General features: G+C 47.6%; 2 protein-coding genes across 4 annotated transcripts; one reads left to right on the forward strand and one right to left on the reverse strand.

Annotated features, from left to right (window-relative positions):
* The first annotated feature begins 18,720 nt into the window (after positions 1–18,720).
* Positions 18,721–82,417, forward strand: Tubgcp3 (tubulin gamma complex component 3). The gene is made up of 22 exons (XM_070002602.1): positions 18,721–18,955; positions 28,078–28,185; positions 32,248–32,315; positions 34,155–34,232; positions 36,222–36,439; positions 38,703–38,875; positions 41,028–41,146; positions 41,694–41,819; positions 45,985–46,053; positions 46,313–46,445; positions 48,671–48,837; positions 55,218–55,328; positions 55,636–55,744; positions 58,590–58,779; positions 59,099–59,234; positions 59,874–59,942; positions 65,255–65,390; positions 70,626–70,714; positions 70,814–70,945; positions 75,488–75,628; positions 79,428–79,544; positions 81,297–82,417. The coding sequence occupies exons 1-22, from the start codon at positions 18,880–18,882 to the stop codon at positions 81,453–81,455; spliced, it is 2,724 nt and encodes a 907-aa protein (XP_069858703.1). The 5' UTR covers positions 18,721–18,879; the 3' UTR covers positions 81,456–82,417.
* Positions 82,418–93,987: 11,570 nt separating this feature from the next.
* On the reverse strand, positions 93,988–115,286 carry LOC138813481 (sperm acrosome-associated protein 7-like). 3 transcript variants are annotated; one of them, XR_011367809.1, is made up of 7 exons: positions 115,106–115,286; positions 113,484–113,688; positions 103,503–103,601; positions 102,199–102,306; positions 100,182–100,253; positions 96,395–96,475; positions 93,988–94,149 (listed from the first exon to the last, which is right to left on the reverse strand). XR_011367809.1 is itself a non-coding variant. In XM_070001924.1 (6 exons), the coding sequence occupies exons 1-6, from the start codon at positions 115,197–115,199 to the stop codon at positions 94,133–94,135; spliced, it is 471 nt and encodes a 156-aa protein (XP_069858025.1). In that variant the 5' UTR covers positions 115,200–115,286; the 3' UTR covers positions 93,988–94,132. The 3 variants fall into 3 exon arrangements, 1 of the variants encoding a protein (XP_069858025.1); XR_011367810.1 differs by lacking the exons at positions 113,484–113,688; positions 115,106–115,286 and adding an exon at positions 114,899–114,984; XM_070001924.1 differs by lacking the exon at positions 113,484–113,688.
* Positions 115,287–142,432: the final 27,146 nt, after the last annotated feature.

Here is a 142,432-nt window from a genome sequence, read left to right on the forward strand (position 1 = left end):
TTGATGGGTCCAGGGAAAAGTGTGAAAACCAAGGGGTGGAGATGACCAAAGCCTAACATTCTCTTGTGCAGGAAGGCTTTTGTGGGCACGTGCAAGTATGCTCAGTGTTTACTTGCTTTCTTGTTTTATTGTGGTTATCCCCTCCCTCTGCGGGGTAGCCGCCTCTGGCGTCCTATGGTTCTGCTCTGTCTGTCGACGGACCAGACACGAATTTTGCAATGTCACTGTCATTGTGGAAGAAAATTCCTAGTAACTTGGTGTGCTGGGTCAGATGTCTTCCCTTGGAAATGAACCACCTCTGACTTGATTCCAGCACCCCTGGGCCTGGGAGCAGCACTAGGAGAAAATGGTGCTGGGCCGGTGGCAGGGGCTTTCAAACTCTCTGGGCTGAGCAAGCACCCCTGGAGAGGTGGAGTGTGAAGGTGGATGGGCATGGTGGAGGCTTTGCCTGGGGTCCTGGACCCAAGCGTGGCAGGGGCTCCTGTGAGCCCTGGCTGTCTGAACTCAGTCCTGACCAGAGCCCTGAGCCCGCCCAGCAGCCGCACCCTGAGGTTCCCATGTCTGTCCTTCAGCAACCACATTCAGCTCCCACAGAGGGAGCCTGGCTGCTGCCCCACTCACCGCCCTGTGTCTGGGGACCATGCTGCTTCCTTCTGTATCCACCTGAAGGCCTGGCTGGCGACAGGACCATTGTCTTAGTGTCTGCCCACTGCAGCATGCATGGATTTCCCTCCTGGGAAAGGCATCTGTGTCCTTCAGCGGGGAGGCCACTGAGTCTGGGGCGAGGGTCCCCAGGCCACTGACTGCTGTGCCAGGCATCCTGGAGACAGTGGGGGAGGGCAGAGGCCAGTGTGGATGAGCTGCGGAAAAACCTCCCTGCTCAGTGCAAACCCCCACGGCTGCAGGGTGTTTCGCCTGTGTACCACAGTGTAAGGCAATGGTCCTCTTCGTCCACAGCTATGTGCTATTGTGACTACATTGTGAGGGTTGAGGAGCAGGCCAGGGCTTGCTCCTCTCTGGAGCCCAAGCTCTGGGCTGCAGAAGACATGGATAAATGACACCCTTGAAGAAGGAGGAGGCAGGGGAGAAGAAGGAGGAGGAGGAGGTGTCTGGCAATGGAAGTGGAAAGGATAGAGGATGGAGAGAAGGGTAGGTATGGAAGGAAAGATGGATGTATTGGGTGACAAGTACTGGGTAGGGAGGGATCAAAGACCAATGCCAGCTCTCTAGACTGAGGAGAGAAAGGACGAAGACACAGGGGCGGGAAGGCATGGGGCTTGATCCAGATGAGCCAGCTTGAGGTTAAGAGGGGCATTCAGGTGAAGCGTTCCAGCTCAGGCAGAGAAATCGAAACGCTGTGTACCGCTGTGGTCAACAAAAATTGCCACAGAATATTGCTGAGTCTCATCAGGAAGGATGCTGGAAACAGACAGAAAACAGCATCTGACCAATTTCGGCACCCGGAAATCTATACATTCCTTTGATTGCCAAGCTTGAGGAATAAATAATAAAGCTAGGGAAAGTCCAAAAGGCTATTAGTACTTTCAAGCCCGTAGAGAAATCTTCATGAAAGACTAATGGAGGAGAAACATCGCCAGTCTGAAAACAGGCAAAAGAAAAGCAGCATCTTGCCGGGCGCCTGTGGCTCACGCCTGTAATCCTAGCTACTCAGGAGGCTGGGATCTGAGGATCATGGTTGAAAGTCAGCCCAGAGAGGAAAGTCCATGAGACTCTTATCTCCAATAAATTACACAGAAAACCAGAAGTGGCTCTGTGGCTCAAGTGGTAGAGTGCACGCCTTGAGCTGAAGAGCTCAGGGACAGCACCCAGGCCCAGAGTTCAAGCCCTACAACCAACAAGGAAAAAACCATAAGTAAAAGGAGCATCTTAGTCAAATATTAGTGTTAGCAGATTCACATTCTGGTTCATTTACTTCTTCATGGACATAGCAGAAAGCTTGACTGAAGTCTGAAGTGAGGTTCAGTATGAACGAATGCAGGGAAAGAAAACACACGAGTGCCTACCTGGGGAATCACATGCATGTGACCCTGTGTGCGCCATGACCCCGTGTGAGCCATGACCCTGTGTAAGCCTTGACCCCATGTGAGCTGTGACCCCATGTGAGCCGTGACCCTGTGTGAGCCGTGACCCTGTGTGAGCCATGACCCTGTGTGTACCACCACACAGCATAAACAAAGTGCTCACTGCTTCTGTGAGTGGTGTGTTCTGGTCTGTTTATCCTCCCTGAACTCTAGAGAGGCAAAATTCAATTGGTGGTAGGTAGAACTTTTAAAACAGAACAATTATTTAATACACAGCAATTTAAGGAATTGAAATTTGTTAATCCACAAAGATAGATTGCAATCAATATTTCAAGCATATGGCTGAATATTTAAAACTGTCTCACTATGAAATGAATGGGTTCTTGTATAAAGAAACAAGCCCCAAGGCGGGGCTGGTGGCTCAAGCCTGGAATCCCAACCACTCAAGAGGCTGAGAGTCAAGGATCAAAGTTCCAGGCAAGCCTGGATGGAAACATCTGTGGGGCTATTGTCTCCAATTAATCAGCAGAAAGCCAGAAGTGGGGGTGTGGCCCAAGTGGTAGAGTAGTCTTAAGTGAAAAAGCTGAGCAAAAGCACTCAGCCCTGAGTTCAAACCATACACATACACATGAGAGAGAAAGAAAGAAAGAAAAAGAAATGTACTCTTATCTTGCCCATGTAATTGTAACCCCTCTGTACAGTATTTTCACAATAAAAATTAAAATTAAAATTAAAAAAAAGAATGAAAGAAAGAAAAAGAGAGAGGGAGGGAGGAAGGAAGAAGGGAGAGAGAACGAAAAAAGGAAGGAAGGAGGGAAGGAAGGAAGGAAGAAAGGAAGGAAGGAAGTGTGAACTCTTGATGTTTGTAACAGATCTGATTGGACAGTCTATAGAATCATAACATCCTAATGACCAAGCGCCCCTATCAGAGGGTTGTTCTGGTTTATCCAAAACACTGACAATTTTTCTGCTCCGTGCTTCACCAACTCAGCTGCTTTATTTGACTGTGAACACAATCATGAACATATTTCTTTTGTTTTCAACAAATTTATTTTTTACCACTTATTCATTATTTAAATGTGCTAATCAATGTAGTAATGTACCACTAAAGGACAATGTTAAAAAAAATATATAATGGCTTCCGAGAATAGTAGTGTAAGCAAAACCCCATGGACATGAAGTATCTACTTGCAAAGTGAGTGTGCAGTGTTTCTAAGCTTGCCGTTCCTGTCCCTCTGACCAGAGGACGTTGATCTGCCCGAGACTGCGGAGAAGGTCTTGTGTTGTGAGCATGTACACAGAGGGCTTTGGAGCCTGTGTCATCTCACGTTAAACTTTCTTGCTCCTTCTTCCCATCCCTTCGCACTTCTGGCGGACATTATGCTACCTCAGGCCCGCCTTCCAGGTGTTGCATCAAAGCTCTTAGATAAACGAGGACTAGAGCACGCGGCTTCGGTGAGAATGTCTTCCAGCTGCAAAGCCATGTTTGGACTGTGCACTTGGTGCCCCCCTGGAAACCGGTAATCTTCACTCACCTGAGCTCAGAGCATGCCTAGCTGGGGAGGAGCACCTTGCTCCTCAGCTAGCTATGCATGTGAACAGCCGAATAAGGCTTCTCAGATGAGTGTGGCAAAGAGGCATGGCGTGGTATGGGAGGACTACAGCGGAGTGAGGAGAATCTCTGCAGTTTACTTTTCAGCAATAAAGAATATGGAAGGAATCATTCGTGTATTATAGAAGACTCATTAAAATACAGTCAGGTTCCGGGTACCAGTGGCTTATGCCTGCAATCCTAGCTACTCAGGGGCTGAGATGTGAGGATTATAGTTCAAAGCCAGCCCAGGTAGGAAAGCCTGTGAAATTCTTATCTCCAATTAAACCACGAGAAAACCAGAAGTGGTGCTGTGGCTCAAATGGTAGAGCGCTCGCCTTGAGCTGAAGAGGTAAGGGACGGTGCCCAGGCCAGAGTTCAAGCCCCACGACCAACAACAACAAAATACAGTCAGGCTAGCAGATTATAGTCGTTTAATTTATTAACCCAACTAATCTTATTCATAAGGCAATGAGCCTAATAATCATAAACCTTGAAGGTTTAAGGAATCCAGGGCTGACAACACACAGAAAGACAGAAAGACACCCCAGTGTTCAGTCCAAACTCTCCATGTCCACAGTGCTAATCAGCATGGAAAGAACTATTTTGCTTATAGGAGAAACCACTAAGCTGGGTGCCAGTGGCTTATCCCTGTAATCCTAGCTAATTAGGAGGCTGAGTTCTGGAGAATTGTAATTTGAGGCTAGCCTGGGCAGAAAAGTCTACTAGATTCCATCTCCAAAATTACTAGCAAAAAGCAGAGTTGAAAGAATGGCTTAAGGAGTAGCATGCCAACCTAGCTAAGCCAAGGCCCTGAGTTTAAGCTCTAATACCATAAAGAGAGAAAAAATAAGTTGTCAAAGCCCTGTGACATCAAACTTCATGTTGAGAACACGGAAGCTCTGGAAGGTTAAGGAGGTTGGCCGGGGTAGGGCTGTGGATTTCAACAACCAACCATGTGTCCTCCAGGCTCCTGCTGTGCTCACCACATGGCCAGGGAGCCCCAAGGCCTTTGCTCTGCAGATAGTGTACCACCTGGGAGATCAAAGCCTGAACAAGGGCTTGACCTAGGGAAAGCCACAGCTCCTACTGTGCAGAGACTGTTTCCTGAGTCCAGGAAGGGCTGGGTGTCTGAGCATGTCAGTCATGGGAGGGAGCCTGGGACAGGGGCTGAGGCCCACACAAGTCCTCCCGGGGCTCTGAGTCATACTCATCACTCTGTCCGAGAGAGCTCATTAATTAATGATGGGGTGATGCTTAGCTGTGGGTTTACACCTCTGCAGACATGGTGGCCACCTGGACTACTCCTGTCTTACCTCTGTTTCAGGGCCTGTGGAAAGGTCATGGTACCCCAGATCTCGCTTCTCTGACTTCATCTGGAGGCCCGACAAAGAACCCATACATGACATGGGGCAGGCATGCCCTGTTAGGCCCAGCTGTAAAGCCTGGGCCTTCCTGCCCCAAGACAGACAAGTGGTGAGAATCCCACACAAGGCGCTGAGTCCGGCTTTGGACTCAGTTCCTGATGGGAACTCACACACCAGAGGAGCGCATGAGAGCAAAACCCAGCAAGGGAGGGTGTCTGGCGGAGAAGATTCTTCCAGATAGACTGCACGTTATTTGGGAAATACAAACGTTTGGCTGGTCTTTGCCATGACGCCTCTGTTTGCACACATCGTGGGAGGTTATTCTGGAAACAGAAAATACTTTTAAAGGTTCATTTATGAGCACACCACAATGCTTCCAGTCATTTATAGCACACCAGGATGCTTCAGGTCACTAGGATAGGAGTTGAAGCGCCACCACACCAGCACTCTAGGCAGGAGGAGGCTGGAGGTGAGGAGACAACACTCCTCTCCAAGAGTCGCTGCTTAGAGCCAGGGAGAACAAATCAGATCTCTTGGGCCAGAGCTGCAAGGCATTAGGACAGGGCCTAGGTAGGGAGAACACAGGCTAGTCGCTCCACTGAGGATCTCAGAATCGCCGGGGCCTTCCCTGACGTCCCGGGGAACAGGGTCATTGCTTTCTATGAAGTTGTATGTTTGTTACAGTAAACAAATTCATGGAACTCCTCATGCTATAATTAGTTACACCAATGACATTAGTTGGTAATCAATGGACACAATACCAGAGAAGAGAGCGGGGGTTTCTAGGGCCCTCTGGCAGCCTGAGGGCCTCCATGCTGCCTGTGGCCTTTGTCTCCCTCCCTCATGTGGGCACACAGCCTCCCTCAGGCTGGCAGACCCGGGTCACTGCAGGGATAGCCTGAGACCCAGGGGCCATCTCCATCCCCACCGAAGCAGCGTTTAAGCATACTGGAGTCCTTTTCAATTTCGAGAAACACCAGCCTGCAAGTTACTGGTTTTGTGCCAATAAATGGATATATTACAGTCACTTACGTTATAGTTACAAGGCCAAAATTAGGGAGTAAAAGCATCTTTTCTTAGCCTTGCAAAGTGCTTAAGTATGCTCCTGTTTGGCTCTTCCTCTAAATATTTATAATTCCCCCAAAGTCTTTCCCCTAAGTGCCTTTTGAATCACGTTTGCTAAGCCTTCATTTATTTATTCATAGGAAACACTTATTGAATGGCAATATATTGATATCAAGATATAGGAATTAATCAAGCGTGGCCTCTGCCCTCAAGATGGTCACAGTCACGGCATAGATGACACTGCTGCCAATGGTCCTCTGGGGTGTGGGTGCTGCCTCGTCATCCCATCGCCCGCCCCCCGCCCCCTGTGCCTTCTTGGGGGTCTCTGGCTGCCCGGGCCACCCAGCTAGGATGGTTCATCACCCCAGTTTTCACACTCCATTCAGCCAGAAGGAACAGATGCACATGAAAGCTGACTGATAGCCCAGGACAGAACCTGGGAGCCTGGTTCCCAGGGATGATGGACTGAAGGCGCCATTGATCAGCTGGATTTGTAACCAGGAAAGCCCAGGCCAAGAAGAGGGATGGCCACATTGCTCCAGGCCTGGCTAGGGACCTGGGGCCAGGCGTGGAGCAGCTGAGAGGCCAAGAGAGCAAGTCAGGAGAGACCGGCATGCAGACATCCTGTGAGAGGTGCACTGTCTTGGGACCAACCATGCAGCGGCCTGGCGTTCACAACCCCATTTTGCCTCTACTGTATGTGTGTGTGTGTGTGCGTGCAAGCACGCGTGCGCGCATGCACATGTGTGTGAGTGGCAACCCTGCCAGGAGACAGGAAAGCCTTGTGGCTCCAGTCTCTGCTCCATCACAGAAGGGCATTGTATAGCTAGAGGGCCAGCTGTGGCCAGGCACCCATGGCCCACACCTGTAATCCTAGTTATCCAGGAGGCTGAGATCTGGAGGATAAAAGTTTGAGGGCAGCCCAAGCAGGAAAGTTCCTCAGACTCCATCTCTAAAATAACAACCACAAAGTAGGCTAGAGGTGTGGCTCAAGTGGTAAAGCACCAATTGAGCAAGTACAAGGCCTGAGTTCACACTCTACTTACTAGCCCCCCCAAAGATGACTAGCTGTAATTTTAATTGCATTTTCACTCTGAAGAAGAGTAGCCAGATACACATATCTGCATATGTATGTTAATTGTGGCTTGCCCTCGTTTTCTTGGGTGGATGTCAAAGACCGGCTAGCATATTTCAGAGTCGAGGTGATGAACTTGTGAATCACTGCAAAGTGGTGCAGGAGGGTGGGGTCCTGGTAGGGGCAGGGAAGAGCAGGGGTACAGGCCCAGGCTGACTGCCAGGGATGCTGCCCAGCACACATGTGAAGTGCAGCACTAGATTCTCCTTGGCAGGAACTGGAACTCTCTGGGAGAGCTGGGAAATGCAGGCTCAGGTGAGCAAGTGTGGCAAAGAAAGAGGCAGAGGTGGAAGCTCTAGCTCAGGTTGGGGCCAGTGGCAGGAGATGGGGGAGATTTTGTGTTGTCTCAGATGGCAAACTTGAAGCTGGGCACCAGTGGTTGGCTCATGACTGTGATCCTAACTTTTCAGGAGGTTGAGCTCTATGGCCTGTGGTTTGAAGTCAGCCTGGATAGGAAAGAGACTTTTATCTCCAATTAAACAGCAAAAACCAACCAAAAAATCCAGAAGTAGAAGAGCGTTCAAGTAGTAGAGCACCAGCACCAGCTTTGAGTGAAGAAAAATACAAAAGGATGCACCCCAGTACCAGCATGAAGTAAATAAGTAAATGAATGAATGAATGAAGAAGACAGCCCTTGAGCACACAGTAAACTCCTTGAGGGAAGTTTTAAAAAATGATCCCAGGTGCAGGCCCAGATGTAGCAGTGATACTATCAAGATGCAGGCAGCCACGGCGGGGTGGGAGTCTCTGTGCCGGAGGGGGCCGCCACTCTCGTGGGACTGCCCTGGGCAGTGTATGGCATGTCGGGCACTTAGTAGGTACACACGGTGGTCCCTCCCCACCTCCTTTGCGCCCTTCTAGTGGTCTAAACAGGACGAGGGCTGCCTGCTTGCCACGCCCTGGCTCGAGCCTGGCAGAACCTTGTCCTTGATGCTCACGCTGGTGTCCTATGAGATCATCGCAAAAGAAAATCATTTTTCTTAACCATCGTTTTATTTATTTTGCCAAAATTGCACTTTTGAGTCTTTCCTGGCAGGGATGCTGCAGCATCGTCCCCATTATCGCACCATCAACACTGGCGTTGAGATCTGACAGGAGACCGCTGTCCACCCCTTGAATATTGATTTAGTGGCAGAAGATTCTTTTCTCCTTGTCCCAACCAGATGCTAAAAGGAACTTGGGGTGGACACCAAGGACGGCCCTGGGCTGTCCCTCACCTAACCTGGAAGTGCCAACTTTTCCTTCCTTGGTTTTATGAGCTAAAGTGAATCTGAAGGTCATCCTGGCCTGTTGGTTATAGTTCCTGCAATATGATTGTCTGGGCCAGGAGTCCACAGCTCAGAGCCTCAAATCTGACAGTTCATAGAAGCCTGCCAGCACCGGTCAGGTCAGCACAAGATGCTCTGTAAAAATAATTCCAGCTAGCATGTGTTAGTAAGGTCTTGCATTCTAGTGCTTCCTCTCTACCTGGAGTTCTGTTGCTTTCATTTTGTTTGTTTCTTTTGCTAATACTTAGGCTTTAACTCAGGACTTCCTGCTCTAGCTCAGCTTTTTTTTTTTTTTTTTTTGCTTGACTGGTACTCTACCACTTGAACCACAGCTCCACTTCTGGCTTTTTGCTGGTTAATGGAAGATAAGAGTCTCACAGATTTGTCTATCACGGCTGGCTTTGAATCCTGATCCTCAGATCTCAGCCTCTTTGGCAGCTGGGATTCCAGGTCCCATCTTCTTCCTAGAGTTTCCCAGGGCTGTGAGTCCTATGTTTATCCTGTTCCTAATTAAAAAGGAAATATTTGTGTAAGCATTCTTTTTTTTTTTTTTTTTAGGTCCAGTTGTGGGGCCTGAACTCTGGGCACTGTCCCTCAGCTCTTCAGCTCAAAACTAGTGCTCTACCACTTGAGCCACAGCGCCACTTCTGGCTTTTTTTCTTTTTGCTTATGTGGTGCTGGGAAATTGAACCCAGGGCCTCAGGCATGCAAGGCAAGTGCTCTACCACTGAGCCACCTTCCCAGCCCTGTGTAAGTATTCTATGTATACATTTCCCTCAGGAATATATTTATGCTGGGTGCCAGTGGCTCACGTCTATAATCTTAGATATTCAGGAGGCTGAGATCTGAGGATCAAGGTTTGAAGCCAGCCTGGACAGAAAAGCCTGTGAAACTGTATCTGTAAGTAACCAGTAAAAAAGCCAGAACTGAAGCTGTGATTTAAGTGATAGAACTCAGTGCCCTGTGTTCAAGCCCTGGCACAAGCACACCACACACACACACACACAAATACACACACAAATATACACACACATTAAATAATATATTTAGACATTTGCTTCAGAGTTAAGTGCACCTACTTTCTTTAAATGAAATTAGCAAGCGGAATGCACAGAATGCAGTGTCTTATTTAGTAGTTTAATGGATGCTTATTTCCAGGAAGCCAGCTCCAATCCAGACAGACATCCTATCTCCCAGCAAGGACCCTCATGTCTGTGTTTTTGTTTGTTTTGTTTTTTGTTGGTCTTGGGGCTTGAACTCAGGGCCTGGGTTCTGTCCCTGAGCTTCTCTTTGCTCAAAGCTAGTGCTCTACCACTTAAGCCACAGTGCCACTTCCAGCTTTTTCTTAGTAGTTTACTGGAAGTAAGAATCTTACAGACTTTCCTACCCAGGCTGGCTGTGAACCACAATCCTCAGACCTCAGCCTCCAGAGTGGTTAGGCTTACAAGCGTGAGCCACTAGTGCCCAGCTCACATGTGCTTTTAGTCAACCTTCCCTTCCCCAGCCTGGGTACCCCCCCTCCCTCCTCTCTCTCCTGGTATCCACAGTTCTGACCCTCCCCCCTCCATTGATTAAATTTGGGTCATTTTAAGTTGGAGCAGAGGCCACTCCCACCACTGCGTGTGGCTTCTTTGGCTCAATAAAGGGGTTTTGAGACTTATCCATTGTGTGTGTGTGTCTTGATAGTTTTAAATTGTTGAATAATGTGCTGGGAAGATGGCTTTGTGGTAGAGCACCTGCCTTGCATGCATGAGGCCCTGGGTTCCATTCCTCAGTACCACCTAAGCAAAAAGAAAAAAAGCCGGAAGTGGAGCTGTGGCTCAAGTGGTAGAGCACTAGCCTTGAGTTGAATTGCTGAGGGACAGCAGGCCCAGAGTTCAGGCCCCATGACCAATAAATAAATAAATAAATAAAAATTGTTGAATAAACTCCATTATTTGAATGTATCAGTGTTTATCTGTTGTATTGATGGGTATTTTCATTGTGTTTAGCTACTGCAAGTAAAACTGCTCTACCCTTGAAGTCTTCCTGTGCCTGTCTGTGAGGCATGAGGGCAGGTGCAGGGTGAGCTCTGTGTGCACTTGTGACACATTTCCCAGTGATGCACCCTTTGACCATCCTCACACAAGACAGCATTCCCACTCTTCCCCACATGGAGTCATTCATGGTGTCTTGTCTTTAAAGTGCTGGCTGGTCCACTGCAAAACTGTATCACATGTCAGCTTTAATTTGCACTGCCTCAAGTGTTGATGAATTAATTCGTTCTCTGAGGCTGTGTTCCTGGCCCCGCCTGTTCACCACAGCTTCCTTCTCAAGGATTCAGGGGTGCCAGGTCCCACCAGCTTTCTGAAACTGTACATATTGTCCCACCCTAACTTCTTAGTGCCAAACCCCGTGGGCAGCCGGAGACTCACCTGCAGAATGACCTAACTCCCTGGGCTTGTATTCTAAAGCTAGTGGGTGGACTTCAGAGTCCACATCTGAGGGTAGCAGTTCAGCCACAGTGGCCAGCAGAGGGCAGCACAGGCTGGAGCACAGCCTCGGGGAAGTATACCTGGGTCCTGTTGGCTAAGGCTGTGGGTCAGGTGTCCAAAGGCAAGGGCTTGTGTTCAGGAAGAAGAGGGCAGCCCTTGCTCTACTCCAGCTTCTGCTGGAGAAAAGAGAAAAGCTGGGAAATCTCTAAATGAAATTCAGGGTTTCTCAAGTTTTTATCAGTAGCTGGGAGCGGGCTGGTCTCTGCACCAGTGACTAGGGCAAGATCTCTGACGATTTCCTGGTAGATAGAGAAGTTTCAGGGAGCTTGAATTTCCTTGCAGGCCAGTGGGCACTCAAGGAAGAGGACGGGGCTGCTTCTTATAGAACACGGAAGAAAACTGAAATAGCAGCTTCATGACAGGACACACGGCACTTGGCAAGGGTTTAAAAAAAATTCACCTCTGTCAACTTTTATCTTCTAATTTAATATAGTGTTAAACAGGTAGCATGAATGAGCTCATAGCACATCCTGATTTAAAGGCAGGTTTAGAATCCAAATCCTGTTGGCAAATTTAACTTCTCCATTGTAAAGCTATTTTTTTCCTATTCCTTTCCTTATTGTGGTCTTCAGGAAAACCAAACAAACCAAACAAACAGACTCACAGCTGGGCAGGGAGCTGCAGTGGCAGTGTTAGCCGGTCACAGCTGGGCAGGGAGCTGCTGTGACAGTGTTAGTCACAGCTGGGCAGGGAGCTGCAGTGGCAGCATTAGCGGGTCACAGCTGGGCAGGGAGTTGTTGTGGCAGCTTTAGCCCGGCCAGCAGGAGCCTGGCAGGGCAAGGCCACTGACGGTGGTGTGAGCTCAGCCAAGCTCTTGGTGTTTCTGGCCCAGCACAGGTGTCCACGGTCTGCACCACAGGGTTTGAGGATGGGCTGGCTAGCCTGTGGCCTTTCTTTAGGGAATCTGTGTTCCATTAGCTGATAGAGTAGAGCTGCATCCTCAGAGGGACCGTCCAGAAAGAGCAGGGGTGAGCAAGCATTTACTCCAGCCCCATGACTTCACAAACAGGCCTCAGCCCAGGGTTTGGACGCAAGACTGTTTCTAAAACAGCTTTCATATTTTTTATCTGAAATACTGAAAAGCTTGAAAACAAACTGGACACTGACGAATATGAAGAAGGAAATTAATCACAGAATTAGTTGTATAGCCATATAACAGAACATGATGCAGCCAATAGTATTAGGGCCTTAATCTATTTTATGACAAGAAAAAAGAGCTAAATGATGGGTAGGGAGGGAGGGTTAAAACATCAATGTAGTACTGTTCCATGTGCACATGTGTGCAAGGAAGGGCTGGTGTGTGACAGACTGTGGTGGTATATGGCTCCCTGGGGTCACCTGTCCCTGAGTTTATCATCTTGGGAGCAAAACAGTTTTTGGTGTGTGCTAGTCTTGAGGCTTGAACTCAGGGCCTTGTGCTGTTCCTAAACTTTTTCACTCAAGGCTATCACTCTACCATTTGAGCCACAGCTCCACTTCTGGCTTTTTTGCTGGTTAACTGGAGATAAGAGTCTCATGGACTTTTCTGCCTGGGCTGGCTTCTAACCATGATCTAACATCTGAGCCTCCTGAGAGGCTTAGATTACAGGCCTGGCATAATAATGTCAAACAATTTAATGAAAGCCCTAAGGTCCCTGTTTCTCAGGTAAGCGAGCAGCCAAAGGATATCAGTGCATGCTCATGTGAGCAGCAGAGCCTGCTCTTGGATCCTCTGAGTTGAACTGGATGCTTTTAAACTGTCAAATTTGCACCGGAGATGTAAGAATGCAGGTCTCACCTGAGGATTACTGGCATATGGATTTGTATTATAGAGGAGGTGTTAACATTAGCCTGGAATCTCATAGAGAACCACTTGTGCAGATTAAGTGCTGCTCTGCCAGATGCCAGGCAGGGGCATCATCTTGGTTCTGTGCCCTTATTACCAACATGCCCGTCTGTTCCTGCTGCATCTGGAAACTTCCATCCAGTCCACACGACTATGGGGAGCAAACCGCAGTGGCTATGCACTGGCTCTCCCGCTGTCTTGTGGGGCGCATCAAACATAAGAGCATTAACAGGGAGAATGTACTCTTTGTCTACTGTGCAGAGGTGAGCTGAAGCCTGCCACTGGCAGGTAATGTATACTACATATTTGTAGAAGTACATGCCTGTCTCATCAAATCAATCATGTGGAGGCAATGTGGGGGGAGCGCTGGGGACCAGCCTGACCACACTGACCGTGGTGGCCTGAGCTGAGGGCTCTGTGCAGAAAAAGGGCCCTGCCTTTCATTATGAATGCAACTGAAGCATTCGTTCGAATAAAAGTGGAAATCGTTCAGAAAGCTAATAAACTTCCTTTCAAATCCTTTCAGATTTCTCCTGGGATGCCTCTCCCCATTCCTGAAGACACTGGAGAGTGTTATAAAAATGTATTATGTGATCAGAAAAGCCCACAAATGAGAGGCACTGTAGGCCACACTCAGGCTCTGGGTGTGAGCCCTGGGTCTTCTGGTATTTCCCTCACGGTGAAGCTGGAATTGTCATTTGTAACTCCAGCCTCTGAGAGCCACTTGAAGATCTGAGGTATCACTGGGAAGTGTGGGACTGGGGGGCTGGGCATGGCCACTGTCACAGGTGTGCTGTGATCAGAAGGATATCCCAGGCATATAAGGGAAAGGCACTCAGGCTCCAAGCTCATGGGGGGGCGGGGAGGAGGAGGGAAGGGGCCTGGGATGTGGCCTGGGACCGGGGCTGTCACGGTGTTGGATGGCCCAGGCCTGGCTCCCAGGGGCTTCGCAGACTTAAGTGGCCACAGGAATATCTTACCATGCACCCAACACTGGGGAACACCAACAGTTTGTAAATTAACTACAGAGTCAGATGCACACAAACACATGGTTAAATATGGACATACCAATAAGAGTGAGAGAACATGAGGGTGTTACTTTGAGTTTTGTGTCCTAACAAAGATTTTTCATCACCATTGTGAAAAACCATGTGTGTCCGTTTTTAAGTAGTGTTTAAGATGAAAGTCCTCTTAGAATCAAAGAAGAAATGGTCTAATTGAACAGCATCCCATAAAACTTGTCTGCCTCACAACAGACACCTGCAGGAATTCCAACTCAGGAAAATACAAGCTTCTCATAAACAAGAGGAGAGGTGACTTCAGCAGGCAGCAAACCTCAGTCCTAGCAGCATGTGGAATAGTCTTGTCAAACAGCAGCCTTTGAAAATCAATGCCAAGAAAATCCCCTATAAACTTACAAATTAAGATAATAGAACATGGGTTGAAAGACTTTTCAACTCTGAAATTAGTATCCATCTCTTTCAACTGCTTAATAGCTGCATCCTAAAAGATATGAGTTATCTAACATCTAATTGATTTTTTTATAACCTGTTGGTCTGATTTCACAACAATTATTATAATGTTCTGAAAGAAAAGTTAATATAAATGTGTAGATTAATTGTAATTTGAAATAGAATTCACTAGTTTTAGCCAACCATTGGTGGGGTGTGTCTTAAAACCTCATTAATCAGAAAGCTTCAAGTTTAGGCAGTGTGACTATTTTCCCCTTTCTTGTAGCTGCATTTGGATACAACCTCTTAGTATTTCTGATGAAGCGGTCCTTTTGTAGGCGCCAGGATGTGTACACAAATGCAGAGCCTCTTTCTGAGGCCCTGGGCAATGTAAGCTTCTACTTTAGTACTGCTGTATCCCCAGCACTTGTTACTTGTAACCAATACCCTACACTCACACTAGTGGTTGCATGCCAGGAGTATGGCACAGGTATCTGGATTCTGTGCTGTCTGCCCCATTTGTCTGTAAGTCTAAACTGGTATGAAAAATAGCACTAATTATTAGCTTTTGTGGTTCTGGGGGATTGGTTCCAAGGCCTGTGTAAACAGATGAACACCTATTTCTTTTTCTTTCCTATTTATTTATTCATTTATTTTGGTGCTGGGACTGGATGTTGTCACTGAGCTTCTTTTGTCAAGGCCTGTACTGACATTTGAGTCAGAGCTCCACTTCTAGCTTGAACCACAAACCTCAGATCTCAGCCTCTTGAGTAATTAGGATTACAGGCATGAGCCACCAACACCCAGCTACAATTACTTATTTCTTAAGCTCACAATGGTAGGGAAAGGTGAGAAGAACACAGGAACAAACCAGAAGTGTGCAAATGGTCAGGTCAGGAGTACTGTGAACAATAAAGTCGGAAGTGTTGGACTATTACCTGGAGTATAAGGACCTGAGTACATGCTGATATAAATAAGTTATTGCAAAAACAGGCAAGGAAAAAACAGGGAAGAAATAGAGAAATGTCTCATATAATTTCTGTAGATATTTAGAGGAATGGAGTATAACTTCCTAGGCCATCAAGCATGGGCTGGGCAGTGTTGTTTCTTTCTTTTTTTTTTTTTTTCCTGAAGAGCACAGTAGGGAAAGGAATAGGAAAAAATAGCTTTACAATGGAGAAAACCTGCAGCAGTTGCTCAACCAGGAGATCAAAGTCAACCTGAACAACCTTGAAGGTGGAGGTAATTCTGTGGAATTAGTGTCCATTTATATTTGATGCAATTTTTGAGATATTTTGGTTTACTATGTAACCATAGTATTCTTCTTGTTTCTCCTATGTTAAATTTGCAGTATGTAGTCCAGACTGGCCTCAAACTTGTGATCCTAAGTGCTGGATTTACGGTGTATACTACCATGCCTGACAGTGTCTCTCCACTCATGTATGTTTCTTCTAATTTCTCTCATACAGTTGTAGTGTTTAGTGTGCAAATCTTGCATATTTTAAGTCAGATGAACCCCTACTTCATGTTTTTTTGAAATGAAAGTAAATCTTAAATTTTCTATTATTCATCAATTCTTTGTGATATTGGGAATTGAACACAGGGCTTTGTGTATGTTGGGCAAGCACTGTACCACTTGAGCTATACTTCTAGCCCTTCTATTTTCGTGATAAAGTCTTGATACCTTTTTCAGGCTGGCCTTGGAACTCACAGTCCTTTTGCCTGTACCTCCCACTGTTAGTTTATAGAAATATAATTGATTTTTGTTGATCTTCAGTTCAGCCCTGTTAACTCTTTTCTTATTACTTCAGGAAGCTTTTTGATAGATTCCATGGGATTTTCTGTATAGACCTGGCCAAACAAAATAGGTTTTGTTTCCTATCTTCCTTTCCATATGTGTTTTCCTTGTCTCGATTTCCTGTATATTTCTTCAATAATGAATATTCTTGGAGAGAAAGCATTGACTCTCTCTATGGTACAAAGTATTTAGTGAATATTTTTGTATTTTGGTAGGAATCTTCATATTTATGAAAAGTTCGCTCTATTTCTAACTTGGAGTGTTTTGTTTGCTTTTTGGTGGATCTGTGGTCGAAAACTCAGAGCCTCTCATGTTTGCTTGGCTGGCTTGATACCATGGATGCATGCCTCTAGCCTATTCACTGGTAATTTTTGGGGGTAGGGTCTCACTTTCCCACCAGGGGTTGCACATGAGCTATGATCTACCTACTTTAGATTACCTGTCACTGAGTCCATCTTCCCTTTGCTGAGGGAATCTCATGTCTAGGTTCACATTAATCCAGGGCCCTTCAATCTTAGCTTCTCAAGCAGCTGCAGGTTGAGTCTTTCAAACTGTTCTTCTGGTTGGCCTCAATGTCTCGTCCTCCATATCTGAAGGATTGAGGTGGGTTGTGGGCATGAGTCAGTGCCTAGCTGGAGGGTTCTTTTTTCTTTAATAAATGAAGAATGGAGTCTGGATTTCTGTCAAAGGGTCTGCATCAACTGAGATGATCTGACAGTTATTTTTTTTTACTTTAATAACATTGGCTTTTGAATTTTGAGCAGCCTTACATTGCTGGTGTGTTTGTCAGTTGGAACATCTATAATAAATACCATAAACAGGGGTGTAAATGACAGAAATGACTTTCCTTCCAGTCGTGGATGCTAGAAATCCAAGCCAGCAGTCTGGTTCATTTATGATACTTTCTTGATCATGTATTGCTTTTTTTTTGCCCATTGTTGGATTTGGTAGATTAAAACATTGTTTAGAATGTTGACATCTAGGTAAAGAGGGAGTTGATGTAGTTTTCTTTTTCTATGTCTTCCTCATATTTTGATTACAGTAGTTCAACTCTCATGGAATGAGCTATGAAGATATCAGCTTTCCCTCACTATGACAAAACACCCAAAATAACCTAAAAGGGAAATGATAATTTTGGTTCATCCTACCCCTTCTTTTCTTTTTTTTTAATTGAATCCTTTGGAATTCTGTTACTTGTTTGCGGCAAGAATATCCAAGCTGGTTGCTCCTGGAAATCAGGGCATCTCTGGAGATACAGGAAGGGCAGCTGTGTGCTATGTTTAAGGTTTAATATTAACCCAAATGCCTCTGACAAGCCTCAGGGTCCTGCTTCTCAGCTGATGCTTTAAACAGACGTATCAGGACAGCACACTCAGCCTGCCTCACATCTCCCTGCTTGGCCAGTGTGCCAAGTTCAAGTCTTGTCCTTAGTTCTGAAGAGCAAGGCTAAGAGATCTTTCAGGGTTGTAGTGAGTTCCCTGATAGGATGACTGAACCTGGAGCCGGACATGTCAAGGCCCATGGCTTCTGAATGCGCCTCAGTATACAACTTGTCAGCCACCCACACACTCAGCTGGCGCAGCTGCTGGGCCTTCCACTGAGGTTTCCGACTGGCACTCGGGTCCCAGCAGTCGTGTGTAACACGCCACGCCACTCTGGGGCTCTCACGTGCTGATGGTTACCCTCGCCTGACGTGATGTGAAGTGTCATCCGCCTTCAGATCGCGTGCAAGAGACCAGACAGTACAGCAGAAGCAGCCAGGACCGAACACAGAACTGGTGACCTGAGTGATGGCAGTGGGACAGGCGGTCCCGAGGCCGAGCAGCGCACAGGTGGCTATCATCCAGGGACGGCAGAGAACCAGACCGAGTGGGCGGGAGTCACTGCGGCCGCTGGGTGGGACCTTCTGACAGAGAGCCACCCACGGAGCCTGTACCGAGCGGGCTGGGCCACCGAGGCCGATCTCGGGCCCTGGGAGGAGGCTGGGCTTGCCCTGAAGTCCGGGCCGAACACAGGACGTCTCCGCTCCACTTCGACCACTGGCTCCGCTGACCAGGCCAGGGGAGGCCAGGGGCGGGCGATCCGGTCAGGGGCGGCCAGGGGCGGGCGATCCGGTCAGGGGCGGCCAGGGGCGGGCGATCCGGTCAGGGGCGGCCTGGGGCGGGCGATCCGGTCAGGGGCGGCCAGGGGCGGGCGATCCGGTCAGGGGCAGGTGGCCGATCCGACAGCAACCGGCTCACGAGGGCACGCCCTCCGGGGCGGGACCCCAACCCCGCGGCCCAGGCGCCTCACACTAGCCGCAGGCTCGCCCAGCCGCCCCTCGGGCCGTACCCGCGCCGAGGGACCGCGGGCCCCTACCCCGCAGGCCGCCGGTCCTGAGGGGCAGGGCGCGGCGGGGCCGGGCCGCCACGTTTCGCTCGCCACCTGCGCCGCCGCGGGTAAACCCGCATCACTGTCACGAGCCTTAAAACGCCTGCGCCACGTGGACTCGCCACTGCGTGGGACTCGAACCCGTGAGGCTGACAGACAGGGGGCCCGCCCTCCGGGGCCGCTGCAGAGCCAGGCTCGCAGCCTCTCACTTTCTTGGCGCGCCGGCGGAAGCCGGGGACCTGCGGCGGGACCGGGGAGACCGGATGCGAAGGGACCGAAGGCCGAGCTTGCGCACTGCGCCGGGCCGCGGCGGGGCGTGGGGCATTGTGGGAAGCGCGCGCTTCTGCCGCTTCCGCGAACATGGCGGCTCCGTAGCCGGGGCCGGGGAGCCGGGGGGCGCGGAGGAAGCCGTCGCACGCAGCCCGGGGCGACGATGGCGACCCCCGACCAGAAGTCGCCCAACGTTCTTCTGCAGAATCTGTGCTGCCGCATCCTGGGCCGGAGCGAAGGTACGCACGTCCGGCGCCCGCTCCCGCGGCGCGCGGCTCTGAGGCGTCCGGGGCCCGTGCCTGGCCGGGGGCCGGGCGGGGGCCGGGCGGGGGCCGGGCGGGGGCCGGGCGGGGGTCGGGCGCTCGGGGTCTGGCGGGGGCCGGGCGGGGATCGGGCGCTCGGGGCCGCGGGGTCGGAATCCCCCCGCCCTGCTGGCCACCGCCGGCCCCGCGCGGGGGCCGGGCGGCGCGGAGGGCGGGAAGCCGCGGCCCGGCGCCTGGCCTGGAGCGGCGGCGCGTGGCTGCAGGGCGCGGGCCCCGGCTCTCCAGAGGTCTTACACGGGGTTCTCCAGCCAAGGCCGCTGTTAAGCAGCACCGGCAGGCGGTGGTGTGCGCGGCGTCCCGGTTCTCCAGCCGCAGTACTCGGTACCTAGCCCGGTGACCCCGGACGCTGGTTCTGACAGCGGGGACGCGCCGTGCGGGAGACCTCTGGTGTAATCGCATCGACCGGGCCACTTGCTGCCTAAGCGCCAAAACATGGAAAAGCAGCCAAATTTCATTTAAAGTGTGAAGAACGCATTTACGATACGTCTCTGATCTTCACCGTGTGTGGCAGTTAATGCTTGTAACCTCTGGGTCTGTGTGATGACCGTAGGGCCAGAGGACCAGTGTTTGGTGCTGCTCCTGCTCCTGCTTGGATCTACACACAGCTCTGGCTACAGCCTTCGCTGTTTCTCTGTCAAGAAATCTTTGGCCAGGTGCTGGCGGTACAGACATTATTCCGACCTTACATTCTAGGGCAGGGGTGGGATCAGCAGGATCAAAGCAAGGCAAAAAGAGATGGAAGGAAGAGGCTGGGGGACAGAAAGCGCCTGAAGTGTTTAAGCATCTGACCTGAAGCGAGGGCTGTCCACCCCGCAGGAGACGGTGCAGTGGCCCCGAGGTGGGTGTCAGCCAGATCTGCTTTCTTCCCTTGAGGCTCGCACACTGAATTACCTTTCTGGTCTCCTGATCTCAAGTATGGGAGAATTCAGAAAACTAAGGTTGTTAGGATATTTTTATGTTGTTTATGATGTTTTTAACATTAGCTTTCCCTTTATACCAATTTTCGGTTCCAATTTTCTTCCTGCAGAGATAAACCATTCGTTCATTCCCATGGTCATATTTAGAAAGTAGTTATTCATCATGAGCCAGAATATTTCTAAATTAAAAAAAAATTTCATCACCACTTCAAGCAAGACTAAAATTCTGTCTCTTCCTTTCTCCCTATCTAGAATTGTGTCTGTGTTAAGTCTGTAGAGCTGTCAGCAGGGGGGGTCCTCTGTGAGAAAAATACCTCAGAATGTTCATGAAAGATGACGTTCTCTTTGCTATATCTGATAACTACGATTGCCAAATAAAATTTATAATTTCAAAATATGATATTTACTGAAGAATTTGTATTTAGCCAGTCCTGGACTTGAACTGAGGGCCTGGTCACTGTCCCTGAGCCTCTCTCAAGGCTAGCACTCTACCATTTGAGCTACAGTATCACTTCTGGCTTTTTTTGAGTAGTTTATTGGAGATAAAAGTCTCACTGACTTTCCTGCCTGGGTTGGCTTTAAACTGCAATCCTCAGATCTCAGCCTCTTGAGTAGCTAGGATTACAAGTGTGAGCCACTAGCGCCCAGCTATCTTTACAATATTTTGACATTTATAAAATTTCATAAAATATCCAAATTTCACTGGGTATTATCTGATAACGCCGTAGACCCTTTGATCAATGACCTCACATCCTAATGACATTGTCAATAATTGGTTTTATTTATTGCTAGTATTGAGGTTTGAACTTGGCCTTGTATTTGCATTTGCTTTGCTGGTGCTCTCACACTTGAGCCATGAGACCAGCCCAACTTTTTGCTGCTTATTTTAGAAATTGAGTTACATGGACTTTTCTGCCTGGATTTGAACTGTGATTTTTTTTTTTTTAATGGGTCAGTTGTGGGGCTTGAACTCTGGGCCTGGGCGCTGTCCCTCAGCTCCTCAGCTCAAGGCTAGAACTCTACCACTTGAGCCACAGCACTACTTCTGGCTTTTTCTGCTTATGTGGTGCTGAGGAATCGAACCCAGGCCTCATGCATGCAAGGCAAGCACTCTACCACTGAGCCACCGTCCCAGCCCTGAACTGATTTTCTAGGTCTTATTCTCCAGAGTAGCTAGGATTAGAACCTTGAGTCATGAGTACTTGACAGCCTTATTATCTTTTAATAATATGAAATCAAGACGTAATAGTTTCTTGTTACTTTCAAATGAATTTCATCACAGAATCCAATGTTCATACACACACACACACAAACACATATTTTAAGTGCTGTGATCTAGACATACCACAACTGGGCATCAACCCAGATTGTAATAGGCCAGGATACGGTAAAGACACTTGCACATTCATATTCATTGCTGCACTGTTTGCAAGCGCCAAATTATGGAAACAGCCCAGATGCCCTACAATAGAGTAGATTTAAAAAATGTATACTACACAATGGAATTTTACTCATCCATTAGAAAGATTAATAATAGGTCATTTGCAGGGAGATGGATGGACCTAAAACAAATCATGTTAAGTGAGGTAAGCCAAGCTCAGAGAGAGAAACAGCACATATTTCTCAGGAAGCTAGATCTACAATGGGACATGAAAACCTGTACAGGACTCAAGGCAATCACACACAAATTATCGGACTCCTCTGGACAATAACTACTTGTCAAACAATTTCTGGAAATGGAAAAAAATGTTTGTTTTGTTAATATAGTTTGGTTTTGCTTTTGGATTTTTTTCATTTTGCGGGGGGGGAGGGGAAAGAAAGAAAGGGAGGGAAGAAGGGTGAACAGATGCAGTCCTGGTATCCAGTATACACTGTGGAAAACGAACTCTGCAATGTGTGGGCAGGGACAGGAGGGGGAACCTGAGGGAAAGCTAAGGAAGGGGTGACATTGTCCAAAGAAATGTACTCATCACCTGACCTATGAAATGGTGGCCCCTCTGGGAGCACCTTAATAGTACAATAAAATTGTATTAAAAAAAAAATGTACCTGGCTTCAGATGACCTTGAAAACCAAAGTACTTACATACATAGAGGTACTTAACAATTTTATAAAGGTAGTGTAATTTTACTTTCCACCTGTAACAGAGGTGCAAAGGGCTAGAGGACAGAGGTAAGGGAAAGAGAGCTACTCCACTAGCTGACTTCAGCTTCACTTATTGTATGTAACAAATAGTTGAGACACCCAGTTTATAAAGAGAAGCTTTATTTTGGATCCTAGCTCTGGAGGTCCCAGGCCATGATTGGTTAGGTCTGTTGCTTCAGGACTGAGAGAACACTACATGGTGGGTTGCATGGCAGAACAGAACTGTTCATCCTGTGGCCAGTAAGCAAGAGAAAGATCTAGATTACACTGTCTCCTTTAAGGGTCTTCCTTGAGTCCCCTAAAGACTTCCCCCAAGTGCTGTCTCCTAAAAGTTCCACCTCCCTCCAACTACCCCTGCCCTGGGGCCAATCCTGTAATACATATCCTACTGAGTAATTCAAGACTCAAACTTTCCTACCACATTTTTCTCTGTGTAACACCTTTGAGTTTGCGTGAAACACATCCTGCCTGCAAGTGATAAGAAATTATATCTCCATGTTTTTGCTCATCCATGAACACATTTTGCTTATATCTTTGGACACAGTCATTATTGCTGTCGTTGGGCACAACATGCTTGTTTTTGGCTTTTCTACTCTGTGAGAGGCAACATTTTTCTAACAGTTAAGAAGTAAAAGGAATAAAATTTGTAAAAAGAAGTAAAAGGAATAAAAATTGGCATTTCCACATATGCGTTCAACATGTATTTTCAGGTATGACTAACATATACAGTGTACTGAGTTAGGTGGGGGTGATTCCAGACACAAGCAAGCCACTGGTACCACCTTCGTGGTTCTTTTGGTATTACAGATTATGCTGCTGTTGTTTTGGTGGTGACTTGATGAAGTTCTAGATCATAAGTGATCTTCCCTATTGGGAACATAGAGTATACAGAACATTTACATGTACATTAAAATATACATTACACATATAGGCAGCCCTCTGAGATCCATGGATTATAGGTTTGCAGATTCACCCAGCCAAGGATTCCGTAATATGAAAATATTCAGTGATTTTTTTTTTTTTTGGGTCCGGTCGTGGGACCTGACCTGAACTCTGTCTGGGCCTGGGTGTTGTCCCTCAGCTCTTCAACTCAAGGCTAGCACTCTACCACTTGAGCCACAGCGCCACTTCCGGCTTTTTTTCTTTTTGCTTATGTGGTGCTGAGGAATTGAACCTAGGGCCTCATGTATGCAAGGCAAGCGCTCTACCACTGAGCCACCTTCCCAGCCCTCAGTGATTGTTTTTTTGACTAAGACTTTTTTCTTGTCATTATTCCCTAAACAATACATTATAACAACTCTTTATAGGACATTTACAGTATATCAGAGATGATTTAAATTATGTAAGTTTACCCTATTCATTGCATTTTAAAGTAAAACAGTATTTTTAAATGGTCATTTAGATATCTAAGATGGTAGCTATGAGTAGTTACAGAATACATGAACAGATTTGCGGACCTGGGACCAAATAGTTTGGGACCTACAATTCTGGAGTAAATGGTTTCAACTTTGTGCTAGAGCATTGCGTTTCAGCTTGTTCAGTGTATTGGGATCTCCTGTGGGTCCACAAACAAGAACCTTGTAGCCCTTGTAGCGGGGAAAGGAGCCTGGTGGCCCGCAGTGAGGAGGGTGGGTAGAGGAAATTTTGCTGAAGTAAATGTTAATACTTTCTCATTTGGAACTCTATAAATGTGGTATTTACTCAGAAAAACTACTGTGAGCCTCATCTTTAGAGGTTTCTTGTCCATATTTTCTGACGTTTCTGCCTTGGCTGGCTTTGAACTGTAGTGCTCAGATCTCAGCCTCCTGAGTAACTAGGATTACAGGCATGATAGGCCTGGCGCGCGCACGTGTGTGTGTGTGTGTGTGTGTGTGTGTGTGTGTGTGTGTGTGTGTGTGTGTGTGTGTGTGTGTGTGTGTGTGTGTGTGTGTGTGTGTGTGTGTGTGTGTGTTTAGGTTTTAGTATGATTTTAAGTTTGCAGAAAAACTGCAAGTGCACAGTTCCCATAATACCATTTCTCTGTTATTAGCATTGTACATTATTGTGGTACAGTATCAGAGTAACGACTCATTAATGATAGGTTGTTACTAATTACATGCCATGCTTTGTCTAGACTCCTTTGTCACTTACTGCCTATTTACTGTTCCAGGGTTCTGTCTTGATTGATACATTACTTTTATTCCTTAAATCTCTTCTGGACTTCTTTTTTATGACTTTGAAAGTTTATTATATAGAACTTTGCATATTTGTGGGATATTTTTTCTCATGGTTAGACGTGTTTTGGGTGGAAAACCATGGAGGTGAACTGTTATGCCTGTCACACGGTACAGTACTACTGCATGGAGGTGAACTGTCATTTCTGTAACATGCAGTACTGCTGCACAGAAGTGAACTGTCCTTCCTGTCACAACTTGCAGTACTGCTGCATGGAGGTGAACTGTCATTCCTGTCACACTGTACAGCACTGCTGCATGGAGGTGAACTGTCATATCTGTCACACTGTACAGTACTACTGTCACTGTTGATGTTGGCTTTGGCTGCTAACTCAGCTGTGCTGGCAGGCTTCTCTGGTTGGCTAGTGGAGTTAGTCATTTCCCTTCAGTGGCCCCTCTTACTGAGGCAGTCCCATGGATGTCTGTGAGTCTACTTGAGGATGTGTTTGTTTCCCTATTCTACCAGTGCTGCTTATGTCTTGCAAATGTACTAAAGAATGTCCACATTGAAATTGTTGTCTTCTTGGCCGCTTATTTTTTAAAATCATTGAGTGATATCTTTCTTTATCCTTGATAACTTTTCTGAGTCTACACTTTCCTTTGGTATGAATAGAAACAGTTCACATTCATTTGAATAGTGTTTGCATCTTATTTACCATTTTTTAGGTGCTTTAAAGGGTCTGCTTTTCTCTCCCTTTTCTGCCTCCTCCCCCTCTGTTGAAGCTGGGATGCTGATGGGTGTGTGGTTTTTATAATAGGGTGTTCTACTGGGGACGTGTGTAGGAGCAGAAGGGACAGGGCTCCTCAGAAAGTGCTAGGGGTGGAGAGTGTAGGTAGCAGAATGGCTGGCTTTGGGACTAGGTCACCTTACTCTGGAATCTCTCTCCCTGTTTGCTATTGCATGTCTAGAGGAAGGGCCTTTCCTTGGGTTTTCTCTTTGCCTATGTGTGGTTTGGATTTGGAGGGTTGTGCCACCCTGGTTGGAGTATATGGGAGGCAAAAAGCAAGCATACTATATAAAAACAAAAATAAAAACCCAAACCAGGAAAACCTCCCAGTTTCTGGATTCCTGAGTTGCACACTGTGTGTGGTTTTCTGTCTGATGGTCAGTCTCTTTTGAGCAATTTTAGCTGTCATGTTTTCCCTATTCACCTGTGACAGTTTCTGTTGATTCTTCTTTAAAGTCAATTCCATCTTTCCATCTTTCAAGGTTTTTTAAATTTCTGTTTCACCAAGAGTTCTCCTTTTCTGTCCAGTCTTCTGGCTTTGGTTGTATCTTCCTTAATTATTTTCTGGCCTTTCTAGGAGTTTTGAGTTGTGTATGTGGGAAGACAGTGTACTGAATTCAGCCTGCCCTCCTAGTTCACATTTCCATTTACGAATGAAGACTTGTTGGTAGCTGCTGCGGGATGTCTTCTCATGGCCCATCCGCTCCTTTGGATGGCAGGTGGAATAGGGCCTGTTCACAGTGGGTGGGCCCAGGCTGCCCCTGGAGGCTTCAGTTCAAGTTCACAGAAGGGCCAGGCAGGCCTGCTGACCACCCATGGCTGTCCCCAGCTGATTTCCTGCAGGGGAGAGATCTGGATATGCTTTCATTCAGACTCCCTTCTGAGGTGGGACCTTCCATCTGAGTAAAGCCGCTGCTATAAACCAGGTAACTAGTTGGCCAGATTTTTTTTTTTTAAGGAGCAATACTGAGGTTTGAACTCGGGGCCTCCTACTTCCTAGGCAGGTGTTCTACCACTGAGCTATACCCTCAGATAACTAGTAAGAGAATTTGCCTGTCCTCTCTTCCTTTCCTTTTGCTAAGGTTTCTTTTACTCTAGAGACCTTTGTCCCCTCCCCACTCTTTTGTTGTCGTGAGGCTTGAACTCTGGGCTTGGGCACTGTCCCTGAGCTCTTCAGCTCAAGGCTACTGCTCTGCCACTCAAGCCACAGTGCCACTTCGGTTTTCTGGTGGTTTCTTGGAGATTAGAGTCTCACGGGCTTTCCTGCCAGGGTTGGCTTTGAACCGCAATCCTCAGATTTAGCCTCCTAAGTAGCTAGTATTACAGGTGTGAGCCATTGCGCCTCCCCCCCCCCCCCCTTTTTAATGCTGTTTTCCTAGATTCCTCTTGGAAATTATACCACTTCAGTTTTCTCCTTTCACCTTCTGCCTGGCCCTACCTTGCAACTTACCTGGACTGGCTCCATTTCCATCTTTTTACCTTTTGTTGTAGTACTTAAAGGGACTCTTTAAAAATTATTAGCACATATTGTACATGTTAATGGGATTTGCAGTGATATTTCCATACAAGCATGCAACATGCATTTATCATATTTATACCTTTGCATCCACTCTTACACCTTCGCACCTGCCCTTCATCCTTTCTAATTCTTCAACTTTAAATACAAGTTTTCTGCTCTTGAACACATTCTGCTATCATATTTTCACAATTCAGGAACTTATCTTCTCTGGATGTGTCTGTTTATAGCATCCAGCTTTTATTCTGTTTATACATTACATTTCACCTCTACTAATTTTTGTTTTAAGAGTTCTTCTCTCATTTTTAATTTCTTTTTTCTTCCTGTTTTTATTTCTCTTGCTGGGCTCAAATGTCTGGTGATATTTGTGCTTTGAAAGCTCTGTGCCAGCGCAGGCTTTCACAGATACTGTGCTTTCCTTATAGAGGAACTTACACTGGCCATTGGCTTGGCTTGGCTGGACTTGGCTGATCTCCTATAGAGAGCTGGTGCTCCCTGAGGTCAGTATTTTACTTACTGTCTGATGAAGGGGTCAGTAATGGTCATCAAGCTGCACTCGGGTAGGGGCCTGTGGTTAGTTTTTCAGACTTGCATCCAGGACTCTTCTGTCATGGCAGTATACCCTAGGAAGAGAGTACCTCTTTCCTCCTTCTCTGGGTGTCTGCAGAGAGCACTGTTTATTCCTGGCCTTTGATCCCCAACTACCCCTTTTCCTTCCTGTCCCTGTAGACTTGGAGCTTTCAGGTTTCACTATCCATTGGAGTCAGTTGCCACACATCTGTCTGCTTTCCAACCTCTAACTCTTTTGTGGAAGTCTTGCTGGGTTTACTTCTGCCTTTGAAGATGTTTGTCTTATTTGAAAAAATTGCTTTATTCTGCAATTTAATGCCCCCCCCCCCCCCCCCCCCCCGCTCTTGGAGCTTGAACTCAGGGCCTGGGCACTGTCTTTGAACCTCTCTGTGCTCAAGGCTGGCGCTCTACCATTTGAGCCACAGCGCCACTTCTGGCCTTTTCTGTGTATGTCGTACTGAGGAATTGAACTCAGGGCTTCATGCATGCTAGGCAAGCACTCCACCACTAAGCCACATTCTCAACCAAGTTTAATGGTGTTTTTGAGCAAACATGTGCATAAGTCATCATCTTTACCTAGTGATGAAGATGTAGACTCTCAGTTGCCCAATGTCTCTGGTGTTTTGTTTTAACCTGGGAGCTCCTCAAAGGCTGTCTTGACTAGGCTTGCTTCTCATACCCTATGCCTAGTCTGACTTTTCCTGCTCCTTCTTCAGTGATTATCAATCCAGTTTGTTTTCTGTCTTCTAGAATTTTTCCAGCTGACTGGCCTGTTGCTGTCTGTCTCGTGTTTATTCACTTAGCCATTAGTTTGATCTCGTAAGAGCTTTTCCATGCTGTTAGTTAAGACAGAATGGGGGGAAGTGGAAGGTAAACTGATGCGTCCAGTTGCTTAAGCTGTGAGTCCTGAAATGTGATCTGATTGGCTGCAATTTGCCCTTTGTCTTTCAGCTGATGTAGCGCAGCAGTTCCAGTTTGCTGTGCGTGTTATTGGCAGCAACTTTGCCCCAACTGTTGAAAGAGACGAGTTTCTAGTAGCTGAAAAAATCAAGAAAGAACGTATGTATTTTTCTTCTGAAACTTGACACAACACGTATGAATATGCTTGTGCATGTATCAGTGTCTGTAGTTCTAAACATTTTAATGTATGTATTATTAAAATGTACATACTTTAAGGTAAGTATTATTAAAAAATAAGGACAACTCACTTCTGTTTTGGAATTAAAACTTTTTGGGCACACTGGAGGATTTGATTTTAAATACTGTTACAACAATACAGTTTGGTTTTAGTGTATGGGAGGAGGCAACATGGCTTGATGTAACTTTCTGCTTCCCTGTGATTTGAAGGGTTTATTATTTTGTGCCTTTTGACCAGATTACCTGGAATACTATCTGAGCAATGGACAACTCTGAATGAATCCATCTTTGCTTCTGTTCATTGTCACCCTCAGACTTGTGGTACTGTAGAACTGCAAGGATTCTGATTCTTAGGTGACTCTAAGTGGTGGAGAGGAAGGCTGTCTACTTTGTAGTGCTCATTTCGTCAGTGGTTGGCTGGATGGGATCTGTCTACTTATTAGCGCTCATTTTGTCAGTTGTTCAATGGATGGGATCTGTCCTTGCTGCTCATCCGCTGGCTGCAGTGTGAAAGCTCAGTTCTGAGTGGCAGGCAGCCTGCAGAAGAGGCTGTGCTTCTGGTTGGATGGTGGTTTATACTAGAGGCTGGTTCTCCACTCTTGACCATTTCCTGGGCTATGGGAGCAGCTTGACTAGAAAGAGGCCTGGCCTGAAAATCAGCCTTTTTCCTTCAGAGGCCTAGCTGTTAAACTGCCCAAGGAAGTAGATTTGGCCATGATTCCAGTGCTTTAGCAAATTGACAATCATACTTACATGTAGGAAGTTGTTTGCTTGACACAATCTCCTACCAGTTGTTTATTATAAACTACTTAGGGCCCGTGGTCTTTATTGATGATATGTTTTGGAGCTGTGTCATGAACAGATGGCATGGCTGTTGATTGTGGAGGTTGTGCCCTAAACACAGTGGGGTCAGGCTGTAGAGTCTTTGCCCATCTAGGGCTTGAGCAGGGACCCATCTGCTGCCTCAGAGTCTTTGTGTCACTCAGCAGGCATGGACCATGGCTCTTCCTGTCAGCTGTGTCCTTTTCTTGGTTTCTATTACTCATGTTTAGCCATGTTCTGAAAATACCGAAGAAAAAAATCCCAAAGGAAACAAATCATAAATTTTAAATTATGTGCCTGAGTACTGCCCTACTCTGTTGCACCAAGAACCTGAACCATCCCTCATCTGTGTGTCCAGTGCCTGCCTGCCCTTCCTGCTTGTCAGAGAACCATCCCCCATCTGCATGTCCAGTGCCTGCCTGCCCTTCCTGCTTGTCAGATCAGCTGTTTAGTAGGGCAGCGCTTGTGTTCACATAGCCTCGTTTTCCTTATGATCACCTATCCAGGCTACCCTCAAATTTCATGATACTCTTCCTTCCAGCTCCCAGGTAGCTGAGATTACAGGTGTGCACTACCATGCCCAGCCACTTTATTTTTTCTAATAATAACCTGAAAGCATAAGAGTACTGATTCTGGCAGTTCAGCTATGATAGAGAGAAGCTGTAAAGTGTGTCCTTTAAATGAAAAGATACAGGATTTGATACCATCCTGTGCTTTTAATCATCTCTCCTGCATAGAGATCTTGAACCTGTCCCCCGTGGATAAATGGGACAGATAATATATTATAGAATACAGAGGAATATAAAGATGGAGTATTTAATAACTTTCTTTTAACCTATAAAGCTTACTTTTGTTCTATGTCTGTCTGATTGATTTAAGAGCGTGGTTCTTTTACTCTTGAACTCTAAAGTGATTTACATTTTAGGTTAATACCTAGAAACCCAACTGTTAATGTATTGTACAAGCAAAACATTCTCTTTGAGAACATTTGCTTTTTGCTTTTCATAGCCTGTGATGATTCTGCAAATACATGTAATAGTCAATAATAAAGTTTGTGTGAGCTTGGAGTTAAAGAATAGGAAGCTTCATTGTTGACATAGAGAAGGAAGTCATTTTAATACCACCTGTGGCTCCTGTGTTTATATTGTTGCTGTAGGGCGAGTCTTCTGTAGCTCTTTTAGTTGCCTCTAGCAATCACCCCTCACTCATTCCTGAGGTCCCCTTCTGTGGTGGCCATGTTGACCTGTCACATGTCATGAGATTTTAGGCATTTGAAGTTTGATTACAGTTGTTGGCATCTTGCACTAGTTGTGTTCCAACAGTTCACTCTGGAATAATACAAAAAAGCTAATTTTCCATTTTATATGGCTGCCTTCAAATATAAAATGACAATATCCTTTTATACCAAAACAAACAGCAAAAGCAAACATGGATTGGCAGTATTTCACATCTACTTGTTCCTTATTTTTTTCTCACTGGTGTCTGGGATGCACTATAACTCAAGGTTTTCCTTTCTGCTTAGCAGTTCAAGTCTGCAATCATCACTTACAAATAATCAGTGTTGCTTTTTTTTTTAAACTTAACGACTGTAATATATTGGGGAAAATATTTATTCTGAAGAAAGAACACCACTGACTATCCAATGGTTTATTTATGTAATACACCTTTCTATTTTAAATGTATATATGGCATTTCATTTTAACTGAATGCACTTCATTGGATGCACTTTGTATAACACATTTTTGAAGACAGCTTTTCCTTCCTATGAAAGAACAGTTCAGAGTAGAATTGCAAATCTGTGTGTAATTCATTTCAGCAGTGTTAGCTGGCAGGATCCCATTCCTGGAAACCCTGTGTAATCCAGGCTGGCCTGGAACTAGAACTTGGGATCCTCTTCCTTTAGCTTCCCTCCCAAGCGCTGAGATTACAGGCATACACCACCAGGCTTGTTCTGGGTTAACTAAACACAGCACCTTTCCTAGCAGCTACAGCCGTTTTCTCCATAGTGCTGGTCACTCTTGAACCCACGTCTGGTGTAGCTTCTCCTTTGTCATGGAGCAGAACATAGCATGAACTCTTTTGCTCCCACTGCTTTCATGTAATTCTGAGTGTAACTAGATCTTCCGAAGACTCCTGTTAGTAAAATGAAAATCAGCTAATAAGCTGAAGCATTACTGTAGATTTTCATGAAAACATTAACTATCATAAATGTTAACACTACTTTTGGAACCTTGGAATCCAAAGGTTTTCTTATTTCCCATTTCTCTCCTAGGTTTAGCTATTATTAGACAGTTAAATTGGTGATAGCCTTAAACTTGATTAGTAGCTGCCATTTCTATTATATAATCAGTTTTTACAAAATGCTTTGATTCCAGCCTGGTACTTTCCATATGTTACAAATATCAAAGAGCATAGAGGGGCCATCCAACCTCAGAGCTCCTTGACACATCTGGTCAGGTTCTTGGGACTCTGAAGTTTGGGATTCTGAGCCATATGATATTGTATGTAAAACAGTATCATAAAAATGACTTTCAGGCCGGATGCTAGTGGCTCATGCCTGTAATCTTACCTACTAAGGAGGCTGAGGATCATGGTTCAAATCAGCCTGGGAAGGAAAGTTTGTGAGACTCTTATCTCCAAAAAGCACCAGAAAACCAGAAGTGGTGCTGTGGCTCAAGTGGTAGAATGCTAGCTTTGAGCTGAAGAGCTCAGGGACAGTGTTCAGGCCCAGAGTTTAAGCCCCACGATTAAAAAAAAAATGTTCAGTTTATAAGATTATGTCTTTGTTGCTTTGTATGTCCTTTCCCCATAGTATAACCCCTGCTTTCACTGTATTTGATGTTGGTGTATGTGGAGGGGAAGGGAAAAAACAAATTGTTAAAACAGGGATACAGGAGGACCCATTGCAACAATAAGACGTACAAGTCGTTATGTCGAAAAATGAACTTTACAACTTTGGTGGGGGGCACGGAGGGGAGGATGCGAAGGGATGGGAAGGGGAAACAAAGGAGGCTAGAATGCTTGATAAGAAATGTACTCATTATCTTGCCCATGTAATCGTAACCCCTCTGTACGGTATTTTCACAATAAAAAATACGTTTATAAAAAAATGTTCAGTATATGTGATTAACACAGTTGATTTTTATTTTCTAATTTTTTCAGTTATCCGACAAAGGAGAGAGGCAGATGCTGCATTATTTTCAGAGCTGCACAGAAAGCTTCATTCACAGGTATGGGCAGGTATTCTGAAGTCAGTGCATGAGTGAAGAGGGTGTTCATAGTACGTGAGTGGAAAGGATATTCATGATGGTTTGCAAACACTTGAACCTATATTGGTACTATCACATTACATTATTTTCTTATCACTAATGGCTTTTGTAGGTAGTATTTCCTTTCAAACAGAATTAAGTTTTAGCAGGGGAAGAATTAGGGGCAGAGGATGAGAAGATATGTATGCATAGTTCACACTATGGCTTGGTTCATCATCACTTGAGTCTCTCTGGAGGAATTCAGAGATGTTGTTACCACTTTACCACTGGAACAGAATGGGGCTAAGTAAGCTGGGGAGTGGTCTCCTGCATTTTGGCTGTTCTCTGTCAGATGATGAAATGACATTACTTGTTTGAAGGGAAGGTTGCCTTCTGTGACAAGATCCTGATTGGTGAATCTTGTTTTTCCTGGAGTCGGAGGTAGTTGTAAAGTGATTGCAGCAGAGAACACCTCATATGAAAGAACAGAAATACAAAGTGAGGGGCTGAACAGTTTTTAGTTAACTTATGGGCTCACCACAAGCATCTTTTTAAGGTGTTTCTTACACATCCAGTAATTTTGTTTTTGGAAAAGGTATTTATATATTTTAGCCTTTATAGCCCAAAGGTAAGGCTGTACACACAGAATCTGCTGCCTGGTGAAGTGAGGTAGCACATGCTGATTGATGGTGGGATAGATGGCTGGAGTCTGTGACATCTGTGGTGACTGTATGTGGAGGCCTGGGAGGGAGAGGGCGGGAAGGAAGGAGGGCCCCTACCCTGAAGCTCAGTGCTTCAAATTCCTTTTTATATTCTTCTGTTTTGTGTTCCAATGGGATATTAATAAAGGAGGAAGAGGTACATATTTTATGATGATGTTTCTCTCCTTCCTGTGTTTGGGAAATTCTAAAAATATTTTTAAATGTAACAGTGTTATTAAAAATTGGGTAATCTGGGTACTGGTGGCTCACGCCTGTAATCCTAGCTACTCAGGAGGCTGAGATCTGAGAATCACGGTTTAAAGCCCGCCCAGGCAAGGAAAGTCTGTGAGACTCTTATCTCCAATAAACCACTAGAAAACTGAAAGTGGCACTGTGGCTCAAGTGGTAGAGCACTCGTCTTGAGCTGAAGAGCTGAGGGATAGCGCCCAAGCCCAGAGTTCAAGCCCCATAATTGACCAAAAAATTAAAAAAAAAAAATTGGATAATGTTGAGGGAAGGGGGGGACATTGTCCAAAAAAGGTATTCATTACCTGACTTAGATAAATGTAACCTCTTTATGTGGCAAGAATGTTTTCAGGGGAGATAATACTATTATTGAAAAAAATAGAATGATATCAATATCGATAAAATTTTTTTTAAAAAATGTGAAATATTTGTTATTGTAGACTTTGGAGCATCTTTCTAGGCCGGTGCAGTGGTGATTACAGAGCATCATCTCCGTAAGCCTTTAGTTGGGTAGTGCTAATTATGTGTTTAATGAACACAGATTTAATGATACCAGGTGAATTTAAAAATTCATTTCAGCGGGGGCACTGGTGGTTTAGGTCTGTAATTGAGTGTGAGATCTGAAGGTCGAAGTTCAAGCTCCACCCAGGCAGGAATCACCAAAAAAGCCAGAAATGGAGCCATAGCTCAAGTGGTAGAGTGCTGGCCTTGAGCAAAACAGTTTAGAGACAGCACTGAGTTCAAATCCCAGGACGGTACACACACATGTAAAAAAAAAATTCATTTCTACTTTGGGAATGAGTATAATTTAGGAGAGAAGAAAATGAAATTTTGTATGAAGTAGTACTTACAATGTTTTTTTTTTTCTAAACAGGGAGTTTTGAAAAATACTTGGTCAGTACTCTACCTCTTGTTGAACCTTAGTGAGGATCCTCGCAAGCAAGCGAGCAAGGTAAGTTACTCTACGGCACATCGTGGTTCTGTTGGGATGTTCATATTGAATTTCAGTAGCAGTCACCCTGTAGGTAAGAATGTAATGGAAGAAAAGCAAAAACCTTGTCATGGAAAGTCTATTTATTTTTTGTTTGTGGGGCTTTAAACTTAGGGCCTGGGTGCTGTCCCTAAGCTCTCCGCTCAAGGTTTGTTTGTGCTCTACCTGTTTGAGCCAGAGCACCACTTCTATTTTTCTTACAGTTAGTTAATTGGAGATAAGAGTCTCACAAGAGTCTCATGGACTTTTCTGCCTGAGTTGGTTTCGAGCTACAATCCTAAGATCTCAGCCTCCTGTGCTAGGATTACAGTTGTAAACTACAGCTTTTTTGGGGGACATTTTTAGTGTACACTTTCTTGAAGGAGTGTTTCTTATGTTAAATTCTGATAAAATATTGAGCTTAAATTGTCTGTTTAAGAACTTGTGCTTTAAAAGGAGTAACTGGGAGTCTGTGGGATTTTTTTGTGCTTTCAGATGAGGAAAACTCATTAATGAGTGGTGATTGCCATGGTGGTGATGTGTGGCTTACAGGAGACATTAATAAAGATAGTGATCCATGATATTTCTCTAATCATAGTGTTTGGGAAGTTCTAAGAATGTTTTCAGGGGAGATAGTACTGTTATTGAAAAAAATAGAATGATGTAAAAGATTTGATATTTTTAAAATTTTTATTAGTGTACAGCAGTTGAATAAGAAGGTTTCATTGTGACATTCATACCCATACTGAGTAGCCCCTCCATCATTCTTCCCTACCCCACTCTCATTTTGTAGAGTAATTCTTGTAGTTTCACTGTTCTGTTTTCATATGTTCAAATAAACTACACTGACCAGTTCATCCTCATTCATTCCCTTCCCTTGGTGCCCACCTCTACATCTCAACCTGTCTTACTCTGTATCCTTTTTAAGAAATGTATGTATGGATACTGGAGCTTGAACCCAGGGCCTGAGTGCTGTCCCTTAGCTTTTTTTTGCTTAAGGCTGATGCTTCATCCTCTGAGCCACAGCTCTGCTCTGGTTTTTGAGTGGTTACTTGGTGATAAGAGTCTCACCAACTTTCTTGCTCTGGCTGGACCACAGCCTCAGATTGCAGCCTTTGAAAACCACAACCCTTAGACCTCAGCCTCCTGTGTAGCTGGGATTACAGGTGTGAGCCACCAGCTTCCAACTCATCCTTTATTTTAAGAATATATTAATTGCGAGAGTATTATTGTGGTATTTCAGATGTACATACTATGCTTTGCTCAGAATAACTCTGTTACTTTCTCTTTTATGCTTCTCCAGCTCCCTGTTAGTTCACTGCTTTCATTGACATTTCCTAAGCTCTCTTCATACATAGTTACACTGTATTTTGAAATGATTTACGCTCCATCTTTCTTTTTCCCTCTAAAAGATTTATTCTTATTAGAGACTTTGGGGTGTGCCATTCTTGGGGTTGCAGAGGTCTGTTTTGTTCAGTGAAGTATTGGGGATCACAGCCTGCCCTCTGCCCCCTGCCTTGGATCTGGTGCATAAAGTATTCTGTTGCAGACATTTGATTGCAAAAAAGCCAATAGGTGGAAGAGTTAATTGTATTTCTCTCGGAAGCCTCGATCTGAACATTGAGCTTCTCTGATTTATTTAATAGTGCTCCTTTTATAAGTTTCATATAACCTAACTTCTGGGGGTGAAACCTTTTGTACAACTACTTAATAAAAATAAGTATTAAAAATACCATATGAGTTTTTTGGGATACAAAATAAATAAAATGTTCAGCTGTCAGAACTAGTAGTTATTGCGGTTCAGAAAACTTTGTTAATTCTGACATTTCAAAAGTCTCTCCACTAAGTTATTGTGTAGTCAGTTTGAAATCTGAATTTAATTCCAGTAGTAGCAGGAGAAGAGTAATATAAGTTCTTGTAAACTTCTCTTGTAATCTCTTATCTCTGCGTCTTAATGCCCTTTCATTTCAGGTGTCTAGCTATGCTTCGTTGTTTGCTCAACCATTACCAAGAGATGCCCATTCAACTCCCTACTACTATGCTAGGCCTCAGACCCTCCCCCTGAATTACCAGGACCGAAGCACCCAGGCAGCGCAGAGTGCTGGCAGCTTGGGCAGCAGTGGCATCAGCAGCATCAGCATGTGTGGCCCCAGTGGTCCTACACCCGCACCCCAGCCTTTTCTCCCAGGGTAATGCCAACTCACACAATCACTCTTGCCATGGTAGAACTAGAGACAACCAGCTGTGTCATGTTAAACTAGCTAGGCTGTGGAGGACGACATGGACCACGTGTGTCTAGGCTATGTCTTACCTGTATCTAGGCTATGTCTTACCTGGTCTAAGCTGTTCATCTTGAATACGTAATGGGGTTGATAATTTTGCTTTATTCATACACATGAATGAAGATTACAGGACCCAGGAAGACACAGCAGAGACTTGACAGTCCTTGTGGCTTAACATGCTGTCTAGTCTAATTATGTTTGGAGGAAGTACAGACTTTATGGTTGAGAATAGATCGGATGCCATTGTCATTGGACCTTAGAACCTCAAGTGATTGCTTTTTGCCATTGTTCAATCCTGGAAATCACAGTACAGCAGATGATCACAAAGCAATTGGGGAATCAGGATCAGTATGTGGTATTTTCCATCTGAGCAGAGTAGAATGATAAATCAGTTTGTGAGTTTTAAAGTTATGTTCAGGGTATTAGAATAGGACTATGCATTATGTATAGATTGGGTGGGTTTGTGTTCTGTAAAGAGCATTTAATGCATTACAAAATAGCATTTGACATAATTTAAAACTCTTAACAGCTGAATGAGCAAGCTGACATTGTTTTCTGTATCTTGGAATTGGGAGTGGTTGTTATCATGGTATGACAAATTTGTGTAGAACTTTGAAATGAATCAGCTTCTTTTTTTTGGTTGGTCATGGGTCTTGAACCTCAAGGCCTTGGTGCTGCCCCCACGCTCTTTTGCTCAAAGCTAGTGCTCTTTCATTTTGAGCCACAGCTCCACTTCAAGTTTCTGGTGGTTAGTTGGAGATAGAAGAGTCTCATGGACTTTCCTACCCAAGTTGGTTTTGAACTGTGATGCTAGGATTATAGACATAAGCCACTGGTGCCCAGCCAGCCTTTTAAATTTACAACTATTTCCAAGTGAACAGTTTTAGTGACTGATGTTACTGGCTTTGTCTCAATGAGGTTCAAATAGAACACAACTATGTCAGCTTCCTCCTGTCCTGCTACAAGAGTGGGTTGTTTATGGTCTACCACCTATATACTGGTTCTGAATAGGAACTTTGGTGCCTGAGGCAGGTGTAGTCCACAGTTTCATTTTTTGTTTTGCTGTCCCAGTAGTGATATTTTTGTTACACTTGTCCAAACATAACATTATTGAAAATCAGCTTCAGAATATTTTCATTTTTATTTAGCTGATGTACAGAGGGATTACAGTTATACAAACTAGGCAATGTGTACATTTCTTTTTGACACTGTCATCCCTTCCCTAGGTTTCTCCCAGTTTTTCCCTCCCATCTCCACCCACAAGTTATATAATTCATTTTCAACATAGTATCTAGTGAGTACACCTGCTGCATTTGTTCACCCTTTGTCCCTCCATTTTCATGCCCTTCGTTATTCTTCCAAAGACATAAATAAACAAAAAGAAAACAAAGACAATGTAGAAAAAAAACCTGTTTCCATTTCAGCTTCAGAATCAGATTTCAAATGTAGTTGTAACAGATTCTCAAAATTTCTAAAAACTGTCTGAACATGTGATGTATATTTGCCTTCCATGTTATGTGTTTATGCATTTTTCAGAGTAATTGAAATTCCAGATCTTGAAATCACAGTGAGTCAGCCTGAGGACAGGAGGGGAATGGGGGTAGGCAGATGGATCAGTGCTAGACATTTAAACTCCTCTGCTCAGCAAGTATTGGCTGAATGAGAGGTAGTGACTTTTTTTTTTTTTTTTTAGAGAGGTAGTGACTTTTAAGTTAAAATTAGTAGAGATTCTCAAGGTGTTATATGTGGGTAATGTATGCTATTATTTGTAAAGTCAAATAGGGAAGGCGGGTGGGTAGGACTGTAGAATGGGGGTGCACCATGGTGTGGGTTTGCATTCTGGGCCACTATTCTTTTTTTTTTTTTGTCAGTCATGGGGCTTGAACTCTGGGCTTGGGCGTTATCCCTCAGCTCTTCAGCTCCAGGCGAGGGCTGTACCACTTGAGCCTCAGCGCCACTTCCTGGGCCACGATTCTTACTAGTCTAGACAGTGTAATGAACCTGGGGCTGATTGTTCTGGCTATCCACCTGGGTAAAATTCTGGTATCACCTCTCAGATATATAAATTACAGAAATTTAGTGTAAGACCATGAATAAAATTTCCAGGGATAGTTTTGTGTCTTTGAGAAACAGTCTAGTTATTTGAAGACATAAATGTTTCTTTCTCTAGACAGTCTCATCAAGCTCCAGGAGTTGGGGATTGCCTTCGGCAGCAGTTGGGGTCACGTCTTGCATGGACTATAAATACAAATCAGCCTTCTTCACAAACCCCTACCTCAAAGGGTATCCCAAACTCTCTTTCTCGAAACACACCAAGGTCAAGGAGAGATGGGGACGCGAGTGGTAAGTAAGTTGTTTTTGAGCAGTCAGGATTCATTTTGCCCTTACTAAAAAGTTCTGGTCTAGCACATCCACTTTTGAAGATTCCTCATTCCAGGGTCTCCTTATGTCTCCTTATGGCCAAATGTCTTGGAGGGGTGGAGAATCACTTTGTCCATCTGGCTTGTTCATTCTGGTGCTCTCCACTTTTGGCTGGCTGTGCTTGTGGTCTGCTCTTCATAGTTCTCTCCCTTCTGCCACAGTTCTCTCTGGTCTTACTTCCCAGAGGAAGTTGAGTGTCTTTCTTGAACATCTAGAAACATGAGTGTTTAAATGTGTGTTGTAGACTCAGAGCAGCCTTTACTGATGGCCAGGTTCACTTCGTGCTAACCCTGAGGCAGGTCTGAGGCAGGTCTTGTCTAGCCTTGGTAGAATGCAGGAGTCCTGCATTTTGGAACTGTGAGGACACCCTGGAGCCCTCAACAGTGCAGCAGGTCCTGTGTGCACCCAGCTCTGCTGTTCCCTGAGCTGCATACATGCAACACTCCTGTGAATCCACACTGTCTTAGGGAGGCCAGGCACTCTGGACATAGCACACCTGTGTCTTCAACAAATCAAAGAGCTGTCCTTTCCTTCTGAGCCCCAGCCACTGTCTCAGAGCAAGTTATACCTTAATTAATCCAAAAGAAGCAGAAAAAGATAAGGATGAAAGAGCAGTGGGATAGATGGGAAGCACAGCAATAAGCTGCTTTAACTGAGATGGATTAGTAATTCCACTAGATGTATAAACATTTAATTTCAAGTTTCTATTCTGATGTTATATGTTGCTTACAAGAAGCAATAAATTTTTTTTAAACTATTAAGTTATACAGAGGTTACAATTCTAAGTTAGGTTGTGAGTACACTGCTACTTGGACAATATCACCCCTTTATTTTCTCCATTTCTCCTCTCCCCTTCCTTCTCACAAGTTATGTAGTTCATTAATAAAATAACTACATTTATTCTCCCTCCCTCCCTCCACTCCTGTGCATTCCCCTGTTGTTCCCCCTTTGAGATAAACATGTTTCCATTTCCCGATATTCCTTTTGACAACCAGTACTTTAGTTGTTGAGAGGAGTTATGCCTTTGTATTCCTCCTGTAAGTATACCCTCCTTTAGCCAGTTTGTATGTAAATGCATAGAGGCCTGTATATGTTATCATGCTGAGTTGTACTTTCAATCTAGCTTCCTCAGATGAGAGAAAACATGAGCTGTTTGTCTCTCTGAGCCTGTCTTATTTCACGTATCATGATTTCACAGGAAACATTTTAACTATAAGGACACAAGTAGGTTAAAAGTAAGCAGTTAGGTAAACATAATGGTGGTAACACTATCATGAGACATCTGGGTGTACTGTCACTGTTGAAGTAGACTTCAGGATGTCCCTGGATGGGACATTAAGCCGGTCCAGTTTTCTCCACCTGCTGGCAGAGGTGTCACGTGTACAGAGCAAGCAGACAGAAGTACACTCAGCTTATAGCTGTGTAGTTCAGCTTCTCTCTGTAGTTGTCAGAATCACAGGTAGAAACAGGCAAGGGTCATGGTGAGATTGGAATGGTAGTGTTTGTATTGTGTCTGCCCATGACTGTGAAATGCACACCTGTGTTTGGCTCTGTGCAGCGCTCTGGAATTACAGACTCCCTCTGTCGCCTTCAGGTCCTCTTTCTTCCACGGATGTCTCAGATTTCCAGGCGTTGCCTCTCGTTTTGTTGGCCTTGTTTTGGGCCAGCACTCAAATTCTGACTTAGCTGTTGTTCAGAGGCATTGTGGACATGTTGGCCATGTGTTCTGTGCTGTGAGGTCCCTTCTTGGTGGGCCTTTCAGTGTACTGGCTGTGCAGTACCCTAGTCTGTGGACATGACTGTTATGTAATCATTCCTGAAGTGATGTGTGGTGGTGTTCTGAGGTGCATAGGTGGGGCCACCTATAAAGAGATCTCTAGTGGAGACATTGTATAATAAAGCCCCACCACCTTTCAGAAAGTCCCTATTTCTCTCTAGCCTCACACCTCTTTTTCCTCTTAAGCTTGCAGATGTCTTGGTGAGAAATGTATAAACCTCAGCTAATTATGTCATAAACTTACTTTATCTTTAAGTGTGTTATTTAGCGATTGCTGACTTAAAAATAATTTTATAGGTATTACAGAAATTACTGAAGCAGCCCTTGTGAGGGATCTTCTATACGTCTTCCAGGGGATAGATGGCAAACATATTAAAATGAGCAGCTCTGAAGATTGCTACAAAGTGGAAGGAAAGGTACAGTGATTGAAAATCTCATTTAAAATGTTCAAGAAGACTAAAACTGAAGAAGTTCATACAGTGGGCTATTAGCTTACTAGGTATTCCTGGGACTTCACAAATTTGGGTATACCAGGGATGTTGCACAGTCAAATCTGGCTTTTTTTCCCTGTCTTCCATGACTGGTGTTAAGTGCCGCATAGATGTGGAATTAGAAGTTTCCTGCTTTAGTTTTCCTCTAGAACCTGTCTTTGCACAGTCCTGCTTTGTGGGTAGTTTACAATGTTCCTTGGCCCTTTCTCAGTGGACTGATGTCAGACTGTGCCACTGAGGATTGTTCCAGGTAAGAGGCAGGGACTCCACGGGAGATGTGGCTTAGCTCAGTGTGCCCTCACCATGTGCCCTCTCCTGCTGCCTGTGTACGTCCCTTCGCTTTCATGATGGTGCTTTTAATTTTCTCTGTCAGATTCTAAGAATTACAATATTAAAAGAACAAGTGTATGAGAAAAATAAATGTTTTAGTATTCATGTTTTAACTTTTGACTTTTGATGACTTACTTTCTAGGCAAACCTAAATAAGTCTGTAAGGGACACAGCAATCAGACTTTCTGAGCTGGGTTGGTTGCATAATAAAATCAGAAAATACACTGACCAGAGGAGTCTGGATCGTTCATTTGGACTTGTAGGTCAGGTATGTTCGTTACTCTTGGCTTAGGAAATGCTTATCTTATTTTAAGATCTTACTGTGAAAATTCCTTTCAGGGAAGCTTTTTTTGTTTTGATCGGTTGTGCGGGTCTGAACTCTGGGCCTAGCCATGCCTCTCAGCTCATCAGCTCAAGGCTAGGGTTCTACCCCTTGAGCCACAACACCACTTCTGGCTGTTTCTGCTTATGTGGTGCTGAGGAATCCAACCCGGAGCCTCATGCATGCAAGGCAAGCAATCTACCACTGAGCCACCTTCCCAGCCCTCAGGGAAGCTTTTAAAGAAACTTTTTTTTGGTATTATAAAGATAATGTACAGAGGAGTCAGAGTACAGAGGTAATGAGGGCATTTCTTTTTGGACAGTGTCACTCCTTTCCTTTCTCTGTTTTTCCCATCTACCCCACCCACAATTGTATAGTTTATTTTCAACATAGTGTCTAGTACCACTAGGGCATCTGTTTTTAAAGAAAGCTGTGCTATGAATTGCTATAGGTGTGGGGGAGGGTCTGCTTGGGAAGATAGACACTACAGGTGGATAAGAGCTATTGGAGGCTCTTGGAGCTAAAGGAACAGGATTCTGGAGAGGTTGGAACTGGTCCATGGAGATCTTCCCTGCCCCTGTCACCACACCACCTGAGACAGACATGGGGACTCACCTTTTTCAGTCTTTGCAGCAGTGCCTAGGATACCTTTTTTTTTTTTGGTCCATCATGGGAGATGAACTCCGGTCTGGGCACTGTCCCTGAGCTCTTTTGCTCAAGGATAGATCTCTACCACTTTGAGCCACAGATCCACTTCTGGTTTTTAGGTGGTTAATTGGAGATAGAGTCTCATGGCCTTTCCTGCCTAGGCTGACTTGGGAACCGTGATCCTCAGATCTCAGCTTCCTGAGTAGTTAGGATTACGGGTGTGAGCCACTGGCGCCTGGTGGATACTACTTTTTAAAATGTGTATTTGCAGATAATGTGCAGCTTTTTTCCATTTTACTATTGTAGAGCCCTGCTCCCTCCCAGTTCTTTAGCCTTTAGTAATTACTGTTTTATTCTCAACTTCTATGAGAGCTGCTTTTTATATTCCATATATGAGTGAGATAATACAGTATTGTGTGGCTTATGGTGTATTTTTATCTGCCACCTCCATTTGCATCCACCTTGTCCCACATGACTTGACCGTATTTCATTTCTTCTGTAGTTGAGTATTCCATGGTGTGTATGCACCACATCTTTTTAATTTTTTTTTAATTTTTTGCCAGTCATGGGACTTGAACTCTGGGCCTGGGTGCTGTCCCTCAGCTCTTCAGCTCAAGGCGAGCACTCTACCAGTTGAGCCACAGTGCCACTTCTGGTTCTCTAGTGGTTTATTGAAGATGAGAATCTCATGGACTTACCTGCCAGAGCCGGCTTTGAACCGCAGTCCTCAGATCTCAGCCTCCTGAATAGCTAGGATTACAGGCGTGAGCAGCTGTACCACATCTTTATTCATTGTTTCCATTTCTTGGCTAAACACAGGAGCACAGATGCCTGTTTACATACTGATTTCTTTTGGACATATACATAAAAGTGGGGTTGCTAGATCATGTGATAGATCTACTTTCAATTGCTTGAGGACCCTCCATACTACTTTTCATAATGGCCAATCTTATTTACATTCCCACCAACAGTGTGCAAGGATTCCCCTTTTTCTACATCTTCAACAGCATTTGCTTTAGTCTCTTTGATAATAGCTGTTCTGACTGGAGTGAGGCAATATCTCATTTTGCCTTTTATTTGTATTTCCCTGATGATGTTGAGTATTTTCCACAAACCTGTTGGCAATTGGTACTTCTTTTATGAAATCTATAATTAAATCTGTTGTCCTCTTTAAATCAAATTATTTGTGTGGGTGCTCCTTATATGCTCTGGATGTTTGCCAGCTGTCTAATTATATAGATATGTTCCTGCTAATTAATAATCACTGTAGTATTATTGTACAGAATTTTATAGTACTGGATTTTAAAGCATCTTTCCTCATCTTGAGAATTGTTATAATAGTCCTCAAAAAATTAACAGGATATATATCAATTACCACCACTTTGCAAATGAAAAAAATTGAACATCAAAGTTTTGGATCCATTTGCCCAGACTATTGGGCAGCAGGTAAGGGACTGGAGACCTGTGACTCCTGTTGTGTAGCTCTCTCCCTTTCATTCTCGTTTCCTGCTAGTCAGGTCATTGCTGTCCACCAGCAAGCCTGGGAAATGTGCCTGAGCTTTTTTGCTCCAGGCTAGTGCACTACTACTATCACAGCTCCATGTCTGGCTTTCTGGTGGTTAATTGGAGATAAGAGTTTCACAGACTTCCCTGTCTGGACTGGCTTTGAACCCAAATCCTCAGAACCCAGCCTTCAGAGTAGGTAGAATTTCATGCGTAAGCCACTGGTGCCCAGTGACTCAGCTGATTTGAATTGTTGCATGTTCTTGTTGGATGGTCATATGTCCCAGCTGCAGGAGGTAAGGAGGTTGGTTTATGCCTCTTGTTCTGGAATAGTTACTACCTGAAACCCCTTTACAGCTTTAGCAGTGTAGTGGTTGTAGACATGCCAAAGAAAGATTCTGTCTCTTAAGGGTGGATCTTAGTAGTGCTTCTGTAATCTGAGTTGGAACTGCTCTGCTGTAATAGTGCAGATAATCCTGAAATGCTCTTACAGAAACTGCTGTTTGTGTGTGAATAGCTTATATAAGTTAGTGTATGTATTTCTGTTCATCTTTGAGAATCAGCAGCTGATAACTTGACATAATGAGCTTTTTTTTCCTGTGCTGACACAGGTTTGAGTTCTGAGCCTTGAGCTCTGGCTTGGATTTTCTACTCAAGACCACACCTCCACGTTCATAATTTTTCTGTAATTTTTTTGTTTTAGATTTGTATGTGTTCGTGGGTGTTTGCCAGCCATCAAGGCTTTTTTAAAAAGGGATGACACATCTGATCAAATTTGACATTGCCTCTATGAGAACATTACTTCAAGAAACTGACCTACTGTTTAATAAGCACCTTGGTGCCACCCTGGGCCAAGTATATCCCTTACATAAAATCCAGTCTGTTCTCTCAAAGGAACAAAACCACAAGGTTCAAGATGGCAACGGTAGCCAGATGCTGGCAGCTCATGCCTGTAATCCTGGCCACGCAGGAGGCTGAGATCTGAGGATTGTAGTTCAAAGCCAGCCCGGGCAGGGAAGTCTGGAGACTCATCTCTAATAAACCACACAGAAAACTGGAAGTGGCACTGTGGCTCAAGTGGTAGAGCACTTGCCTTGAGCTGAAGAGCTGAGGGCAGCGCCTAGGCCCAGAGTTCAAGCCCCACGGGCTGACCAAAACAAACAAACAAAACAAACAAAAATGATGGCAGGGGTTGGCCCTCACCGAGACCCCAGTATCCCACCCTAAGGTCTGTCAGATTCTCAACTGGAACATTTCATCCTGAAAATCTTACTTTTGAAATATTGCTTTATGTTGAGAAAGTTGATACTTTTCTAGTGAAAAGAATGGAAATGTTCATATAGTCCTAATCTACAAAACATAAATACAGTAAAATAAACTTGTATTTTATATGGTTGTACATTCAAGTGTGTGGTCTTTATTCTTAGCAAGCTGTGTCTGCAAAACAGACCTTCCACTGTGTGTGCTCCATTTATAGCCTTGAGCTCATGCCACAAAGATCTCCCTTATTACAGAAGTCTATGTGGAGTTCTTGGCCTTATATTTGGGTCCCTTGACATTATTTCAGACAGAAATTTAAAATTCTGTGGCTGGGAAAACATAGTACAAACTGGTATTTAGTTGCCAATTTTTAAATTTTGTCAATTAAGGACATTACAAAAAGTTTTAACTATAAGAATTTAAAAGGCCATAACCTTAAGGATTATTCACCAACGTGGTACACATTTAGCTTCATGAGACCTATACTATAATTTCTTCGTTTTCCTTCTGCAAAGTTCATTCTTTTTGTACTAAGCAATAAGACTTACCTAATGTTTACAAAATGTAAATTTACAGTGTTAAAACAGAAGCAGAATTATGCTGAACTCTACTCGGACTTCATTTGAAACCCTGTTTTCATAGAATTGGCCAATTTTCATGAATGGGTTGTGATTTACTGTTCTATATTTTTTCCATGTAGAGCTTTTGTGCTGCCCTCCATCAAGAGCTCACAGAATACTATCGACTACTGTCTGTTCTGCATTCCCAGGTAAATGCTTTGTTTTTAATTGACGAGTTAGATAATTGTTACTATATAGAATCTTGTAAGTAGCTTCATGTACTACTTAGAAAAACTAGGAATCATTTTCATAATACTGTTTGTGAGGTCCCAATAATAACAGGTTTATATTATCTTAGCCATTTGAAGCTTGAAAGCACTGTTTTTCCTACTGTTTACTCTGTATGGATTAAGATGTGAGCTCATGTGCTTGGGTATTTGTACTTGAACCTTCCATGTTGTTTTCCAGCTACAGCTTGAGGATGATCAGGGTGTGAATTTGGGACTTGAGAGTAGCCTCACGCTGCGACGCCTCTTGGTTTGGACGTATGATCCGAAAATAAGACTGAAGACTCTTGCAGCCCTGGTGGATTATTGCCAAGGTCTTTTTGTGTCTCCCTTGTGTGTGCTTCTCAGTGTACTCTGGTTCAAAGCTCATCTGTAGAGCAGACCATCCAGTTCTGCTTTTTACCTGCTCTGGTATCTTAAGTAGCCATAAGTGTGTTCATTGATAGAAGACAGAGTAATACAGGGAAAGCATCCCATTGCCAGTATGGCCTGGCATTGGTCTGTTTGTCCTTGTAGAAGGTCTGGTGTTGCTGAGATGAAAGCAGGAAGACAGCGCTTCCTGGTTGGGATGCCAGTCCCCTGTCTGTGCTCCTGGTTCACTTGCCTCCCGGGCTCCCCTGGCACCTCACCCTGTTTTTATTACTTCTCAGTTGGGGGTCATGTTCATGCTCTCCATCTGTTTATTTCTTTTCTTTTTTTTTTTTTTTGTTGGTCGTGGGGCTTGAACTCTGGGCTTGGGTGCCGTCCCTGCGTTCTTTAGCTTGAGCTGAGCGCTCTACCGCTTGAGCCACAGTGCCACTTCTGCTCACCATCTGTCTATTAAAAATTTCCCATATTTATATGGCCTCTTGGGCCTCTCTTTGAGCTCCAGCATCTGTATTTCAATGATTGTTTTCCAAGGCCCTCACCTTCTTTTTTTCTCATTTGTGACAGTGTTTGTTGTTTTTTGTTTTTTGTTTTGCCAGTCCTGGGGCTTGAACTCAGGTCCAGGGCACTGTCCCTAAGCTGCTTTTGCTCAAGGCTAGCGTTCTACCCACTTGAGCCACAGCGCAACTTCCGGCTTTTACTGTGTATGAGGTGCGGAGGAATCGAACCCAGGGCTTCATGCATGCTAGGCAAGCACTCTACCACTGAGCCACCTTCCTAGCCCAACGGTGGGGTTTTAATAGTTGTTACTTCTTAGGACTATTAGCACTACATAGGATGTATGGTGTTAGGTTTTTAAAGAAGAGGTGGCCAAGTAAGAACAGCACATGCACATGGTATTCAGGTAAGGAGTAGGTTTATTCATCGTTCTGGCTGGCACCAGCTCATGTTGGCACTCCATGTGGCTGGGAAAGATCTGGGAAAGACAGCATGTGGCCCTGGGCTAGGTCTTATTAAGGGTAAGGGCGGGGAAAGGTATGCTCACATCCAGATGTGACCTCAGCTGGTGCAGATGTGACCTCTTCTAGGTGTGCTAGTTGCCTAGGTAACACAGGTACTGGGTGAAGACTTGGGGGTGAGGAGGGCGGAGTCTGCTCACTATACAGAGCCAGCCATCTTTCCCACAGAGAGAGCTTGGCTCACTGCCATTCTCCACTGTGATTCCCAGGACTTGAATTTGATCACATCTGAGTCCAACTTCAACATCATGCTGTCAACACTCTGCCTCCCTTCCTTGCACTTAAAGAACAGAAGAGCACAAGAGGAGAGCCCTGCATTTCTCCTCTGTATCTGGCTTCTGTTCCCCTATTCCTTCACTTGTCAGGAGCTACTTGACTGCAGATATCCTGCTGCAGTTCTCTGGAAGTCTTCAGTCCTGTTTGATGTTTACTGGGTGTGCTACTCTAAGAACTTCTCCCAGATCCCTGGGTCTCTGCTCACTGTCCCCTCTGTGCACACCTGTCAACATAGCCTGCTTAAATTAGTGCGGATAGAACTCCCAAGTTTGTGGTATAGTGCAAGGGATTCCTGTGCATGTTTCTTAAATTGGTTTCTGCTACTTCCTTCTTCTAGACAAATCTCTTCTGTATTTACAGAACAGCACCTCACCCTGCAAAGCTGCTAGTTAATGAGTCACTAATTAGTGAGCTCTAAAGCCAGTGAATTGAGACTAGCATTTATACCCCAAACAATGTCAGTGTTGATTCTTAGATGTTTTGTTCTTATGCATATATGGTATGTGCTGAATTGTTTGGCTCTTAATGTTTCTCAGTCAAAAAAGATGTGAAGAGTTATGTGAGTTGTAGATTGTGTAGCCGCTTTTTGCTGCTGAAAACCTTTTTGCAGATGAAAAAATACCTTCCATCCATGAGAGAAATAACTCACTCTGATTTAAATTTGTGTAAGTTATAAATAGAATTTGGATACGCATGCTTATCACATGCTGCTGCTTCTAGATCCAAACATGTTTTATTTGAAGGAAGAGAAATGTTTGCCCTCATTTACTTGGCCATCTTTGGTTAGTTGCTTTGTGCCAAAATGTTAATTTAGGTGTTTTTCCTTTTATGTGCCCCTCCCTTCTCTTGCTTCCCCTCCCCACCCCCCCATTCTCCAGGAAGGAAAGGAGGTGAGCTGGCTTCATCTGTCCATGCCTACACAAAGACGGGAGACCCATATATGCGGTCCCTGGTTCAGCACATTCTGAGCTTAGTGTCTCATCCGGTTCTGAGCTTCCTCTACCGCTGGATCTACGACGGGGAACTTGAGGACACTTACCATGAAGTAGGTGCTAACAGAGTTAAGAGGCATGGGTCTCCCCTGTTCCCTTACTATTTTCTCTTAATAGGAATTTGTCCCTGTTGAATGGCAAGCACATTTTGTACAGTAATCTGAAAGGTAGTTATCTATTGTAGCTAGTTATCTATTAGTAGAGCTCTATTTGATTAGTGGGGAATTATTCTCCCACTAGTAGTAAGCTCAGCAAGATCAAACCACTTGTCCAGGTTTACTAGCCAGCAGATGTCAGAGTAAGGTCCTAGCCCCCGAGGCTGAGTTGTGTAGCTCCTTCAAGTGTTACTTGCCTTTGTGCTTGTCTGAGTGATCATGTGGTCTTCAGTTTGAATAAAGCAAGTGTGCTGCATATGTGTATAATACCTTTTGAAATGCACACAGTTATGTAAAGCAGTGTCTTGCTGTTAAAAATCACTGGTGTGGAAATCAAATAGTAAAGCCATAGGGTGGCTTTTGTGCAGAAAATAGGGCAGAAGCTTTACACTTACAAATGTTGTCAGTAATTTAATAAAAAGTTGCACCATTTATAATTGAGCACATAGAGTGGTTCAGGAATACAAAAATACTGCAATAAATATGGCATTTACTTGAAGAAAGCCCTAAAATTGGCTTGGAAATGGGTGTGGGACTGCAGCGTTTGTGTTTTGTGAGGTGTTGGTGAGAGGAGGCATCTGACACAGAACAGCACCTATAAAGGCACAAGGTTGAGGGGCAGGCAGGACCTTGTGTGTGTATGGTATTTTGAGTTTGGGTGTCTCTGGATTCTTCTGTTCCCGCCTTTTTTTTTTTTTTTTCAGTTAACTGTTTCTCACTGTGGAAAATGCACATAAGCAAACAGAATTTTGTGTCGTGCCCAAATCTTTTGCTAATTTATCTTTTGTGCTAGTCAAACAAAGCAGAACAGATGATACTGCTTTTAGTGTGCTTTGGAACCTGGCTGGAATGTGTACATGCATATATATTGTGCAAGTCTTTCACTATGTTGTCTAGCTCTCCTGATGACTGTAGTTTTCTTTATTACTGCATGCTATTTTACTATACTAACAAGTAGGTTTTTAGCAACCTCCTGTTTGTAAAGATTATGTTCTTTTTGTTTTTAATTTGATGATGATGATAATTTGTTTTGTTGAACTCAGGGCTTCATGATTGCTTGACTTGTTGCCTAAATGGTGCTCTACCACTTGGAACCATACCTCCAGCCCTGCTTTTTGCTGGTTATTTTGTTGATGTTATCTTGAGGATGTTTTATGTGGACTTTGAATGATGATCCTTCTGATCTCAGCCTTCTGAATAGCTAGCTGCCAATACAGTGCTTAATCTTAGTAATATTACTAAAATGGATATCCTTTTATGTGCCTGCCTGCCAATGTGTGCTTACTAACTTTCCAAAGAAGATACTGGAGGTAGAAGTGCTGGTTTGTGAAGTAGACATTAAATTTTGGAGGTGGAAGAGCTGGTTTGGGGGGTAGATATTAAATTTTGATTTAGGCATACCATTTTACTCTACCACATTAGTATTCAATATCCATAATTGGAACATCCAGAATCTCAGATGCTCTGAAATCTGTAACATCTTGAGCACTGACTTGGTGCCACAAAAAGAAGAGGTCACACCTGACCTGATGTGGCACTAGACGCTTGTCACGAAGTTACCTTCTAGCTATGTATATAAAATTCATATGAAACAAATTAATTTCAAGTTTATACTTGATCCAATTCCAAGAAAGCTTGTGTCTATGCAATATTCCAAAACCCAAACCCAGTAAAAATCCTAACCATTGTAGTTTCGGCAATACAGGTGAGCCATACTCAACCCCTTCAGTGTATCCTACATGCCTCCAGTCCATCTTGTCAATTATTTTGGAGATGGGTTTCTAGGATTGGAAGAAAGACCTAGCTAAGAACTGGGGTCTGGATCTCAGCCTTCAGAAGCTAGGATTACAGGTGTGAGTCACTAGGACCAACTTGTACTCCTCACCCATTACAGTTGTTCTATAGTGGCTGAAGGGGGTGTGGGAAGATCAAGGCTCTTAGTCATATTTGTTTTTCCTGGCAGTTTCTTTACTGAGGTACCACGTTATACTCTGGGTGATCTTGTTAGTGTCATTAGTTTTACTCAGAGGATTCTTTTTTTTTTTTGGTCAGTGGTGGGGTCTGAACTCTGGGTCTGGGCGCTGTCCCTCAGCTCTTTAGCTCAAGGCGAGTGTTCTACCACTTGAGAGTCAGCCCCACTTCCGGCTTTTTCTGCTTATGTGCTAAGGAATTGAACCCAGGGCCTCATGCATGCAAGGCAAGCACTCTACCACTGAGCCACCTTCCCAGCCCCTACTCAGAGAACTCTTGAACTTGCCTGTGGTTTGTGCTGTGTACCCCATGCCACACACAGCACTGTGATACTGAGACAGTTGTTGAAGTCACAACTTGCATACTGGTTCTCACAGTGCACTCAGGTTTGGGGTGATTCTTGGCTTCTGTTCCTGCTGGCTATTCCTTCCTCAGCCTTCCTTCCATCTTCCAGAAGTGTGTAATGGCTGTGCTTGACCTGGGGACTGTGTGAGGGTTAAGTCAGACCAGCCTCAGTCTGAGGAGAATATGATGACACTAGAGTGACCTTTGCCCCTGAGGCATCTGTAATCTTACATGAATGCTGCTTCAACAAAGTTATTTTCTCCCTTGTTATTGTTATTTTTGGGAGATTGTCTCTCTCTCCCTTTCTCCCTCTCTATTCCTCCCTCCCTCCCTTTCTTTCTCCCTTTCTTTCCCCTCCCCTTCTTTTTCTCTCTGTCTGTCTCTGTCCCATCTTTACTATTTTTTTCTGAACTTCAAAAGGTTATATGGGAGCCAGGTGCTGGTGGCTCATGCCTGTAATGCTAGCTATTCAGAAGGCTAAGATCTGAGTATCGTGGTTCAAAGCAGGAAAGTCTGTGAGACTCTTATCTCCAATTAATCACCAGAAAACTGGAAGTGGCCTGTGGCTCAAGTGATAGAGCACTAGCTTTAAGCTGAAGAGCTGAGGGACAATGCCCAGGCTGAGTTCAAGCCCCATGACCAAAAAAAAGGTGTATAAGGAGGTTATAATTTAACATGTCCATTTAACTATCCTTGCTTTTTGATCAGTCATCCTGTCCATAATTTCCAGCCATGAAAATTCTTTTAGTTTACCATGAATTACATATTTACCATACACATTTGATAGTTTTGAGAATCACGCGTTTGATCATCATATAATTAAAGTTAAAGGATATTGTCCATTCATCTCCTATGTAAGTTAAATTTTCCTCAGTCTGGTTATTATAAATTGGTTATAAAACTGAACTTCTAAGAAGTGTCGCTGTAGCTCAAGTGGTAGAGCGCTCGCCTTGAGCTGAAGAGCTGAGGGACAGCGCCCAGGCCCAGAGTTCAAGCCCCACGACCAACCAAAAAAAAAAAAGAAAGACAACCAACTAATTGGGAAAAAATATTTACCAGCAATATATCAGACAAGGGGTTAATATCCAGTATATACAGGGAACTCAAGAAACTAATCCCTCCCAAACCTAACAAACCTATTACCAAATGGTCAAGGGAACTAAAGAGAGACTTCTCAGATGAAGAAATAAAAATGGCAAAGAAACACATGAGGAAATGTTCACCATCCCTGGTTGTGAAGGAAATGCAAATAAAGACAAAAAAAAAAAAACTAAACTTCTAGTGTTGAGTCTGAATAGCTATTCATGAGCTATATAATCATCACAGTAGTTTATGAGATAGCTGCATAAGACAATATCATTTGATAATTCTGTGTCTGCAAAATTCTTCAAAAAATGTCAAAGAAGTTCACAACAACTAAAAGCTGAGAGAATTCTTAGTAAACTACCAACACTGTTTGGAAAGAAATGGAAAATATGCACAGACTGTAAGAGGCAAAGAGATTCTGTAACTGAGACATTTCAACAAAGAAAAGCCCAAGTCTACCAGATTGTGTAGCTGGTGAAGTCTAACCAAGTGTTCAACAAATTAACACCAGCCCTTCTCAAACTCTTCAAATAATATAAGGAAGATGCTTAAGTCCATTTTTGACAACACAGACCTCATTTGCATATCTCAAGACTTATAAGAAACCTCCAGAGGAATTCAAAGTGTATGAAAGGGTTGTATGCAATAACCAAGTGGGATTTATCCAGGAACTCGGGGACCATTCCTGAGTCAGCCAGTGTGATCACCACGCTAAGACGGTGAAGGATGGAGACACAAGTCGTACAGCTGATGCTGCTGGAAAAGGATCTGGCATTATTCAACACAAACAAAGCTCATCTCTGAGCCATGTGGCTGGAGAAAGGTTGCCTGCTCTCTCCCTGGTGAAGAACAAGGTGAGGTGTCCACTACCAGCTGCTCAACACACTGTGAGTTCTGTGCAAGAAAACAGTGCAGCACAGGAAGAAACAAAGGTGCCAAGCAAGAAAATACTCAGGAATAAATTTCACCAGAGAAGCACAGTGCTCACACCTTTTGAAATGCTGTAAATTGCAAGGTTGTCTTTCTATGATCTTTTTTGTACCCAGAACTTTACCAAGTCTTCCCCTGCAGCCTTGCTACCTCCTCCCCTACTCCCATGCAGATTCCATGGTGTTTTCTCTGGGTGAGCCTGTCCTTAGCTGGACTCATACAATGGCCTACAGGGTTGGGTGAGTTAGAGGAGGTCACCTGTGGTCTCTGTTAACAGGCCTGATTCATCCATCCGTTCCTATAGGAACTAAGGTGCTTGCTAAGAAAATCATCCTCTTCATTTCTGTTTTTAGTTGGAGGCCTTGGTGCTTGTCCAGCAGTTAATGAGAAATCGTGGTACAATTAGGTTTTATATTTTTTTTCTTGATTCTTTCTATGTTTGACATAATGGTGGAAATGAAAAGACCTTGAGTGGAAAATGCCTCAGTAAAATAAAGGCTTATAGTGGTTTTATTCTGACCTTGGTTTTTTCCTTCTACTGCCATAATTTTTTCACAGAATTAATTCTGTTCTAAAGAGTACCAATGCTTTTTGTGTTCACTACTGTATGTTTGCTAGTAGAGTGATTGCATGCCCCTTTGCCCCTAGATGAAGCGGTGGATTCATGACTTCTAAAGATGACTGAATTGTCTTGAGGTTTTATGGTTTAAATTAAATTTTCTTATTGTTTGTACTGATAAAAATCCAGCTGCACTTCAACTATCAGGATAAATTGTTGTGTTGTCTATAAGAAATAGCTCTTCTGTTTAAGTGAATAACAGAGAAATACGATTTATATGCAATTTATCTAGTCTGTTGAAAGGCAAGCCATAGAGCAATTCTAACACAGTGATTGGATAACCATGCAGATTATTCATGGTGGGGTCATAATAGTTTTTTATTTCTGTCCTGGATAATGTCAATATATGTTAAAGTGATGATAACCTCATTAGACTAGAACTGTTTATCTCTCAAAGCAGCCATTATTCATGTGTTAGATGTGGAAGGTAATATAAATCATAAAAGTCTAAAACAGATCAATGAATACTTCATTCATTTGAATTGGTACTAAATATAAGAAATTTTAGTTTAAAATAACTGTAGCAGTCCCTTCTCTCAGGTCTTAAGATGTTAGCATTTATTCATATGCTTGCTTATGAAGGACAAGTTTCTGTACATCATTGATAACATCAAATACAAGACTTTGACATCATTAAAATTTTGTTCTTTTCAATATTTATCCTTGATAGTCACGAAAGTGAAAAAACAAGGCTTTTTTAGTTAATTTCCTTAAGAAGAAAACGATGTTACTTTAAAAATTCTAATAACCTGTGTTCATTATCTGGCTGGAATTAATTATTAAGCAGTTTTTTCTTGATCAAATATTTGCACCATTTAAAAATTTTTGGTTGTGGAAATATATAGGAAGAAATTAAAAATTCACCAGTAATCTAATCACATACATAATAGTTAAGTGATTTTTTTTTTTGTCTGTGATAGTTTGAAGCCAGCCAGGTAAGAAAGTCCATAAGACTCTTATCCATCAGAAAATGTGATGTGGAACATGTGGCTCAAAGTGGTAGAACACTAGCCTGAGCAAAACAGCTCAGGGACAGTGCCTGAGTTAAAAAAAAGGTAATATGGGAATGTGCTCAACTTCACTTGTCAATAAAATAACCATTCAAGATAACTGATTCTACTTACCTGAGGTGTAGGTACAGAGCACAGGGCAGCTGCTGATGGGAGTGTCCATCCACTAAGTCAATGGCAAGAGAAACCTTTCATTGCCCTTATGAACTGAAAGTTGCTTGTTCATCCAGCAGTTCTAGAATAAGTTACTTGTTACTGTTCTAGGGTATTTTGCATAATTACTGTTTTTTTAATATTCTGTCTACCTTTGCTTTCAGTTTTTTGTAGCATCAGATCCAACAGTTAAAACAGATCGACTGTGGCATGACAAGTATACTTTGAGGAAATCAATGATTCCTTCATTTATTACGATGGACCAATCTAGGAAGGTAGGGTTAGAAGTTTTTGTGATTTTTATTTGTTTGCTATATATACAGTAACAAAACTAATTTTCACTTAAATAGATTTTCTTACATTTTAAGATTAATAATGCTCTTGAGGCAAAGTATATGTTACTTGAATGCATCAATACATTCATGTTTGTTAATGTGTCTTTTGCTACAAATCATTTGATTGTAGACCGAATGCTCTTGTTAGGTAGTTTTTAATCATTAGCCAATTTGTAATGTAAATATTTGTAGTATTTTGCTCATTTAAATTTCTATAAAGATAATCATAAGACATTTTTCTTTTTAGGTGCTTTTGATAGGAAAATCAATAAATTTTTTGCACCAAGTTTGTCATGATCAGACGCCCACCACAAAGATGATAGCCATGACTAAGTCTTCAGAGTCATCTCGGGATGGTACGGTTAGGCTGTTGCTGCTGCTGCTGCTGCTGCTGCTGCTGGTGATGGTGGTGACATGATAAAGGGTAGTGGTGGGCTCATGGTGATAGGGTATTGATAATAGAGGAGATGATGGGGGTAATGCTGGTACTGGTGGTGATGAGGGGCATGCTATATAGTGCTTACAATATTCTGCTTAATTTCTTCCTCAGTTTTTGACTCTAAAGGTGTTTCTGAGAAGTTCTTGTCCCGTCCATTTGAGGCACTTGCCTGTCAGGGGGTCTTTGAGCTTTTGGCTCTTCTCTTACCGTGGAGCACTTTTGCCTTTTGTTGTAAGATAAGGAGATGGCATTGATTGTCTGAGGGCACAGTCTGCCTTCTGTCAGAGGTGCCCGTCAGTGGGTCTTGTCTTTCCTGGAGGCTACTGCAGAGTGACTGAGGAGAGAATGGCTTAGACAAGATCAGAGGACATAGATGCAAACTGGGGGGTGGGTGCCCAGCTTTTAGTTACTTCACTGCCCAACAAAAGGTGGCTTTTCAGTGGTACTACTTCTCCTCCGTTCTTTGCTAAAGCTAGTGTCTAAAAAACTGTGCTTTTGTACTATGTTTATGTTATGATTGTACTTTTTTTTTTGGTCGGTCATGGGGCCTGAACTCTGGGCCTGGGCGCTGTCCTTCAGCTATTCAGCTCAAGGCTAGGACTCTACCACTTAAGCCACAGTGCCACTTCCGGCTTTTTCTGCTTATGTGGTGCTGAGGAATGGAACCCAGGGCCTCATGCATGCAAGGCAAGCACTCTACCACTGAGCCACCTTCCCAGGCCTACTTGCACTTGTATATGAATGTACAGCTGTCCCTCCCAATATTGTGGTTCACTTACTGCATTTTCACTGTATCACAGTGAAACTTCCAGAGATGGAAGTCCACAAAGTAGCTATAAGTGGACCACAGTACAGCGAGGGACAACTATATAATGCTACCACTCATGATTTTTACCCATTACAGGGGTCTCTGCAAGGTAACTCCCATGAGACCTCACAGTCACTGTATAAAGCTCAGCAGACAATTAGTAATAAACTATGGAAAATGTTACGTTCCTATTTACCTGTGAAGAAACTGTGGTCCTTCCTTCTGTCCCTCTCTCCCTTCCTCCTTCCTCCTCCCATCCCTCTTTTCTTCCTCCTTCCTCCTTTCTTCCCTCTTCTTCCTCCAACCTCTTCCTCTTTCTCCTACTTATCCTTTTTTGTAGTAGGGTTTGCATACTCTGAGCCATACCTACAAGCCTATTTGAGGATTTTAAAAGTGCCAATAAACAATAAGGGGGATTTTAGGGTTGGATCACAACACATGCCTAAACTATGGGGAACAAGAGTGTATGTAGGGGGCTGGGAAGGTGGCTTAGTGGTAGAGCGCTTCCCTAGCATGCCAGAAGCCTTGGGCTCGATTCCTCAGTACCACATACACAGAAAAAGCCACAAGTGGTGCTGTGGCTCAAGTGGTAGAGTGCTAGTCTTGATTAAAAGAAGCTCAAGGACAGGTGCCCAGGCCTTGAGTTCAAGCCCCAAGACTGGCGAAAAAACCCCAAAAAACAAGAATATATGTAGGATCTGTATTTGATGTCTTCTGTTAGGTTATTCTAGATTAAAATGGGCTAACGTTCCATCAGAACAAAAATTTTTAGTGACTTAAGGTCAGGATAAAAAATACCTGGAGAAAATAATTTAAAATGACATAGATGGACAGATACACCCTGATGCCATGAAAGCAACATTGTGGTGGCCAGGATGGTGGTGACCTTATGAATTGGGTCCTGATGCTGTTGTGTTCACAGACCTTGCTGTTGTGTTCCTCGGATGGCCAGGCCTTTTGTACAGGACCCTTGTTTCTGCACGTGTGTACCTGCAGTAAAGCAGTCCCACTGGTTTAACCCAGTCCTATACTGAAGGACAAGCAGAACCCATGGACCTTTTGATACTTTGAAGTTGGTTGATTCAGATACTGGGAAGACAAACTTTCAACCAAAGGCATCACATCCCTCATTCCCCCTTAACCTTGAACAAAGCATTATGTCCCTCATTCCCCCTTATCCTCGAACGAGGCACTTACCTTTTCTCAATCTTAGATTGGTTCCTTTTCAACTTTGGAATTACTCTCTTGGTTTTCAGGAGAAATCAAATGTTTATCACATGGTTATAAACAGATCGAGCTAAACAGATGTAAATTAGCATTGTGCGAACCTGTTATATCCCTAGTCTCCACATTCCATTTTTTTTTTCAGTATAAAGTAATGGGAACACTTTTTTTTTTTAACTTAGGTTACTGCTTAGAGTTAGGCTTCAGTGTTGGTACATTTGGTTCTGTCCCCTAACAAGTCTTCAGTGACTTCCCTGGAGTTCAGGGATGCTATGAACTGTGTGACAGCAGTGCCTTGCTCTCCCTCAGAGCTGTGCAGCTCACATGCTCATTCACACATGCCATTTTGGTCTCAGAATTCATTTGTAAACGTGTCCCATGGGAGGTGTGGTGCTGGGCTCCGGGCCCCATCCTCATAGTTCCTTATGGGACTTCCCAGTAGTGGCTGGAGCATGGTGGTTCTTGAACTTGTGAGCAGTACTGTGGCTGGCCCCTCCTGTAAGTCCAAACATTGGTGACTGCTCTTAGTCCAGCGAGATGTTGGTGTGTTCAGTTTCGTTTCTTGGGACTTGGTTTCCCTTTGTTGAGTGTGCAGCTTTGGTGGCGGGCTGGGTCTTCTGTTGGTGCTGCTGATGGGATGGTTTGACTTCTGTCCTTGTGTGCCTTCATTATTCCTTTGTTAAAATACATCTTACATATGTATGTGTGCTTTCCCTTTTGTTCTTTACAGCTGCAGATTTATTCACAGATTTAGAAAATGCCTTTCAAGGGAAAATTGATGCTGCTTATTTTGAGACCAGCAAGTATCTGTTGGATGTTCTCAATAAAAAGTACAGCCTGCTGGACCACATGCAGGCTATGAGGCGGTACCTGCTGCTTGGCCAGGGAGACTTTATAAGGCACTTAATGGATTTGCTGAAGTAAGAAATGGGGGCTGGACGAGTTTTAAAGATCTATAATACTTTAAGATGATAAAGGGCCCAGCATTTTTTGTGAAAGCAGTAAATGTCATTAGAGGGGTTTAAATACTGCTAACATGTTAGCACAGCTAAGCTGAATCAGAAAGAATAGTTTTGAGAGTCCAAGAAGCTGATGCCACAGAGCTGTTTGTTCTACATTGTACTGATCCCTTTTGTCTTTTTAGTGTTTATAATTTGAACTCTTTTTAATGTATAACTTTGCAAAAGTTCAGTAAAAATTCAAGTAATGTTTTCTGTAATTAATTTTTTTTTTATCAAGACCAGAACTTGTCCGTCCAGCAACAACTTTATATCAGCATAACTTGACTGGCATTCTTGAAACTGCTGTTAGAGCGACCAATGCACAGTTTGACAGCCCTGAGATCCTCCGGAGGCTGGATGTGAGGCTGCTAGAGGTACGTAGGGCCAGCCCAGAGAGGGTGTCTGGCAGGCATTTATTTTTTAAGGCACAGATGCTCTGGAAAGTGGACTGCTTGCATGTGCCCCTGATCTATGTGTGTTTTACTAGTGACTGTGGGTGAGTCCCTCTCCTCCGGGCCACATCGTGTCATAGAAGAATAATGTCTCAGGGCTGCTGGGCTCAAGGTGGATCACATTCCACTCCCAGAGTGTGGGAGCGTGTCATAGATGATTGGTAACATGAACCACTTACTACCCATAATAAGTTGGGTGGGAGACACCAGTATGATGTATGGTGATATAGTGTCTGTCCACCCAAAGATTGTATCGTCAGTGTCATTGTGGCAGACGCACAGCTATTGAGAGGTTTTTGGTAGAAACCATTTCTTAAAATACAGACTTGAAGAGATTTGGAAGTCATTGTAAGACAGTGGACTTGTCTGCAGTGTCCATTGAAAAGATGCACTCTTCTTTCCTGTTTGTAGAGCACCCAGGACATGCCTTGTCCAGTTGCTGGGGAGACAAAGCTGACCAAAACACACAGATTCCTCTTCTTAGGAAGCTAAATACTTGAGTGGTTTAAAAAAAATATGCCTTCCTTTTTTTACTGCCTTTTTTTTTTTTTTTTGCATTAGGTGTCTCCAGGTGACACAGGATGGGATGTCTTCAGCCTGGATTATCATGTTGATGGACCCATCGCAACTGTAAGATCATCCTGTGTACTAACATAATGTTTAATGTTCATAGTTGCTTATGTGCTGAATATTTTCTTATTTAGAGCTCATTTCTGTAAGAACTTCTGATTGCTGACGTCTAGCATGTACCCAATGAACAAGTACTAAGTCAAGATGGAGTGTGTTTTAAATAATTGTTAATGAGTACTGAAATGCTATTATTTTAAGAATTCTGAAAAATACCATTTGTTCTATCATAGGTTTCAGCAAGTACTTAATAAATGGATTGTTCATTTTGTTCCATTATTCTTAGACTGTAGCAACTAATTTAGGATAATTTGAAAGAAACTATAAAGTATATTTTAGGGGAATCATATTTGTACTACTTAGATGAAATTTGATATTTAGTATTCATTTCAATTGATGAGAAAATAGCTGTACTATTGTTCATAGTGCTTTTACTAACATGAGGAAAAGTACCATCTCTCCTAACAGTCAATTATAAAAGGTTGGGCAGGAGAGTACTCTTTATGTGTTTGCAATTAAAATGCTCTTTCCATTGCTCATTTTTTTTTAATTGATGGCTGAATAAGTTCTCCTTGACCACTGTATCTCTTTAAACTGATTCCAGTCTGTTATGTAACTGAACTACTGAGAAAGGAAATTATATTCTTTTAATTATTAGAAAAAATGTTTTGTGAAGAAGTAATCTGTTTTGGCCCAAGATTTATTTATGTTCAGGTACAGTGTTTTCACTGCTTTTTCCTTCCCCCTATTGGGATGGTACCCACTAAGCTATGCTCACAGATTTGTTACCAGCAGATGTATAAGACATATGTGTCTACTAGGCGGATAGCTACTAGGGCAAGTTCCTTCATTCCAGTGTTTGACCATAAGATCAAACCTACATCATTTAAATGCATAGCTTCTCTAATCTTGAATCTTCTGTTATATTCAAATTACTTCTTTCTCCTTTGACTTATTTCCTAAGCAGTTTTAAGTAGTTAAAATGCACAACAAAGTATTTTAGCCAATTATTTAAATTGGGATTTAATATTTTCTGCCCTATTAGTTTGTGTGTATTACATATTCATGCATCAAAGCGACTGCGCTAGGTCTGGCTGGTGGTATGGCATTAGTGGGAGAGTGCTTGCCTAGCATGGAAGAGATCCTGGTCAGCCCCCCAAAGACACATCACTATAGTGATGATAACTACATTGATTAACCACTTGACAAATAGGTAAAGTGAATATAGTCTGGATGCACAATTTCCCAGTTATTTCCTAATATTGCACATGTTGTTTCATACAGCATGCAGAAACACTCATGCAAGCAATATTCTTCAAATTTTAGATGTTTAAAAGCTCCAATGAAAGGACTAAAGAAAAGAAGTTCATAGCATAGATTTGTTTCTCAGAACACAAGTAGGCCCGCCTGTTAGGTTGGTGGCAACAGTTTGGGCTGCCAGAAGAGAAAGGAGAGAGAATGAATAGTCCTATTGTTGGTTGATAGTTCAGCCAGTGACAAAATGTGGGGAATGTTCTCTTGCATGTCTGGTATCCATTTCTGGGGTTAGCTTCTCTCTTGTAATTAGTATTATTTTTAGCTAGCTGAGTTGCACAGTTATGAATATAGACATTGAAACTAGAATGATCTTTATCAGATTAAATCACATGTAATTGTATATAAAAGTTACTAGAAATACAAAAGGAGGAATATGACATTAAAAATATATTGAGAGCAGGACGCCAGTGGCTCAGGCCTGTAATCCTAGCTACTCAGGAGTCTGAGATTTGAGGATCACGGTTCAAAGCCAGCCTGGGTAGGAAAGTTCATGAGACTCTTATCTCCAGTAAACCACTAGAAAACCGGAAGTGTCACTGTGGCTCAAGTGGTAGAGCGCTCACCTTGAGCTGAAGAGGGCAGGGACAGCGCCCAAGCCCAGAGTTCAAGCCCCACAACTGACTCCTTCCCCCCCCCCCCATATATATATATAGAGAGAGAGAGGGAGAATATCAAGGTTTGAAAGAAAATATTTTCTACCTGTTTTCGACCTGTTTCCTCTGAAATTTTCAAATCTAATTCAGGAAATTATGAAACATTTAAAGTATTGGTAGTTTACCTTATTGTTAATGAGTCTTCAGTGTATTGGGCAAAATAAGTAGTTTTATTTCACCCCGAATTTAGTGTGATAAGATCTTCTGGTGTTAAGTCCTCAGTGGAAGGTGCTTGTGTTTGGAGCTGTGAGGCTATGACATGCCAGCCAGGAGAGGTCTAAGAACAGACAGGATTGATACCTGTTTGTGTTTGCCTTTAATATCCAAGAGTCAGTTTCAGATAGCTTGTTGGAGCTATGGATGACATTTCCTCTCATGTAAATGTAGTAAAATATGTATTAATATCCTAAAGAGCTGTGACTAAACTGAATTTTTTAAAAATATAGCTTTATATGTGCTATGGGTGCTTGGTATTTATAGAACCCTACCCTATAACGTACCATGTATGTTGTAAAGAATATTTGTAACATTACCTATAATGGTCACTTTTTTCTTTTTTTTTGTCGGTTGTGGGGCTTGAACTCTGGGCCTAGGTGCTATCCCTACGCTCTTCAGCTCTTGAGCCACAGCACCACTTCCAGTTTTCCAGTGGTTTATTGGAGATCAGAGTCTCACTTTTCTGCCCAGGTTGGCTTTGAACCATGATCCTCAGATCTCAGCCTCCTGAGTAGCTAGGATTACAGGCGTGAGCCACCAGCGCCCAGCTATGGTCACTTTTTAAAAAAGATATTTTTGCTAGACCTGGGTTTTGAACTCAGGGCCTGGGCACTTCCCCTGAGCTTCTTTTGCTCAAGGCTAGCACTCTACTACTGGAGCTACAGTGCCACTTCGACTTTTTCTGTTTATATAGTACTGAGAAATCAAACCCAGGGCTTCCAGCATGTTAGGCAAACACTCTACCACTAAGCCACATTCCCAGCCCCTAGAATGGTCACTTAATTTCTGTAATTGCAAGACTGCTAATAGTGTAGACAGCATAGCCAACCAAATATCTCCCAAACACTCAAAGTAGTGATTGAGAACTTATCAGATACTAGTACAAAATGGCATACAGAAGGAAAAATACTCATAAGAAAGCAAGATAAACCAGTAGACAATTGCATGTTCACATTGTATGGAAGGAACAGTGTTCTAAAGTCTGAGGAATTGGTGGCTTTGGTAGGATGTATACCTTGGTCCTGGAGGATGGAAGGTTTGCACAGGTGAAGGAAATCCCCTTGGAGCACAGCTCAACTGGTACAAGGACTGGAACTGCCAAACAGTCCTTGTTCAGGTAGCTGTGGTATATGTGCTATACTCAAATTTGTATCAGAAGTGTGTCTAACTGAAGTTTGCTGAAAACTCTATGTGTGCATGGAGTGTGCTTAAACTAAAAAGTTATATTGGCTTTATCTCATGATTAGATTTAACTGTGCATTCTATATTTTTGTTGTAAAATCTAGCTTCTGGGGGAGATATGGCAAGAGAGAGAGAAGGCCTGGTACCATCCTTAAGCTGGCACTTACTTAAGGAGCTGTCTGTGAGCATGAAAGAGTTCAAAAGCAACAAGGAAACCCATGAAGGTGGCCTGAGGGACCCCTAGTGGAGACGGTTAGGACTGCTGCCTGCCCCTGTGCTCAGGAAGGGAGGAGGTCACAGGAGAGAGTCCACCCTGGGGCTCCTGCTGCCCGTGTGCTCAGGAACAGAGGTCACAGGAGAGAGAGTCCACGCAGGTGTTCCTGCTGCCTGTGTGCTCAGGAACGGAGGTCACAGGAGAGAGAGTCTACTCAGGTACTCCTGCTGCCCATGTGCTCAGGAAGTGTGGAGGTCACAGGAGAGAGAGTCTGTTATACCCCCTGCAAGAAGACCACTGAGAGTCAGACTCTACAGCTGTTTTATTTAAACGGGCTGCAGCTTGGGCCTGGTCCTACACTCCGACACAGCGGAGCCCAGGAGGAGAGCCCTGAGCTAAGGATTTGAAGGTCTTATAAAGGCACACAATCAGGTGGTTTAGCACCATGTGTTGCTCTGCTCTGAAACAAGCAACAAATGGTCACTGCCTCACATACTCTAACCTTTCAAGTCCACGCAGGTGTTCCTGCTGCCCGTGTGCTAAGGAATGCTCAGGAACGGAGGAAGTCACAGGAGAGAGAGTCCACGCAGGTGTTCCTGCTGCCCGTGTGCTCAGGAAGGGAGGAGGTCACAGAAGAGAGTCCACGCAGGTGTTCCTGCTGCCCATGTGCTCAGGAAGGGAGGAGGTCACAGGAGAGACCATGTTTGAGCTTGTGGGGGTTTTTTTGTTTTTTGTTTTTTTTTTTGGTGGGGTGGGGATCAGTTGTGAGGCTTGAACTCTGGGCCTGGACACCGTCCCTGAGTTCTTCAGCTCAGATAGCACTGCATTTTACCCCTTGAGCCACAGAACCACTTCCTGTTTTCTGGTGGTTAATTGAAGACAAGAGTCTCACAGGGCCTTTCCTGCCCAGGCTGGCTTTGAACCATAATCCTCAAATCTCAGCCTCCTGAGTAGCTAGGATTACAGCTCTGAGCCTCCAGTGCCTGGACTGGGCTGGTTTAAGTCCTACCTCATGAGTTACCTACTACCCCTACTAGCCCTATTTCCAAAGCTGTAGGTTTGATATAAAAATACCTGCCTTAAGCCGGGCGCCATTGGCTCATGCCTGTAATCCTAGCTACTCAGGAGGCTGAGATCTGAGGATCGCAGTTCAAAGCCAGCCCAGGCAGGAAAGTCCGTGAGACTCTTTTATCTCCAATAATCCACTAGAAAACCGCAAGTGGTGCTGTGGCTCAACTGGTAGAGCCTCGCCTTGAGCTGAAGAGCACAGGGACAGCACCCAAGCCCAGAGTTTAAGCCCCATGACTGACAAAAAAAAAAAAATGCCTTACTGGGGTGCTGGTAAGTCTTATGTTTGTAATCCTAACTATTCATGAGACTTAAGATCTTGAGGATTGCAGTTCAAAGCCGGCCTGGACAACGAATTCCCTGAGACTTCAGGCACTGACACTGTGGCTGAAAGTGTTAGAGCAGTAGCTTTGAGCAAAAGAGCTCAGGGACAATGGTGTCTAGGCTCTTGAGTTCAAGCCCAAAGACCAGTAAAAATAAATAGCTGCTTTGTGCTGTGTGAGTCTACCTGGTATGTAAATATGGTTGCTGTTATGGAATATAACACTCTGTAAGGTGCTGTCGTATTTTCATACCACTTAGGATACACTGGAGTTGTATATTGGCTGATGTCTAAAGGTCAAAGTCTGGGCTGGCCCAGTGACCTGATTTCTGTTGCATTCTAGGTGTTCACTCGAGAGTGCATGAGCCACTATCTGAGAGTGTTCAACTTCCTCTGGAGGGCCAAGCGCATGGAGTACATCCTCACCGACATCCGCAAGGGGCACATGTGCAACGCCAAACTCCTGAGGAGCATGCCAGGTAACCACCCCTGCACCCATGGGTGTCACATGTCAGGTAACCACCCCTGCACACGTGTGCCACTGTTGCTGGTTTCTGGGAACTCAGCTGAAGTTGAAGCTTACTTAAAGTAATTGAACTCAAAGAGACTCACTATTTGCTTTTAAAGTTTGTTTTTGCCAAAAGGCTTATGTGTAACATTACTGTTCTTCAGTGGAGACAGAAAGAAAATTGAGAATCGCTAGATTTTTTTCAGACCATGAAATTTCTTTTTCTTTTTCTTTTTTTTTTGGCAGTACTGGGGTTTGAACTTCAGGATCTAATGCTTCAGAGGCAGATGTTCATCACTTGAGCAGTACTCCTAGCCCACTTTTCAAATTGAAAACTTGGTTGCTACATATTGTCAGATTATGCTACTTACAGGCAGGAAGCAAGCACTAGTTTAGTTTATATGCCAATAAACACAGCTTTCCTCACTTGAAAGTTGCGTATTTTTCCCCCAACATGGCTATTGAATTTAAATTAATAAGTTTAATAAGGGAAAGTGGAGGTTCATTTTGGTGTGCTTTATGCTCTTAAAATTACTGTTTATATTTCTTTTTTCAGAAAACTGGGAGTTTGTTTTGTTTTGCTTCTTTTGGGGTGTTAGTTTTTTTGTTTGTTTGTTTTTTTGGTTGGTCATGGGGCTTGAATTCTGGGCCTGGGCACTGTCCCTCAGCTCTTCAGCTCAAGGCGAGCGCTCTACCGCTTGAGCCACAGCACCACTTGCTTGAGCCACAGCACCACTTCCGGTTTTCTAGTGGCTTATTGGAGATAAGAGTCTCATGGACTTTCCCGGCCGGGGTGGCTTTGAACCGTGATCCTCAGATCTCAGCCTCCTGAGAGTAGCTAGGATTACAGGCGTGAGCCACTGGCTCCCAGCTTTGGGATGTTAATGTTCTTAGGTATAGGTTATAAAGAAGAAAAGTTGTTCATGACCAAGCAACTTACTGAGCAGAAATTTAGCAGTTAGTTATTCTTGTTAATGTAGCATATTTAGAAATGCCCCATCCAAAAATCAGAGGCAAAATACAGAGAGGTCTTATAAAACACTCCTGTGGAGTTCTCACACACAGTGTGAAGGACAGCTCAGTCTTGCTTAAGGCAACTACAACCATCACTCCAGAGAAGGTTTTGTTAATTTTCATCAAAATAACAGCTGGTTCTATGCAGAGTGTAGAATTTGAGGCAAAGCAGTCTCTTGGGAAAAGAGTTGCTGATGATAGTTTGCCAGAAGGCCCACACCCATTTCTCATGTGAGATCTTTTCTTTTTGTCAGCCCTGGATAGGAGCAGAGTTTTCAATATGTTTGCTCTCTAGCTAGATAGCTAGTAAACACTAAATTGGTTTGTTAGGTTCAGTTAATCTGAATGTTACTAGTAGTTGCAGCTATGTTCATATTTCAGATTATGTCACAAGTTGAAATGGAAAGGGTAGAGAAAGGAGCTTGTCTTTTCTCCTAGCCATTGGGTGGTAGTGAAGGAGCAGATTAGCTTTCCTTCCCCCATAAAGTGATTGCCTGGGCCTTACTAGAGCTTCCTATGTTCCCAAGAAAAAAATCAAAATGCACTCATCTTCACAAATAACTGAGGCACATTTTTGTATAGTAAGATCCTCAGCTAAGTCTGACCCAGGAATTATACTTACTTTTGTTTTCCTTTTGCTGTTATTTTTTGGGGATGGGGTGGGCTGGTCTTGGGGCTTGAACTCTGGACCTGGCACTGTCTCTGAACTTATTTTTCGCAAGGGTAGCTTTCTACCAATTAAGCTACAGCTCCACTTCTGTTTTTTTTTTTTTTTTTTCCTGTGGAGATAAGAGTATTACAGACTTTCCTGCCCAGGCTGCTTTGGACCACATTTCTTAAATCTCAGCCCCCGATTAGCTAGGATTACAGCGCCACTGGCACTTCCTTTTTATTTTTTTTAAAGACACTTATTCATTGAGACAAAAAATAATGTTTAGACACTGAGTGTTAAAGAAAATTGTGATAAAACGTTAATTCTCTGAAATGGTTGGCGATAGAGAACCTTAAATTGTAGTTCACTGTTTAATTTTGAAGATAATAGAATTCTATAGGTTTAAAAGAAAGTAAATAATTATTTTTCAGTGAGTATCTTTCATCAGGTTACTGCATGACGAAAAGGTCTATCAAAAATTCCAACTGCCTCCTAGTTGGGAGGTGGCCATGCCACCTGCTGAGTGCTCCTCTGCCCAGGAGACCCTCTGAGGCCAGCAGGGAGGAGGCTCCCCCACCAGCAGAGGGCTCCCTGGACACCTCAGTCACACCTCCCTGGTGTGGAGAGTATTTCTAGCTCTAGTGTGGGAAATGACTGGCCCAGGGCCCATAACTATGTATCCATACTTACTTTGTCTTGCAAGTTTGTTTGAAAATAAAAATGGAAGCTTGTAACAATATAAGTCCAAGAATGGGCTAACATGAATGGATGAAGAACAGAAGTGCTCCTGGGGTTGGCCTGCATGCTAGGAATCATGTGCTTCCTGGGTTGTCAGGATGATCCAAGGGCTGGCGCTGGCCTGGGATTCTGCAGGTGGATCTAGAACCTTGGAGTGTGCCTGGGCCTTCAAGAGCCAGTGTCCTGTTGCCTGAGCTGCAGGCCTCACTCTCTGGACCAGCAGATCCAGAGCTGCTCTGGGCCTGCCCAGGATGTATATAATAATGTGGGGTTCCATGCGAGTGCCTCCTCTCCCTGGGCACAGCAGTGTGGCAGTGATCTTCTTTTGTGGTGATAGACTTAATAATGATGCGTCTTATAAAGACAATGATTCAGACTTGGGATGAATTGAAGCTTTCTGTTTATCTTGTTTTGTGTGAATAAGTGAGTTCTCTATGCAAAAAAATGGAAAGTTCTCTGTGCTTGACTTAGGCTGTTACCAGCATGGGCACTCGTGCTGCATGTACAAGCTAGGACTGGGTCACCACCCTCAGCCCTCTTCCTAATCTTCACTCTGTGGAAGTGGCGATAGCACTATCTACCTAGTTCTGTTGGGATTAAGTTTGCTTGGAAACCTCTGAGCAGTCCCAAGCTGGAGGAGAGCATTGGGAGTTGACAGCCATCTTTACCAAGTGACGTCTGCCCTGATGCAGGCAGCACACAGAGTGGTACTAGGAAGGGAACCACGAGGGTCATTAGATCCTGGAAAGACGTGGAAAAATCATGGTCTTTAAAACATTGAATCCTTTCAAAGCCTTGAGAAAATAAATTTAATGGACATTTTGATCAAATTCTTCTTAAATAGAATAGCACCAGATATAAACACTAACTGAGCAAAGAGATTTTGAAGCTGTGATTCACAATATTCATTACAGATGAACTTGATGCTTCAGAGCTACCCTCAGAGGACTCACACTGGAGTTCTTCTAGCAGCCATTAGAGGGCAGTAAAGATATACAAATGATTCTTAACTATGCTAAAGAAATTAATGGTCCTTGAGTTTGTGTTGCATTTGTGTTAACATACCAAGGTATGCGTGATGCATTTAGTGGAACTCTTTGCCAGTGTTGCTTTTGAGCGTCTAAGAACTATGAAGTTCCTTGAGGGAGAACATTTTCAGCATGTTTCCAGGGTATTGGGTAAAGAGAGTCCAAACTCCTAGGATACCCCATGGGATGGGGACCCTGTGATCATTTCTGCCTACCGAATCATTTCTGGTAGGCAATTTCCTACCTCAGGTGTCATCTTAGATCATGTTCTCTGTGCTACTGGTAGACACATTATAACGTGGCAGTTTTCATAGAAAAGAAAATATAGAAAAGGAAGAACACATACACTAATATGGTCACTAAAGTTGGCTTGGTCATATATTTATTGTTTGCTGAAGAATTTAAACTTTCATGAAAGTTGGGTCAGCTCCTCCATTTTCTCCTTGCATCAGGACAGTGGACCTGCAGTGTACCCACCTTAGTGTCTTTCCTAAATGTATTGGTCTGTCTGGAAAGCCCAGAGCTGGTCACTGGGGTATTCTTTTCCCAGCACTGTTGCAAGAAAAGACCATAAACCATGCCACTTAAGGCAACAGAATTCATTTGGGTCACATGTCTGGAGCCAGACTTCCAAAGGAAGGTGTGACTGTACCAGGCTCTCTATAAATCTGGTGGAGAGGGGTTGTCTTGGTTCTTCAGCTGCTTCTGTGGGAATTCCTTCTGCCCTTTATGGGCATGTCACCCTCTGTGTTCTTATCTTATGAAAACAGATGACGGATTAGACTTACTCTCATGACCTCATCTTAACATGGTAGAAGTATTTTTAAAAGTCTGTGGGCTGTTTTCTTACATTCCTTCTTGCCTCACCAGTCTCTGTCTGTCTGAGTTGTGAATGGAGGACATGCAGAGCGGTCTTGCAGAAGTGTGTCCAGTCTGACCTGTGTAACGATCATCTTACAGTCATTCCACCACCAGGCCTGCCTCTAGTCTGAATGTCCTGTACCTTAGTGTGAGAAGATCCTGATGTGGTCTTGAGTAGCGTGTTAACAGGAGGGCAAAAGGCAGGCCTGTGGCTGGGCAGCTTTGTGAGGTGGAGCTGTTGAGGACACAGCAGTGTGGTCCTGCCTTGATGTGCTGGCTCACCTTCCTTGAGGGTCCTTGAGATGGCTTTTGTCTCCACATTGCTAGGAAACTAAGTATTTCACACACGAGAGTCATTGTAAAGCCATAACATAGAGCTTACATTTTTTTTTTTTTTTTTTTGTCGGTCGTGGGGCTTGAACTCTGGGCCTGGACGCTGTCCCTCAGCTCTTCAGCTCAAGGAGAGCGCTCTACCACTTGAGCTACAGCGCCACTTCCGGTTTTCTGGTGGTTTATTGGAGATAGGAGTCTCACGGTCTTTCCTGCCCGGGCTGGCTTTGAACCGCGATCCTCAGATCTCAGCCTCCTGAGTAGCTAGGATTACAGGCGTGAGCCACCAGCACCCGGCTCTTACGTTTTTTTTTTTATAAGGATGCGTTTTTAGAAATAAACATTTCTGCTTAAGTTTTAAATCGGATTGTATTTTGTGTCATGTCTTATATATTTGGCAATCTCCTACTTACCATTTGTTAGCTATGTCCTGGTTCAGTAGTTGTGGTGGAGACATTTCCTGCTGAGGGGCAGGGATGGAAAGCTCCTGTTACTTTTGAAAGCTGCCTTGCAGGTAGAGAAGCGGGAGCGGCATTGTCACCGAGCACTTTCCTTCTGCTGACCTACGTTGCCTTTCTTGCAGAGTTCTCTGGGGTTCTACATCAGTGTCACATTCTGGCCTCAGAGATGGTACACTTCATTCACCAAATGCAGTATTACATCACGTTTGAGGTAGGCGGAGCTTCCTGTTGAGTTTAATGTAACTCAGTAGTATGAAAGATTCTGCTCCAGGAAGAACTTGCCCCTCTAGAGTGTCATCCTTGTTTCCAGGTGCTTGAGTGCTCTTGGGATGAGCTCTGGAGCAGAGTGAAGCAGGCTCAGGACCTGGACCACATCATCGCAGCACATGAGGCTTTCCTGGATACCATCACCTCCCGCTGCCTTCTGGACAGCAGCTCCAGGGTAAGGCTCAGAACCCACCCATTCCTGGACAGTAGCTCCAGGCTAAGGTGTGGAGACACACAAGTTCCTGGGTTTCTCTCTCGGGAGAGTCCTAAAAACTGCCTGGTAATAGAAACTGATCTAGTTTCCTAGAAACTGGCCACACTGGTAATAATTAAGACAGTTTTTTTTTAACGTCCGATGTTCAGATTCAGTGTTTCTGAACAGAATTCAAGCATGGTGATCAAAACAAGAACGGGTTCTGATGTACAAGGAAATATGGGAGAGTAATACTACTCTATTGTGATGTTCAGCAGAGAACACTTAGTTGGGCATGGTGGTCTGGAGCTGTGGAGAAGAGACATTTATAGAGCAAAACGAGTGGCATCATGCCCGAGAGTTCCAAAGAATGATGTGAAGAAACATAGCACTCTGCTGCCTACCTCATCTCACCTCTCTCCTCCCTGTGCTGGAGATTGAACCCAGAGTCTTGTGCCTGCTGGGCAACTACTCTGCTGCTCAGCTGTACCCCAGCCCTGTTTCATTTTCTTTGCCTAGAGATACGGATGTCTTCAAAATTTTACCTTCTGGTCAGTAGGGTACATGCATTTGAAAATACTCTATTAGATAAATCTGGATCATCCTCGTGCTGTCAGGCTTTTAGTTGTTAATGGCCCTTCTGTGAAAGATGGTTGTTCTGCCTATCAGATCTTACTGAGGTTTGATTTCATTCGAGGTGTAGGGAAAGAAGGTGTTACTAGCTTGAGACATTAGTGGAGCAGTGGGGCAGGCAAAGGCTCTCCTGGAGCAAACCTGAGACTTGCAGGAGTAGCTTGTTAATGCCTGCCCTCACCCAGGCCCTTTGCAGAAGGGAGCTGTCTAGGCTTCTATTTTATCTAAACTTCAGTATCTCTTTCATTTACTATGGCTGAGAAACTTAGTATTTTCATATGTTCTCTCACTACTAAAAATTTATAGCTCATATGTGTAAAAATTTGCTGAGATGAATGATGCTTCTACATAGGCATATGTTTTATAGACATTGAAGTAAGGGTGAAGTACTTTGGATACTAACAGCAAACTTAAGGGATGTATGTCTGTGGCAGCTGGGGCTTTCGTCCTCTTTCTGTTAGTAGGCCTGCTCTGCATGGGTTTCAGAGTGTAGTTGGCATTGATGCTGGTGAGTGCTGTGGGACCCTGCTGGGTCAGTGCGTGCGGTACGTGCAGCACCAGATTCCTTGGCTGGAGGCCTGTGCTGTGTGTGCTGTCCATGGGGACAACTCTCTGTGATCAGAGATGCTGCTTCTGCAAGTGTAGACCCAGGCTTTGTCCTCCTTCATAGCTCTGGCTCCGGGCCTCCTATTTGAAGGAGCTGATGCTGGTTTCTCCCCGGCAGGGTTGTGAAAATCACATATGGGTTATTATGTAGAGTGTTTACTATGGCGATTGGCCTGCCAGTGCTAGCCGCTACACACTGAAAGCAATTAGGAGATGAACCTGTATAACAGAGGCAAGGGATCCTAAGGAGCTCACTGTATGGCATGGGCTGGCAAGCATAGAGCAGGTCCCAGGGACACGCTGCTGAGGAAGCGGAAATGTCCCACTTGGAGACAGAACAGTTCTTTGTGAAGCAAGTTAAGCCGTCACAGGGACAAAATCTGGGGGAAATGGTCCAGTCTGCATAGTGTTCTCATGGAGATGGTGGTGGGGAGCTGGAGGGTGGAGGCTGGCCCAGACCAGCCTCATTGGAGGTTTTTTTGCCTCTGCTGAGGTCTAAGGATTTGATTTGTGAATTTTTATTTTTGCTGCTGCTTCCTTTTTTTTTTTTTTTTTATTTGAGGTAGGTTTTACTGCTTCAGCTTCCCAGTGCTGGGATTATAAGTATGCACCACCACTGTGGTCTCCAGAGTATTTATCACGCAAATAATTAAAGTATATTTTCATGATAGTACTTTTTACAAAACCGAAGTGATTCTAGGACACATGGTGTGACTTAAGTTGGAGGAACTTCAGGAACAGGGGCAGAAAAGTGTTGTTTTTGTGTTCTTAAGGGTTCAAACTAGAGTCTCCAGTGTGTGATCTGAGCTGACTGACAGAAGCCCCAGCCCATCCTTACTCTGAAGTGAGTGTCAGTTAGCTGGAGGGTAATTCATCGTTTGAAGTAGGATCACTTGCTTCTCACATGGCTACAATAGACACAAATAGAGAAAAGAAGTAAATTCTTGCTACACATAAAAACAAGATGGTGTGTGGTGCACTCCTGGGATCCTCAGTACGTGGTGATGGAGGCAGGAAGGAAGGTCAGGAGTTTGAGGCTAGCCTAGGCAAAGGGATTGAGACTCTTGTCTCAAAGAAACAGCAAAAGAAATGACAACCACACCTCCATCTTTTGTTTTTACTTTAATATCATAAATTAAGACTCCTCCAGAGGGGCAGAACAGCTGTTTTGAACATGCTTAAGTGCTTGCTTGACATTGAGAACAGTACCACTTCATCAGACTCTTTTCACGGCCTCTAAATTAAGTCCACATTATTTTGAAGGCCCTATTTCATGCAAGTACATTGTACCAAATAGGAGAGAACATGAGTTTAGTTTTTTAATGTTGGACATCTCTTGAGTTAGCCTGTTCCAGAAGTTGCTTACCAAATACTCATTTCAGTTCTGTTTTCACTTGAGTTCTGACATTAGCTTTCTCTTAGTGGTACTGCTCTGAATAAACAGATTCTGAACCTGAATAAGCTGTCTACTCACAAAAGGACAATATCTCCATGTATCAGGTAGCCGTTGCAAAGTGAATTGATGCAAGATATCAGCTCTTCCCTACACAGGCTGGAGTGTGTCTTCCAAACAGTCTACAAAGAGCCTGCTCAGACATTGAATTTTTTTCTGTGCCTCAATACAGCTATAGCATCTTTCTCTCTTAAATTTCTTACAAATCTTGTTAAAATGCTATTGATGGTTTTACTTTGAATTTTTTTTTTTTTTAAGGTCTGAGACTGGGACTCAAACTCGGTACCCGAGGCTTTCACTGGCTAGTGCTACAACTTAGCCGCACCTCCAGTCCTCTGTTTTTGTTTTTTGAGACAGGGCCTCACATTAACCCAAGCAGTCCTCAAACTCAAGATTCTCTTGCCTCTGCCTCCCAAGTGCTGCTGTTAACAGATGTGTCATGTCTATTTTTTACTGTGAACTTTTATCTGTTTTTCTATTCATACATTTTCTTAGAACATGTGTGCTGGTCTCTCTCCTGTTGCCTTTCCTTGGCCTGTCCCCCAGGACCATAGTAAACACCAAGCAATCATGCCTTATTCCCACAGGAAAGGTGCTTTGCCTCTTTGTCAAATAGAATTTGTTGCATTTTATTGCCTTCCCTACTTCAGGTCTGGTTCTTTACCCTGCCACTTGTACTGTTTTTGTGTTGTTTGTACCACCTTTCATTCCTCATTCCACATTTTTTTTCAAATCTTTTTACTAAGATTTTCCTTTGTCTTTAATCTCCCTATCTAGTTTTGACATATCTCAAAAACAAACAAGACTTTCCTATTCTCTGTGAATCCTCAGCATAGTTTCCCTCCTAACTCAGCTACTTCCTATCTGGCTTTGAAATTCATGGCAGACTTTCTTTTTTGTGTTGCTGTTGTGGAACTGGGGATAATTTGTAGAGAAGCTTACATACACATCCTTAGCCTCATCACATAGCTCTTGCTGCTACTGCAGTCTTCATCCCTTTTGCTAGGACAATTATGATAATATCTGAGTAATCACAGAGAAAAGACTTTCTCTTGTCTTTTAACCCACAAGGGTTCAGCTTTAGGAGGGAGTCACATGCTGCTTTTGCTCAGGGCAGAAACTATAAGGACAATAAGGCCCAGGACAGAGTGACATGGTAGCTGGCTCATTCCTGCAACAGTGAGACCAGCCTCATGGGAAAGACTTAATTCCTCTTTAACCGAATCACTTCCTAGTGGTCTAAGCAGCTCAAGGACAAGGTCTCCAAGCCAAGGTCAAGCATTTGGGGGGACAAACTATCTAAACACGAGTGGCATTAGTGTTTTGCCTGTTGTAAAATGTGGCTTGGCGTAGATATTGCGCAATAAATACAGATGTGATGTGTTCTTTATAGTACTGTCTCTGTGTTCTGCTCCTGTAACAATACCTGAGACGAAGCAGTTTATAAAGAATGGAGGTTTGTTTTGGTGCATGGTTCTGGAGGCTGGATGTCAAGAGCACGGTGCTGGCATCTGGTTTCTGGTAAGGGCTCTTTCTGTCCCATGACACAGAAGCCAAGAAGGCAGTAGGTGGGCATGTGTGATTGAACATGAGGGGTCTCCCTCTTGGGAGAGTGAGAGTTCTCTCCTGTAAGATCCACCTGTTCCTGGAGAGCAGCTCTTCATGAGTGCAGAGACTGAGACCCAGACACCTCCTCAAGTCCCTCTGCCTTCACTGTCATCATATTGGGGACCCGCCCAAACTTTAAGAGATAATTTCTCCAATTAGAAGTATTTTAAAATTTAATAAGCATGTTGAGGTTCTATTAATTGAATACAGTCATCTCTTTTCAGGTACTTTTAAACCAACTCAGAGCTGTGTTTGATCAGATTATTGAACTTCAGAATACTCAAGACGCAATATATAGAGCTGCTCTGGAAGAATTACAGAGACGATTACAATTTGAAGAGAAAAAGAAGCAGCGTGAAATTGAGGTATGTTTTTCGTATGGGTGGCTCGATCGGTTCCAGTAATGAATTGCTTTTTGCCACAGTGATCACAAGTGCAGCAGAATAGCATTCCTGCAGAAGTCTTCTACTAGTAGAGGCTGTGTTTATCTCCAATGAGGTGAATGAAGTAAGTCCTTGAAGATGCAGTGGTCACCTCATCTTCATCCTGTTCTAGAACGAGCCAGGCAGTGTTCCGTGGATAAGTGCTCCCAGCGTGGATGGGTGGCCTTGTGCTGATGTCTCCAGGGCAGCCAGATTCCACAGCATAAATGTACTTTGAGATAATTACTCTATAAGAGCATGCTAAATATACACTTTGATTAGTTGGTTTCATTTTTTATTTTAATTTTTAGTAGGAATTTCTTTTATTTACTGGCTTCTAAAGTCAAATTTGTAAAACCATCAAGTCAGAACCAATTTTTCTACTTTCTAAATAGTAGTTTCTCTCATGAATATGTGTGTAAAAATTCCAAAAAGTGTTACAAAACCATGACTTAAGACAAAGAAGATAAGTTATGACATGTCCAAGATTATCCCAAGAACAGAAAGCTCTTTGTATCATTCTAATAAAACTTGAATTTGCATTTATACACTCAAGAAAAAACAAACCAAGTGGCTAATACTATGAGAGAGTTGCCTGGGAGCTGTACAGCACCTCTGTTCACTGGTGAAGTGGAGCATTTCCATGTCAGACTGAGGCGAGTACTGCAGCCACGCTGCATGCTGACGGTCCTGCAGCCACCCTGCGTGCTGGCAGTCCTGCAGCCACACTGTGTGCTGGTGGTTCTGCCATTGTGTGGACCAGGAACAAAACAGAAGGGGTGAATATGCTGCCACCTTTCCACAAAGGTAGTGGGCACAGGAAAGCCTAAGTAAGTAAATTGCCAAGGTGACTAGAAACAAGAGTAGTATGTAGCAATGAAATGGACTTCTTTCTATTGGCAACAAACAGGATGAAGTTTAAAAAGAAATAGCATTAAAAGAATGCTAAAATTTAACAAGAGAAATGCAAGTCCTATTTATATAGAAACTGCAAAACAACTTGGCAGCTAGGAGGTACAGACTGGAACTAACTTTGTGTGCCCTGCCAGTGTGACACTGCTCCTGGACACATGGCCCAGCGTAGTGCTGCTCCTGGGCCTACAGCTCAGCATTGCATGCCCAGCGCATGGCTCTGGGAGGCTGGGATCATTTCCCATCCTTGCACTCTGTGCCCTGCGTGCTGTGAAGCTTGCTTGTCCTACTGCCTCTGTGTGGCTCTGTGTTTTAATCCATTATAACACAATTAAATATCATCTTTAAGACTTTTGTTGAGAGTTTAAGGGTATAGATTATGAAGCAGGTAAGAAGTCTTGGATTTGAGTTCAGACACTGCGAAAACAAAAAAAGAAGGGGAGGCAGAGAGGCATTGTTTTAAGTAAATAAAAAAGGAAAGTTGCAGGGGGTGCTGAGGTGGGAAGAACTATAAATATCTAACCTGTCTTTCATAGTGAAGCATTACATGGTACTGTTTACAGAGCTCATAAATAAATAGGTGTAAGTATGTCAAGAGCTGTTAAACATATCAATGTGAAAATAATGTATTTTAAAATTGGGTGACCAGAGAAGTATAGTAGTCATTATTACTTTAGTCAAAGTGTTAGTGCTATCCAAACAGATGATGAAATTGAGGGAAAGTTACAGAGATAACTTCCAGGACAAAATACAGACTCCCAAGTTATCAGGGGAAATATAGACCATGCACTGAAGGGTTCCATCCTCTAGCACTATGAAGCAGATCACCAAGATGAAGACAGGACCAGGAGCAGACATGCCTGCCACACCAGTAAGGTGTCTTAGAAAAGTGTAGCACATTTGAGGACTCATACCTCGAGGACAGTTTTTGTGAGGTGCACCACATGGTAATTACGTAGAAGGGCCTCTGGCCTCTGCAAAGGAGACTCAAGGCAGTGATGCAGAAGTGTGGGAGGGAAAGGATGTGCAGACTGACAGAATAAACACTCTTCGGGAGGTGGCACATTGAGGTAGAAGCACAGGGAAAGGGAACCTTGTGATGATGAGAAGGGGGGGGTCATGTGATAAGAGAGTGAGGTAGGTTCCCAGTCATGTCAGAAAGCTGCTAGGAAATACAAGGGGAAATTAATACTAGAAATTGATGAATAACTAACCAATTCCTATTAAATAAGTCATATTTACTGGAACAATTTCGTTTATCTCAGACTGTGAAAGACATAAATATGAAAATCCATGACCCTCTGCTTATATTCATCAACTGGAGGAATGGAAGTAAATCTAAATATTCTCTCAAGAGTTAGAGAACAGCAATAAAGTAAATATACAGAAAGCCAAAGGGTAAAATTGGTGAAGATGAGAGCAAGAAATAATGGTTCCAAAGACAGAAAAACTATACATGGGATGCAGACGGGGGATGGTGGGAAGTAAAATAAGCAGTATTGCCGGGCGCCAGCGGCTTACGCCTGTACTCCTAGCTACTCAGGAGGCTGAGATCTGAGGATCATGGTTCAAAGCCAGCCTGGTCAGGAAAGTCCTTGAGACTCTTATCTACAGTAAACCACTAGAAAACCAGAAGTGCCATTGTGGCTCAAGCAGTAGATTGCTTGCCTTGAGCTGAAGAGCACAGGGACAGCACCCAGGCCCAGAGTTCCGACATGACCAACAAGTCCCATGACCGACAAATAATAAAAAACAACAACAACAAAAAACAGTATTTAATGGGGGCGGGGAGGAAGTGAACAAATATAAATAAGTGAGAACAAAATTATTTTTGCTCCGGTCTGTAGAAGTAAATCTGCGTATGTGAAGGAAGCTAATGACCTTCCACAGATCTTCTAAACTGACCCCAGAAGTGACATCAGGATGAGCTGAGTGATGCTCTGAAAGAGAATTAAGTTACTGAAGAGCCCCATCACCCACCAGGTCAGCTGGAGTGCTGAGTCTCCTGCACCCGGTCTTGGTACTTGGCTCGGCGTGCTGTTAGCATCCCAGTCATAGAGAAAGGCGCTTCTAAGTGCTTTCCAGAAAACATCCTGAGGCTGATACCAAACTTGAAAGAACAGACCTATATTAGAAATATTGATGAAAAAAATCTTAGATAGAATGTAAGTGCAAAAATATAGCAGCAGTTAAAGGAATAACCTACTGAGAAGTTTATGGCAGGATGTGGAGGTTTAGGAAATCAGGTTTTGAGTAATTCACCATGTTGATTGATTAAAAACAATTCAGTAATTCCAGCATTATGCTGGCCAAAAAGCTACCCAGTCAAATTTGTGATTGGAAATAATCTTTTAAAATGGAAATAGGGGCTGGGAAGGTGGCTCAGTGGTAGAGTGCTTGTCTTGCATGCATGAGGCCCTGGATACAATTCCTCAGCACCACATATGTAGAAAAAGCCAGAAGTGGCGCTGTGGCTCAAGTGGTAGAGTGCGCACCTTGAGCTGAAGAGCTGAGGAACAGTACCCAGGCACAGAGTTCAAGCCCAGGACTGGCTAAATAAATAAATAAATAAATAAATAAAATGGAAATAGGCAGTATATCTATAAAGTGATGAGATGGAGATAAAGGCTTTGAACCCACTAGTTCTACTTCTCATGTGTGTTTTCTGACTAAAAAAGTGTGCAGAATAGCAGAGATAAAGGGCTATTCATTACCAGATTGTTGGTAATGGAAAAATACTGGTTGGAATGAATCACAAAAAATATTTCCATCCTCTAGCCTTATGCTGTAGTTATTGAAAGTTGAATTTGGTATATTTCTGGTTCTTCAGGGCCAGTGGGGAGTGACAGCTGCAGAGGAAGAGGAGGAGAACAGAAGGATCCGAGAATTTCAGGAATCTATACCAAAAATGTGTTCACAGTTGCGGATATTAACACACTTTTATCAGGTGCGTTATTAGAGTACGAACTGCTGTGGCCCTTTGTATAGCTGACAGTTGCTTTCAGAATGGTCATAGGTGAGCCAGTCCCCTTGGTTTGGCTCTGGCCTGTGTTGATGTTAGCAGTGAGCGCCATTGGGGAGCCCCTGGGGAGCAGGTGGTCCTTCCTGGAGGTTTTCCATCTCGGCTTCCCTTGAGCAATGGGTGCGGGGACCTGCAGCATCATGCCTATCAAGTGGCTTTCCTGTGAACACACAGTAGGATGACTGTTCCTGCTGCCAGCCTTGTGGACGGGGTACCAGCCCAGGGCTTGTACACAAGACCACAGGTGGCCCAGCGAGGCTGCCCTGGGAGTCGTGTTGCCCCTTCTTGCATTCATTTGCTGATGGCTAGTTAGACAGACAGACAGCTGACCTGAAGCCTTTTAAGATTGCCTATGTGTATGTGTGTGTTCTTGTGGTGCAGACTGAAGCAGACCCATCACCAGCCCAATACCGTAGTCACTAAGAGGGCAGCAGTCTCTCTCAACATTGATATATTTCAGGAGTGGTGGTGACTGATTTGTGCTCAGTGCAGAAACCTGGTGCTGTGTGTATCATGTGCATTCCTGGGCACTACTGGGTAGTTCCCCTGCTAAGAACTAAAGTCAAGTGCAAAGTAGTTATGGGTAATTAAAAACTTCCCATGAAGTCTGCAGCTTTTGGCTGATAGCCACCTATTTCCCTGACAGGGCTCATAACATTTCTAAGAGAATTATGTAACGTAATTCTGGTTTTACTCAGATTGCACTGTACATCTGGATTGTTAGCCAAAGCCATCCAGCTCTGCGCAGAGCTGACCCATTCTTACCAAGCCAGCTTCTAGCGCAAGCTACGGAGCCACTGGCACTGCCCATGAGGGAGCCCCCACAGTTCCTCCAGGTAGAGACCAAACCCTCTGTTCTCCTGGGACTCTCCTAGTGTACTACAGATGCTGTATTTGTGCTAGTGTAATTACTTTGGGGCCCTCTTTCCCTATCACTAAGAAACACATCCATGTGTGTGTGTGAGTGTGCCTGCACACCATGCACTCCCGGGCTCACACATCCATTGTGTGTGTTGCAGTGTGTCGCACACCTTGCACTCCCGGGTCCCCACCAGGAGTGGGAGCAGTGGCTGGTGAGGACTTCAGGGTTCCTGGCTCCCTCCTCTAAGGAGGGCTTCTCCATGGCAGCTGGAGCAGAGATGTGAGCAGCCTCATCCTGTGTAGAGCGGGTCTGCCAGCCAGGAAGTGCTGTGGGCAGGGTGTGAGCAGCAGGGCCTTAAACACTGGTGACCACCATGGCCCTCTCTAATCTTTTGTGGCGGCAGGAGACTGCAGTTGCAGCTCCATGCATGACAATTAAATACACTTTTGCAAGTCAAGTGAAAGATGAAAAGTGTGGCTGATTTTTGTTTTCAGTTTAAAATTACAGTGCCTTATGTATCACCAGCTACTTTGTTTATTCCTGTAGAACTTCAGAGTTAAGAGGGAAAGTCAGTTGGTCAGTTGGTTTTAGATAAAATATATGCATTGCTCATTTATATTTGTAAACACAGTCACTCCTGATGTGGGTGGTACTGGTGGAGCCATTGCGAGGGTTCCAGGCTCTGTCTCCTGGGGACCTGCCCAGAAGGTGTCTGTTAAAGCTTGCTGTAAAAGCAAACCCACAGGGGACTGGGAAGAAGCCGTGCATGGCTGGTTCCTTTTTGAGTTCATGTATTGTTTTGTTTTTCTCTTTAGGGCATTGTGCAACAGTTTTTGGTGTCTCTGACAACCAGCCCTGATGAAAGTCTGCAGTTTCTCAGCTTCAGGTTGGACTTCAATGAACATTATAAAGCCAGGGAGCCCAGGCTCCGAGTGTCTCTTGGCTCTCGAGGGCGGCGCAGTTCCCACACATGAGCAGCGGACGCTGTGACCAGCGTTACTAGACGTCAGTGCACATGTTGACCCTCAGGGCAGCTGGCACAGTGCAGGCAGCCTCCCGTCCGCCATGAGGGCTGCAGTACTGCGGTGACATGGTGTCTGGTGAATCGAGTCATGTCTCATGCACTAGAGATGAATATGTTTGTGACGTCCCTGAGCTGCACAGGTCAGCTTGTGCCATTCAGATTCATTCTGAAGTCTTCATAGTGGTCCAGAGGCACCACGGTGTGCTGGGTCTTAAGTTCTCCACGGATGCCATTTATATTTGTCACTGAAAAAAATATATATATCTATATATATAAATTTCACTTGGTTTAACAAGAACTAGGACAGTGGTATATTCATAAATTAAGATGGTAATGTAATGCTATTTTTAACATTCTCTTTAGAGGCAGTTTTTGGTACCGTGATCATATTAAATTGAAAGGAGAGATGTCCCTGCTAAGAAAATCCAGCACATTTTATTTTGGTATTAGTGTTGTAATAATAACCTGTGTGAGAACATCTGTCTCGATGCATTGCCTTCACATGATTGTTCTTACTTTTTCTTCCAAAGTTTACATTTTTATATTTAGTTTACTACTCCAGGTAACTTGTAAAACAGTAGCAGCACACAAAGCCATGTAGAACAGGAGCATCTGTGCACAGTTGCGGCCTGGGTGTGTCAGAGCTGCCCGCCAAGGCACTATGAAGATGAAGGACTTGAGAGGAACCAAGGGTTCATGTTCAAAATTCTGATAAGCATTGCAAAGAAATCGACTTGGATAATGAAGATTTTTCTTTTTCCTTGCCTATTTTTTCATTGTAAATATTTATATACTACTGACCAGATGTTGGAGGAGCTGTTTTTTGTAAAATTGTCACATTGGGTCATATAAGTTTGCCTTTTTTATGTTGCATAAGTGAGAACTTAGAAAATTAAAAATGATTATCTTTCAGATGTTCTTTTTTCTTGCCTACTTTGAAGGGATAGTCTCCTTTCCAGTTTAGAGGTAGGAGTGAATGCGTTTGATGTGCTGCAGTGTATGGATTCCCCTGTTTGGCGGTAGGGGTGAATGGGTTTGATGTCCTGCAATGTACGGACTTCCCTGTTTGGAGGTAGGGGTGAGAGGGTTTAATGTGCTGCAGCATATGGACTTCTTACCTTGTTTGGTTGGAATTCTGACCCTCATCCTCACCTGCCCCTGTAGGTAGTCAGTGTGTGATCCCAGCACCCCTCAGGCAAAGTTTGCTGCATGGTAATGAGACTAGGAAGCTCAAATGGGCCTTGGCTGGGGCCCTGAGATCCACACATGCAGTCTGACTCAGTGTGTGGCTGTCATTATGCTGTCTTCTGTTGTTCCCTGGGTGGGGGTCCCAGGACATAGGATGTCTGAGCTGCCAAGCAGCAGGTGGACCAATAGTTTTGTGGGAACCATGTCGAGGAGGAAGGGATGGGGCATTCATTGCTTGGAGAAGCCCATTCCCAGCGCTCTGCAACCTGACATAAGCTCCTCTTGAACTGAGGCCTATGGAGGTGCAGTGTCTATACTTGAGATTGCTGGCCTCCAGTCCAGCAGCAGTGACTGCTCTCAGCCAGCTACTTGGCTGCCATGGAGGGGACTGAGTGCCACCAGTGCGTCTTGTAGATCAAATCTGGGAAGGCTCTACCCAGACCCAGTGGCTAACACAGGGCCAGGCTGGATTTGCACTGTCTTCTCCTCCTGGCTGGAGGCCTTAGCTCCCATGAGTGTCCACTAGCTCCTTCTTCCCTGAGGGCTCGTATGCACCACCCTCTTTCCAGAAGCTAAGTTAGAAAAAATGCAGACCAGGCTGCCCAGGTTCCTGGGGGTGAGGGAAGTAAGAATCCCACAAAGGCTCAGTGTTCCGGAAATGTACCTCTGCTTGTGCAAGACTGAGATAGTACACCTCTGTTTGTGCAAGACTGAGAATAATACACCTCAACTTGTGCAGAACTGAGACTAATACACCTCTACTTGTGCAGAATCAAGAACAATTCACCTCTACTTATACAAGACTGAGAATATTAAACCTCTACTTGTGCAAGACAGAATAATACACGCTACTTGTACAGAACCAAGACTAACACCTCTACTTGTGCAAGACAGAAAAATACATCTCTATTTGGACAAGACAGAAAAATGTACCTGTACTCACCTTTACTTGTACAGGACAGGATAATATATCTCTACTTGTGCAGGACTGAGAATAATACAGCTCTACTTGTACAAAAAAGAAAAATACACTTCTAGTTGTATAAGACCAAGGAAAATGCACCTGTACTTAGACAGGACTGAGGAAAATACACCTCTACTCTTACAAGACAGGAAAATGATAAGGAAATGTGCTGCTGATGGGCATCGCTCTGTGGATGTGTTGCCAGGTGTCTAAAGAGCCTTTGCACTGGGTCTGTGGTTGTGATAAAAATGCAGAGGGAAATAGGACATTGAGTTTGGAGTGAGATTAATAGTGCCCCTCCTGCTGGGACCCTAGTGTGTGAGCATGGAGGGCCCGACCTGCTCCCCACACCACGAGCCATCCCCTACCCCCAGTGCTGTGCTGGGAGAGGTTGGCTCGCTCCTGTTGTCCCGGAGTTGTGTGCCTAGAGCAGGGTTCTTCCATCCTCATGGATGCTCTGTCCAGCTTCTGTCCCTGCTGGGAGTGGATCACTGGGCCTGAGTCTACGCAGGATTGCCGTCTCCCATGTGCTTGTGCTGTGGATGGGGAGGCTTTGCCCTGTGCTGCCTGTGAGGGGGAGGGGCCCCGAGGGAATCCAGCCATATGCCACCACTTCTGCCCCTGCCACCGGGCACCCAAAGGCTGAGATGAATGAGACACCCTTACCCCTCAGCTGAGCACCAGATGCAGAGCAGTGCCCTTCAGGACAGACCCTGCAGGGGCTGTGGTGGCCTTGTGTGTGATGACCGGGTCTTGAAGGCCACTGAGCCTCCCAGCATGGGACCAGCCCTGAGCATGGCGCGTGTGTTTCATGTGCATACAGAGAATAGAGCTTGTATTTTTGTCCATTAGAAAGTAAACCTGGAAGTTGCACTTAGTACTTACAATGCAGATGGGCCTTCTGCTGCAACATGCCCCGTGGGACCTAGCCATATATTGTTGAGTCCTTAGAAAGGGCTCTGAGGTTCTTGAAGCAAGCAGAAGAAACTAATCTGCTTTCCACCTTCCGTACTCCAGGGTGTGGGGCTGTCCCCTGACCTTGGAGGAGTGTGTGTGAGAGCACACGTGTGCTCAAGCCTCTTGTACAATTTAAGCTTGTTAGAAATGAGCCTCAAAAATTGCAGATATTAAACGTGCAGTTCCACCAGCTTTGGCACGTGCCGGAAGACACACACCTGCCTCCAGTTATCATGATGTTTTCATCAACCGTGGAAGTTTTCCTTTTGGCCCTAAGCAACCACTCAGCTGGCATCTACGGGCACAAGTTCACTTGGCCTAAGCCAGGGCTTGGGCATAGGGAGTTCTGCTTGCACACCCATCAGTTCCAGGCCCACCTGGGCATTCATCCTGAGACTGCCCCGCACCATGCCCAGCAGTACCCTGCAGTACCCTGCGGCTTCCGTTGCTGTATAGCCACTGGTGCACTGTGTGAGCACACAAATTCGTCCATTTCCTTCTCTCTGGGTGCTTAAGCTGCGTCTAGCCCTTCACCTACAGGTATGTGATGAGTACTTGTGTGCGAGCCTGTGGGTGTTATGCTTTTGTGTCTTGGAGAAATCCTTCAAGTAAGATTTCTAGGATGTGTGCTCAGTGTGTGTTTGGTATTAAAACTGACTGCAAAAGGGACCCTTTTCCATCCTTGCCAGTAGCACGTGTGGCTTTTTATCCTACCCCACACTCAGGGTGCCTGGTCCTTCCCTTTTTGCCGTTATAATGGGTTACAAAGTGGCATTTCAGGGTGGTGGGAATGAATCTGAGCACCTTGCCATGAACTGGACTTGCTCTTCTTTCTTCCACAGACAAATATTTCTCAAGTCCTCTGCCCAGTATTGGGTCGTTTTCCCTCTTGTTCAGTTGTAGGAGGATATGTATTACAGATATGTTCTCATTTGTGGCCGATTTTATTTTAAAAGGCTTCTCATTTTGGAACAAACTTACAGAAGAGCTACAAGTATTGTAAATAGAAGTTTTGGGCCGTTTCATAGAAAGTTACCAACCTGTCACCACTGCATGCCTCAATTTTTTAGTCCCAGTTTTGTACGAATATGCCCAGCTCCCCACAATGTGCCCCAAGTCAGTATTTCATGCATTCCATGGCACACATTCAGCTTCAGATCCCATTGGCTCCCACAGCCGTCCTGTGTATGGTGTTCTGGCCCACATCACACACCTTCCCAGGCACCTGGTTCCCTTGGGTCTGGGCATCTGTCCTTCCCAGGCTTTCCTGGCCTTGCACAGTGAGCAGTGCAGGCCACTCCCTTGGTCCCCTTCCCCTGTCCCAGGTGTCCTCATGATTCTAGCTCTGCACCTTGCCTGGACACCTGCAGGTGCCACACGAGCCCTGCGTTCTGGTGTGGGCCCCTTGGTCAGCTCACTGGAGCCAGTATTTGCTTGTTTCCCAGTTTGGTGTCTGCAAACTGTGCACCAGGGAAATGGCCTGGCATGGGCTGAGGTGCTTTGGGTATCTGTAGCATTCCCTGCTCACATTCGTCCTGTGTTTCTGTGTGGGTGGCTTTAGTGAGGTGTCACCTGTCACTCCTTCGTTCCTTCAAAACTCATGTCTTCCCAGATCCAGCTAGTCTGAGCCACCCCTGCCCTGCCTCCGGGCTCATCAGTCACTGAGCCCTGTTGACTGCCTCCCAAATGCAGAGTGCCAGGCTCTTTGTCCTCCCTGGTGCAGCCCTGGGATCAGCTCTCTCTCCCATGACCTGGCAAGCCCATCTTCTGACAACCTTGGCTTCTGTGTTTGGAAGCTTTGCAGAGTGCTGGGCTCCCTGAGGGACTGACCCTTTATCGTCAGGAAACGCCCTTGTTTCCTCTGGGTACTCACGGAAAGGCTTTCAACTTTGGTTACTCTAGCTTTATTGTGCCTAATGCGCTCATGGTGTGTCCTTGCCCCATTTCACTCCCAGTTTCCTTATGCCTTATGCTTACATTGTTGGACAATGTTGGACAATGAGGCTACCCTCTAAACAGACTGGTTGTAAATGGCTGAAAGTGCACAGGCAGAACCTCACAGCTTGCCCCGCCCACCCATTTAGCTACATGTAGTTGGGCAGAACCACCTCAAACAAGGAGTCATAGTTACAGGCAAGTGCTGCCTCCTGCAATTTCTTGAATACTGAGCTGGAAGTGAGAAGCTGATGGTTATGCAGCACATTGTATCTCATCACAGAAGAAATGGGGATCATTGGAAGTCAGGGAGCATCTCAACTTTTGTTTTCATTAGTTTTATTTATTGAATTTTTATTTTTATTATAAAGATGATGTACAGAGGGGTTCATTACACGTACCTAAGTCAGGTAGAAAGTACATTTCTTTCTGGACAATGTCACCCCTTCCCTCACTCTCCCATTTCCTTTCCATCCTCACCCACAAGTTGTTCAGTTCATTTTCAGCATAGTGTCAGGTGATTACCATGACTGCATTTATTCACGTTGGTCCCTCCATTTCTATGCCTTCTCCCATACTCCCAAAGACAGAAATGAACAGACAGAACAAAAAGGAAAGAAGACAAAACAGCAAAAAAAATTTTTTTTCATTTTCTGGAGTTCATTTTGATAAATATTTTCATTAGTTTTATATATGCCTTTGCATTTGAATATTTAGTCCATTTGCACACAATGCAATTACTAGTGTATTTGGAGCTAAATCTGCCTTATTTCCAGTTCCTGAGTATTTTCACCATGGAATTGTCTCTTCTGTTTTTTTTGTTTTCTTTGTCTTTACATTTTTTTTGGGTAAATTATGTAAATGTTTTGTCAGTTTTATATTTTTTCATTGACTTAACTTTTTTTTCATGTCCTGTTTTTAGTGATGGCTCCAGAGATTGAATAATGACTCACTGCCTATGAAAACGACATCCTCATGTGCAAGAAATATTCCAGTAGTATAACTTTAATCATGGCCCTCTCCCTTCTGTACTTTTGTCTATATTTTATTTCTACATTCCTTGGAAACATACAACATTATTTTTCCTTACGCTTTTCAACACACACACACATTTTGGTAAAATATGGTGTAGAAATATATGTGTATTTAAAGGTGTCTTGAATTTCTCAGTATTCAGACATCAGTGTGGCCCTCATTTTTTTTTAAATAAGTTTTTTATTGTGAAAATACTATACAGAGGGGTTACAGTTACGTGAGCAAGGTAAAAAATGAGAACATTTTTATCAAGCGTTGTTGCCTCCTCCTTTGTTTTTCCCCTATCATCTCTTCTCTCCCACCTCCTCAACTACACTCCCCTCCCGCCCCCGCCCCGTGGCCCTCATTTCTCTCTGCACTTGACTCAGATGATACTTGTCAGCCTCTGTCTGAAAATATCTCCTCTCTCTGCTCTCAGGGACATTTTTCTAGATGTGGAGAGCAGGTTGGTGCACCCATTGTGTTGTGACTGTTTCTTCCCCTTCTGGCCTCCCCTACTTCACATGAGAAGCAGCAGTAATATTTTTTTTTTTTTTTTTTTTTTTTTTGGCGGGGAGGTCCAGTCGTGGGCCTGAACTCTGGGCCTGGGTGCTGTTCCCTCAACTCTTCAGCTCAAGGCTAGCACTCTACCACTTGAGCCACAGCGCCACTTCCGGCTTTTTTTCTTTTTGCTTATGTGGTGTTGAGGAATCGAACCCAGGACCTCGAGCATGCAAGGGAAGCGCTTTACCATTGAGCCACCTTCCCAGCCCAGCAGCAGTAGTTTTTATCTGAATTCCCTAACCATCTTTCTTCCCCTCTCTGCTTCCGAGATACACAGCTATCTGTGGCTTGACTCTGGTGTGCCTTGGGTGGTTTCCGGTGGTTGCCCTTTGGTATGGTTTGGATGTTCGTCCCTCTGAAACTTGTGTTGGGAGTTTCCCACTGTGAGTGCATTAAGAGCTGAGGGAGTTCCAAGCTGTCTGGATCTCATGATTACTGCTCTGGGGAGGGCCTGCCCCTCTGTTGGCGACCGTGGGATGGTACCACTGGAAAGCTCTCGGCAGGGACTGACACCTCAGTCTTTCTGCAGCCCTCAGACTGTGAGACATAACCTGTTCCTGCCGGCCAGGAAGGACCTGCCTCAGGTGCACTGTCCCCGCGCTGCGTGGATGCTGACAGCCAGCTTCCACTGGTTCTGTGCTGCCGTCACCAAGGTGATTTTCCATACCAGGTGTTCTCTCCACTGTCTTGCACTCTACTTCCTTCAGCGTGGGCCTGCTGCCTTCCGGATTAACTTCTGTCTGAAGTCCAAGTATTAGAATTCTTTCCAGGCTGGACTATTTCTTTTCATGTGTAGGCAGATTCGTTCTCCCTCCCAAGTAAAGAAATAAAGGGTGGGAAGGTGTTTGATGTAAACTGAGTTTATTCCAAAGTGAAAGCCAAATTAGTAGGAACCAGACTAGAGAAAGTGATTCATGTGTGGTCCCCACTGGGCAGGCCTTGGCCTCTGCCTGCTTCCATCCCCGCCTGCCGACTGCCGGAGGAGCACCTGCTCCCACGTGGGACCCTAAAGGTTACAATTGGTGGTGGAGGCCGTGCGTGTACAGTGTGTGTAAGGAGTGATGTGGATGTGGACATTGTGTGTGTAAGGACTGGACGTGGATGTTGTGCATGTAAGGAGTGGACGTGGAGGCTGTGTGTGTGTGTGTGTGTGTGTGTGTGTGTGTGTGTGTGTGTGTGTGTGTGTGTGTAAGTGGATGTGGACATTGTGTAAGGAGTGCACGTGGAGGTTGTGTGTGTAAGGAGGTTGTGTGTGTAAGGAGTGGATGTGGAGGTCATGGTGTGTGTAAGGAGTGGACATGGATGTCATGATGTATGTAGCTAGCTGTCAGGACAGAAGCAGGTGGCTCCTGCTTCTGGTAAGGTCGGCCTGTGCCATGGCTGAGCAGGCATGGACTCCTTGTCAGTGGAAGGACGAGTCACAGTGGGCCTCCGCCATTGCAGTGCAGGGTCAGATGTGCCCTCCCTTGGGTCGTGAGTTGGTCACAGCCTAGTCTCGCAGCCTCTCCCCTTCGCTGGACCCTCCCATGGTGGCAGCCCACCGTTTCTACTCCCCAAGCACGGAGGGTCTTGGGGTCCTTAGTCTTTGTTGCCCTCTGACTTGAGAGGCCCCGGCGCTCATGGCTCTCCTGCCCTTGCTGTGGGGCCCCGGAGCCCTGTCCTGGTTCTCAGCTGCATCCAGGCTCCACAGGCTGCCTCCTTTTCTCTCAGCTCTCTGCATGGCTGTCCTCTCCAGTGTACAAGGCAGATGGCGTGCCCACTCTAGTGGGCCACTCAGTCCTGCTAGAGCTGTGCACCCATGGAGCGTGCCCGGCCAGCTCTCTCCACCTCTCCCACAGCTCGCCTGGGCACTCGCTGGAGATGCTGGTCCATGCGCCTCAGCCCAGTTTCCTCCCTGGCCTGGCTCCAAAGGGCCGAAGTCTGCACTGCTAGATGGTCTTGGTCTCCTCCCTTTGAACGTGGAATAGTCTTCCTTCCTTGTGACCTGCGTGCCCCTTTCTGGGGCACACAGGATCCTAGTCCTTCCATCAGCAGTATACCTTTGTTAGTGTGTGTGTTGGTGTGTCAGTACTAGGATTTGGACTCAGTGCTTGAACACTGTCCCTTAGTTTTTTTCACTCCAGGCTGGTGCTCTACACTTGAGCCACAAGTCCCCTTCTGGCTTTCTGCTAGAGATAACAATCTCATGGAGTTCTGCTTAGGCTGGTGTCATACTACAATCCTCAGATCTCAGCTTCCTGAGTAGCTAGGATTACAGGTGTGAGCCACCAGCACCCAGCTAGTTAGGGGGAATCTTTACTGCACCATGTGTGAGATGAGGTGAGCTTGTCCTGACTTGCATGGGGTTAGAGATGGACAGACATTGCAGAGAGAGAGAGCCTGAGACTGTACCACTGTCAGACACTTCCACTTACAAAGAAAGTGTAAAATGGAAGGGGAAAGAAGAAAGCAAAAGGACTAAGCAAGAAGTAAGTGCTTCAGATCTGCCATTCTTCTCTGAGACAACAAATGGTGCAGAGAGTAACTACTGAGCAAATAATGTTTCTGTGTTTTAGAAGCTACCAGCCTCTAGGCAAGTCCTCACTAATGATGTTTTGACAGCAAACAAGGAAGAAGCTGCTTTTTAGAGAAATGCATCTGTGGAGAAAGCATTTTGTAAATGAATGTTCAGAAATATATTATATGATTTTGTTGATAAAGTGGTGTGACTTATTTTTTTTAACTTTGTCTTACACACAAACTTGGAAACATGGTTTAAAAACTTCAAAAATAGTTAAGGCAAACTGTTTCCGCTGGATGTAGCTACTTGTCAAAATTAAAATCCAATGTATTCTCCCTAGAGCTTAGAAATATATTTCCAGATTTCTCCTGTGGCTCATTCTGTGGTCCATTCTGGTAGCTGGGCATGTATGCTTTTCCACAGTTCTGTGTGGATGGATCTGTGTGCTCTCCTGTGGTTCACTGGCAGGTGGATCTGCATGCTTCCCCGTGGTTCAGTCTGGTGGGTGGATAGGCCAGCATTTCAATGTTTATCCACGTTCTCTCACAACTGCTGTTGTCAGCCATCCCAAAATGCTTTGCAGAAAGCGAACATTAGCCCAGTCTGCAGAGCCTTTAGCCCCATGGGAGAGTGCATGTCTTCTCCTTGGCACCTTGGATGGCTCTGGTACTTGATTGGACGACATCAACAGATGTATGAGTCTCGCTGCTCCAAATGGTGGACCTTCCCAGTTCCTGCCTCCTCCATCCAAGGGTGGACCAGGTGTCTGGGCAGTCAGGTCTCACTGTAGAACTTCGGGTAACAGCAGTATGGACACATAGGGTCTGGAGAGGCTACATCCAGTTACCCTCTCCTCTTCCCCTCCACCCACCTTCCCCTGACCTCAGGACTGAGGGCTTTACTGCAGTGGAGCCCTATTATCTCCAGTTGAATTCTAAATCAGAAGCCACCCAGATGGTTATTAAATAAAATCTAGTAGATAAACAAGTCATTTTCTCTAGTATTGGCTTTAGACTTACTTTTCATGTTTCCCTTCACTACAGATTTTTCTTGTCATCTATTCAGCTCAACAAACAGAGCAATCTGACCTATTAATTCTGTAATTGAGGTATGGGCAAGGATATTGCCACAGCCATGTTTCAGTGTTTGCTTTTTCAGCTGAACACACAGTGTATTTTCAGTTGAATGAGATACAACTGAAAGGCATAAATCAAGGGTTTAAAAATAGAATTCCTGTGAAAGCCCAGTGTCGGTGCATGAATCGAGTACTGGGTGGTTGCAGCACAGTCAGTGTGCAGATCAGGTACTCAGTGATAATGATTAGACCTGTACGTCAGTGTGACCTCAGGCAGACACCTGGGGAAGTCGGTGTGAACTGGATCAGAGGCATGAGGAAGTCGCTGTGAACTTGAGCAGAGGTATGAGAAAGTCAGTGTGAACTCAAGCAGAGGCCTGGGGAAGTCAGTGTGAACTGGATCAGAGGAAGAGGGTGTCAGTGTGAACTGGAGCAGAGGTGGGTGTCAGTGAACTGGAGCAGGGTAGGACGTCATCAGTATGAACTGGAGCAGAGGTGGAAGTTGGTGTGAACAGGACCAAAGGTGGGAGGGAGTCAGTGTGAATTTGAGTTCCCGTTTGTTGTCTGGACCAGGGCTGGAAGTGTGAATGTGCAGATCAGATTGAATTTTATGTAGTTTACTGAAATCCTTTTGCCATGGTCTTGTGTTCCAGGTCCCATTGAGGTCCATTTTCTTCTGGTTGCAGCTGTCAGCTGTGTCCAGTGGAGGTGGTGTCAGGAGGGGTGGCCTGATGACCTCTCCAGATGGTTGAGCGCCTTCCTGCATCTGTGGTCTGTGGGCCTCAGCCACTTGCTGCCATGACAGCATCTTTCTGGGTGGGTGGATGAGGAGGGTCTGCTGTGCTCAAAGGCAATGCCAGGACACAAACGTGAGTCGTGATGCTCCGGATCTGTGTCTGCAGGGTCCTCTGCCAGGTAGGTGTGTGCAGGTGGCCCTTTGAAGCAAAACATTGACACTAGTAGCCATTTCCCTTCCCAACCATCGGGGCCTTATGTCAGGGTCCTCCACACTCCTCCAGAGTGTCCTGTGCTCAGCTCTGCCCTCTACTCCCCAGTCCTCCAAAGTGTCCTGTGCTCAGCTCGGCCCTCTCCTCCATCTCCTCCAGAGTGTCCTGTGATCATCTCGGCCCTCTCCTCCATCTCCTCCAGAGTATCCTGTGCTCAGCTCAGCCCTCTCCTCCATCTCCTGCAGAGTGTCCTGTGATCATCTCGGCCCTCTCTTCCACACTCCTCCAGAGTGTCCTGTGCTCAGCTCAGCCCTCTCCTCCATCTCCTCCAGAGTATCCTGTGCTCAGCTCAGCCTTCTCCTCCATCTCCACCAGAGTGTCCTGTGCTCAGCTTGGCCCTCTATTCCCCAGTCCTCCAGGGTGTCCTGTGGTCAGCTCAGCCCTCTCCTCCATCTCCTCCAGAGTATCCTATGCTCAGCTCGGCCCTCTCCTCCACCTCCTCCAGTGTCCTGTCCTCAGCTCAGCCCTCTCCTCCATATTTTCCAGAGTGTCCTGTGGTCAGCTCAGCCCTCTCCTCCATCTCCTCCAGACTGTCCTGTGATACTCTCGGCCCTCTCCTCCATCTCCTCCCGAGTGTCCTGTGCTCAGCTCAGTCCTCTCCTCCATCTCCTCCAGAGCGTCCTGTGATCATCTCGGCCCTCTCCTCCAGAGTGTCCTGTGCTCAGCTCGGTCCTCTCCTCCATCTTTTCCAGAGTGTCCTGTGGTCAGCTCAGCCCTCTCCTCCATCTCCTCCAGAGTGTCCTGCGCTCAGCTTGGCCCTCTGCTCATGGCCTCAGGTGCATGATGCTGGGGTCTGAGGGAGCCCTGGGATTGTGTGTGATCCTCACATCTTTTGATGGTCTTTTCTGTGGGGTGGGTCACTGGGCTCCTGTGGGGTGTATCAGAGTTGGATGCCCCCGTGGTGGGGACAGAGGGCTGGGTCAGGCTGTGGGTCATCTAGCATTTACAGACAATGCCCTCTTGTGGCTGGTGTCAGATGAGCGCTTCCTGCGAGGTGTCTGTAACTCTCCAGCTGGCCATGGGGAGGCGGTGCAGGACAGTGGTTAGGACCTGGTACTCGGGCAGCCCTGGGGCTCAAACTGGGCAGGCCGCTTTCCATGTTCTGAGTGGAAGCAGGAAGTTTTGGTTCACTTTGTGTGACCAGGTCCCAGCATCTGGCTGGACTTGGGGGGGGGTGCAGGGGAAGGGGGTACCCCGAGATGAGGTCTAGTGGACTGAGAAAAGCAGGAAATTCCCCTGCCTCCCCCCCCCCCCATGCTCTCAACGTAACCACACAGATAAAACACGGGACCTTTATGGGTGGCTAACAAGGCACGTGTACACAACGTGCTCTTCCTAGGGGTAGGCTGGAGCCTCCAGCCCCTCCTTCCAGTCTAGCTCTCTGCCTGCACGAGGCTCTTCTTCGAGCCCAGTCTTCTTCCCTTCACTGGAAGCCGCTTCCTGTTGGGAGAGAGTGGGTTTTCTGAGGACTGCCAGCGCTCTCCTTCCTTTCTTGCTCTTCTGCAGCAGCCCCAGGTGCGCCCACAGCCTGCAGGAAAGCTAAAGGCCCCTGGTCTCTGGGCAGCGGGAGGAATGGGCCCTCGGGGCTGGGCCTCCACTGCCAGCCTCTCCTCGGGAAGGCATGAGGCACTAGGGGTGCACACCAGGCATGCGCTGTCCTCCCTGCCCACTGCCCCTCACCCCTACATGGGGAGCCTGACTGGTGGATTTGGGGGCCTGCAGCACTGGGCTGTGATGTGTTCACAGCTGGAAGAAGGGTAGGGGAGGGGTGGTGCAGGGATGAGGGGGGAAGGATTTCTGGTTGGTGACAGTGCAGCTCCTGGCTGGTCACCCCAAGCTCATGAGCTCCCCCATGACCCCGTCATTCATTAAAAATAAGCAATTAATTTTAACTGCTTGGGAGGCAGAGAGCAGAGGATCATGGTTTGAGGCCATTAAGGTTGGAGTGACTCCATTCCACCCAGCGGCGGGGTACAGGGCCACCTGCCTGCCACCCCAGTGACACAGGAACACACTGGTGGAGGGTGGCAGCCCAGGCTGACCAGCACCTCAAAAATAAGTAATGTGGCAAAGGTGCTGGTGGCCAGCTCAAGCAGTAGCACACCGGCATAGCAAGCAGCAATCTGCGTGACTGAGCGCAGGCCCCAGTGCTTACAAAAAGCAAAGACCCAAACCCTCCAAACCCTGGCTGAAATGAGAAGTGAGCCGGCACCGCCATCCTGTGGAACCCTGATTCCAAGACCCAAAGAGCCCCAGGGACTTGGTACTGGGAAAGGGCAGCCATATGGGAGGCTGGCCTTGGTGGTTACCCTGTGGGGTATGCGCTTGTGGACAGGGTCCTTAGACACCCGTGACCCACCCACTCCATTGTCCTGGCTTCACCAGGTGTGGCCCTCCCACCTCCTGTGTCTCTGACTCTACTCACACCCTGCAAACATCACCACCTTCTGTCTCTTCGGCACCCAGAATCAGGGCTAAGACGTCCTCTGGGAACCAAGGCTGGGCTGAAGCCCAGGACCTGTGTGTGGTCACTCGGCAAGGTCACTTCCAGGTCCTTGTACAGGCCAATATGGGATTTGAACTCAGGTCCTACCTACTCCAAAGCCTGTGCTCTTATCCTCAGCCCTATTTCCTAAGGCTGAGTTGGCCTCTCTGTGTCCACACGGGACTGAGGAGCCCAGTGAGAGAGATTGTTGGGTTCAGTTTCCCAGGAGAACGCTGTGTGGCTGGAGGCGAGAGCAGGAAGTGGGGGGCAGGCTCGGGGAGAGTACTGCATGGTCTGCGGTACTGGTGCTGCCTACTGTAATGTTCAGGCTCCTTCAGTGCAAGGAACCCAGGCAGGAGGCTAGCCTGGGGCACGAGAGGGGCATCGGGGTTTGCAGGAGACTGAAAACGAGGGAGGCAGTGCCATGTGGGACACCTGGGGTGATGTGGCTGGGACAGGGCGATAGGAGGGGACAGGAGACAGGAATGAGAGACCAAGGGGACAGGGAGACAGGAGGGGGTGGAGGGACAAGAGGGGACGGGAGATGGTAGGGGACAGGAGACAGGAATGAGAGACAGAGAGGACAGGAGATGGGGGGGATGGGATACCAGGGAGAGACAGGAGGGGTTGGGAGGCAGGGATGGGAGACAGGAGGGGTTGGGAGGCAGGGATGGGATGGGAGACAGGGATGGGACAGGAGGGGAATGGGGACAGGGATGGGAGTTGGAGGAGATGGCAGAGACAGCAGGGAGAAGTCGAGGAGAGGTGGGTGACTGGCCAGCCGTTCCCTTGCAGGTCTTTCTGGATTATCCCTCCTCCCTCAGACTTGGGGGGCTACATGGGTCCGGGTGGAGCCACAGGAGGTGAGAGGCTGCAGGTCCCTGTAGGAAGGGTGGAGGGTCGGGGAGGCGCAGCCATGGGCACAGGCAGCTGCCTGCCAGGGTTGGGATGTCCCACCTGCTCCCTTCCATGCTGCAGAGGGAGCGCCCCTGGTTGACCCCGTGCCTCCTCAGCCTGAGAGTTCTAGGGGAGCTGCTGTGGAGCCAGCAGGCTGGACCCAGCAGCCTGGAGCCAACGGCCTGGAGCCCAGCCACCTGATGCCCAGAACCTGGAGCTAGCTGGCCCTCCAGCACGCAGGCACCTGCGCCTCCTCCCCTCGGGCCTCCCACGCTGAGCCGCTGCCTGTCAGCCCCGGGTTACCTGAAGATCTCCCTATGTTCTGAAGGATTTTGTCCAGGATTGATAATCTGCCGTATCGATCATTTTTTGGATCCTTCTTTTCTGTGGAGGAAAAATAGGCACCATGGTGTAGTTTTGACATGATTTCCTTTCCTGTTAACTTTTAGTGCCATGAGGGAGAAAACTAACCCAGCCCCACAATGCACCCTCCAGGGATCCCAAGTTATGTCCCCCACAATGCACCCACGGGGGGACCACCAGCCGTGTCCCCCACAATACATCCATCGAGGAGGTCATCTAAAACATGCTTATTCACAGGTTTGAGCAGTGTTTGCTGTGTGTCAGATGCTCCTGGTATCTAACTGCTGTCCCTGGGCCCAGGATACATTCCTTCTCAGCAGGACCTTCCTGTCTAGCCCTTCCTTCCTGCAGGTTCCTGATGCCAGGTACAGGCAGGTCCTGGGGCCAGGGTGTCTGGGATGTGGCGCAGGGACACAGTTCTGAGCCCTCCAGGGCCTCCCTTCCTTTCCCCTCCAGCTCACAGAGCACATCAGCATGTTCACCTCTAGTTTCCCCAGCTTCACACGTGGGGAGGCTTGCTACAGTCATGCTTTCAGACATGTGGGTAATAACTGTGTTGGCTGGCACACCTCACTAGGTCTCCGATTTCTTGGGGAGCAGGGGCCCTCTAATTCTCCAGCATGTATAGGTGCCCCATCGATCCTGAGTGAATGAATCTTCTGTTAAGTTTAATATTATTAGGAAACTAATCATTGTGGCATAAATGTCATTATGTTCTGTGGAAATGAAAATGTTCTTCACAGTCCTGGGCTTTGAACTCAGGTCTGTGGGCTGCTAGACAGGTGATCCACCTCTGGGCCATGCCACCAGCCAGAGCCTGGTCTGACTCACCAAGGCACAGTCACTAGGTAAGAGCACAGTTGCTGGGTGAGCACAGTCACTGGGCAAGCACATCGCTGGGTGACAGCGCAGTCGCCGGGCAAGCAGTCACTGGGTGAGAGCACAGTCGCCCGGTGACAGCACAGTCACTGGGTGACAGCAGTCACCGGGTGACAGCACAGTGGCTGAGTGAGCACAGTTGCCAGGTGAGCACAGATGCCGGACAAGAGCCATATTGAGGACCACCAGGCCTGTCAGGCGCCCTGGGTCACCAACGAGGAGTTGTGTAACAAGGAAGAAGGAAGGAGGGAAGGTGGCTACAGATTTATCATCCTTCAGCCTGCTTCAATTTTATTTTTTAATTGTTTTTATTCTTGGTAGTTCTGGCTTTGAATTCGTGGTCCCGTGCTTGCTAGGCAATGTTCTACCACTCGAGCTGTGCTCTCAGTCTTGTGTTTTAGTATGTATTTCAGAGAAGGTCTGTTGCTATCATTCACTGAGCTAGCCTCTGACCACAGTCCTCCTAGCTCTGCATGGCAGCGGGACCAGCGGTGCAAGCTGCCGTGCTCAGTGTGATTTTGAGTCAATGCCTCGCTAATTTTGCTCAGGCTAGCCTTGAACTGGGGTTTTCCAGTCTTGTACCCTAAGCAGCTGACAGTACAAACATATACCACATGCTGGGCATGCTGCCACCCTTGTGTGCTCTGGTGCTCAGCACATGCTTAGTATTCATAGAAGAACTTTCCTAGCAAGTTTGGCAGGTAATTCAGATTAATTGATAGGCAGAATCATTTACAGTTCCTCAATATAAAAAAATAATCAATTCATATAGAAACAACATTCTAGTCCTCCATTATAGCAAAGGGCAGAGGAGGCAAACCCATTGAGCTGAGCTAGGCAGAGCCCGTAGCATGAGACTTCATGGAATCATGTTGCATGAAACATGAACTAAAAGAGCTAAGGAAAGCATCAGTTTTGCTTGAGCTTCAGTGTAGTGGAAATTTTTCTAGCTGTGGCTAAAATGTGAAAGGCAACAGAAGGGTGGTAATTTTGTCTACAAAAATTAAGTTTTTTTCCATGAAAAAAAAATGAGCTTTCACTGTATTTGATGTTGGTATAATTTGTGGAGGGGAAGTGAAAAAAACAAATCGTTTAACTAGGGATACAGGTGGACCCATTGCAACAATGAGATGTACAAGTCGTTATGTCGAAAAATGAATTTTACAACTTTGGTGGGGGTGGGGAGAGGGTAGGATGGGGGGGGGAGTATGGGAAGGGATGGGAAGGGGAAACAATGAGGAGGCAACAATGCTTAATAAGAAATGTACTCATTATCTTGCCCATGTAATTGTAACTCCTCTGTACGGTATTCTTACAATAAAAAAAATAATATCATGAAGTCAGCTGATAAAAAATGCTTGCAACATGTGCTTGAGGCCTGTGTCTATATTACATTCCTAATATTCTTTTTTTGTTTGTTTTTTGTTTTTTTGTTGGTCGTGGGGCCTGAACTCTGGGCCTGGGTACTGTCCCTCCGCTCTTCAGCTCAAGGCTAGCGTTCTACCACTTGAGTCACAGCACCACTTCGCCTTTTTCTGCTTATGTGGTGCTGAGGAATTGTACCTAGGGCTTCATGCATTCAAGGCAAGCACTCTACCACTGAGCCACCTTCCCAGCCCTACATTCCTAATATTCTTAAAAACAAGCCCTTGCCAGGCACCAGTGGCTCACACCTGATATCCTGGCTACTCAGGAGGCTGAGAGCTGAAGATTTTGGTTGAAGCCAGTCTGCAGAAAGTCTGTGATATTCTCATTTCCAATTAGCAACCAAAAAAACCAGACATGGAGCTGTGGTTCAAGTGGCAGAGCATTAGCCTTGAGCAAAACTGCTCAGGTGCAGTACCCGAGCTCTGAGTTAAAGCCCCATGACTGGCACCAAAATAAATAAATAAATAAATAAATAAATAAATAAATAAATAAATAAATAAATAAATAAATAAATAAATAAATAATAACTTAGAAACTGAGGATAAAAGACCCAAACCTGATAGAATGTGAGAAATTTACATGATCCCATTTACTAAAAGGATACAAAATGGTCCTTAAGGGTAGGGATACAGCTCAGTGGCAAAGCACTTGCCTAACAAGTGCAGCATCTGGGTTTGATCCCAAGGGCCAAAGAAGAAAAAGACCAAAAAAAAAATGGCCCTTAAATTTCAGAGGATAAAACCCACCAATAACTAGAGAATTGCAAAGGAAATACCAGCCCTCAGCCTGAGGTCAGGCTAGCTGTGGGAGAATCGCAGGGCTCTCTCGTAGTCTGTCCCATGTGGTCCGTCCTATGTGGTCTGCCCTGCATGGTCTGTCCTGTGTGATCTGCCTGCGTGGTCTACACTGCATGATCTGCCCCTCCATGGTCTGCCCCATGTGATCTACACCTTATGGTCTGCCCCATGTGGTCTGCCCCATGTGGTCTGCCCCATGTGATCTATCCTGATCTATCCCTCGTGATCTGCCCCGCATGTTCTTCCCTGCACGGTCTGCCCCACATGGTCTGCTCTGTGTGATCTACCCTGCGTGATCTACCCTGCCTGATCTGTTCCATGTGGTCTGCCCCCCATGGTCTGCTCCACATGATCTATACCATGTGGTCTGCCCCAAGTGGTCTGTCCCGCATTGTCTGCCTCATGTGATCTACACTACATGGTCTGTCCTGTGTGCTCTGCCCCTCCCTGACCCCCCCCCCCGTGTCTGTCCCCTGTGGTCTGCCCCGTGTGATCTACACTGTGTGGTCTGCCCCGTGTGGTTTGTCCTGTGTGGTCTGTCCTACGTGGTCTGCCCCATGTGATCTACACGGCATGGTCTGCCCCACGTGGCCAGTGAGGACCACACTGCAGTCCGTCCTCACCTCCAGAAGAGAAGCGAGGCTCGTGGAAGTTCTCAGGACCTTGGCCGTGAAGATTCTCAGTGGTGATCCCTCCTTCAGAAATGAACATTGAAGAAAGTGGGAGATGTTTTAGTGCATTTGCCAAGTTTCAATGCTATTATCATTTTTAGGTCTTATCTGTAAACATACTTGGAAGGCTAACATGTAAACACAGCCAACCATTGTGCAACTCTTGAAACTACTCATTCCCTCACTCACTCCTCTCTCAGCTGGGCCTCATGATCCAAGAATTTACCCATGTGCCAGGCTATGCACTGCAGACTGTCCTGTGATTACAAGGTCTGGGGGTGGGAAAGATGCAGCAGGGGGCGTGGCTGCACACACTGGAGGAGAGCAAGCACAGATGGAAGATGGAACGGCAGCAGGGCCGGCGCTCATACGTGCCTGGCCTGGCCCGGGCACCGGCATCTCCGGACCTTACCTCACACCCAAGTCTTGGTCTGTAGAGGCCAGGCCAGGGGCAGGGAGGCACCAGGGGAGCCTCCAGAGAACCAGGGGGGACTGAGCGCAGGGGTGTGGAGAGATGGGAGGCAGCCGCAGTGGCCTGCAAGGCCATGCATGGGGAGTGTGGTCAGCACCTCAGTCAGGCACCATGTACTGTAGTTGTCGACCGACCCCTGGTCTTTGCAGATGCTGCACTCATTGAGTAAACAAAGAGGAAGGGCAAGAGAACAGCACTGTCCTTTTCTTTTCTTTTTAGAGATGCTGGAGTTTGAGCTCAGGACCTCACACTTGGTCGACAAATGTTCTACCACTTGAACCCAGGCCCAGACCTTTTGCTTTTGTTTGTTTGGGATGTGGTCTTAACTCTTTCTTTTTTTCCTGGGCCAGCCTCAGCCTACGATCGTCCTGCCTCTACCTCCCTGCTGGGTCTGCAGATGTGACCTGCTAGCCTGGATTATGTTCTGAGATGGGATCCCACGAACTACGTGCCCAGGTGGCCTTGAATCACAATCCTCTTCTCTCCATCTTTTGGGTAACTGGTATTACAGGTGTGAGCACCAGACCTGGCCTGGGGATGCTCTGACAGCACAATTCCAGTTGATAAACATGGGAATAACTGGCAGAAAAGGGGAAATCGCTACCTGGCAAACACCACACTAGCTGTTCTTTGCTCAGTTCACAGAGGGGCACAAACTACATTGAAGTGGAATGGCTTTCTTGCTTGAGCCCTGCAGTGAGCATCTCCATCCTTTGTGCACTGGCAGCATTCACTGGAGGAACCTTTGGAGAATGGATGGAAGTGCCACTCCCTTGGCCCCCAGAGCTGAGGGGGCTCAGAAATGTCAGTAAGATTCCCTCCCCCCCAACTCCAGCAGGCTTGGGAGCCAGGTCTTCCAGTCCTGCATGTGGCGGAGGTCACACACGTTTGCCTGTACACACCTAGTAGTCTGGTCCTGGATGTGGGTGTGCCACAGATATCATACTCTAAAGAACACTGGAGAGCTGGTCTGTGTAGTGTGTCTCATGATGTCCTACACGCTGTCCTGTGTACTAGAGTCCTACATGTGGTGTGTCTCAGATGTCCTACATCATGTCCTGTGTTCCACAAGCATACTTCCTTGCAGTTAATCTTAGGGCATAGAAATCTGTCATCCCTGAAGTCCTGCTTCCTTTCTGAGCCTTTGCCCATGGCTGTTCCCAGAGATCTTATCTGTGATTCCTGGGGTCCCCTGGGGCTGCTCTGGCTCTCTTTGCCACCTCACCACAGGAAGGAGAGGTCACTCAGCTGGGCATCCAAGAGAAAGACAGTGATGTGGCAGTGCCTTACTTCTGCTCATGGCGTCTGCCATGGATTCTCCTGTGCTGTGTTTTGCAAGGCCTCATGTCAGGGCTGGGGAAATCTGCCTGACTTGAGTGGAACAGCCGTAATCTCTGATCACACGTTCCTCCCTTTGCTGTTCCCACCTGCATCTGTCTGACTCAGTCTCCCAGTCACCTTCTGAATCCAGCAGGGGGATTTGTGGGTCATATTTACCAGTATTATAGTTTCTTTCCTCATTGCCAGAAGAGAGTTCTGAACTTTCCAGTAGCTCATGATAATTCTCAGCACCATCACCTTGATAATTGTCATCGATGCCAGAATCTTTGATGAAGAACATGGAAAAGAATGGGGTAAAGTTGTCTTGGTTACACTCTTGTGAACATTTTTGATGCACATTTTATTTTAAGATGTTGGTTAGGAATCCTAGCAAAGTCTTCAAGACCTATTTGAAAATGCATATGTGTAAACAGCTGTCACCCAATCACCTTAAGCCCAGCTCTGTGGCCTGGGCAGATGTCAAGTGAACAAATCCCAGAAATGAATATTGTTTAATATCTGAACACAAACTCCAAGAAAATGCTGAACCTGCTGCTACAGAGTCCATTTTCATGGAGTGTGTGGGTATTTTTGATATGCACATCTCCTTAGCCATGGGCTGTACCTCTGTCCTCTCTGGCTTTCTATGTACTATTTCACTTCCTGTGCACAGTTTTGACAAGCGAAGGCTGTACTTTGGAAAGCCCATCTTTGTTTCTGTTCACTGCTTTGTAGCCTTGGGTAAGTCATGTGCTCAGCCTTGGTTTATCTTTTTTTTTTCTTGCCAGTCCTGGGCCTTGAATTCTGGGCCTGGGCACTATCCTTAAACTCCTTTTGCTCAAGGCCAGTACTCTACCACTTGAACTACAGCACCACTTCTGGCTTTTTCTATGATTAATTGGAGATAAGAGTCTCACAGACTTTCCTGCTGAGTCTGGCTTTGAGCTGCAATCCTCAGATCTCAGCCTCCTGAGTAGCTAGGATTACAGATATGAACCACTAGCACCTGGCTGGTTTACCTCTTGCCCAATTAGATAACAGACCTGCCTTGCCCTCTCAGAAACTGTAGGTGAATGCAAACCACAGTGTACATTCCACTATCACATGCTAGCCCATTCAAAGTTGTTCTTTCTATGAGCCTCATGTTCTGACTACAGCTCAACCCCATTTGCATCACAGGAACAAGAACATGCATGAATGTGCACTCAGAGATCATCCCAAATAAAGGCATGCCACCCCTGCCATGAGGCGTGACCTCCTCAGTCTCAGGAGGACCTGCCCAAGGCCTTGGAGGATGGCTTCTTTCAGTGTCCACCTGCCTCTGCCCATGGCTGTTGCTGAAGAACTCTGGGCAGGAGCTGAGGGGACAGCTCGGTGCAGAGTGCTTGTCTAGCAGTGCAAAGCTCTGGACTCAGTACTACCAGAAAGCAAAAGAAGACATGATGGTGTGAACAACAGGGTATAAAGAAGGATATACTTGCTTTCTTCCTTTAATTGTTTTGTTGATAATGTCGATGCTGTACTCTCTGTTTCAAATGCTGATTTGCTTGGGTCCAAAAGCTCTTGGATTAGAATTTCATCTGGAGAAAAGCACACAAGAACATGTTAGAGACAGGAGTGACATGCAGGATTGATACCATGTGTGCAGTCTGAACCTGAGGCTGTGAACAGAGAGGATGGAAAGCTGGAACCCAAGGAACCAGGGGACAGAGCCCTGACTCTAGAGAGCCTCATCTCAGTGGGCAGACCACTGGCTGCCTAAACAACAACAAAATGAGACCATCTGGGCAGTTCCTGACCATCACCTCCTGCCATAGCTTTGACCCTGATGGTCTTCAGACCTGGCAGCCTTTTCATCATTTCTGACCAAACTCTTGAAAGATGGAGAGGCGCCGCTTCCTCCCTGCAGGGAGGGGCTGGAGCGCAGGCCTGCAGCTCACACAGGACAGACAGGAAGCAGAGACAGAAGAGAGGAGGGGCCGGGACCAGGTCCAGCCTGAGATGATGGGCTTTATTCAGCTGGGTGGGGCGTGAGTCCATCAGTGGAGCAGTACATTAGACCAGAGGCCTTGAGATGCCGTCACCTCCCTCCCACACATCCCCACTCCCACGAGAGATGTGAGCCCTCATCTTGTGGGCATTTCTCAAGCTGATTAAGCTGACAATCTCCAACCATCGCAAGCCTACGCCTTGACAACTAGAGCCTTTTCACACGCAGCGTTCCCTTCCCCCTAAGGTGCGGTGCAATGTGTGTTCACAGTCCTGCCAAGTATCCCCATTGCACCAACCATTCCACCCATGTCCAGATCCCAAGTTCAAAGTCTCCAAGACCTATGGCTACTCAGCTGTGAGCTCCTGACACACTTCCAAGGGACAGATGCAGTCAACAGTCCTGTCTGACAGGAGGAACAGCGGAGCAGCCAGGAAGGATTAGATGAAAGCAAGTCTGAAACTCCACAAGGAAAATGTTCATTCTTGTTGCCCCTGTCTGGCATTCAGGGAATCTGCTATCAAGGTCTGAGCACTAATGAGTGTGAGGAGCCCTACACCTGTGCAGCCTCCAGTGCTCTGTCCTGGGCTGGTCCTGCCTGCCCCCCTGCAGCCTCCGGCTCCTGTCCTGGGCTGGCCCACTGTCTGCTGTGACTTCCTCAGCAGTGGTTCCGCCTTCCCCCCATCTCCAACCTCCTGGAGCGTCTGTTGCAGCACGGGCCTCTTCTGTTCACCTCTCTCACTGCAGCGTCATGCACTGTCCTCTCAAGCTCCTGGGCAGTATAGGACCATGCCACACATGGTCTGGCCTCCTGGCCTCCCTTTGAAATCTGGGTGGAAGCCTCCACGATCCTGAAACTCTTGCATTCCATGGGGCTGCAGAAACAGAACCGTGGGCAGTGTCACGGTCTGCGGCCAGCAGCAGCAGTGGTTGGACTGGCTCCTGCTCTGGGCTCGAGCCACGGGAAATGCAGCACTGTGAAAGGAATCTCGAGGAAACACCTCCCTAGGCAGAGCAGTTTCCCAGAGGCTCTTTTCTCTGGAGAAAGCCTTTAAAGTGAGCTTGTTCTTCCACAGATGGAGTCTGGCCAGTTCCCAACTTTATTTTCTAAGATAGCAAGTTTGGATTTTTTTTTTGGCCTTTTTGCTCTGCTTTTTGCTTTAGATCTCACTGTGAACCCAAAGCAGCAAGTAATAGCTGCGCAGTAGGCTGAATGCTGGATGGCTTCAGCTCTGCTTGACACACTAGTCCATCATCATTAAACTCAGCCTACCACAAAGTCTGAGGACACAGACAAAATGTGGGTGAGCTCTCTGCCAGGACCTGAAGTGAGGGATCTTTGTTATAGTCCCTAATGGAGTCTGAAATCTCATGAGTAGAGTCTTTAATCTCCATCAGCATCCTGATAGAATTCAAATGAGAATCCCACATTCACTCTGCCCAAAGCATCTAGACTTTCTTTAGCCCTTATCACCAGACTTTTCCCAGTCCCTCCTACAAACCAATTCCAAAGGCGTTGAACACATTTAAAGTTAACTGCATGGCCAGGTTAAGTCACAGCAATGCCTCTGTTGGTCAGAGCTTACATCACTGTGACAAATCACCTGACATTGAGGACTGGAGACAAGAGACGAGACATCGCAGCGACAGGAGTATGTGGCAGAGTGGGACAGCCACAGAAATGGGGAGACCCAGCCCCCAAGGACGTGCCTCCTCCAGTCTATACCCTGCCAGTTCTCAATAGTTTACAGATCTGAGTCCCGTGGACAAAACCCTTCACTGGTCAGAGCCTGCAGACACATGTGAGCATTACTCATCTGGGCATTTTTCAGTCCAATCTAGTTGAGAGTGGGGCTGAATCGTTACTGTGCATGAGGGCTGGTCCCCGAGCAGTCATGTTGGGAGGTGTGGGGCTTCCTAGAGACCTCCACCATGGGGATGTGCTCGAGAAGGGGGCTGCCAAGCCCTCATGCTTCCTCCCGTGTGACCCGAGATGAGCTGTCTTCTCTCTGCGTGCCCTCCCACTGGGAGGGCCTGCCTTGCCACCAGCCTGGAGCAACTGGGCCAAGCAGTCGTGAGCTGGAACAGCCAAAGCTGTGGCTCAAAACGAAGTGAGCTGACTATCGCAGTGATGGAGACTGAGACCCGCAGAGCCGGCATGCTGCAAACCCGGGCCCCAGGCCTGGTCTCCATGCTCCCTCCTGGTCTCTGTCTGTCCTCCTGCCTGGTCTCCATCCTCCCTCTTGCCCTTCTGTCATTGTGTCCCATCTCTGGGAGTGAATGTGCTCCATGATTTTCATGCCGGTGCAGCTGTGTTTCTTGTTGAGACCGCTGCTCTGAGGTTTCGCGCAGAGGGCTCTGGGGCTCTGCGGCCTCTGGACCTTGACCCTTGTTGCTTTTTTTTCCCCTCACTTGATGATGAGGTTGTGCAAATGTCTTCACATCTCTGACCTTGGGTTGACCTTGTGTAAAATGGGGCTCATGTTTATTTAATGGCTTTTCTGAGGATCAGAAAAGCAAACCAGCGCCTGGCGTGGAGAGGTGACTGAGGCAGAAGCCAAGGTCAAAGCCTTGAAATTGCTGCTATCTCAGGCACAGCTGGCTGCTTGGACATGGCCTAAGCCCGGAGTTTGAAGAGTTGGTGTGATGAGGATGAAAATGTCTCAATAATTGTATATTAACTGTATGTTGATAAATCACTCGATGAAGTATACTGTTAGACGTACTTTTCCCCTCTTTCTTTTTTCTTTTGTGCTGGTCCTGGGCTTGAACTCAGAGTCTGGGCATTGTCCCTAAGCCTCTTTGTGCTCAAGGATAGTGCTTTACCACTCAAGCCACAGCGCCACTCTGGCTTCTTCTGAGTAGTTTGTTGGAAATCAGGATCTTACCGACTTTTCTGTCCAGGCTGGCTTGGAACCGTGATCCTCAGATCTTAGTCTCTTGAGTAGCCAGGGTTACAGGTGTAACTAGTGCCCAACTCTTACTTCTTTCAAATAGAGCTACTGGAAGACCTGACATGGCGTCTCTGCTGGACAGCCTGAATTAGTCCAGTGGGCCTTAGGCTGGCTGAGCCTGGGCCTCATATGAGAATTCCAGAAGCCCTGGGTGCCCAAGGGCAGGAGCAGGTGTCCCTGGGTGAGGGGAGGCCTATGGTCCCTCCCCGTGGTATGGCAGGTACAGTGTGGCGCCGTAGCCACTCGGCGAACGTGTTTTGGTGGACTGCAGTTGGAGCGTCGTCGTTGGGCTGTCTCCAGTGTGCTCCTCAGTGATGTGGGACAGTGGTCCACAGACCACCCCCCTGAACTACAGGTCTCCGCATGGTTTCAGTGCTGATGGGGAGGGCTGGCCTGTCCTGGTTGGGAGCTTGACTCTCTGGCCTCATCCAAACCAGCTCACTGCAGGCTCTGCAGCTGCACAGGGCCCCCGGCAGGCACTGCCCTCACCCAGGGACTGTGCTGGCAGCCAGACAGTGAACACCAAGCACTCCAGGCAAGTCTGCACTTGCTGCACTGGCCATTCCTTCAGTAGTTAAGACTGGAGGGGGAGCATAAAAATCCTATGGTTTAACTCTGATCCTGGGTCGTTACGCCACTCTGTGTGTGGAGAGTGCTGTGTAAGCCCCACCAGGTAACTGGCACCGGGGAGGATGTCACTGCTGCCTGTGAGTGTTGAGTACTGCCTGTGAGTACTGAGTGCTGAGCACTGCCTATGAGTGCTGAGTGCTGGCCACAGGTACTGCTGACATAGACAGCTAAGTAGACATTTGCAGGAACAAGGAAATCTCCCAGACTAGGCATGGTTGAAGAGGTGGAACTGTAACATCCAAGATGGCCCCATGCTTGGGAGCCATGCTGAGGTCACCACCCCCTTTACTCCTCTCTTTCCCCTCCCCCCCCTGCCCCTGTCGGTACATGATGGAAGTTCAGCCTCACTAGCCATACAGAAAGTGCAAACGGGGTCAACACTGGGTGTCCACCTCAGTCAGAATGCCCATCAACAAGAACACGAACATCAGCCCATGCTGGTGAGTAGTGGGCTGGGCGTGGAAACCCTTGCATGTTCTCGGTGGCAACATAACAGCTACTAAGGACCCTCAGAACTTCACCACCAGAATCATCATCTGTCCCGCTATACTGCTCCGGCCTGTCTCCAGGGATGGAAGTCAACATATAATCTGACTCTTACCACACCCATGTGGTGTCAGCCAAGCTATAGCATCTGCCTACTGATGAATGGAGAAAGAAAATGTGGTGTGTGCACAGCAGAGCCTTATCAGCCATAAAAAAGAATGAAGTTATGTCACTTGTAGGAAAATAGAACTAGAGATTATCATGGTGAATGAGATAAGCCAAACTCAAAGGGCAAAAATAAGTGAATGTTTTCAGTCATGTGCAGAATCTAGACCTAAACTCACAACAGTGATGATTAGAACAACGGGAAATAGTTGTGAGGAAGGATTATCTGTCAGTGCGGAGCCAGCAAGGGGGAGGAGGGGAAAGGAGAGGGTGCTGGGGACTGAGTGTGGTACGTTGTCTATGTGTCCATGTGTAGGTGTGTGGAGGTGGTACAGTGAAACCCAGTAAACACCATTTACAAAGTGGGAGGAGGCGGGAAGAATGGTAAGAGACTATTAAGCCTCAAGTCTGTAGTCTCAGCTACTTGTGAGATAGACAACAAGGCTGGGTATAAAAGCTTTGAAATTCAACCAACGGCCTGTTTTGGTGGCACGAATGTATGTCTTATCCCAGTTACAGGGGAAGCATGCTGGCCAGGCACTGGGTGTGTGCCTGCCGTCTCCTGCAACATGAGTAAGTAAAAATGGGAGGATCACAGTCCAGGCTGGCTAGACACAAGGCAGACCTATCCACTTCAACAGTAATGACGACAGAAAGGGACTGGAAGTGTGGCAGAATGCCTGCTTATCAAGCATGAGGCCCCAACTTCAATCTCTAGTGCTGCTGATTAGAGGGGGAGGGAGAGCGAGCAATGGAAGTACACTGCACGCATCTGTGGAAACAGCACAATGAAACCTCTTCATACAACTAATATATCCTTTGAAAAGGCTCGTATTCTCTCTTGTGGAAGTCAGGGTCACACAGTTGTGAATGGGAAAGGTTAGGAGCCAGTTCTCAGGTACTGTGACTCCCACACCCAGTGCTCAGGTACCTGTGACTTCCACACCCAGCAGCCATCATGCTAATCACTTGGGGATTTAGCCATCCCATTGGATTAAAAAAAAATCCCTAGACGCTGACAACTTCAACTTAAGGGCAGATGGTACTTCCCTCAGCCATCTACCTTAGGTCTCCAGGTATGTTTCTGCTTTGCTACTTAGCACTCTTGGCCCCTGTCTACTCTTGGTGGCTCTGCTGTTGTACCTGTGTCCTAATCTCAAGAACCAAGGAACATCTAGAACCCCTACTCACTGGAACATCTGAAACCCCCAGCCATGCACCCAGAATGCCTCTGGGATTGGGTTTCTCAGTGGGAAAGCTGCCACTCCCAGGGCAGGACTTGCCCTGGTGTCCTGAGTGGAACCTGACTCCTAGCACCTGCATCGCCCTCCAGATGGTAAGAAAACAACCCAGGTCCAAGGCCACTGGGCTCGATCAGCTGATGGGTAGAGCAGAGGAAGAGGGGCACACATTTACTTTGGTAACAAGCTACTTTTGCCTCTTTTGAGCATGATGGGGGACCCACGTCACACCCCTCTGGGGTCCCGCCTGAGCCACCCAAGCCCAGCCCACAGGAACAGGAAACGCGCTCAGCCTCTGCCCAAGGCTTTGTCAACCAGTCGTGTTCACTTTGCTGTAAGAACCTCATCAATATTCCCCCCTAGTTCTCTGTTGGCTCGAACTGCTTATTGGCTAGCGCTGACTCTCACTGTGGTCTGTACTAGGGGACAGGAGAGCCCAGAGGCCAATCTCTTCCTTCTTCTGCTTCTTCCTTGAGTAAGCATTTTCAGGTGGTGCCATCTGTTGGTAAGAAGTGGAGTCTCCTGGGTGAACTGAAGGGTCCATGATGGCTGTTGTCTTTAGGGTCCAGGGCCATCTGATCCAGGGCTTCCGCTCCCTGGTGGACAGGAAGTGCCATGCTGGGCACCATGCCGAGGCAGACGGCTTCAAGTGCCACTTCCTGCTCAGCCATTCCCACCCAGGATGCCTCCCTCTGATGCATGCCTGTCCTTAATCCGAGGTGGCGGCATCTGTGGATCCTAGTACACATCTTTGGCTTGAGGTCAAGGTCAGCCTCAGTCTCTCCTTCCAGTGCTCAGGTCATAGGCACCCTGGAAGGCGGATTGGACAGGCCCACTCCACCTTCCCTTACTGAACACACAGAGCCTGTCTGTAAGAATTGAAGTTCCTACCCAAACCAATGACACAGCTGATTCTCAAGTGGTCTTAATGACGGACAATCTGCATACCAATGGCTCATCTGCACACATGCTCAGAACAATGCAGGAAATGTGTAACAAGGTCTGGGATGGTGATGACAATTGCTTCCAGTATGCTGACCTTCGGTAAAGGAAACAAACAAAAGTACAGTTCTCTTTGGAAGCGACATTAATGGATCATTAAGAATGGGTACAGCTGCGCCATGCAAGTGCTTTGTTAAAAATATTCTTTTCATCTCGTGTGTGTCCCGTAATTACAATGGAAGCGTTGTGCAAGTCAGCCGAAACCCACGCAGGGAGGCTTTATGTTCACAGCACCCGTGTGGAGGGCGGTGTGCATTGTCAAGTGTAGCGGCTTCCTGGTCACCTCCTCCTGAGAGTCGCAGTTTGCAGAGGGCAGGTGCCCTGTGGCCAGGACACTCCAGTGCACTCATCCACGGCTGCCCCCTGCTCCTTCTGGCTTCTTAGAGTTCACCATTGAGTGCTAAGTCTTCCCTGGCTAACCAGGGGACATAGCACCATATCTTCCTCCATCACCAGGGCCATATCCACTGCTGCCCTTCCTCTCCTGACCAGCAGCTCCATGTGAGGGGTGCACTGTAGCCAGCCCAGCTCACCTGGCCATGGCTGGGGAGACCCCAGAATGGGGTGAGCAGATGTGTGCTGACATCAGAGCTGTCAGAAACTATCCTTTCACTGGCCTCCAGAGCTGGGCAGCCTCTCCCCTGACCCAGGAGGTGACGGCTGGTAGCCGTGTCAGACTTTGATGGGGTCTATTCGCCCCCAGGGCAAGTGGACCAGGGAAGACTAGAAGCTCTTCTCTCTGACACTTCAGACCTTGCCTGGACTTTTGTTCTTTATTTTGTTGGTCTTTGTCGCACAGCCTACTTTACCTCAGAACATCTCTCCTCTGGCCAGAGCACGTTTGCCTCTCACACCAGCCGCGTTCTGTAGCAGATGCACCTGCCACTTTCCTAGCACAGTTCACTTGCCAAGTTGTGTCCCTTACTACTCTTAATAATCTTAATTACATATTAATTAATTGGTTGAAATTTTAACCAAGAAAAGACAGTGGCAAATTAAGCCACATACCTTCACTGGTGGACACCAATGAACCAATTGGATATGTCACCTGCAGTTTTTTGCTGGGTTGTGCTGGGTTTGAACTTGGGGCCTCCTACTTGGGAGGCAGCTACTCTGCCAGGCTGGCCGCCTCTCACCCCTTGCACCGGTTATTTTTCAGATAGGGAAGGGCCCTTTGCCGAGGCCAGCCGGAACCAAGATCTTCCTATTCATCGGTCACTGGCCAGCCCCGTGGTGAGGTCAGAGGAAGAAGAGCTGTGGGGAGCAGGAGCTCTCAGTCCTGGATGCATGGAGCGAACCAGGAGCTGGCACAGGGTTTTTGCTGGAAGCCCGGTACTGGCACAGGGCTCAGTCACCAGAACCAGGACTTGGCTCCAGAGCTTCGGCACTGCCCTCAGTCCCGGCCACCCATGGAAGGCAGCCATGAGTGCAGACTGGCTCCAAGGGGGTCTGAGAGGGTTCCCCACCTCTGGAAGGACCTGCCCCTGTCCCAGGTGGCACTACGGCTCCTGGTGAGCTGTGCAGAGCTGAGTAGAGACACTAGGAGGCTTTGGCTGAGCAAGCCCAGCCACAGGGAGCTCACCTGGACACGGGGGTCAGTGGCAAGCAAACAGAAGCCCCAGGGCTGGTGGAGGCTTTGTTGTCACCTAAGAGGAGGCTGGTGTAGGAAGCCGGGCAGGCAGGTGGGCGTCCCGTGTGGGGAGAAGTTTGCTCTACTATACGAGGTTACTTCCTGCGCATGAGGAAGGCGGGGTACTGCAGGGCTTCATGGGAAGGTTGGCTCAGGAGAGCCTGCCGTAGACAGGCCCACACTCAAGTACACCCCACTGTCCGTGTGTGTGTGTGTGTGTGTGTGTGTGTGTGTGTGTGTGTGTGTGTGTGTGTGTGTGTGTGTGCATGTGTACCCACATGTGCGACAGTACTGGGGCTTGAATGCAGAGTCTGGGCACTGTCCCTGATTTTCTCCCTTGAGGCTGGCACTCTGCCACTTGAGCTTCTGGCTCCACTTCTGGCTCTTTGGTGGTTGATTGGAGATCAGAGCCTCACAGACTTTCCTGCCCAGACTGCTTTAAACTGTGGTCCTCAGATCTCAGCCTCCTAAGTAGCTAGGATGGCAGATGTGGGCCTCGGCACCTGGCTAGATGTCCTTTTTCTGTCCTCTCTCTCCCTGCCTCCTTCCTTCCCTCCTTTCTTCCCTCCCTTCCTCCCTTCCTCCCTCCCTCCCTCCCTCCCTTCCTTCCTTCCTTCCTTCCTCCCTCCCTTCCTCCCTCTCTCCCTCCCTCCCTCCCTCCCTTCCTTCCTTCCTTCCTTCCTTCCTTCCTTCCTTCCTTCCTTCCTTCCTTCCTTCCTTCTTTTATTCCCCTCCCTCCCTTCCTCCCTCCCTCCCTCCCTTCCTTCCTTCCTTCCTTCCTTCCTTCCTTCCTTCCTTCCTTCCTTCCTTCTTTTATTCCCCTCCCTCCCTCCCTTCCTTTCTTCCTTCCTTCCTTCCTTCCTTTTATTCCCCTCCCTCCCTCCCTCTCTCCCTCCCTCCCCTGTTCTTTCCTTTTCTTAAGAACCAGCCAGTACTTGCAGTGACTGCCTTTGTTGTCATTTGGTTAATAGATAACCAAGTGCTGTAATCTTATTCAATCAAGAATTCAAAGCTTCTGACATTTTTTGACAATTTCCCTGAACCAGATTCTGAATGAAGCCTTTTTGATCTCAAGCTCACTTTGAAGTATCCCGGAAGGTCTCCAGGACGCATCCTCTACTCTTGGGAGAGACTTGCTAAACTAGCTTTATTGGTGATGTGGAGACGCTGGAGCTTGGTGAGATGGTTAGTTCTTACATTCCATCTAGATGGGCATGCTGTCATACATGTTTCTTAGTGGTGTGCAATCATGGATCCACTCCAGCGTCTGCAGTGGTCCTGTTAGTGCCCTGTCCTGGCCTGTGTCGTGGCAAGATGGCGTCTCAGGGCCATGCGGCTCTCTGTTGCAGTCTAATGATTCTCACCAGGCTTTCGGCACGCTGTTCTGAGACAGACGATTGTGTTGTCCTTCACGGCAATCTCGTTCTACTCCGCTGCTTTCCTGAATGTGTTCTCGCACCTCGGACGCCCTTCCTCCTCAGGAGATCCCAGAACATTCTCTGTGGTGCTGTCTTGATGGAGTTCAGGCTTCGGTGGAGTCGGCCGAGGAAGTAGATGTGGCCTGAGGCTCTGCCAGAGATGGGGTGAGCCAGAGGTCGCACCTGGACCCAGGTCAGCTATGGGGTGGTCTGAAGCCCTGCGGTTTCCACCAAGAACTCTTCCTCCCTCCAACCCATTGCACTCAATAGATAAAGCCCGCCCCCCAGTGTGGCCATGTGACTATTTCAGGCGACGGCTGAGGTTCTAATCACATGGATGAGGTTCTAATCACACCTTGGTGAGGACGTCAGGAAGCTGGCTGGCTGTGGCAGCCCAACCCGTACCCGAAGCCCCAGCCGCGACCTTGGACCAGGACTGGGCTCCAGCCTTGACCCCTTCCTTCCTATATCACAGAAATTCCTCTCACCAAATTCCTGACTGCTTCCTGGCCGTCCCCACCCCTCCGCCCTCCATCACGTCAGAAAGAGACCAAAGACGAAAGACAAGACTCCCCCCCAATCACATCAGAAATTGACCAAAGACAAGACTGCCTCCCTCCCCACCCCCACCCGGAGTGAAGAGGGGCTGACTGCTCAGTGCTGCCACACTGTGCTCTGCCACCCCCTCCCCAGGCCCCTTTCCTTCCCTCAAGGCCCCACCCACCTCCCTGTGGGAGCAGGGGTCCCTTCCATTCACCCAGTCCCAACTTTGGTCTGGTCACCCCAGATATTGGACCAAATTCTCCTCCCGGGCATCTGACTGACCAGCTGCAGCCACAGATCTGCCCCTGCTGCCCGCCGGATGCAGGTCAAGAACCACCAGGCCCAGCCAGCCTGATCTGAGTATTTTTCTCTTCACTTGGTGTTAGGTGCTCTGAGGGATTTGTGCAATGTGACAGTGGCATTGTGGGTATTTTATAAAGTGAGGCCTGTAGTACTACTGCATGCAGGACATGGCTAGTGCTTTCCACCTGAAACTGTACGTGTGTGCGCACGTACATGCAGGCATGGAGTGCATGTACAGGTGCCTACGTGTACACACATGTGCTATTTGCAGTGTGTGCACGCAGGTGTTATGTGTAGTGTGGCATATGTGTGCATGTGTGCACATGTGTCTAGAGTATGTATAGGTATGCAGTGTGGTATTTGTGTGTGGTATGAGTACAGTGTGGTACACACATATAGACATGTGCACACCTGTGGTACACACATGTGTGGTGTGTGTGGTGTGTGTGTATGTAAACACCGCAGGTAAGGTGCAGTTAGCAGCACAAGGAATGAACACCGGAGTCATGACTTACTTCTGCAGCTTACCCAGGGATTCCCACTCCACAAGGCTTCAAAAACAACTTTAACTTCAGGTCCCCAGGAACTAAATGGGCAGCTGAGGCAGAGGGCGGAGAGGGCCCCAGGGAGAGGCAGAAGGCAGAGAGGCCCTCTCCCTGGAGGCCCTCTGTCCTGTGTGGCTCAGGCCCTGTGCTGCTCCCCCTACCTCCCTGACTCTCTACCTGCTGTCATCTGTATGGGCTGCGGCTCAGCCTGTCGCCAGCTGCACAGCAGGAGAACGAAGGAGAGGGTCCACACTCTTCTGCTCGCTGCCATGCTCCCTCCGGCAGAGGAAGGAGGGCCTTCCTCCCGGAGACTTCCGCTTCCACAGCCTTGGTCTTCTGGACACGTGGAATGTCAGGGGCCTATGACATCACCGCCAGGAAGTGAGCTGGGACCCGCCCTACATGAGGTCCTGTCAGGACCTGTGACATCACAGGAGGTAGGGCGGGGCTGGCCTGGGTGAGAGCTGGAAAGCATGGGTGGGGAGGGTTTCAGGGTCACCACACTGGAGTGGGTGCTGCTGCCCAGCCAGCCATTGTCCCTGCACCTTCTGAGGGCCCCGCTGGCCCACCTGCTCCCCTGAGGACCTGTCTTGGAGTCACAGTAAACCTCTCTCTCGCATGCCTCTAGGTGTTTCCTCTCTGGTCACATAGCTGCTGCCCTGGCACAGATGGGCCTTGATGCAACCAGCCACAGATGTGTAATACCAACCCTGTCCAAGCCCCTGGTCTTCTACAGCCCCCTCCCCAAGGTTCTACTCACTGTTCCGTTCCCAGGAACAGGTGACAGGGACGGGAGGTGGCTGCTGACGTCTCCCCATCCCTTTCTCCCAGGGCAGGTGTGGGGCTCAAACCTGCTCTGGACCCTCTCCTGGACACGTGGTGCAGTTGGCGCCCATGAATGCTGCATATGGAACTCCTGGCTGGCCCTCCAGCTGTTTGGATGGCTCTGTGGGACACTGCCCCTCACCTCTGTGCCCTGTGGGACCCTGCACCCCCCTACTCCCCGCCACATACCATCCTTGTCAGATTGCAGGGACCCGACACCCAAGCCCCCTCCCCACGGGCTCCCTCAGAGTCAGACCTCCGAGGGGACCCCTCTGGATTGCCTGGCCACAGAAGGAGGCTCTGGCAGGGTCTGGGGGTTCAGGCATGGCGTGTAGACTCCAGGACAGGGCTGGCAGCCTGGAAGGCGGCGGTCTGCAGTCAGAGTACAGGTACACAGAGGAGCCGGGCCTGGCTCATGCCACGCGGGCCTCCAAGTTCCCGGAGCAGACTTCTGCTCCCTGACAACCTGGAAAGAGAACGTGGGAGCTGAGAACCACCGATGGGCCAGCCCCAGACCACACATTCCGTGTCTCCAGACTCCTAATTAAAGATCCTCCTCAAAGCACATTTGCAGTTGTTTTCGCTCATGAAAATATCCTGCAGACCCATAATTTGGCAATATACATACAAGCAATTGTTTTAAAAACAGAAGTGTCGCTGGCTATTATAATGTAAACTGTTTTCTAAATGAAAGAATTAAAGGAATGTAATTGGGGAAGTATACAAACAGTGGTTAATATGCTACTTCTTGCAAAGACATATTACAACTTATAATCTTCCTTTATGGGTGTATGTTGTTGGTGTTTAATCAGGCATGTGAATGTATTCAGGTGTTAAACCATTCTATTAGCTGGAAATTGCACTATTATTTGCTGAGCTGTTTATGTTACATTGTTGTTGGCTCTCTGAGTTTCTCTTTCTCTCCAAGCTCCTCACTCTGGTCTCGCAATCTGTATAATTGTCGTCCTTACTTTTGTCTTTAGAAAGCTTTAAATAGAGATCCTGGGACAATTGACTACAGCAGAAGCACACAGCTCTTTTGGATTAATGTAGAGATGTCACAGATGTTTGACAGGCAGAAGGGACCTATCTCAGAAGACCGCAGGAGAGGAGTCTACGCAGATGGCTCTGCTGACCAGCCCTAGGGCACTGCAGGGACTGCTGAGACATGTCCTTGGGGACAGTGACCTTGACCTCAGGGGCCGGGCTCCCTCTGGGAGGAACTCCCAGAGCTGGTGACCTCAGAGACACGGCCAGGTGAAGACATCCTCTCCGAACAGTTCTGCTGTGTCCGTGCATTTGCATATGCATTCACTCTCCCATTCACTCTTCCACACTCTCACCCCCTCATTTTCCTGCATCCTGCAGTGGTGTTCTGGGTGGGTCAGGTCCTGTGCTCTGACAACAGGAATCTAGACCCGATGTGAATCTCTCCTGCGGTTCACCTGAAGCCGGCTGCTGCTTCATGGCCGCATGTCCCTGGGGATCCAGCAACATGAGGTGTGGGACCCCGAGGAGGCCTGAATTCAAACAGGGAGTCCAATGTGGCTTTAAGAAATACTCGTGGCAACATCACACACAGCATGGGACTGGGTACGTGGCGGGGGGGGATGGGGACTGAAAGGCCTGGCCTCCCACCAACCCACATCATGCCACCAGTGGTCACCAGGCTGCTGGTCACAAAATGTGGCTGAGAACAAGGACTCTGTCAGAACTGTGATGTCGTTCTGGCAGCATTTAGCCAGAGGGGCAGTGAGAGATGGTGAATCACCACCTGACAGAGCCTCACCCCGGCTCAGCTCGGCTCTCAGGCCTCCTCTGTCTACCTATGGTCACTAAGAAAGAAGCCTAGGCCCGGTGAGCCAGTCATGTGACACCTTCAAGGTTCCAAACCCACAGTACCCTCTCCAGCTGCAGGAATTGAACATGTAGGCTCTTCGGGTCCCTGATAAGAAAAAGTCTTCTGTGGCTAAGTCCTGCCTAGAACCAGCTGCCTACAGCCTATCCGCGACAGGGTGCCACAGCCCGCGGGGAGCGCCTCCTGGTGGTGGTTGTGGGCTGTGGTGGGCCTCACCGCACCAGAAACGTTCTGTAAAGGGAGATGGCATCGGCAAGTGATGAAGAAGGGTCACTCACAGTTAACAACACATGGTGGATGGCACCAGAGGCCCCAACCACCCACTAGAGAGAATGTCACTTGTTTTATACTTAGCTGTGCTCTAAAGCCCTTTAAACCCAGAACAGAAAATGAGTACACATGTGAGGAGACTGGTGTGTGTACACCAACCAGATAATGTACAGTTCACGTGAAGGAATTTTGGCTGGAGCATGTCACCAGGCAGTGAAACATTTAAGTGTATGTGTGCGTGCACATACACAGGCACATGTAGGCACACGCACGCACGCACACACACACACACACACACACACACACACACACACACACAGAACTTGGCATTACTTTAGAACTTGAAACTATTCTAGAAAAACCATCGGAAGTGGTGCTGAAGCAGTCACTGTTTTAAGGCACTGGAGCCCCGGGCCCTACAGGAAGAACATCTTCTTACAGATGGAACTAAAATGGTGTTTGTCAAGACTCGCAGGCCAGTCCTCCAGTGAGCACCACAGAGATGCCACACCACCACTCTTTTTTTTAACCCCAAGTTCTCCATTGCTGCTGTCTCTGCCCTTCTGAGTTTCCTCATGTTCTTTTCTGTTCCTGCCTGAGCTGAGAGGCTGGAGTTCTGAGGATGCTGAGAATGGGCGGGGTCGGCCAGATACATTTGACTTGAACTTTAAAGATCTTGCTGCCATTCAATGTTCCACAGATCAGTCTGAGGTCGTTTCACCAGTGTGACGGATGGGTTTTGTAGTGAATGCTTGGGCACGGCTTTGGTGATGCCCACCTCCCCAACCCCTTCCCCTCTCCACGGGCTGACCAGGCCCTGTCCCTACACAAAGCCTCTGGCAGCCTGGGAAGGGTCATGGGAGCTGGTGTTGCCCCTGTTGACCCTGTGGGCTGGAGTCCGCAGTTCACAGAAACAGCCGGAGGTGTCTGCCGGGGGCCTTTTGGGCTCAGGTGGTTGACATTTTCCCATCACAGCTCCTCTGCCTGGAATTTTATATCCATGTGGGTTTGCCTAAAAATCAAGTGCACGTGAACCCTGGACCAGCTGTTGGTGCTCAAGAGGTAATTAATTAGGAAAGCAGCTGTTGTTTAGCCTTGGGTCCGGGGCTGGCAAGTCTGAAGGTTCACAGCCAGAAACGGCAGTGGAGGAGGCCGGATGGGCCTTGCTCACTGTTCTCCGCTGCAGGAAGACCCAGCAGTCTGGAGGGGCCTTGTTTGGGCGCAGAGAGGAAGGGCAGGCTCTGAGGACACTGTGCACTGACTCTAAGTGCGTTGAGCTCACTCTGTCCCCCCCCCCACCTCCCACCCCCTCCATCTGCTAGGGATTAGGGCATCTAAACCCACACCAACAGGGAGCAGAGGGGACCAGGAGCTGGGGAGTGAGTTCCCAGCGCTGTGCTCCCAGGATCTGAACTGAAAGCTTAGAAAGCTGCACTTCCTCCTTCAGCGGTCCAGAAGCCCTGGAGGAAAACAGGCCAAACTGTAATCTCATCTTCACAGCCCCTAGGAAGCCTAGCTAGTCTGCATCTCTGGGTGGTCCCGGGCTTCTGTGCAAAGTTTTCTTGCACAATGTGATCTGCAAAAGCACCCCAGCCTTTTACTTGTGATTTCCTTTGTATTGATTTACATGACGTACATTTAATTCTGTGTCTCGGAAATGGCTGACGTGGTCACTCTGTCGGGGCTTTGTAGAGGGGAAGCCATGCTATTTCACCAGGGCTAATTTTACTTGAGATCGCATTTATGACCAAGGTTCAGGCATGCACAGGGCAAGGCTGTCGTGTGGTATTAGAGCTGGGGGTGGGGGGCTAGCACATGCAGGAATTCAGGGGACGCACACGAAGCTTTGAGCTCGGGATGAGGCACAGCTGGGCTGAGATGCTGAGGCCCCAGAGTTTGGAGCCAGAGCCACAGTGCTGCCGGTACAACCCCCGCTCAGCTACCTCCCCCCAGCTACCCCCCTCCCAGCTACCTCCCCTCGAGTGCCTTGCACGAACATTTGCACAATCACCTTTACTTGAAATAAAAACGAATGAAATTAAAAGTTAATTTGGGTGTTAAGAGCAAGGCTGGTAGGGATTTGGGAAATGAAAACACATCTGTCCTCCAGGCAAATGCTCTGCCTGGGGACGTGGGGGCGGGGGGGGGGGTAGAGGAGGAGGTCTTTGCACGGGGAGGGCAGGCCACCCACAATCCCAGGGAGGGAGGGAGGTGATTCCCCAGGGCAGATCCTGACAGAGGGTGGTGTGAGGATTTCGATTCTTACTGTGAGGGGAGGCATCTCATCATGGTCTGGTTTGTGCCATCTCCAGATGTCATATCAGGTCTTGTGTTCAAGGTGCCCAGGCCCTGGGGAACTGACTAGCCTCTGTGCAGGGGTCCCTGTGGCCCTCTCTCTACTCGTTTGCTCCTCTGTGTCTGGGAGGTGTGTGTGTGTTGGGGGGGAGCAGTCCTGTGCTCCCTCTCAGCCGGTCAGTCAGTGCTGTCTGGGGTCAGGACCCAGATGGAGAGGGAGGGGAGGGAAGGTAGGCAGGGCTAGGAGGGCAGGGAGCCAGCTGGGGCCTACTTTAGAGAGCTGACAGTTCAACTCCTCTCTGGGAGGTGAGGGCAGGAAAGGGGAACTGTTAGGAGGAAGACATAACATGGCCAGCCACAATGTTTCTTTTCTCTTTTTGGTTAGTAGTCGGGCTTGAACTCTGGGCCTGGGCGCTGTCCCTCAGCTCTTCAGCTGAAGGTGAGTGCTCTACCACTTGAGCTACAGCGCCACCTCCAGCTTTTTTCTCCTAGGGCCTCATGCATGCGAGGCAATCACTCTACCACTGAGCCACCTTCCCAACCCTGACCTTTCTTGTTCTCATAATGCACAAATCCTTCCCATAATTCCCTGGATGCCTGTTCAGCCAATAGAAAGAGCCAGGGTGGAGCATAAAATGAGCCCTGCCAAGGCCTGCACTAAACAACTGGGCTGGGGCAGGGATGCCTACCTCCTATCTGGCTTTCCTTTCACTTTTGAATGAACTTGCTTGCTTCAAACCCTTCCCAGGGGTTTAATGCTTTAATGGTGGAGACGGGGAATCCACGGTCCTGGAACAGCTGAGTCGGGGTAGAGGAGAGCTACGTTGTGTCCACAGAGGCTGGTGAGCCCTGGTGCACAGGTGGAAATCCTCACCACGAGTGGATGGCATCAGGGAGTGAACTGGTGGATTTGCGTCCTTACAGCAGTGACCTTCCTTCACTCTGGGACACCAGAAGCGACCATCCCTAGACCTCCTGATACCTCAGTCCTGGATGAGCAGCTTCTGGAACCATTTATGTAAGTTTGTATATGTGTCCAGGCCTAGGTATTGTCACAGCAGGTGCTGGGCTTCTCCTGGGGACTGGGCTTTGAACACCAATGGGTCCTCTGTGGACCCCGGCTTCCTCCAGCCTGGAGTGTGTACCTGACTTCCCCTGGGGCCCAGCGCCTGGCGCGCATGGAGGCATGTCAGTCCTTCAGCTGACTTAGAAGGGAGTTTGGGGGAGCCAGATGCCCTGTGTTCCTGGACTCGGTATCCCAGAGTTCTGGCCCTGCAGCTCGGCAGGCCTGGTGGTGTTGTGTGGGAATGGTTCCCTCCAAGAACACTTCAAAGTTTCCTTGTGTCCTGACCCCCCTATCCTACCCAGATTTACCTGGGACTCTCCTGCACCCCTGTACCCTGTTCCTCATGGCTGTGCAAAAGTCTCCCATCCTGTGTCTGAGGGAAAAGCCAGTGGTGTGTCAAGGTGAGGGGAGGTGAACAAGAACTTCTGAAAACAAAGCAATGGAGCCTGTGCAAGCCTTTGCTGAAAACAGCAGATGTTTGGGTTGAGAGAGAGGATCAAAGCCTTCTTTCACAAACCCAACGTCCTCATCAGGGCTCCAAGGACAAGCGCCACAGGCTTCGCTCTGCGTCGAGGTCTCCACACAGAGCTTTTCTTAAAAAGATGGCACTTGTGATAAAAGCCACGTCTCTGATTGCGTATCATGTTTGTGTGGTCAGGTCTGAACACGGGAACTTCGATGGCTCTATTTAGCCATCAGCTCCTTGGTGCTGGTGAGTTGGGGAGCTGAAGATGGCTTGTTGGGTTACTGAAGTTATTTGTGTATCACAGGAAGCCTGTGTTTTCTAGGGTGCCAATGGAGAGCTGCCTAGTGAACTGATCATCCATTAGTTGGTACGGAGTGTTACAGAGCAAGCCTGTGCCCTCCAGAGCTCTCCAGACCCAAACCGTAAGCATCCCCAAGCTTACCCAGCGTGAAATGAAGTCACAGCGGGGGTCACAGCCAGCGCATCTGACTGGCTTCGTGTCTGACATGTGAAGAAGGGAAATTGATTTATGATAGGGAAATTAATTTAACTTATTATAAATAATTTGTATTTCTCCAAGCATGACTATGCATATACCTGGGACAAAGCTGGCCCGTGTGTGCGCATCCCTCTGTGAACGAATCCCTGTGGGTTCAGGAGAAAAGAAGTAGAGGGCGCTCACCTGGCTGTGGTTAGAATTTGGCACTAGGTATTTTGGGGTGGGGATGGAGATGCTTGTTTGTAGGTCCAGACTCCTGTGCAGAGGTCCCACTCGATGCCAGCAGGAATCACACAGGCTGACCCCTGACCCTGCAGATGCAGCAGCGTTTTCTGTCCTGGCCATGACCTTCTGAGTTGATTAATGCCTGGCAGAGCTCTGAGGAATGCAGGGGTGTCTCCTGACTGGGGAGGAGTTGCACTGCTGGGAAATCCACTTCAAGTATTTTGTGTGAATTCTCGCCGGCAGGTTGGACAGGCTTGTTCAGAGGCGTAATGGGCAGCCCCGAGGCCCATGTGTGCCCAGCAGTGACTCGCAAGTCCCATCTGTGTCCAGGCCAGCAATGGACTTAGGGAATCTCCTTCCCAAAATAGTTCCTCTTGTTCCTGGGTGCCTGCGTTAGCATGGCAGCTTTGCGGGTGACCCTGAGTGCCCCGAGAAGCCCCCTGGTGAAGGAGGGAAGCCGGGCTGGCTTGCTGGAAGGCTGCAGCTCTGAAAGCCAAGGTCCTGACCCCCATGGAGAGGGGAGAGGCAGCACCCCAGGTGCGTCTCCCAATCCCAAAGCCTCGAGCGGAGCTGCAGATGGAGGCCCACAGGCCCAGACCCAACTCCCCCGGACTTCACCCCGCCGTGAGTGCCACTTTCCAAGGACAGACTTTGCTAGGCTATCCCAGCTCTCTGAGGAGTTGGATTTGCTTTGAAAAACGTGATCGGCAGCTCCTGGCTCCACCCAGGGCTGACTTCTTAGGAGGCCGGGCTGGTGTTCTGCGGTGAATCACGTGTCATTCAAGTCATTCAGTTCATTAGAGGGGTTTATGGCGTTACAATATGCCTGTAATTTATAGCCTGCTTGCTGACAGCCTCGTGCTAACACGCGCCTAATTTGCGGAGGTTATCTCCAGTTCCATTCATCTCCCGCTAACAACGCGCCTCCGACTCTGCGATTTCCGCCCGTGTATGCGGGTTTCATGGTTGGCGCTATCAATCACGGGTAATTGCCTCCAGCTCCCAGCTCATCATTCAGGGACTTTGCCGAGGCCCTGATGACGGATGATGGCCACTCAGCCAGCAAAGGCCACGTTCTCACCCCGCCCCCAGCCGTCCCTGCCACCTGTGGACCTGGGGAGGGTGTGGGACGTTGCCCGCGTGACAGCCTGAGGCCTCTGGTCTGCTGGGAGGCTGGCTGTGGCACGTCCCGAGGGTTAGGGTTAGGGCAGCTGTGGGCGGGGCCCCGGCAGTGAGCGGGGCAGGCGCCCTGCCACCCAGAGTGACTACCCCGTGGGCCTCCAGATGAAGTCCACAGGATAAGAACCACAGAGTGAGAACAACTGCCTAGTTCTGAAGTGTGTGGCAAGAATGCAAGGCCAAGCCATGTGTCCAAGCTGCTTCTTGCGGAGGAAGTACCTGTGGCTCGAGGAGGAAGCACCTGCGGCTTGAGGAGGAAGCACCTGTGGCTTGAGGAGGAAGTACCTGTGGCTCGAGGAGGAAGTACCTGCGGCTCGAGGAGGAAGTACCTGCGGCTCGAGGAGGAAGTACCTGTGGCTTGAGGAGGAAGCACCTGTGGCTTGAGGAGGAAGTACCTGTGGTTTGAGGAAGAAGTACCTGCGGCTCGAGGAGGAAGTACCTGTGGCTTGAGGAGGAAGTACCTGTGGCTCGAGGAGGAAGCACCTGCGGCTCGAGGAGGAAGTACCTGTGGCTCGAGGAGGAAGCACCTGCGGCTCGAGGAGGAAGTACCTGTGGCTCGAGGAGGAAGCACCTGCGGCTCGAGGAGGAAGTACCTGTGGCTCGAGGAGGAAGCACCTGTGGCTTGAGGAGGAAGTACCTCGGCTCGAGGAGGAAGCACCTGCGGCTTGAGGAGGAAGTACCTGTGGCTCGAGGAGGAAGCACCTGTGGCTTGAGGAGGAAGTACCTGTGGCTCGAGGAGGAAGCACCTGCAGCTTGAGGAGGAAGTACCTGTGGCTCGAGGAGGAAGTACCTGTGGCTTGAGGAGGAAGTACCTGCGGCTCGAGGAGGAAGCACCTGCAGCTTGAGGAGGAAGTACCTGTGGCTCGAGGAGGAAGTACCTGTGGCTTGAGGAGGAAGTACCTGCGGCTCGAGGAGGAAGCACCTGCGGCTCGAGGAGGAAGTACCTGAGGCTTGAGGAGGAAGCACCTGCAGCTCCAGGAAGAAGCACGTGCCTGCTCAAGGAGGAAGCACCTGCAGCTTGTGCCCGTGCTGTCCTCCAATCTCTGTCTTCCATGTAACTGGGACTGCTGGTGTCAACCAGCAAGCCCAGCCTCACCCTGGCAGGCAGAAAAGGTCTGGGCAGCTGCACTGTTGAAAAGTCAGAGTTCCACAGGATCTGTCCAAATCGTCCTGGTTGAGAGCTGGCACTCTGGAGAGGGGACAGCTTGATTTTACAGGTACTTGTATCTTTCACACAGAAGGTCAGCAAGAGCAGTCAAGGAAGACAGATTTAGAATCATACAGGACGAAGGGTGCACTTCCAGCACTGGCCTGGGCCGTGGGGCTGCAGAATCCCGTCCAGCCTCAATGTGTGGCCTCGGTTCTGCAGCCTGATGTGATGTGTGCGTTCCCTACCCCCACCCCCACCCCCACCCCCAAATCGGGCTGGCTCTTCTCCTGCCCTGAGGCCTTCTTTCTTCCTGTGATCTTTGGTCAGTCCCAGCACACGCTGAGCAAGCTGGCTTGGCTAGGTTGCCAGGGCAGGGGAGGGGAAACTTCAACAGGGCAGAGTTTCATTTCAGTCTTTTGAAATGAAAGCTCCGGGCAGCGAAGCGAATGCACTAACGTGTACTAGACACTCAAGATGGTTTAAGCAGCATCTTTTTTAAACCACAATTAACATGTTGAGGCTTAGATGATCAGCTCATCGGATGCATTTCTGATGTCATGACAGAAATCTCCAGCAAACAAGCACAGGCCGTGAGATGGCTAGGTTGAAGTTCTCCATGCTGCAGCATTGAACGTCCCTGAGGGAAGAAATCGCCCAGAGCCGAGCCCCGAGCCATGAGGGCCCCCACACTGCAGATGGTTTGCAAGGGCCTGGTATGTCGGTCTTTTTGTTCAGACGTTAGCCTTTAAGGGCTTATCTCCAGCACTGGTTTGGAGTGGGGCATGCTGGGAAGCTTCTCCTCCAGAGTGCAGAGAGAGAAGGGCCGAGGGAGCAGCTGTCTCAGCTCCGGTCCCTTCCACCCTGGCGGGGCACAGTCATGCCTCTCAGTCTATCAGGTGATGCTTCCTTGGTACTTCACAAATCCATCTGCTGACTTTGAGGATGACCCACTGGCAGCAGCTGCTGGGCGCTTTCCATCCGGGGTGCAGCTGGCACAGACAGGGCCCCATCTCTCCTCACACCAGCTGTTCTTCGCTACAGAGTCAGTGCCACGTGCATTCCTGTTTGTCAAAATCCTGGACACGTGCAGGTGTGTCACCTGCGTGTCATCTGTGTGGCACCTGTGTGCCACCTGAGTAACCTGTGCAACACCTGTGCATCATGTGTGCCACCTGTATGCTACCTGTGTGTCACCTGTGTAACCTGTGCATCACCATTGTATCATCTGTGCATCACCTGTGTGTCACCTGTGCATCCCCTGCACATCACGACCTTGTACATCATCTGTGTGTCACCTGTGCATCACCTGCATGTCACCCGTGTGTCACCTGTACCTGGAATGTGAGGCTGGGCATGGCCTCTCATCCATCCATTATTTTCTGGCGTAGCAGCAGGGAAAGGCAGGAGGAAAGAAGGGTCCTTGGGAGCCCAGGGGTAGGGCCTGTCAGACACAGAAAGAAGTGCTGTGCAGATCTCATTCTAGCTCAGGTCTTAGAAATCTGAGCAGCTAAAGAAAAAGAAGAGACAGAAGGGCTTTGCAAAATGCCTCAGGGCAACAGAGAGCCCATTATCTCTGGATGATACACTAGAAAGTCCTCTGTGAAATAAAAGTGCATAGTCAGGAGCCACGTGTGGTGCTGCAAACCTGTTACCCCAGTGCTCAGAATGATGGGAAGTTTGAGTTTCAGCGGAGGCTACATAGAGAGAGGTAGACAGGCTGGGCAACACAGCAAGGTCCTGTCACGAGCAAGCAAAAGCAACCAAACCAACAAAGCACACTGAATGGGAAGGAAACTGTAGCACAGCCCAGGGGTAAGGTGACACTGGCCAGTGCCTACCTTTCAGCCCATGTGTAAACTGAGGGGCCCTGTGTTCCCAGTAAGTAGGAAACTGATTATACAGACAGACAGACAAATAACAACTATATAGATGACAGATTCCTAGCTAAATAAGAGATGACCTGATACATAGATGATAGATGATATGGATGGTTGAGTATAGATGACAGACCCCATGGATATGTGTAGATATAGGCACAGTTACTTTTCTCCATATCCCTAACACACGCATGCATACACACAGTGGCAGAAGACCCACCATGCTGGGAGTCACCTGACTGGCTGTTGGGACATCGGCACATAACACTGGTTGATAATATTTCAAGTGCGACACAGTTAGTTCCCTTACGTAATTACTTGTATTTTTCACAGTGATCCTGCAAAGGGATTTTGCCAGTGTGAACGGGGCTGAGCTGCCGAGGCCTGAGGCCTGGCCCAGGGCCCTGGCTTTGCTGTGGAGGAAAAGCCAGCTAGCTGGCTGAGAGCCATCTGTGCAGGTCTTGTGGCTGTGCACCACAGTTCCTGGGACCTCCAGTTCCCGGGACCCACGGCGTGGCTCTCCATGGCTGTGCTCCTGGGCTCCTAGGCCGTCCAGCTGTGGGCTACCCTGAAGTCCTTGGATGAAAGCAGGGGTCCTGGGGGCCACAGGAGGCCATGGAGAGATGGGCAGTCTGGGGGCTGGGCAGGGTGCACGGGCTCCTTTGTACCCACTTCCGGGCCAGCCCAGCCCAGTGAGGTCCTGGCCCCGAGGCTCCATCTCCACACATTCTGTACAAAAAAGGGCCAAGTCCCATGGGCAGCAGGCGTGGGCCACACAGACCTCAGCAGCCTGCTTCTGCGGACGCCTGGCCTCGGGGACGGCTGCAGATTCACAAGATTCTGGTGGTGCCAAGCGTCCCCTCCTGTTAGAAATAAGCCCATGGTGCCAAGGTCTCCATGCCCACTCTCCCCCACGGCAGCGTGTGCAACCCCCTGAAACCCCCCCCCCTGTGGGGCCCACACGGGACTTTCCAGGGGACTACAGGACAGGAAGGAGAGGAGGAGAACAAGCATGTGATCTCAATGACGCCATCAAGCCTTTATCTTTCCATTTCTCTCAGAAGGGACGACACACTGTTGTGAAGCCTTCTTATTTTTCTTGGGGTACATGGCCTGAACGATCTTGAGTGGCGGGGTGGGGGCTTTGTGAGGCCTGCAGAACGGGGAGCTCCCAAAAGCTAAAGAGCTGCGGGGAGCAGCCCTCACAGAGGCCCCAAGCACCCCACAACCTGTCCCTTGGCCCCCTGCGGCAGGTCACCCTCGGTCTGTGGGAGCCTCTCTACCCACGGTGACAGCAGACCTCCCCGTGTGGGGAGAGAGGTCAGGAGCCCCCGGCCCCCGCCAACAAAGGCTGTACACTCAACGCCCTCTCAGCAGACCTCTTCTTTTGAACACCATCATCCATTGATGCTCGAGCAGGGAGAAGATTCATTAAAAAGCAGAGAAGATAAAAAAGGAAAGTTCTGCATCGAGCAGGAGGACAAAGGGCCCCTCCCGGCCGGGCTCCGGCCCGGGCCTCATTACCGCTGCCCCGCGCACCACTGGGCCCTAGGCTGCCAACTCCGCAATGAGCGCTGTTTGCTTAATTATCGGTGCGTTCCCCGCTCCCGGGCGGGCGCCTTCTTTGGTAGCTCATGGCCGGCACCTGTGTGCTCAGACCTGGGGCCCGGGCGTCCTGCAGATGTCTCAGCTCTTTTGTTGATTTCCTATTAGAGGCACTTAATAGGCAGGGGCGGGGGACAGCTTTGCTGAGCGTCTGGCGATGGGTGGACTGTGAACATTGTTCCCTTGGTGGGCAAAGGGTCAAACCGTTTCCCCCTCTCTGGTAATTGCTGCTGATTAGCAATTTTAATTACCAGGTGCATGGGGTGGGACACCCCCCCCCCTCCCCACACACACTTAATCGGGCAGGTTTTTAGTAATCACAAGGTTGCAGCCAGGGAGTATATTTTACCAATATGCTCTTCTCTTTCTCAAAGTTAATTAAATTAAAGCTCCTAAAATCAGCAGACACAGCCTGGGATCTTATGAGCCAGACGGTTCTCAGTCAAACCTGGCCATTTGTCCTACAGATAGGTGTGGAGGCAGCCTCTTGGCTGGGGCTGGCTGGGGCTGGTGGAGGGTGCCCGGCTTCAGCCCCCTGGGACTCCCCTGGCTAGCTGGTTTTGCACACCAGCTCCCAAGGCCTTCAGAGATTCGGGCAGGAAATCTGTGTTCTGGCTTAGCCGTGGACACAGAGCCGTGTAGCATGGACGTCTTCCAAGGCCTTCTTGAGCTTTGTCTTGTTAGCGCCTCACCGATATAAACCTGAGGTAGCAGCCCACCCCCGGGACGGAGGCCTGCCAATGAACCTCGTGGGTGGGAGGAGGAAGAAGAGAGGTAGACAGGAGGGAAGCTGGGGTTTTAGAGCCCTGAAATAGCCAGAGGTGTGCTGGTACCTGTCCAGGAAGCCCATGGGTGACAGGAAGCTAGCCAGTCCTGCTGAGTATGGAAACCACCAGAGAGGAATGTTGGGACTGAGGGCACACCCCACGGCAGACGCACGTGGGAGTGAGGACCAGAGGGAAACCCAGCCCCCTCCCGGAAGGAGAGGCCAGAACACCTCCCTGACTGGGCCTCCCGGGGCTGGAGCCTCCTTGGCCTCTGGGCAATTGCAGCTTGCTGACCGGGGCTCAGAGGCCCTAGTCCTCACCTGGCTCCTGCCTCTACTTTCAAGGTACTGTTTTAAGGAGCTTTAATGGACATATTTCCCCTAGAGGTCTCTGGTCAAACTGGAATTGGTTTTGGTACAGGGTAGATTCAGGGGTCTTGTATCTGTCTTTGGCGTGTGTGAATCCAGTTACCAGCGCCCTTTGTGGAAGAGGCTTTGTCTCTTGGCTTGTGTGTGATCTGCACCTTTGTGCAGATCAGACGCCTTGGGCTGTCCACACTTCTCCTCGGTCGCATCAGCTGTGAGCCGGTGCAGCCTCACAGTAGAATGGCTTCAGACCAGGTGTCCTGCCTTCCGCCATCAGCATCACTTTGGCTGCTTGGGGTGTTTGAGCATGGTTGTTCTTATTTCCTGGAATTTTGATGGAGATTTTGAGAAAGATAAACATCACGTGTGTGTGCTCTCATATCTGTGATCAAGACCTAAAACTGACAGGATGTAAAGAAGTTTCTGTTGGGGGTGGGGAAGAGGTTACTAATGTTCTCTATACAGGTATGTAGTACATACATGGATGAAGTGTGGATGGGGAGTATGGTAGAGTACAGATGCATGGATGAAGTGTGGACAGGGAGAATGATAGAGTAAAGATGCATGGATGAAATGAGGGTATGGGGAGTATGGTAGAGTACAGATGCATGGATGAAGTGGGGTGTACAGGGAGTATGGTAGAGTACAGATGCATGGATGAAGTGCGGGTACAAGGGGTAATATAGGTTTGTAGTACATACGTGGTTTGAAATACCACAACAAAACCCCCTTTCACCCCTTGTATGTTAATACACTGAATTTAACATTTTTTTTCCTTCCTGTGATCCATTTTTAAGACTTTCTGGCCCCATGACTATAGACTTGCTCTGCTGGCCACAAAATCTTTCCTGAGCAGTGGTGTAGCTTTCTCTACCCCAGGCTGAGAGGGACCAGGGACGGCCGGCCTGGGAGGTTGGGGGGTGAAGTCCGGCACCCAATACCTGGGAAGGTGCCTGAGACTCCACTGGGGTGAGGGGATGGAGGGAGACCCCACTCTGTGGAGGCCGACAGCCGGGCTCTATCCCACGATGTGTACCATGTTTCCTGGGGCAGGCGTGAGTCCAGGCGATCGCAGGTGGCCGAGGGAGGGTGCAGCCACGCAGGCAGGGGGGCTGAGCAGGTGTGCAGTCTCAGTCTTCCTGGAGACTTGTACTGTGAGGAGAAATTGGGTGAAAAGACCTTGTTGGGGTGTGATCTGGGTCCTAGACTTCTCTTGGTGTCGGGGACCTGGGAACACTGTGCCCCAGAAGGGAAGCAGATGTGACTGTGTCCTATGTGTATGTGCCCCGGGGGGGGGGGGGACTGTGCTGGGAGTGGTCTGAGCTGGGAGTGGTCAAAGCTAGGAGTGGTCTGAGCTGGGAGTGGGCCTAGCTGGGGTGGCTGCTGAGCCTTTGGTGGGGCCCTAGGATGTTGGCCTGTGCATCCATGGGGCTGACAGTGCTCAGGTACTGTTCTATCCATGTAGATACACGGAGAGCAGGGCAGTGTGTTGGAGGAGGCGGGGCTGCAGGCCGCCAGTGGGGGAGCTCCAACCCCATGGATGCACGCAGGGAGCTCTGCGTGGAGCACTGTGTGACGCACTGCATGGAGCACTGTGTGATGCACTGCATGGAGCACTGTGTGAAGCTGGCTGGAGAAATGAAGCCAGGCACCACGGCTTTCCTGTGGGTAAGGAGTGGGGCAGGGCCTTTGGCTGCTGCCTGCCCAGAGGGGCCTGGCCGGCCCTGGGCCTCTGGTGTCTGCACTGAGTGTGCCGCCTGCCCCTGCTGTGCTTGCCCTTTCCTTTTACCTCCTGGGTTTGCAAGAAGGAGTCAGAGCCCTCACCCAGGGCTCCCACCCTCCAGGTCTGGGCACATCTGCTCTGGAGGAAGTCCGAGTGGCGGAGCCAGAGGCCTTGTATCTGCAGTGCTGTTAGCTGTGCAAAGCTGGCACCAAGCAGCCAAATGGAAACATGAAATGAAGCATGGAGCCCACGCAGGGGGACAAAATCACCCCCCACACTCCCCACCCCACACCCAGCCTGTCCTCCCACTGTCCCCTGAGCACACCGGCATCACTGTGTCTCTGCCCCGTCCACACTGGTGCCTCCACCACGCTGAACAGTGCTGGCTGCACGGGTAGAAAGGTTCCATCTCACTGGGCATTTCTAGCCTGGGGTCTGGGGGTGGGGGTTCTGGGGAGGCCTGTGCAGCCAGCGGGCCTCTGGCCCACACGGCCCGACTGGACACCGTCTGTATGGCAGTGGGCTGTTGGTCCTGCCCTGGGCAGAGGTGTCAGACTCTGACAGGCCAAGGCCTTGCTGTCACCTGCCCCAGCCCGTCTGTCCCCCATTGCTGCTGGCCCTGGGCTTGGCAAACTGCAGGTGTGGCATGGAAGTGCATCAGGCTGCAGGGGGGAGGGAGGAGGAGTGGGTAGAGTCTCGAGAGCAACACAGGGCTGCAGAGTGGGCCAAAGAGGAAGGCAGGACATGGCATCACCCTGCCCAGGAAGCTGTGGCACGGGAGTGAACTTTGTGTATGGGAGAGTTTGAAGTGAGCAGAACCAGCATTCCAGGTAGTAGAGTTCCCCGCACCCCCCCCCCCCCCCGTGAACATCTCCCCCAATCTCAGAGCAGCACCAGCCTTGAAGAGGAGGAGGAGGGGTGTGTAGGGGTTGGGCCTGGAGTGAGGGAGGCCACAGGTCAGCTCATACATAGAAAGAAGTGGGATGGAAAAGAAATGGGAAGAGTTATTACGAATACCAGCCAATAGTTGAATATCAATAATGGATGATCAATAACCGCCTCCTACAGCAGACCAGGCCAGTCCTGAAGCCTCGGGGGCTCAGAGGTGCTGGGAGCCCTCAGGGCAGAGGTGGCTTTGGGGATGGGTGCCCTGACTTGATGCTGCACCACATTTCCCCTGGCAATCGGTTTGTTGAGCTCCCGGCCCCCCACTCCAGAGGTGAGAATCACGTCCCCCCGTCTCCTGTCCCCCGTGAGTTGCCAGGCAGTGGCCGTCCCAGGGCCAGCATGGAGGCTGCTCATCCAATGCCGCTGCCCTGGGGGCAGGGCACCTACTCCATTCCAGCCAAGAGGCCTTTCCCAGTGGCCAGGTTACGCAGGCTCAGCCAGATGCCATTCCCATGACCGTGTTGGTGGTGACTGGTGGCCAGTAGTCCCGAGGCTGCGTGAACAGTGGCTGGGGGCCGGGTTCTCCTCAGACCCAGGGGGCTCTGCTCACTGTCCCTGCTTCTCTGGGGACACAGTGGTGGCCACTTGTTTGCACTGTCTGCGAGTTCTAAAAGCTCAGACCAGCTCTCATGCTCTCTAACTGCATGAACGTTGGTGACGTTCACCTGTGCCTGTGGCGGGACTGGCATGGTAGGTGGGCGGAAGGGGCTGACGTCCTGGGGAAGGCGGCATGCAGTGTTTCTGGACTTGGCACCCGCCATGCTGCCCTGTGTTTGGGTCTGCTCCCACTCTGTGTTTGGGTACCCTCTGACTCATTGTGGGGTTCCCTCTGACCCTGTGTTGGGGTCTCCTCTGACTTCTTGTTGGGTCGGTGTAGATTAAGCTCGGGAGGCCACACAGGCTGTGAACGCATGCTCAAATGACATCCTAGGACATGCAGCACATTTGCATTGTGTGAGTCTCATGCCGCGTGTAAGATCCTTTCCATCCTGTTGTGAACTTATTTCTGGAAAAGGACCATTAAGTAGAAGTCACAGCTGACGAAGTACTGCCCAGTGTGAGAGAGAGAGAGGAGGGAGAAGGAAGAGATGGGAAGGGAGGAGGGAGGATGAGGGAGAGAGGGAAGGGGGCAAGAGGGAGGGGTTCAGCGAAGGCACCTGTGTCCTGCTGTCCATCCCTGTCCCTCTCAAGGCCCGGTCTTCTCTAGCTGGCCATGCGCACGGGGACACGGCGCCGAGGCCTGCGGCCAGGTCCCTCTCCCTGGGTTTGGGGGTGAGTTTAGGTCTGGGCCCTTGACCTGAAGCACTCATTCCTCCCCCATGGGGGTTGACTTTAGAGTCCCCTCTGCGCTAGAACACAAATCTAGGCTACCTGATTGATACAAGCTACCCGCTGTGCCTTTCCGCGCCCACAGATGTCTCCCCGAGCTCCGAGAATGCAGGTATTGTGTACCTGAATTATAATCTCACTGTGATAATACAGCTGCATTGATTCAACAAAATGAACTGTCTATTTTGTTTTCACTTCAACATCTTTGAGAAGGAAAGACTGACAATCATAAACATAAATATTTTGGACTTCACATCTTATGGCATGAAGATGATTAAAAAAAGAGTGTGATAATCACAGAAAGTGTTACGGGGAAACGCGGTTCTGCATGAACCGGGGGCAGCTTCTCGCAAAAAGCACTTACGCTAGGTCAGTGTTAAAACACTACAATTGCCGAGGAGCAGAAAATAGACGGCATTATTCCGAGGGTACTGCAATCCAAGTAAACATGTAGAAACCGCCGCCAGGGTCGGGATGGGCTTTATGCTTCAAAACATGACGTGGGAGGCTTTGATTCCATGCTGCTTTATTCTATATATTGTCTTTGCGTGCTGAGGGGCTCCGGCTCTGTTTGTGAATAACACTAGCCCGGGACTGCGCCGTCCCTGCCTGTGCGGTGGAGCTGGTCTGAGAGGAGGCAGCACAGGTGCCGTAGCCGAGGGATGCTGAGTGGGCAGCCGTGGTAGGTGTGCGGCTGTGTCATGCCTGTGGGTGCACTTTTGTGGCTATATGGGGGGACCAGGGCTGTGGACAGGCTCCTAAGCCAGTTTGAGCATAATTGTAGTTGTAATCAGAGCCCTACAACCCAAGCACAGGGGAGGCAAGGGTTCAGTCCTCAGAGGCCACAGCAGGGGTGAGGTGAGCGAGACCTCTGCAGAAATCCTGATCTGTGCACTGCTTCTGAGGACTTGACGTGCAGTTCCAGCTCCCAGCCTGGGGCAGAGAGGTGCCCGATCTTCCAGAGAGCTTGCCAATGTCCACCTATGGGGTGGGCAGGACAGGAGGTCCGTCCTTGCCGAGCCCCAGCGAGGACACGGGCACAGAGCCCAGCACAGGGACATGTCTCCTAGCGAGGCAGGACATTTCTGATGGCCTCGGCGTGGTCTCTGTGCACACCTGGTGTGAAGGCCGTGCCCGGTGACCCCTGTGAGGCCACCGTGCCTCCTCCCCACCTGCCTCACCTCCCTGATGCCCTGGGGGCCTCCCTGGGCCAAGACCCAAGCTCAGGCCAATGTCTGGTTTCTCTACTTTGCACTAGCAGGGTTGGGGTTATTTAGGCTCAGGGTATTTCGTTGAGGACGGGGTACAGATTGATCACAGCATTCCTCACTTTTTAAGGTGAGTTAAGGAAATACAGAATCCAATGTAGTGAAGACTTAACTTCAGTAGATACAGTTTAAACATGTTCCCTTATTTTATTGGAAATGAGGTTCATACTTTTAACAAAGCACTAATGCACACGCACAAATAATATTATGTTAGTCCTGTGGGAAGAGAGAAAGGCCATGTGAACACTTTGATTTGTGTTGTGTGAGTGTGAGCTCTTGCGTGTGCATGCACAGGCCTGAGCCTCCAGTACACAGCAAGGTGGGCAGAGGGCTGGGAGTGTAAGAGGGCTGTGTAGACCCTGGTTTCCATCCACAGCCACATCTGGGAATGGGACGCCAGCTCGGAGCGGCAATGTACGGGGAGTGGCCTCCCAAACAGCGGCCCACACTTTTTAAAGGAATAATGAAATTCCTTTAGATATCTTTTTGTTTCTTGAATTTTAATGAAAAGATTGATTTCCAGTCATTATTTATCTATTGTCAAATTTTAACAAACAGCTGTAGTGATAATTGCTGAATGTCTACTCTGTGTTTAGAGGGAACGGTCGATCTGCAAACATGGAATTGTGCCATTATCTATGTGCAACGCATTTTTCTGTAAATATACAGATTTAGTGCCGTTTTCAATAAATATACAAAGATGCTAATTATCACTAGAACTATTTGTTAACACTCAAAAATACATAAAAATAAATAAAAGAAATGCTATTTTTCCATTAGAAATTCAAAAACATTTGTCTTGAGGCTGCCTCTCTCTGCCATTATCTGCCATGACTTTGCTTTCTGGCTTCTGGTCCTCACGTGGCTCCTCCTGGCTCCCCGGGCTCCCTGTTATTTTGGGGGGCTTTGAGGCAGGTTACAGAGAAAGGGGGGCTCCTCCCTGGGAATCCGTCTCTGGGATGCTGCGGGCTTTGAAGGCATCCAGGCCGAGGTCATGTGCCCCGTGGGGGAGATGCTGGACCTCGGGCCATGGCGTGTGGGCTGTGGGAGGAGCGCCTGGCACGGGGGTGAATGGCTGCCACCAGCTCTGGTCCTACAGCTGGGCTGGATGAGGACTGGCTCAGCGAGAAGCACCGATGCTGGTTCACCCACCGACACCGGTTCCCTCCCCCGCCCCCCCCCCCCCAGCGCCCGGGCTTGCCAGCGTGTCCTCAGCCGCTGGAGTCACAGGTCTCTGTGGAGGGGGCATCGGGAAGGCAGCCTGGCAGCCCCTCCAGGGACGGCCACTGTGCTCAGAAGGCCAGACTGCTACATCAACATGTTAGTACAGGACCAGCTCAGCGTCAGCCCCGGTGAACACACCTGTCCACACATACAGCCATGGGAAACTGGCTTCTCTAGTGCTGGTTTTCAGGTTCTAGAGAAGAACTGAGATCAATGGCCCCCCAGGCTTCCAGCAAAGGGGCACACACATGTACACATACGATATGCACGCACATTGCACATGACACATATATTATACTCTGTAGCCATGTGTGCATGTGTGAGTGTACATGCAGGCTTGTGGTACTGCCTATACCCTTGTGTGTGCACGTACACACAATAATGATAACCTACATGTGTGATATGTGTGTACATGTGCATGCAGGTGTATCGTGTATAGAGTACATACTGCGCATGTGAACATGCATCTGCATGCTTCCAGTGCCCTGTGTGCACTCGTGTGCGTACATGCAAACACATGTGTGGGAGTCACATGCACATACATGTGTGCAATATGGCATGCATGTGGAGCATGAGTGTATTTTCATGTATGTAAGCAGGTGTACGTACATATAGACGTAAGGAGAAAGCATTTTTAAAGAGAACTGGCTCATGCATTGTGGAGTCCAGCAAATGCACAATCTGCTGAGATGGAAGGTGGATGCCTGGCTGGGCTGGAGCAGCTCTGCTCTGAGCTGAAGGCCTGCGTGCTACCAGAGCCAGAGAACTAGTGTCACACAAGCACACACACACACAGAGGAATTACACACAGCCATCAGGAAGAGGGAAATGATATAGTTTGCAGGGAAATGTCTGACCTCCAGAACCCAAAGTCAGTAAAAGAATAAAATAATAAAGACAAGGGACCACATCTGCTGAGAACAGAGGGAAAAAAAGTCACCGAATCTAAGAGCTGGCTCCTTGACTAGATAAAGCTGCTGAAGCTGCAGTGCCAGTGGCCAAGTTGGGCAAGAGGAAGACACAGCAGGGCCCTGGGCCTGGGTGGAGAGAGAAATGCTGCCAACAACGCCAGCAGCATGCTCTGCCCACGGTCAGACACAAGAACTCACCCTTCTGTGGCCGTAAACAGCCAAAACCCACCCAAGAGAAAACAGACTGTATCGCTAGTTCCATGTGTGCTGTGGATACTGAGCTTCTAATTAATTTAATTAATCAAAGCTTTTCTAACAAGCCAACCCCTGGCCTCAATTGCCTTACTGACATCTAAGGAAGAAATAAGGCCAATTCTAGAAAACTTTCTCCAGAAAAGCAGAATACTTTAAACAAAGACCATACAAAGGTATTATAATAAAAGAGATTACTATGATAAGTATTGTCATGAACATATCCACAAAGTTCTCAACGCAACATTAGCAAATCAGCTCACACAGTGGTGTGTGAACAATGTAACGGACCGTGACTAACGAGGGCTTACTCCAGGAATGCAAGACTGTCCCAACACTAAAAGTCAGCGTGGAAAAAGTATTCAGCAAATCCCCATGTTACACATCATAAACACACAACAGTCTAGGAGCAGACAATTTCCTACCCCGGTACAGGGCAGCTGCAGCAAAACACCTACTTCTGCGGTATCTGCTGTGTGTGGTGAGCCAGGTGTTCTCTTCCTGAGGTGAATCAGGTGAAATCAGGGCATGCTGGCTTAGCCTCCACACCCCTCATCCACAGGTGCCAGGAGGCTGAGTGTGATCCCTCTCACAAAGGAGAGAGGGCATACTTGCTGGGAAGGAATGTGTGGAGAAGTAGAGCTGTCTTCATAGATGACCTCACACGCATCTCATGACCCCTGGGATGGGTGAGTAAGCTGGGCCAGCCCAGGATGCAGCTTTAGCGCAAAGGTCACTGCATTGCTACAGTCAGCAATGGACATTTGGAATTCAGATGTTAAGCACATAGCTTTAGCCAGACATTGTAACTCAGGCTATAATCTAAAAAGCTAAAAGCTACTTAAGAGGCTGAAATCTAAGGAGTGTTGTCCAAAGTCACCTCAGGCAGATAGATCTGAGACTCTCCTATCTCCAATTAATCAGCAAAAAAAAAAAAAAAAACAAAAAACAAAAAACCAGAAGTGGAGGTTCAAGCAGCAGAGTACCAGTCTTAAGCAAAAACAGCTAAGCAAGAGTGCAAGGTCCTGAGTTCAAGCCTCAATATTGGCATACACACACCACGCAGTTCTGTTTTAATTGCACAGAAAAGAAACAAATATAGACATGGTGAGGTTTGACAAACGTCACCTCTGTCCTTATAGCATAGCTAAGATCATCCACAGGCCTCAGGCCAGCAATCAGAGGACCTGGGGGAAAGAGAAGGCATGGAACCACACAGACGTGACTGGAGGCATTTCTGTTCTGCAGAACGCTTCGGGGAGGCAAAGCCTTGCTAGTGATCGATAGAAACATGGTGCTCGCCCAGGGCTCCGGTCACCTCGGGTGGAGAGGACAAGAATTTTATACACTAGTGACCAGGCCTCTGGCTCAGGGATGCAGTACCCTGCCCAGACCAGATTAAGACAAGACTGGGAGCATGGAAGGCTGTGCAGGTCAGTGCAGAGCGAGATAAGGAGGCAGGACCAGCAGAGGAGGGACTGGTCCCCAGGCCCCTGAAAGCAAGTGGGCGGGGGGGGGGGGGGCGAATGACACACCCATCCTCAGAGCCGCTGGTGACCCCACTGGGCCTGGGACCTGTAATGCAAAAAGATGCATTGTGTTTCGACAAGGCCACTCTAGGAATAGGAAGATGCTCTCGGGCTTTGGTGCCACGAGGAGCCAGACCAGGCCCAAGAGCCCCACCTAATCCTGGCTCAGCACAGGGAAGCCTGTCAGAGGCTTCCTCTGCTGTAGGCCTTCAGAAGGACTTACTCCCTTCTGACCTTTCCTTCCTTCCTGGCCTGCCCTGCCCTTGGGCATGGGACCCTCTTCCTTCTCTGTTCTCTCTCTCTCTCTCTCTCTCTCTCTCTCTCTCTCTCTCTCTCTCTCTCTCTCTCTCTCTCTCTCTCTCTCTCTCTCTGTGTGTGTGTGTGTGTAAAAGTGGCCAGGATGTAGCTGATGGGGAAAAGATGGGAAGGATCACCGCAGTGTCGGCCACGACATGGGTTTTACAGCTGTGGATGTGCCTGGCACATGCAGAGTGGTATGCAAGGGCAGACCCTGAGAGAAGTACAGGCTAGCTCCACATCTGTACATAAGTGTGCACACCTGAACAACAGCCTGCAAATGCGCACATCCGAGGTGGCTCTGTCTAGAGTTGGCTTCAAGTTAGAAAGCCCTTGTCCAGGGATTCACCGCCCTTACACAGAGCCAGAACAGCCTCCCCCAGCTTCCCCAGATGCCCTGGAGAAAATTCTGGATTTAAAAATAATCTTATTAAAAGAATAATGGAGGCAACTTTCATGAAGTTGATAAAACCAGAATAACAACGAACAAAGCAAAACCCAGAGCGACTCAAAAATCCTACCCTGGGTCACCACAAGCCAGCCGTTTCTGCTCAGTGTGTGGCAAGATAGACAGGAAAAGGCTGCAGGTGTAAGCCTTAAAAGAAGACAGAATCTAGAGAGAGTGCACACACACACACACACACACACACACACACACACACACACACACACACACACGTACTAAAGACATCCTTCCAGATCTCAGAAGGCATTGTTAGATGCTGATTAAAATGTATCATTATTAAAAACAATACTGTATCTCTGTCTCCCTGCAGCAGTTTGAATTTAAGAAGACATTGCTGAGCTGGGTTTCTGGTCAGAGTGGAAGTTGCAGGGGCTGGATTCAGCCGCCAGCCCCAGCTCCTGACGCAGCGGTGGCCGGCACCAGGCTTCTGGTTGCCTTGAGCTTCCTGTGTGCGTTGCCGTCGGCCATATGGACTGGACTATGTCTGCTCCTTGCTAGAGTCATGTTTTTCTCTATTTTATGCCACACTCTTTATTCAGATGCATATTTTTTACCTGTGTAGATTGCCTCTGTGAGTCTTTAGGGGAACTTCACAGCTTCGGACCCCTTGTTCTTCCAGACACACCTTGCATTTGTTCTAACGTCTGTGATGGTCAATCTTGACTGGATCGAGAGGCGAGGCTGGACATGAAGCTGCTGTGGGGGTCAGCAGTTTGCATGGGGAAGGCCGCCCTGATGGTGAATGGCCTGCAGGAGGCCGGGGGCTGGTGGGCAAGAGCAGAAGGAGACCATATATGCACACTTCATCCTGAGCCTTGTGCCTCGCCCCTGGAAATCAGACTCCAGCTGTCTGTCCAGCGCCAGCCAGGCCTCCTGCCTCTGACTGCAGCTTTGGTCCCCTCAGTCTGAGGCCTGCAGTTTCTTGAGCTGGACAGATGTTGCGTCCCAGCTCTCCATTGTGGGATTAGCAGCCTCCAATGATGTAAGCCCATCTAATAAACCTCTTGTAATGATATGCACATCTATTGGGTCTGCCGCTCCAGAGAGCACTGACTAGCACCAATACCCCAACGAATGCTCGTGAACTCTGTAGCCCTTTACCTTACAGCTCTTTTTTTTTTTTTTTTAGGGTGAGAGTACTGGGATTTAAACCACTGTGTTACACTCTTGCTTGGCATTTTGATCTTGGCTGGTGCTCTACCACTTGAGTCATGCCACAGCTTAGCATTTTGATGGTTAATTGGAGGTAGCATCTCATGGAGTTTTCTGCCTGGGATCTACCAAGTCTCAGCCTCCTAAGTAGCTAGAATTATCAGTGTGAGCCACAGGCACCCAGTTTATGTTAGAGCTCTTTAAATATTGCTCTATTGCTATTCATTTACTCTTGCTATTTTCCTTCCTTCATAGAAAATTTAGCAAAAACTGTGTCATTCTTTTACCACAGTTTTAATATTTTATTCCTCAATATACAGGAATTAGCTACTTGATGAGGACATGCCAAGTGTTCTTATTACCTTCCCCTTACACTGAGAACCAGGGACCAGGGTGATTGAAAACCAAAGTTGCTTCTGCCCCAAGGTGGGGTTGCCCTGGTGAGGTGCTAGGTGCTGCCCTGGTGAGATGCTAGGTGCTGCTCTGGTGAAGTGCTAGGTGCTGCTCTGGTGAGATGCTAGGTGCTGCTCTTGTGTGGTGCTAGGTGCTGCCCTGGTGAGATGCTAGGTGCTGCTCTGGTGAGGTGCTAGGTGCTTCCCTGGTGAGGTGCTAGGTGCTTCCCTGGTATGCTAGGTGCTGGCTCTGGTGAGATGCTAGGTGCTGCCCTGGTGAGGTGCTAGGTGCTGCCCTGGTGAGGTGCTAGGTGCTGCTCTGGTGAGATGCTAGGTGCTGTCCTGGTGAGGTGCTAGGTGCTTCCCTGGTGAGGTGCTAGGTGCTTCCCTGGTGAGATGCTAGGTGCTGCCCTGGTGAGGTGCTAGGTGCTGCCCTGGTGAGGTGCTAGGTGCTGCTCTGGTGAGGTGCTAGGTGCTGCTCTGGTGAGATGCTAGGTGCTGCCCTGGTGAGGTGCTAGGTGCTGCCCTGGTGAGGTGCTAGGTGCTGGCTCTGGTGAGATGCTAGGTGCTGCCCTGGTGAGGTGCTAGGTGCTTCCCTGGTGAGGTGCTAGGTGCTGCTCTGGTGAGATGCTAGGTGCTGCCCTGGTGAGGTGCTAGGTGCTGCTCTGGTGAGGTGCTAGGTGCTGCTCTGGTGAGGTGCTAGGTGCTGCCCTGGTGAGGTGCTAGGTGCTGCCCTGGTGAGGTGCTAGGTGCTGCTCTGGTGAGGTGCTAGGTGCTGGCTCTGGTGAGATGCTAGGTGCTGCCCTGGTGAGGTGCTGGCCCTGGTGCTCTGCGCCCTCCTCCCCACACTACGGGAAAGTGGAGGTCTGGTTTCACTCCCTGCAGGCCTAGCATGTCTCTCCTTGTCACGCCCCCATGAGATCTGCAGGCAGCACCCATGGGATTCTGGGAGAGAGAACAGCTTTGATTTGGTTACCATGGCAATCCTGGGCGGTAAAGACAGGTCATGACTTAGGGTGCAGGGAAAAAGGACCCGTAGGGTTTACACAGAGTGCATGGCGAGTGCTCTCGAGAAAAATCTAAGGAAAAATGTCATCTGCATTGCCACTGGCACTGACCTGTGCAGCAAAGCCAGGACACCAGGAGCTTGAGTGGGGGCAGGTTGGGTCCTCCGGGACGGCCCCGGGGATGGCCGGGGTCAGAGCTCCTTCTTTTCTCAACAGACCTTGCCTTCCATGGATAGCTGAGACGGCTGGCCTGTGCCCTGTATCCCCTGAGTTTGGGGGCAGGGGCAGAAGGGGGGGCAGTAGAAGTTTCTAGTTACCGGCTTGCCCACCCCACTGTGGGCGGCACTGGCCACTCTGTCCCTGTCCCACTCTGTCTGCCGGTGTTCAGCGCACACCCAGTTTCTCCCTGGGACAGAGCCTGTGGTCTCTCACAGGAACTGTGTGGAGCAATGTGCGTGGATAGCCATGTTCGGTCACCACAGAACTGCCCTGTGAGAGCCACCTCTGAACACACAGCCCATCATGAAGACAGAGCTCTGGATGAGGAGGCCCTCACATC

Source organism: Dipodomys merriami, unplaced genomic scaffold (assembly GCF_024711535.1).
Source record: "Dipodomys merriami isolate MVZ:Mamm:240054 unplaced genomic scaffold, mDipMer1.0.p SCAF_6, whole genome shotgun sequence".
Classification (NCBI taxonomy): domain Eukaryota; kingdom Metazoa; phylum Chordata; class Mammalia; order Rodentia; family Heteromyidae; genus Dipodomys; species Dipodomys merriami.

Excerpts from the sequence above, each read along its gene's own strand:
- Tubgcp3 (XM_070002602.1), top strand. The coding sequence starts at position 18,880 with ATGGCGACCCCCGACCAGAAGTCGCCCAACGTTCTTCTGCAGAATCTG. Across the intron at positions 55,329-55,635 it reads CGATGGACCAATCTAGGAAG|GTGCTTTTGATAGGAAAATC; the intron begins GTAGGGTTAGAA and ends TTTTCTTTTTAG. Across the intron at positions 70,715-70,813 it reads AGTATTACATCACGTTTGAG|GTGCTTGAGTGCTCTTGGGA; the intron begins GTAGGCGGAGCT and ends CCTTGTTTCCAG.
- LOC138813481 (XM_070001924.1), bottom strand. The coding sequence starts at position 115,199 with ATGGCAGCGAGCAGAAGAGTGTGGACCCTCTCCTTCGTTCTCCTGCTG. Across the intron at positions 103,602-115,105 it reads GCCCATACAGATGACAGCAG|ATGAAATTCTAATCCAAGAG; the intron begins GTAGAGAGTCAG and ends GCTTTTCTCCAG. Across the intron at positions 96,476-100,181 it reads GCCTCGCTTCTCTTCTGGAG|AAAAGAAGGATCCAAAAAAT; the intron begins GTGAGGACGGAC and ends TTTCCTCCACAG.